Source organism: Macaca mulatta, chromosome 7 (genome assembly GCF_049350105.2).
Source record: "Macaca mulatta isolate MMU2019108-1 chromosome 7, T2T-MMU8v2.0, whole genome shotgun sequence".
In the NCBI taxonomy this organism is placed as follows: domain Eukaryota; kingdom Metazoa; phylum Chordata; class Mammalia; order Primates; family Cercopithecidae; genus Macaca; species Macaca mulatta.
This window is the reverse complement of record NC_133412.1, coordinates 65,276,360-65,420,538: the sequence shown is the minus strand read 5'-3', so window position 1 is coordinate 65,420,538 and position 144,179 is coordinate 65,276,360.

Sequence of the window (144,179 nt, the reverse complement as noted above, 5' to 3'; positions counted from 1 at the left end):
AGCCCATAGAGGGCTATGGTGAAAAGGAAATATCCTCAGATGAAATATGGAAAGAAGTTTCCGAGAAACTGTTCTGTGATGTGTGACTTCCACTCACAGAGTTACATCTGTATTTCGTGGATCTCTTTGCTAGCCTTATTTCTGTGGAATCTGAGAACAGATATTTCGGATTCCTTTGAAGACTATAGGGCCAAAGGAAATATCCTCCGATAACAAAGAGAAAGAAGCTTTCTGAGAAACTTCTTTGTGTTCTGTGAAATCATCTCACAGAGTTACAGCTTTCCCCTCAAGAAGCCTTTCGCTAAGACAGTTCTTGTGGAATTGGCAAAGTGATATTTGGAAGCCCATAGTGGGCTATGGTGAAAAAGGAAATATCCTCAGATGAATTCTGGAAAGAAGCTGTCTGAGAAACTGCTTAGTGTTCTGTTAATTCATCTCACAGAGTTACATCTGTATTTCGTGGATCTCTTTGCTAGCCTTACTTCTGTTGAATCCGAAAACAGTTATTTCACATCCCTTTGAAGTCTATAGGGCCAAAGGAAATATCCTCCGATAATAAAGAGAAAGAAGGTTTCTGAGAAACTTCTTTGTGTTCTGTGAAATAATCACACAGAGTTACAGCTATCCCCTCAAGAAGCCTTTCGCTAAGACAGTTCTTGTGGAATTGGCAAAGTGATATTTCGAAGCCCATAGAGGGCTATGGTGAAAAAGGAGATATACTCAGATGAAATCAGGAAAGAAGCTTTCTGAGATACTGCTTAGTGTTCTGATAATTCATCTCACAGAGTTACATCTCTATTTCGTGGATCTCTTTGCTAGCCTTATTTCTGTGGAATCTGAGAACAGATATTTCGGATCCCTTTGAAGTCTATAGGGCCAAAGGAAATATCCTGGGATAACAAAGAGAAAGAAGCTTTCTGAGAAACTTCCTTGTGTTCTGTGAAATCATCTCATAGCATTACAGCTTTCCCCTCAAGAAGCCTTTCTCTAAGACAGTTCTTGTGGAATTGGCAAAGTGATAAATGAGGCCCTTAGAGGGCTATGTTGAAAAAGGAAATATCCTCAGATGAAATCTGGAAAGAAGCTTTCTGAGAAACTGCTCTGTGATGTATGACTTCCACTCACAGTGTTATATCTGTATTTCGTGGTTTTCTTTCATATCCTTATTTCTGTAGAATCTGAGAACAGATATTTCCTATCCCTTTGAAGTCTATAGGGCCAAAGTATATATCCTCCGATAACAAAGAGAAAGAAGCTTTCTGAGAAACTTCTTTGTGTTCTGTGAAATCATCTCACAGAGTTACAGCTTTCCCCTCAAGAAGCCTTTCGCTAAGACAGTTCTTGTGGAATTGGCAAAGTGATATTTGGAAGCCCATAGAGGGCTATGGTGAAAAAGGAAATATCCTCAGATGAAATCTGTCAAGAAGCTTTCTGAGAAACTGCTTAGTGTTCTGTTAATTCATCTCACAGAGTTACATCAGTATTTCGTGGATCTCGTTGTTAGCCTTATTTCTGTGGAATCTGAGAACAGATATTTCGGATCCCTTTGAAGTCTATAAGGCTAAAGGAAATATCCTCCAATAACAAAGAGAAAGAGGCTTTCTGAGAAACTTCTTTGTGTTTTGTGAATTCATCTCACAGAGTTACAGATTTCCCCTCAAGAAGCCTTTCGCTAAGACAGTTCTTGTGGAATTGGCAAAGTGATATTTGGAAGCCCATAGAGGGCTATGGTGAAAAAGGAACTATCCTCAGATAAAATCTGGAAAGAAGCTTTCTGAGAAAATGCTTAGTGTTCTGCTAATGCATCTCACAGAGTTACATCTGTATTTCGTGGATCTCTTTGCTAGCCTTATTTCTGTGGAATCTGAGAACAGATATTTCGGATCCCTTTGAAGTCTATAGGGCCAAAGGAAATATCCTGGGATAACAAAGAAAGAAGCTTTCTGAGAAACTTCTTTGTGTTCTGTGAAATCACCTCGTAGAGTTACAGCTTTCCCCTCAAGAAGCCTTTCGCTAAGACAGTTTTTGTGGAATTGGCAAAGTGATACATGGAAGCCCTTAGAGGGCTATGTTGAAAAAGGAAATATCCTCAGATGAAATCTGGAAAGAGGCTTTCTGAGAAACTGCTCTGTGATGTATGACTTCCACTCACCGAGTTATATCTGTATTTCGTGGTTCTCTTTCCTATCCTTATTTCTGTGGAATCTGAGAACAGATAATTCGGATGCCTTTGAAGTCTATAGGTCCAAAGGATATATCCTCCGATAACAAAGAGAAAGAAGCTTTCTGAGAAACTTCTTAGTGTTCTGTGAAATCATCTCACAGAGTTACAGCTTTCCACTCAAGAAGCCTTTCGCTATGACAGTTCTTGTGGAATTGGCAAAGTGATATTTGGAAGTCCATAGTGGGCTATGGTGAAAAGGAAATATCCTCAGATGAAATATGGAAAGAAGTTTCCGAGAAACTGCTCTGTGATGTGTGAGTTCCACTCACAGAGTTACATCTGTATTTCGTGGATCTCTTTGCTAGCCTTATTTCTGAGGAATCTGAGAACAGATATTTCGGATTCCTTTGAAGACTATAGGGCCAAAGGAAATATCCTCCGATAACAAAGGGAAAGAAGCTTTCTGAGAAACTTCTTTGTGTTCTGTGAAATCATCTCACAGAGTTACAGCTTTCCCCTCAAGAAGCATTTCGCTCAGACAGTTCTTGTGGAATAGGCAAAGTGATATTTGGAAGCCCATAGAGGGCTATGGTGAAAAACGAAATATCCTCAGATGAAATCTGGAAAGAAGCTTTCTGAGAAACTGCTTAGTGTTCTGTTAATTCATCTCACAGAGTTACAGCTGTATTTCGTGGATCTCTTTGCTAGCATTATTTCTGTGGAATCTGAGAACAGGTATTTCGGATCCCTTTGAAGTCTATAGGGCCAAAGGAAATATCCTCTGATAACAAAGAGAAAGAAGCTTTCTGAGAAACTTCTTTGTGTTATGAGAAATCACCTCACAGAGTTACAGCTTTCCACTCAAGAAGCCTTTCGCTAAGACAGTTCTTGTGGAAGTGGGAAAGTGATATTTGGAAGCCCATAGAGGGCTATGGAGAAAAAGGAAATATCCTCATATGAAATCTGGAAAGAAGCTTTCTGAGAAACTGCTCTGTGATATGTGACTTCCACTCACAGAGTTACATCTCTTTTTCGTGGGTCTCTTTGCTAGCCTTATTTCTGTGAAACCTGAGAACAGATATTTCGGATCCCTTTGAAGTCTATAGGGCCAAAGGAAATATCCTACGAAAACAAAGAGAAAAAAACTTTCTGAGAAACGTCTTGGTGTTCAATGAAATCATCTCACAGAGTTACAGCTTTCCCTTCAAGAAGCCTTTCGCTAAGACAGTTCTTGTGGAATTGACAAAGTGTATTTGGAAGCCCATAGAGGGCTATGGTGAAAAAGGAAATATCCTCAGATGAAATCTGGAAAAAAGCTTTCTGAGAAACTGCTTAGTGTTCGGTTAATGCATCTCACAGAGTTACATCTGTATTTCGTGGATCTCTTTGCTAGCCTTATTTCTGTTGAATCTGAGAACAGTTATTTCGGATTCTTTTGAAGTCTACAGGACCAAAGGAAATATCCTCTGATAACAAAGAGAAAGAAGCTTTCTGAGAAACTTCTTTGTGTTCTGTGAAATCATCTCACAGTGTTACAGCTTTCCCCGCAAGAAGCCTTTCGCTAAGACAGTTCTTGTGGAATTGGCAAAGTGATATTTGAAAGCCCATAGAGGGCTATGGTGAAAAAGGAAATATCCTCAGATGAAATCTGGAAAGAAGCTTTCTGAGAAACTGCTTAGTGTTCTGTTAATTCATCTCACAGAGTTACTTCTGTATTTCGTGGATGTCTTTGCTAGCCTTATTTCTGTGGAATCTGAGAACAGATATTTCGGATCCCTTTGAAGTCTATAGGGCCAAAGGAAATATCCTGGGATAACAAAGAAAGAAGCTTTCTGAGAAACTTCTTTGTGTTCTGTGAAATCATCTCGTAGAGTTACAGCTTTCCCCTCAAGAAGCCTTTCGCTAAGACAGTTCTTGTGGAATTGGCAAAGTGATACATGGAAGCCCTTAGAGGGCTATGTTGAAAAAGGAAATATCCTCAGATGAAATCTGGAAAGAAGCTTTCTGAGAAACTGCTCTGTGATGTATGACTTCCACTCACAGAGTTATATCTGTATTTCGTGGTTCTCTTTCCTATCCTTATTTCTGTGGAATCTGAGAATAGATATTTCGGATGCCTTTGAAGTCTATAGGGCCAAAGGATATATCCTCTGATAACAAAGAGAAAGAAGCTTTCTGAGAAACTTCTTTGTGTTCTGTGAAATCATCTCACAGAGTTACAGCTTTCCCCTCAAGAAGCCTTTCGCTAAGACAGTTCTTGTGGAATTGGCAAAGTGATATTTGGAAGCCCATAGAGGGCTATGGTGAAAAAGGAAATATCCTCAGATGAAATCTGTCAAGAAGCTTTCTGAGAAACTGCTTAGTGTTCTGTTAATTCATCTTACGGAGTTACATCAGTATTTCGTGGATCTCGTTGTTAGCCTTATTTCTGTGGAATCTGAGAACAGATATTTCGGATCCCTTTGAAGTCTATAAGGCTAAAGGAAATATCCTCCAATAACAAAGAGAAAGAGGCTTTCTGAGAAACTTCTTTGTGTTTTGTGAATTCATCTCACAGAGTTACAGATTTCCCCTCAAGAAGCCTTTCGCTAAGACAGTTCTTGTGGAATTGGCAAAGTGATATTTGGAAGCCCATAGAGGGCTATGGTGAAAAAGGAACTATCCTCAGATAAAATCTGGAAAGAAGCTTTCTGAGAAAATGCTTAGTGTTCTGCTAATGCATCTCACAGTGTTACATCTGTATTTCGTGGATCTCTTTGCTAGCCTTATTTCTGTGGAATCTGAGAACAGATATTTCGGATCCCTTTGAAGTCTATAGGGCCAAAGGAAATATCCTGGGATAACAAAGAAAGAAGCTTTCTGAGAAACTTCTTTGTGTTCTGTGAAATCACCTCGTAGAGTTACAGCTTTCCCCTCAAGAAGCCTTTCGCTAAGACAGTTTTTGTGGAATTGGCAAAGTGATACATGGAAGCCCTTAGAGGGCTATGTTGAAAAAGGAAATATCCTCAGATGAAATCTGGAAAGAGGCTTTCTGAGAAACTGCTCTGTGATGTATGACTTCCACTCACAGAGTTATATCTGTATTTCGTGGTTCTCTTTCCTATCCTTATTTCTGTGGAATATGAGAACAGATAATTCGGATGCCTTTGAAGTCTATAGGTCCAAAGGATATATCCTCCGATAACAAAGAGAAAGAAGCTTTCTGAGAAACTTCTTAGTGTTCTGTGAAATCATCTCACAGAGTTACAGCTTTCCACTCAAGAAGCCTTTCGCTATGACAGTTTTTGTGGAATTGGCAAAGTGATATTTGGAAGTCCATAGTGGGCTATGGTGAAAAGGAAATATCCTCAGATGAAATATGGAAAGAAGTTTCCGAGAAACTGCTCTGTGATGTGTGAGTTCCACTCACAGAGTTACATCTGTATTTCGTAGATCTCTTTGCTAGCCTTATTTCTGTGGAATCTGAGAACAGATATTTCGGATTCCTTTGAAGACTATAGGGCCAAAGGAAATATCCTCCGATAACAAAGGGAAAGAAGCTTTCTGAGAAACTTCTTTGTGTTCTGTGAAATCATCTCACAGAGTTACAGCTTTCCCCTCAAGAAGCATTTCGCTCAGACAGTTCTTGTGGAATAGGCAAAGTGATATTTGGAAGCCCATAGAGGGCTATGGTGAAAAACGAAATATCCTCAGATGAAATCTGGAAAGAAGCTTTCTGAGAAACTGCTTAGTGTTCTGTTAATTCATCTCACAGAGTTACAGCTGTATTTCGTGGATCTCTTTGCTAGCATTATTTCTGTGGAATCTGAGAACAGGTATTTCGGATCCCTTTGAAGTCTATAGGGCCAAAGGAAATATCCTCTGATAACAAAGAGAAAGAAGCTTTCTGAGAAACTTCTTTGTGTTATGAGAAATCACCTCACAGAGTTACAGCTTTCCACTCAAGAAGCCTTTCGCTAAGACAGTTCTTGTGGAAGTGGGAAAGTGATATTTGGAAGCCCATAGAGGGCTATGGAGAAAAAGGAAATATCCTCATATGAAATCTGGAAAGAAGCTTTCTGAGAACCTGCTCTGTTATATGTGACTTCCACTCACAGAGTTACATCTCTTTTTCGTGGGTCTCTTTGCTAGCCTTATTTCTGTGAAACCTGAGAACAGATATTTCGGATCCCTTTGAATTCTATAGGGCCAAAGGAAATATCCTCCGAAAACAAAGAGAAAAAAGCTTTCTGAGAAACGTCTTGGTGTTCAATGAAATCATCTCACAGAGTTACAGATTTCCCTTCAAGAAGCCTTTCGCTAAGACAGTTCTTGTGGAATTGACAAAGTGTATTTGGAAGCCCATAGAGGGCTATGGTGAAAAAGGAAATATCCTCAGATGAAATCTGGAAAAAAGCTTTCTGAGAAACTGCTTAGTGTTCAGTTAATGCATCTCACAGAGTTACATCTGTATTTCGTGGATCTCTTTGCTAGCCTTATTTCTGTTGAATCTGAGAACAGTTATTTCGGATTCCTTTGAAGTCTACAGGACCAAAGGAAATATCCTCTGATAACAAAGAGAAAGAAGCTTTCTGAGAAACTTCTTTGTGTTCTGTGAAATCATCTCACAGTGTTACAGCTTTCCCCGCAAGAAGCCTTTCGCTAAGACAGTTCTTGTGGAATTGGCAAAGTGATATTTGGAAGCCCATAGAGGGCTATGGTGAAAAAGGAAATATCCTCAGATGAAATCTGGAAAGAAGCTTTCTGAGAAACTGCTTAGTGTTCTGTTAATTCATCTCACAGAGTTACTTCTGTATTTCGTGGATGTCTTTGCTAGCCTTATTTCTGTGGAATCTGAGAACAGATATTTCGGATCCCTTTGAAGTCTATAGGGCCAAAGGAAATATCCTGGGATAACAAAGAAAGAAGCTTTCTGAGAAACTTCTTTGTGTTCTGTGAAATCATCTCGTAGAGTTACAGCTTTCCCCTCAAGAAGCCTTTCGCTAAGACAGTTCTTGTGGAATTGGCAAAGTGATACATGGAAGCCCTTAGAGGGCTATGTTGAAAAAGGAAATATCCTCAGATGAAATCTGGAAAGAAGCTTTCTGAGAAACTGCTCTGTGATGTATGACTTCTACTCACAGAGTTATATCTGTATTTCGTGGTTCTCTTTCCTATCCTTATTTCTGTGGAATCTGAGAATAGATATTTCGGATGCCTTTGAAGTCTATAGGGCCAAAGGATATATCCTCTGATAACAAAGAGAAAGAAGCTTTCTGAGAAACTTCTTTGTGTTCTGTGAAATCATCTCACAGAGTTACAGCTTTCGCTCAAAAAGCCTTTCACTAAGACAGTTCTGGTGGAATTGGCAAAGTGATATTTGGAAGCCCATAGAGGGCTATGGTGAAAAAGGAAATATCCTCAGATGAAATCTGGAAAGAAGCTTTCTCAGAAACTGCTAAGTGTTCTGTTAATTCATCTCACAGAGTGACATCTGTATTTCGTGGATCTCTTTGCTAGCCTTACTTCTGTGGAATCTGAGAATGGATATTTCGGATTCCTTTGAAGTCTAAAGGGGCAAAGGAAATATCATCCGATAACAAAGGGAAAGAAGCTTTCTGAGAACCTTCTTTGTGTTCTGTGAAATCATCTGACAGAGTTACAGCTTCCCCCTCAAGAAGCCTTTCGTTACGTAAGTTCTTGTGGAATTGGCAAAGTGATATTTGGAAACCCATAGAGGGCTATGGTGAAAAAGGAAATATCCTCAGATGAAATCTGGAAAGAAGCTTTTGAGAAACTGCTTAGTGTTCTGTTAATTCATCTCAGAGTGTTACATCTGTATTTCGTGGATCTCTTTGCTAGCCTTACTTCTGTGGAATCTGAAAACAGTTATTTCGGATCCCTTTGAAGTCTATAGGGCCAAAGGAAATATCCTCCGAATACAAAGAGAAAGAAGCTTTCGGAGAAACTTCTTTGTGTTCTGTGAAATCATCTCACAGAGTTACAGCTTTCCCCTCAAGAAGCCTTTCGCTAAGACAGTTCTTGTGGAATTGGCAAAGTGATATTTGGAAGCCCGTAGAGGGCTATGGTGAAAAAGGAAATATCCTCAGATGAAATCTGGAAAGAAGTTTCTGAGAGACTGCTCTGTCATGTGTGACTTCCACTCACAGAGTTACATCTGTATTTCGTGGATCCCTTTGATAGCCTTATTTCTGTGGAATCTGAGAAAGGATATTTCGGATCCCCTTGAAGTCTATAGGGCCAAAGGAAATATCCTTCAAAAACAATGAGAAAGAAGCTTTCTGAGAAACTTCTTTGTTTTCTGTGAAATCATCTGACAGAGTTACAGCTTTCCCCTCAAGAAGCCTTTCGCTAAGACAGTTCTTGTGGAATTGGCAAAGTGATATTTGGAAGCCCATAGAGAGCTATGTTGAAAACCGAAATATCCTCAGATGAAATCTGGAAAGAATCTTTCTGAGAAACTGCTTAGTGTTCTGTTAATTCATCTCACAGAGTTACATCTGTATTTCGTGGATCTCTTTGCTAGCCTTACTTCTGTGGAATCTGAAAACAGTTATTTCGGATCCCTTTGAAGTCTATAGGGCCAAAGGAAATATCTTCCGATACAAAGAGAAAGAACCTTTCTGAGAAACTTCTTTGTGTTCTGTGAAATCATCTCACAGAGTTACAGCTTTCCCCTCAGGAAGCCTTTCGCTAGGACAGTTCTTGTGGAATTGGCAAAGTGATATTTGGAAGCCCGTAGAGGGCTATGGTGAAAAAGAAAATATCCTCCGATGAAATCTGGAAAGAAGCTTTCTGAGAAACTGCTTAGTGTTCTGTTAATTCATCTCACAGAGTTACATGTGTATTTCGTGCATCTCTTAGATAGCCTTATTTCTGTGGAATCTAAGAACAGATATTTCGGATCCTTTTGAGGTCTATAGGGCCAAAGGAAATATCCTCCGATAACAAAGTGAAAGAAGCTTTCTGAGAAACTTCTTTGTGTTCTGTTAAATCATCCCACGGAGATACAGCTTTCCCCTCAAGAAGCCTTTCGCTAAGACCGTTCTTGTGGAATTGGCAAAGTGATATTTGGAAGCAAATACAGGGCTATGGTGAAAAAGGAAATATCCTCAGATGAAACCTGGAAAGAAGTTTTCTGAGAAACTGCTTAGTGTTCTGTTAATTCATCTCACAGAGTTACATCTGTATTTCGTGGATCTCTTTGCTAGCCTTATTTCTGTGGAATCTGAGAACAGATATTTCGGATCCCTTTGAAGTCTATAGGGCCAAAGGAAATATCCTCCGATGCAAAGAGAAAGAAGCTTTCTGAGAAACTTCTTTGTGTTCTGTGAAATCATCTCACAGAGTTACAGCTTTCCCCTCAAGAAGCCTTTCGCTAAGACAGTTCTTGTGGAATTGGCAAAGTGATATTTGGAAGCCCAAAGAGGGCTATGGTGAAAAAGGAAATATCCTCAGATGAAATCTGGAAAGAAGATTTCTGAGAAACTGCTTAGTGTTCTGTTAATTCATCTCACAGAGTTACATCTGTATTTCGAGGATCTCTTTGCTAGCCTTATTTCTGTGGAATCTGAGAACAGATATTTCGTATCCCTTTTAAGATTATAGGGCCAAAGGAAATATCCTCCGATAACAAAGAGAAAGAAGCTTTCTGAGAAACTTCTTTGTGTTCTGTGAAATCATCTCACAGAGTTACAGCTTTCCCCCAAAAAGCCTTTCACTAAGACAGTTCTTGTGGAATTGGCAAAGTGATATTTGGAAGCCCATAGAGGGCTATGGTGAAAAAGGAAATATCCTCAGATGAAATCTGGAAAGAAGCTTTCTGAGAAACTGCTTAGTGTTCTGTTATTTCATCTCACAGAGTTACATCTGTATTTCGTGGATCTCTTTGCTAGCCTTATTTCTTTGGAATCTGAGAACAGATATTTCGGATCCTTTTGAAGTCTATAGGGCCAAAGGAAATATCCTCCGATAACAAAGTGAAAGAAGCTTTCTGAGAAACTTCTTTGGGTTCTGTTAAATCATCCCACGGAGTTACAGCTTTCCCCTCAAGAAGCCTTTCGTTAAGAGCGTTCTTGTGGAATTGGCAAAGTGATATTTGGAAGCCCATACACGGCTATGGTTAAAAAGGAAATATCCTCACATGAAATCTGGAAAGAAGTTTTCTGAGAAACTGCTTAGTGTTCTGTTCAATCATCTCACAGAGTTACATCTGTATTTCGTGGATCTCTTTGCTAGCCTTATTTCTGTGGAATCTGAGAACAGATATTTCGGATCCCTTTGAAGTCTATAGGGCCAAAGGAAATATCCTCTGATAACAAAGAGAAAGAAGCTTTCTGAGAAACTTCTTTGTGTTATGTGAAATCATCTCACAGAGTTACAGCTTTACCCTCATGAAGCCTTTCGCTAAGACAGTTCTTGTGGAATTGGCAAAGTGATATTTGGAAGCCCTAAGAGGGCTATGATGAAAAAGGAAATATCCTCAGATGAAATCTGGAAAGAAGCTTTCTGAGAAACTGCTTAGTGTTCTGTTAATTCATCTAACAGAGTTACATCCGTATTTCGTGGATCTATTTGCTAGCCTTATTTCTGTGGAATCTAAGAGCAGATATTTCGGATCCCTTTGAAGTCTATAGGGCCAAAGGAAATATCCTCCGATAACAAAGAGAAAGAAGCTTTCTGAGAAACTTCTTTGTCTTCTGTGAAATTATCTCACAGAGTTTCAGCTTTCCCCTCAAGAAGACTTTCGCTAAGGCAGTTCTTTTGGAATTGGCAAAGTGATATTTGGAAGCCCATAGAGGGCTACGGTGACAAAGGAAATATCCTCACATGAAATCTGGAAAGAGGCTTTCTGAGAAACTGCTCTGTGATGTGTGACTTCCACTCACAGAGTTACATCTTTATTTCGTGGATCTCTTTGCTAGACTTACTTCTGTGGAATCTGAAAACAGTTATTTCGGATCCCTTTGAAGTCTATAGGGCCAAAGGAAATATCCTCCGAATACAAAGAGAAAGAAGCTTTCGGAGAAACTACATTGTGTTCTGTGAAATCATCTCACAGAGTTACAGCTTTCCCCTCAAGAAGCCTTTCGCTAAGACAGTTCTTGTGGAATTGGCAAAGTGATATTTGGAAGCCCAAAGAGGGCTATGGTGAAAAAGGAAATATCCTCAGATGAAATCTGGAAAGAAGCTTTCTGAGAAACTGCTTAGTGTTCTGTTAATGCATCTCACAGAGTTACATCTGTATTTCGTGGATCTCTTTGCTAGCCTTACTTCTGGGGAATCTGAAAACAGTTATTTCGGATCCCTTTGAAGTCTATAGGGCCAAAGACAATATCCTCCGATCACAAAGAGAAAGAGGCTTTCTGAGAAACTTCTTTGTGTTTGGTGAATTCATCTCACAGAGTTACAGCTTTCCCCTCAAGAAGCCTTTCGCTAATACAGTTCTTGTGGAATTGGCAAAGTGATACATGGAAGCCCTTAGAGGGCTATGTTGAAAAAGGAAATATCCTCAGATGAAATCTGGAAAGAGGCTTTCTGAGAAACTGCTCTGTGATGTATGACTTCCACTCACAGAGTTATATCTGTATTTCGTGGTTCTCTTTCCTATCCTTATTTCTGTGGAATCTGAGAACAGAAAATTCGGATGCCTTTGAAGTCTATAGGTCCAAAGGATATATCCTCCGATAACAAAGAGAAAGAAGCTCTCTGAGAAACTTCTTTGTGTTCTGTGAAATCATCTCACAGAGTTACAGCTTTCCCCTCAAGAAGCCTTTCGCTAAGACTGTTCTTGTGGAATTGGCAAAGTGATATTTGGAAGTCCATAGAGGGCTATGGTGAAAAGGAAATATCCTCATATGAAATCTGGAAAGAAGCTTTCTGAGAAACTGCTCTGTGATATGTGACTTCCACTCACAGAGTTACATCTCTTTTTCGTGGGTCTCTTTGCTAGCCTTATTTCTGTGAAATCTGAGAACAGATATTTCGGATCCCTTTGAAGTCTACAGGACCAAAGGAAATATCCTCTGATAACAAAGAGAAAGAAACTTTCTGAGAAACTTCTTTGTGTTCTGTGAAATCATCTCACAGTGTTACAGTTTCCCCGCAAGAAGCCTTTCGCTAAGACAGTTCTTTTGGAAATGGCAAAGTGATATTTGGAAGCCCATAGAGGGCTATGGTGAAAAAGGAAATATCCTCAGATGAAATCTGGAAAGAAGCTTTCTGAGAAACTGCTTAGTGTTCTGTTAATTCATCTCACAGAGTTACTTCTGTATTTCGTGGATCTCTTTGCTAGCCTTATTTCTGTGGAATCCGAGAACAGATATTTCGGATCCCTTTGACGTCTATAGGGCCAAAGGAAATATCCTGGGATAACAAAGAAAGAAGCTTTCTGAGAAACTTCTTTGTGTTCTGTGAAATCATCTCGTAGAGTTACAGCTTTCCCCTCAAGAAGCCTTTCGCTAAGACAGTTCTTGTGGAATTGGCAAAGTGATACATGGAAGCCCTTAGAGGGCTATGTAGAAAAAGGAAATATCCTCAGATGAAATCTGGAAAGAAGCTTTCTGAGAAACTGCTCTGTGATGTATGACTTCCACTCACAGAGTTATATCTGTATTTCGTGGTTCTCTTTCCTATCCTTATTTCTGTGGAATCTGAGAATAGATATTTCGGATGCCTTTGAAGTCTATAGGGCCAAAGGATATATCCTCTGATAAAAAAGAGAAAGAAGCTTTCTGAGAAACTTCTTTGTGTTCTGTGAAACCATCTCACAGAGTTACAGCTTTCCCCTCAAGAAGCCTTTCGCTAAGACAGTTCTTGTGGAATTGGCAAAGTGATATTTGGAAGCCCAAAGAGGGCTATGGTGAAAAAGGAAATATCCTCAGATGAAATCTGGAAAGAAGCGTTCTGAGAAACTGCTTAGTGTTCTGTTAATTCATCTCACAGAGTTACATCTGTATTTCGTGGATCTCTTTGCTAGCCTTATTTCTGTGGAACCTGAGAACAGATATTTCGGATCCCTTTGAAGTCTATTGGGCTAAAGGAAATATCCTCCGATAACAAATAGAAAGAAGCTTTCTGAGAAACTTCTTTGTGTTCTGTGAAATCATCTCACAGAGTTACAGCTTTCGCTCAAAAAGCCTTTCACTAAGACAGTTCTGGTGGAATTGGCAAAGTGATATTTGGAAGCCCATAGAGGGCTATGGTGAAAAAGGAAATATCCTCAGAGGAAATCTGGAAAGAAGCTTTCTGAGAAACTGCTTAGTGTTCTGTTAATTCATCTCACAGGGTTACATCTGTATTTCGTGGATCTCTTTGCTAGCCTTATTTCTGTGGAATCTGAGAACAGATATTTCGGATCCTTTTGAAGTCTATAGGGTCAAAAGAAATATCCTACGATAACAGAGTGAAAGAAGCTTTCTGAGGAACTTTTTGTGTTTTGTGAAATCATCCCACGGAGTTACAGCTTTCCCCTCAAGAAGTCTTTCGCTAAGAGCGTTCTTGTGGAATTGGCAAAGTGATATTTGGAAGCCCATACAGGGCTATGGTTAAAAAGGAAATATCCTCAGATGAAATCTGGAAAGAAGTTTTCTGAGAAACTGCTTAGTGTTCTGTTCATTCATCTCACACAGTTCCATCTGTATTTCGTGGATCTCTTTGCTAGCCTTATTTCTGTGGAATCTGAGAACAGATATTTCGGATCCCTTTGAAGTCTATAGGGCCAAAGGAAATATCCTCTGATAAGAAAGAGAAAGAAGCTTTCTGAGAAACTTCTTTGTGTTCTGTGAAATCATCTCACAGAGTTACAGCTTTCCCCTCAAGAAGCCTTTCGCTAAGACAGTTCTTGTGGAATTGGCAAAGTGATATTTGGAAGCCCAAAGAGGGCTATGATGAAAAAGGAAATATCCTCAGATGAAATCTGGAAAGAAGCTTTCTGAGAAACTGCTTAGTGTTCTGTTAATTCATCTCACAGAGTTACATCTGTGTTTCGTGGATCTCTTTGCTAGCCTTATTTCTGTGTAATCTGAGAGCAGATATTTCGGATCCCTTTGAAGTCTATAGGGCCAAAGGAAATATCCTCCGATAACAAAGAGAAAGAAGCTTTCTGAGAAACTTCTTTGTCTTCTGTGAAATTATCTCACAGAGTTTCAGCTTTCCCCTCAAGAAGACTTTCGCTAAGGCAGTTCTTTCGGAATTGGCAAAGTGATATTTGGAAGCCCATAGAGGGCTATGGTGAAAAAGGAAATATCCTCAGATGAAATCTGGAAAGAAGCTTTCTGAGAAACTGCTCTGTGGTGTGTGACTTCCACTCACAGAGTTACATCTTTATTTCGTGGATCTCTTTGCTAGCCTTTCTTCTGTGGAATCTGAGAACGGATATTTCGGAATCCTTTGAAGTCTAAAGGGGCAAAGGAAATATCATCCGAAAACAAAGGGAAAGAAGCTTTCTGAGAAACTTCTTAGTGTTCTGTGAAATCATCTGACAGAGTTACAGCTTCCCCCTCAAGAAGCCTTTCTTTACGTAAGTTCTTGTGGAATTGGCAAAGTGATATTTGGAAACCCATAGAGGGTTATGGTGAAAAAGGAAATATCCTCAGATGAAATCTGTAAAGAAGCTTTTGAGAAACTGCTTTGTGTTCTGTTAATTCATCTCAGATTGTTACATCTGTATTTCGTGGATCTCTTTGCTAGCCTTACTTCTGTGGAATCTGAAAACAGCTATTTCGGATCCCTTTGAAGTCTATAGGGCCAAAGGAAATATCCTCCGAATACAAAGAGAAAGAAGCTTTCGGAGAAACTTCTTTGTGTTCTGTGAAATCATCTCACAGAGTTACAGCTTTCCCCTCAAGAAGCCTTTCGCTAAGACAGTTCTTGTGGAATTGGCAAAGTGATATTTGGAAGCCCGTAGAGGGCTATGGTGAAAAAGGAAATATCCTCAGATGAAATCTGGAAAGAAGTTTCTGAGAGACTGCTCTGTGATGTGTGACTTCCACTCACAGAGTTACATCTGTATTTCGTGGTTCCCTTTGCTAGCCTTATTTCTGTGGAATCTGAGAACGGATATTTCGGATCCCCTTGAAGTCTATAGGGCCAAAGGAAATATCCTTCGAAAACAAAGAGAAAGAAGCTTTCTGAGAAACTTCTTTGTGTTCTGTGAAATCATCTCACAGAGTTACAGCTTTCCCGTCAAGAAGCCTTTCGCTAGGACAGTTCTTGTGGAATTGGCAAAGTGATATTTGGAAGCCCGTAGAGGGCTATGGTGAAAAAGAAAATATCCTCCGATGAAATCTGGAAAGAAGCTTTCTGAGAAACTGCTTAGTGTTCTGTTAATTCCTCTCACAGAGTTACATCTGTATTTCGTGCATCTCTTTGAATGCCTTATTTCTGTGGAATCTAAGAACAGATATTTCGGATCCTTTTGACGTCTACAGGGCCACAGGAAATATCCTCCGATAACAAAGTGAAAGAAGCTTTCTGAGAAACTTCTTTGTGTTCTGTTAAATCATCCCACGGAGTTACAGCTTTCCCCTCAAGAAGCCTTTCACTAAGACCGTTCTTGTGGAATTGGCAAAGTGATATTTGGAAGCAAATGCAGGGCTATGGTGAAAAAGGAAATATCCTCAGATGAAACCTGGAAAGAAGTTTTCTGAGAAACTGCTTAGTGTTCTGTTAATTCATCTCACAGAGTTACATCTGTATTTCGTGGATCTCTTTGCTAGCCTTATTTCTGTGGAATCTGAGAACAGATATTTCGGATCCCTTTGAAGTCTATAGGGCCAAAGGAAATATCCTCTGATAACAGAGAGAAAGAAGCTTTCTGAGAAACTTCTTTGTGTTCTGTGAAATCATCTCACAGAGTTACAGCTTTCCCCTCAAGAAGCCTTTCGCTAAGACAGTTCTTGTGGAATTGGCAAAGTGATATTTGGAAGCCCAAAGAGGGCTATGGTGAAAAAGGAAATATCCTCAGATGAAATCTGGAAAGAAGCTTTCTGAGAAACTGCTTAGTGTTCTGTTATTTCATCTCACAGAGTTACATCTGTATTTGGTGGATCTCTTTGCTAGCCTTATTTCTTTGGAATCTGAGAACAGATATTTCGGATCCTTTTGAAGTCTATAGGGCCAAGGGAAATATCCTCCGATAACAAAGTGAAAGAAGCTTTCTGAGAAACTTCTTTGGGTTCTGTTAAATCATCCCACGGAGTTACAGCTTTCCCCTCAAGAAGCCTTTCGCTAAGACCGTTCTTGTTTAATTGGCAAAGTGATATTTGGAAGCAAATACAGGGCTATGGTGAAAAAGGAAATATCCTCAGATGAAATCTGGAAAGAAGTTTCTGAGAGACTGCTCTGTGATGTGTGACTTCCACTCACAGAGTTACATCTGTATTTCGTGGATCTCTTTGCTAGCCTTACTTCTGTGGAATCCGAAAACAGTTATTTCAGATCCCTTTGAAGTCTATAGGGCCAAAGGAAATATCCTCCGATAATAAAGAGAAAGAAGGTTTCTGAGAAACTTCTTTGTGTTCTGTGAAATAATCTCACGGAGTTACAGCTCTCCCCTCAAGAAGCCTTTCGCTAAGACAGTTCCTGTGGAATTGGCAAAGTGATATTTCGAAGCCCATAGAGGGCTATGGTGAAACAGGAAATATACTCAGGTGAAATCTGGAAAGAAGCTTTCTGAGAAACTGCTTAGTGTTCTGATAATTCATCTCACAGAGTTACATCTCTATTTCGTGGATCTCTTTGCTAGCCTTATTTCTGTGGAATCTGAGAACAGATATTTCGGATCCCTTTGAAGTCTACAGGGCCAAAGGAAATATCCTGGGATAACAAAGAGAAAGAAGCTTTCTGAGAAACTTCTTTGTGTTCTGTGAAATCATCTCATAGAGTTACAGCTTTCCCCACAAGAAGCCTTTCTCTAAGACAGTTCTTGTGGAATTGGCAAAGTGATAAATGAGGCCCTTAGAGGGCTATGTTGAAAAAGGAAATATCCTCAGATGAAATCTGGAAAGAAGCTTTCTGAGAAACTGCTCTGTGATGTATGACTTCCACTCACAGTGTTATATCTGTATTTCGTGGTTCTCTTTCATATCCTTATTTCTGTGGAATCTGAGAACAGATATTTCCTATCCCTTTGAAGTGTATAAGGCCAAAGGATATACCCTCCGATAACAAAGAGAAAGAAGCTTTCTGAGAAACTTCTTTGTGTTCTGTGAAATCATCTCACAGAGTTGCACCTTTCCCCTCAAGAAGCCTTTCGCTAAGACAGTTCTTGTGGAATTGGCAAAGTGAAATTTGGAAGTCCATAGAGGTCTATGGTGAAAAAGGAAATATCCTCAGATGAAATCTGGAAAGAAGCTTTCTGAGAAACTGCTTAGTGTTCTGTTAATTCATCTCACAGAGTTACATCTGTATTTCGTGGATCTCTTTGCTAGCCTTATTTCTGTGGAATCTGAGAGCAGATATTTCGGATTCCTTTGAAGACTATAGGGCCAAAGGAAATATCCTCCGATAACAAAGAGAAAGAAGCTTTCTGCGAAACTTCTTTGTGTTCTGTGAAATCATCTCACAGAGTTACAGCTTTCCCCTCAAGAAGCCTTTCGCTATGACAGTTCTTGTGGAATTGGCAAAGTGATATTTGGAAGCCCATGGAGGGCTATGGTGAAAAAGGAAATATCCTCAGATGAAATCTGGAAAGAAGCTTTCTGAGAAACTGCTTAGTGTTCTGTTAATTCATCTCACAGAGTTACATCTGTATTTCGTGGATCTCTTTGCTGGCCTTACTTCTCTGAAATCTGAGAACAGATATTTCAGATCCATTTGAAGGCTACAGGGCCAAAGGAAATATCCTCCGATAACAAAGAGAAAGAAGCTTTCTGAGAAACTTCTTTGTGTTATGAGAAATCACCTCACAGAGTTACAGCTTTCCACTCAAGAAGCCTTTCGCTAAGACAGTTCTTGTGGAATTGGCAAAGTGATATTTGGAAGCCCAAAGAGGGCTATGGTGAAAAAGGAAATATCCTCATATGAAATCTGGAAAGAAGCTTTCTGAGAAACTGCTCTGTGATATGTGACTTCCACTCACAGAGTTACATCTCTTTTTCGTGGGTCTCTTTGCTAGCCTTATTTCTGTGGAATCTGAGAACAGATATTTCGGATCCCTATGAAGTCTATAGGGCCAAAGGAAATATCCTCCGAAAACAAAGAGAAAAAAGCTTTCTGAGAAACGTCTTGGTGTTCAATGAAATCATCTCACAGAGTTACAGCTTTCCCTTCAAGAAGCCTTTCGCTAAGACAGTTCTTGTGGAATTGGCAAAGTGTATTTTGAAGCCCATAGAGGGCTATGGTGAAAAAGGAAATATCCTCAGATGAAATCTGGAAAGAAGCTTTCTGAGAAACTGCTTAGTGTTCTGTTAATGCATCTCATAGAGATACATCTGTATTTCCTGGATCTCTTTGCTAGCCTTATTTCTGTTGAATCTGAGAACAGTTATTTCGGATTCCTTTGAAGTCTACAGGACCAAAGGAAATATCCTCTGATAACAAAGAGAAAGAAGCTTTCTGAGAAACTTCTTTGTGTTCTGTGAAATCATCTCACCGAGTTACAGCTTTCCCCTCAAGAAGCCTTTCGCTAACACAGTTCTTGTGGAATTGGCAAAGTGATATTTGGAAGCCCATAGAGGGCTATGGTGAAAAAGGAAATATCCTCAGATGAAATCTGGAAAGAAGCTTTCTGAGAAACTGCTTAGTGTTCTGTTAATTCATCTCACAGAGTTACTTCTGTATTTCGTGGATCTCTTTGCTAGCCTTATTTCTGTGGAATCTGAGAACAGATATTTCGGATCCCTTTGAAGTCTATAGGGCCAAAGGAAATATCCTGGGATAACAAAGAAAGAAGCTTTCTGAGAAATTTCTTTGTGTTCTGTGAAATCATCTCGTAGAGTTACAGCTTTCCCCTCCAGAAACCTTTCGCTACGACAGTTCTTGTGGTATTGGCAAAGTGATACATGGAAGCCGTTAGAGGGCTATGTTGAAAAAGGAAATATCCTCAGATGAAATCTGGAAAGAAGCTTTCTGAGAAACTGCTCTGTGATGTATGACTTCCACTCACAGAGTTATATCTGTATTTCGTGGTTCTCTTTCCTATCCTTATTTCTGTGGAATCTGAGAATAGATATTTCGGATGCCTTTGATGTCTATAGTGCCAAAGGATATATCCTCCGATAACAAAGAGAAAGAAGCTTTCTGAGAAACTTCTTTGTGTTCTGTGAAATCATCTCACAGAGTTACAGCTTTCCCCTCAAGAAGCCTTTCGCTAAAACAGTTCTTGTGGAATTGGCAAAGTGATATTTGGAAGCCCAAAGAGGGCTATGGTGAAAAAGGAAATATCCTCAGATGAAATCTGGAAAGAAGCTTTCTGAGAAACTTCTTAGTGTTCTGTTAATTCATCTCACAGAGTTACATCTGTATTTCGTGGATCCATTTGCTAGCCTTATTACTTTGGAATCTGAGAACAGATATTTCGGATCCTTTGGAAGTCTATAGGGCCAAAAGAAATATCCTACGATAACAGAATGAAAGAAGCTTTCTGAGGAACTCTTTGTGTTCTGTGAAATCATCCCACGGAGTTACAGCTTTCCCCTCAAGAAGGCTTTCGCTAAGAGCGTTCTTGTGGAATTGGCAAAGTGATATTTGGAAGCCCATAGAGGGCTATGGTTAAAAAGGAAATATCCTCAGATGAAATCTGGAAAGAAGTTTTCTGAGAAACTGCTTAGTGTTCTGTTCATTCATCTCACAGATTTACATCTGTATTTCGTGGATCTCTCTGCTAGCCTTATTTCTGTGGAATCTGAGAACAGATATTTCGGATCCCTTTGAAGTCTACAGGGCCAAAGGAAATATCCTCTGATAACAAAGAGAAAGAAGCTTTCTGAGAAACTTCTTTGTGTTCTGTGAAATCATCTCACAGAGTTACAGCTTTCCCCTCAAGAAGACTTTCACTAAGACAGTTCTTGTGGAATTGTCAAAGTGATATTTGGAATCCCAAAGAGGGCTATGATGAAAAAGGAAATATCCTCAGATGAAATCTGGAAAGAAGCTTTCTGAGAAACTGCTCTGTGATGTGTGACTTCCACTCACAGAGTTACATTTTTATTTCGTGGATCTCTTTGCTAGCCTTACTTCTGTGGAATCTGAGAACGGATATTTCGGATTCCTTTGAAGTCTAAGGGACAAAGGAAATATCATCCGATAACAAAGGGAAAGAAGCCTTCTGAGAAACTTCTTTGTTTTCTGTGAAATCATCTGACAGAGTTATAGCTTCCCCTTCAAGAAGCCTTTCGCTAAGTAAGTTCTTGTGGAATTGGCAAAGTGATATTTGGAAACCCATAGAGGGCTATGGTGAAAAAGGAAATATCCTCAGATGAAATCTGGAAAGAGGCTTTCTGAGAAACTGCTCTGTGATGTATGACTTCCACTCACAGAGTTATATCTGTATTTCGTGGTTCTCTTTCCTATCCTTATTTCTGTGGAATCTGAGAACAGATAATTCGGATCCCTTTGAAGTCTATAGGGCCAAAGGAAATATCCTCCGATACAAAGAGAAAGAAGCTTTCTGAGAAACTTCTTTGTGTTCTGTTGAAAAAGAAAATATCCTCCGATGAAATCTGGTAAGAAGCTTTCTGAGAAACTGCTGAGTGTTCTGTTAATTCATCTCACAGAGTTACATCTGTATTTCGTGGATCTCTTTGCTAGCCTTATTTCTGTGGAATCTGAGAACAGATATTTCGGATCCCTTTGAAGTCTATAGGGCCAAAGGAAATATGCCCCGATAACAAAGAGAAAGAAGCGTTCTGAGAAACTTCTTTGTGTTCTGTGAAATCATCTCACAGAGTTACAGCTTTCCCCTCTAGAAACCTTTCGCTAAGACAGTTCTTGTGGAATTTGAAAACTGATATTTGGAAGCCCTTAGAGGGCTATGGTGAAAAAGGAAATATCCTCAGATGAAATCTGGAAAGAAGCTTTCTGAGAAACTGCTTAGTGTTCCGTTAATTCATCTCACAGAGTTACATCTGTATTTCGTGGATTTCTTTGCTAGCCTTATTTCTGTGGAATCTGAGAACAGATAATTCGGATCCCTTTGAAGTCTATAGGGACAAAGGAAATATCCTTCGATAACAAAGAGTAAGAAGCTTTCGGAGAAACTTCTTTCTGTTCTGTGAAATCATCTCACAGAGTTTCAGCTTTCCCCTCAAGAAGACTTTCGCTACGACAGTTCTTTTGGAATTGGCAAAGTGATATTTATAAGCCCATAGAGGGCTATGGTGAAAAAGGAAATATCCTCAGATGAAATCTGGAAAGAAGCTTTCTGAGAAACTGCTTAGTGTTCTGTAAATTCATCTCACAGTGTTACCTCTGTATTTCGTGGATCTGTTTGCTAGAATTATTTCTGTAGAATCTGAGAACAGATATTTCGGATCCCTTTGAAGACTAAAGGGCCAAAGGAAATATCCTCCGATAGCAAAGAGAAAGAAGCTTTCTGAGAAACTTCTTTGTGTTCTGTGAAATCATCTCACAGAGTTACAGCTTTCCCCTCAAGAAGCCTCTCGCTTAGACAGTTCTTGTGGAATTGGCAAAGTGATATTTGGAAGCCCTTAGAGGGCTATGGTGAAAAAGGAAATATCCTCAGATGAAATCTGGAAAGAAGCTTTCTGAGAAACTGCTGAGTGTTCTGTTAATTAATCTCACAGAGTTACATCTGTATTTCGTGGATCTCTTTGCCAGCATTATTTCTGTGGAATCTGAGAACAGATATTTCGGATCCCTTTGGAGACTATAGGGCCAAAGGAAATATCCTCCAATAACAATGAGAAAGAAGCCTTCTGAGAAACTTCTTTGGGTTCTGTGAAATCATCTCACGGAGTTACAGCTATCCCTTCAAAAAGCCTTTCGCTAAGACCGTTCTTGTGGAATTGGTAAAGTGATATTTGGAAGCCCCTAGAGGGCTATGGTGAAAAAGGAAATATCCTCAGATGAAATCTGGAAAGAAGCTTTCTGAGAAACTGCTTAGTGTTCTGTTAATTCATCTCACAGAGTTACCTCTGTATTTCGTGGATCTCTTTGCTAGCCTTATTTCTGTGGAATCTGAGAACAGATATTTCGGATCTCTTTGAAGACTCTAGGGCCAAAGGAAATAACCTCCGATAACAAAGAGAAAGAAGCTTTCTGAGAAACTTCTTTGTGTTCTGTGAAATCATCTCACAGAGTTACAGCTTTTCCCTCAAGAAGCCTTTCGCTAAGACAGTTCATGTGGAATTGGCAAAGTGATATTTGGAAGCCCATAGAGGGCTATGGTGAAAAAGGAAATATCCTCAGATGAAATCTGGAAAGAAGCTTTCTGAGAAACTGCTGAGTGTTCTGTTAATTATTCTCAAAGAGTTATATCTGTATTTCGTGGATCTCTTTTCCAGCCTTATTTCTGTGGAATCTGAGAACAGATATTTCGGATCCCTTTCAAGACTATAGGGCCAAAGGAAATATCCTCCGATAACAATGAGAAAGAAGCCTTCTGAGAAACTTCTTTGTGTTCTGTGAAATCATCTCACAGAGTTACAGCTTTCCCCTCAAGAAGCCTTTCACTAAGACTGTTCTTCTGGAATTGGCAAAGTGATATTTGGAAGCACATAGAGGGCTATGGTGAAAAAGGAAATATCCTCAGATGAAATCTGGAAAGAAGCTTTCTGAGAAACTGCTTAGTGTTCTGTTAATTCATCTCACAGAGTTACATCTGTATCTCGTGGATCTCTTTGCTAGCCTTATTTCTGTGGAATCTGAGAACAGATATTTCAGAACCCTTTGAAGACTGTAGTGCCAAAGGAAATAACCTCCGATAACAAAGAGAAAGAAGCTTTCTGAGAAACTACTTTGTGTTCTGTGAAATCATCTCACAGAGTTACAGCTTTCCCCTCAAGAACCCTTTCCCTAAGACAGTTCTTGTGGAATTGGCAAAGTGATGTTTGGAAGCCTATAGGGGTCTATGGTGAAAAAGGAAATATCCTCAGATGAAATCTGGAAAGAAGCTTTCTGAGAAACTGCTGAGTGTTATGTTAATTCATCTCACAGAGTTACATCTCTATTTCGTGGATGTCTTTGCTAGCCTTATTTCTGTGGAATCTGAGAACAGATATTTCGGATCCGTTTGAAGACTATAGGGCCAAAGGAAATATCCTCCGATAACAAAGAGAAAGAAGCTTTCTGAGATACTTCTCTGTGTTCTGTGAAATCATCTCACAGAGTTACAGCTTTCCCCTCAAGAAGCCTTTCGCTAAGACAGTTCTTGTGGAATTGGCAAAGTGATATTTGGAAGCCCATAGAGGGCTATGGTGAAAAAGGAAATATCCTCAGATGAAATCTGGAAAGAAGCTTTCTGAGAAACTGCTTAGTGTTCTGTTAATTCATCTCACAGAATTACCGCTGTATTTCGTGGATCTGTTTGCTAGAATTATTTCTGTAGAATCTGAGAACAGATATTTCGAATCCCTTTGAAGACTATAGGTTCATAGGAAATATCCTCCGATAACAAAGAGAAAGAATCTTTCTGAGAAACTTCTTTGTGTTCTGTGAAATCATCTCACAGTGTTACAGCTTTCCCCTCAAGAAGCCTTTCGCTAAGACAGTTCTTGTGGAATTGGCAAAGTGATATTTGGAAGCCCATAGAGGGCTATGATGAAAAAGGAAATATCCTCAGATGAAATCTGGAAAGAAGCTTTCTGAGAAACTGCTTAGTGTTCTGTTAGTTCATCTCACAGAGTTACATCTGTATTTCGTGGATCTCTTTGCTAGCCTTATTTCTGTGGAATCTGAGAACAGATATTTCGGATCCCTTTGGAGACTATAGGGCCAAAGGAAATATCCGCCGATAACAAAGAGAAAGAAGCTTTTTGAGAAACTTCTTTGTGTTCTGTGAAATCATCTCACAGAGTTACAGCTTTCCTCTCAGGAACCCTTTCGCTAAGACAGTTCTTGTGGAATTGGCAAAGTGATATTTGGAAGCCCTTAGAGAGTTATGGTGAAAAAGGAAATATCCTCAGATGAAATCTGGGAAGAAGCTTTCTGAGAAACTGCTTAGTGTTCTGTTTATTCATCTCACAGAGTTACATCTGGATTTCGTGGATGTCTTTGCTAGCATTATTTCTGTGGAATCTGAGAACAAATATTTCGGATCTCTTTGAAGACTATAGGGCCAAAGGAAATATCCTCCGATAACAAAGAGAAAGAAGCTTTCTGAGAAACATCTTTGTGTTCTGTGAAATCATCTCACAGAGTTACAGCTTTCCCCTCAAGAAGCCTTTCGCTAAGACACTTCTTGCGGAAACGGTAAAGTGATATTTGGAAGCTCATAGAGGGCTATCGTGAAAAAGGAAATATCCTCAGATGAAATCTGGAAAGAAGCTTTCTGAGAAACTGCTGAGTGTTCTGTTAATTCCTCTCACAGAGTTACATCTGTACTTCGTGGATCTCTTTGGTAGCCTTATTTCTGTGGAATCTGAGAACAGATATTTTGGATCCCTTTGAAGTTATCGGGCCAAAGGAAATATCCTCTGATAACAAAGAGAAACAAGCTTTCTGAGAAAGTTCTTTGTGTTCTGTGAAATCATCTCACAGAGTTACAGCTTTCCCCTCAAGAAGCCTTTCGCTAAGACAGTTCTTGTGGAATTGGCAAAGTGATATTTGGAAGCCCATAGAGGGCTATGGTGAAAAAGGAAATATCCTCAGATGAAATCTGGACAGAAGCTTTCTGAGAAACTGCTGAGTGTACTGTTAATTCATCTCACAGAGTTACATCTGTATTTCGTGGATCTCTTTGCCAGCCTTATTTCTGTGGAATCTGAGAACAGATATTTCGGATCCCTTTGGAGACTATAGGGCCAAAGGAAATATCCTCCGATAACAATGAGAAAGAAACCTTCTGAGAAACTTCTTTGGGTTCTGTGAAATCATCTCACAGAGTTACAGCTATCCCTTCAAAAAGCCTTTCGCTAAGACAGTTCTTGTGGAATTGGTAAAGTGATATTTGGAAGCCCCTTGAGGGCTATGGTGAAAAAGGAAATATCCTCAGATGAAATCTGGAAAGAAGCTTTCTGAGAAACTGCTTAGTGTTCTGTTAATTCATCTCACAGAGTTACCTCTGTATTTCGTGGATCTCTTTGCTAGCCTTATTTCTGTGTAATCTGATAACAGATATTTCGGATCCGTTTGAAGACTCTAGGGCCAAAGGAAATAACCTCCGATAACAAAGAGAAAGAAGCTTTCTGAGAAACTTCTTTGTGTTCTGTGAAATCATCTCACAGAGTTACAGCTTTTCCCTCAAGAAGCCTTTCGCTAAGACATTTCTTGTGGAATTGGCAAAGTGATATTTGGAAGCCCATAGAGGGCTATGGTGAAAAACGAAATATCCTCAGATAAAATCTGGAAAGAATCTTTCTGAGAAACTCCTTAGTCTTCTGTTAATTCATCTCACTGAGTTACATCAGTATTTCGTGGATCTCTTTGGTAGCCTTATTTCTGTGGAATTTGAGAACAGATATTTCGGATCCCTTTGAAGAGTACAGGGCCAAAGGAAATATCCTCCGATAACAAAGAGAAAGAAGCTTTCTGAGAAACTTCTTTGTGTTCTGTGAAATCATCTCACAGAGTTACAGCTTTCCCCTCAAGAAGCCTCTCGCTAAGACAGTTCTTGTGGAATTGGCAAAGTGATATTTGGAAGCCCATAGAGGGCTATGGTGAAAAAGGAAATATCCTCAGATGAAATCTGGAAAGAAGCTTTCTGAGAAACTGCTCTGTGATATGTGACTTCCACTCACAGAGTTACATCTGTATTTCGTGGATCTCTTTGCCAGCCTTATTTCTGTGGAATCTGAGAACAGATATTTCTGATCCCTTTGGAGACTATAGGGCCAAAGGAAATATCCTCCGATAATAATGAGAAAGAAGCCTTCTGAGAAACTTCTTTGGGTTCTGTGAAATCATCTCACAGAGTTACAGCTATCCCTTCAAAAAGTCTTTCGCTAAGACAGTTCTTGTGGAATTGGTAAAGTGATATTTGGAAGCCCCTAGAGGGCTATGGTGAAAAAGGAAATATCCTCAGATGAAATCTGGAAACAAGCTTTCTGAGAAACTGCTTAGTGTTCTGTTAATTCATCTCACAGAGTTACCTCTGTATTTCGTGGATCTCTTTGCTAGCCTTATTTCTGTGTAATCTGAGAACAGATATTTCGGATCCATTTGAAGACTCTAGGGCCAAAGGAAATAACCTCCGATAACAAAGAGAAAGAAGCTTTCTGAGAAACTTCTTTGTGTTCTGTGAAATCATCTCACAAAGTTACAGCTTTTCCCTCAAGAAGCCTTTCGCTAAGACAGTTCTTGTGGTATTGGCAAAGTGATATTTGGAAGCCCATAGAGGGCTATGGTGAAAAACGAAATATCCTCGGATAAAATCTGGAAAGAATCTTTCTGAGAAACTCCTTAGTCTTCTGTTAATTCATCTCACTGAGTTACATCAGTATTTCGTGGATCTCTTTGGTAGCCTTATTTCTGTGGAATTTGAGAACAGATATTTCAGAACCCTTTGAAGACTACAGGGCCAAAGGAAATATCCTCCGATAACAAAGAGAAAGAAGCTTTCTGAGAAACTTCTTTGTGTTCTGTGAAATCATCTCACAGAGTTACAGCTTTCCCCTCAAGAAGCCTCTCGCTAAGACAGTTCTTGTGGAATTGGTAAAGTGATATTTGGAAGCCCATAGAGTGCTAAGGTGAAAAAGGAAATATCCTCAGATGAAATCTGGAAAGAAGCTTTCTGAGAAACTGCTGAGTGTTCTGTTAATTCATCACACAGAGTTACATCTGTATTTCGTGGATCTCTTTGCTAGCCTTATTTCTGTGGAATCTGAGAACAGATATTTCGGATCCCTTTGGAGACTATAGTGTCAAAGGAAATATACTCCGATAACAAAAAGAAAGAAGCTTTCTGAGAAACTTCTTTGTGTTCTGTGGAACCATCTCACTGAGTTACAGCTTTCCACTCAGGAAGCCTTTCGCTAAGACAGTTCTTGTGGAATTGGCAAAGTGATATTTGGAAGCCCATAGAGGGCTATGGTGAAAAAGGAAATATCCTCAGATGAAATCTGGAAAGAAGCTTTCTGAGAAACTGCTTAGTGTTCTGTTAATTCATCTCACAGAGTTACATCTGTATTTCGTGGATCTCTTTGCTGGCCTTATTTCTCTGAAATCTGAGAACAGATATTTCAGATCCATTTGAAGGCTACAGGGCCAAAGGAAATATCCTCCGATAACAAAGAGAAAGAAGCTTTCTGAGAAACTTCTTTGTGTTCTGTGAAATCATCTCACACAGTTACAGCTCTCCCCTCAAGAAGCCTCTTGCTAAGACAGTTCTTGTGGAATTGGTAAAGTGATATTTGGAAGCCCATAGAGGGCTATGGTGAAAAAGGAAATATCCTCAAATGAAATCTGGAAAGAAGCTTTCTGAGAAACAGCTCTGTGATATGTGACTTCCACTCACAGAGTTACATCTGTATTTCGTGGATCTCTTTACTAGCCTTATTTCTGTGGAATATGAGAACAGATATTTCGGATCCCTTTGAAGTTCTAGGGCCAAAGGAAATAACCTCCGATAACAAAGACAAAGAGGCTTTCTGAGAAACTTCTTTGTGTTCTGTGAAATCATCTCACAGAGTTACAGCTTTCCCCTCAAGAAGCCTTTCGCTAGGAAAGTTCTTGTGGAATTGGCAAGGTGATATTTGGAAGCACATAGAGGGCTATGGTGAAAAAGGAAATATCCTCAGATGAAATCTGGAAAGAAGCTTTCTGAAAAACTGCTTAGTGTTCTGTAAATTCATCTCACAGAGTTACATCTGTATTTCGTGGATCTCTTTGCTAGCCTTATTTCTGTGGATTCTGAGAACAGATATTTCAGAACCCTTTGAAGACTATAGGGCCAAAGGAAATATCCTCCGATAACAAATAGAAAGAAGCTTTCTGAGAAACTACTTTGTGTTCTGTGAAATCATCTCACAGAGTTACAGCTTTCCCCTCAAGAACCCTTTCCCTAAGACAGTTCTTGTGGAATTGGCAAAGTGATGTTTGGAAGCCTATAGGGGTCTACGGTGAAAAAGGAAATATCCTCAGATGAAATCTGGAAAGAAGCTTTCTGAGAAACTGCTGAGTGTTCTGTTAATTCATCTCACAGAGTGACATCTGTATTTCGTGGATCTCTTTGCTAGCCTTATTTCTGTGGAATCTGAGAACAGATATTTCGGATCCATTTGAAGACTCTAGGGCCAAAGGAAATGTCCTCAGATAACAAAGAGAAAGAAGCTTTCTGAGATACTTCTCTGTGTTCTGTGAAATCATCTCACAGAGTTACAGCTTTCCCCTCAAGAAGCCTTTCGCTAAGACAGTTCTTGTGGAATTGGCAAAGTGATATTTGGAAGCCCCTAGAGGGCTATGGTGAAAAAGGAAATATCCTCAGATGAAATCTGGAAAGAAGCTTTCTGAGAAACTGCTTAGTGTTCTGTTAATTCATCTCACAGAATTACCTCTGTATTTCGTGGATCTGTTTGCTAGAATTATTTCTGTAGAATCTGAGAACAGATATTTCGGATCCCTTTGAAGACTATAGCTCCATAGGAAATATCCTCCGATAACAAAGAGAAAGAATCTTTCTGAGAAACTTCTTTGTGTTCTGTGAAATCATCTCACAGAGTTACAGCTTTCCCCTCAAGAAGCCTTTCGCTAAGACAGTTCTTGTGGAATTGGCAAAGTGATATTTGGAAGCCCATAGAGGGCTATGGTGAAAAAGGAAATATCCTCAGATGAAATCTGGAAAGAAGCTTTCTGAGAAACTGTTCTGTGATGTGTGACTTCCACTCAAAAAGTTACATCTGTATTTCGTGGATCTCTTTGCTAGCCTTATTTTTGTGGAATCTGAGAAGAGATATTTCAGATCCCTTTGAAGACTACAGGGCCAAAGGAAATATCCTCTGATAACAATGAGAAAGAAGCTTTCTGAGAAACTTCTTTGTGTTCTGTGAAATCATCTCACAGAGTTACAGCTTTCCCCTTAAGAAGCATTTCACTAAGACAGTTCTTGTGATATTGGCAAAGTGATATTTGGAAGCCCATTGAGGGCTATGGTGAAAAAGGAAATATCCTTAGATGAAATCTGGAAAGAAGCTTTCTGAAAAACTGCTTAGTGTTCTGTTAATTCATCTCACAGAGTTACATCTGTATTTCGTGGATCTCTTTGCTAGCCTTATTTCTGTGGAATCTGAGAACAGATATTTCGGATCCCTTTGAAGACTATAGGGCCAAAGGAAATATCCTCCGATAACAAAGAGAAAGAAGCTTTCTGAGAAACTTCCTTGTGTTCTGTGAAATCATCTCACAGAGTTACAGCTTTCCCCTCAAGAAGCCTTTCGCTAAGACAGTTCTTGTGGAATTGGCAAAGTGATATTTGGAAGCCCAAAGAGGGCTATGGTGAAAAAGGAAATATCCTCAGATGAAATCTGGAAAGAAGCTTTCTGGGAAACTGCTTAGTGTTCTGTTACTTCATCTCACAGAGTTACATCTGTATTTCGTGGATCTCTTTGCTAGCCTTATTTCTGTGGAATCTGAGAACAGATATTTCGGATCCCTTTGGAGACTATAGGGCCAAAGGAAGTATCCGCCGATAACAAAGAGAAAGAAGCTTTTTGAGAAACTTCTTTGTGTTCTGTGAAATCATCTCACAGAGTTACAGCTTTCCTCTCAGGAACCCTTTCGCTAAGACAGTTCTTGTGGAATTGGCAAAGTGATATTTGGAAGCCCTTAGAGAGTTATGGTGAAAAAGGAAATATCCTCAGATGAAATCTGGAAAGAAGCTTTCTGAGAAACTGCTTAGTGTTCTGTTTATTCATCTCACAGAGTTACATCTGTATTTCGTGGATGTCTTTGCTAGCCTTATTTCTGTGGAATCTGAGAACAGATATTTCGGATCCCTTTGAAGACTACAGGGCCAAAGGAAATATAATCTGATAACAAAGAGAAAAAAGCTTTCTGAGAAAATTCTTTGTGTTCTGTGAAATCATCTCACAGAGTTACAGCTTTCCCCTCAAGAAGTCTTTCGCTAAGACAGTTCTTGTGGAATTGGCAAAGTGATATTTGGAAGCCCATAGAGGGCTATGGTGAAAAAGGAAATATCCTCAGATGAAATCTGGAAAGAAGCTTTCTGAGAAACTGCTGAGTGTTCTGTTAATTCATCTCACAGAGTTACATCTGTATTTCGTGGATCTCTTTGCTAGCCTTATTTCTGTGGAATCTGAGAACAGATATTTCAGAACCCTTTGAAGACTATAGGGCCAAAGGAAATATCCTCCGATAACAAAGAGAAAGAAGCTTTCTGAGATACTACTTTGTGTTCTGTGAAATCATCTCACAGAGTTACAGCTTTCCCCTCAAGAACCCTTTCCCTAAGACAGTTCTTGTGGAATTGGCAAAGTGATGTTTGGAAGCCTATAGGGGTCTATGGTGAAAAAGGAAATATCCTCAGATGAAATCTGGAAAGAAGCTTTCTGAGAAACTGCTGAGTGTTCTGTTAATTCATCTCACAGAGTTACATCTGTATTTCGTGGATCTCTTTGCTAGCCTTATTTCTCTGGAATCTGAGAACAGATATTTCGGATCCGTTTGAAGACTATAGGGCCAAAGGAAATATCCTCCGATAACAAAGAGAAAGAAGTTTTCTGAGATACTTCTCTATGTTCTGTGAAATCATCTCACAGAGTTACAGCTTTCCCCTCAAGAAGCCTTTCGCTAAGACAGTTGTTGTGGAATTGGCAAAGTGATATTTGGAAGCCCCTAGAGGGCTATGGTGAAAAAGGAAATATCCTCAGATGAAATCTGGAAAGAAGCTTTCTGAGAAACTGCTTAGAGTTCTGTTAATTCATCTCACAGAATTACCTCTGTATTTCGTGGATCTGTTTGCTAGAATTATTTCTGTAGAATCTGAGAACAGATATTTCGGATCCCTTTGAAGACTATAGGTCCATAGGAAATATCCTCCGATAACAAAGAGAAAGAAGCTTTCTGAGAAACTTCTTTGTGTTCTGTGAAATCATCTCACAGTGTTACAGCTTTCCCCTCAAGAAGCCTTTCGCTAAGACAGTTCTTGTGGAATTGGCAAAGTGATATTTGGAAGCCCATAGAGTGCTAAGGTGAAAAAGGAAATATCCTCAGATGAAATCTGGAAAGAAGCTTTCTGAGAAACTGCTCTGTGATATGTGACTTCCACTCACAGAGTTACATCTGTATTTCGTGGATCTCTTTACTAGCCTTATTTCTGTGGAATCTGAGAACAGATATTTCGGATCCCTTTGAAGACTCTAGGGCCAAAGGAAATAACCTCCGATAACAAACACAAAGAAGCTTTCTGAGAAACTACATTGTGTTCTGTGAAATCATCTCACAGAGTTACAGCTTTCCCCTCAAGAAGCCTTTCGCTAAGACAGTTCTTGTGGAATTGGCAAAGTGATGTTTGGAAGCCTATAGGGGTCTATGGTGAAAAAGGAAATATCCTCAGATGAAATCTGGAAAGAAGCTTTCTGAGAAACTGCTCTGTGATGTGTGACTTCCAATCAATAAGTTACATCTGTATTTCGTGGATCTCTTTGCTAGCCTTATTTTTGTGGAATCTGAGAACAGATATTTCAGATCCCTTTGAAGACTACAGGGCCAAAGGAAATGTCCTCCAATAACAAAGAGAAAGAAGCTTTCTGAGAAACTTCTTTGTGTTCTGTGAAATCATCTCAAAGAATTACAGCTTTCCCGTCTAGAAGCCTCTCGCTAAGACAGTTCTTGTGGAATTGGCAAAGTGATATTTGGAAGCCCATAGAGTGCTAAGGTGAAAAAGGAAATATCCTCAGATGAAATCTGGAAAGAAGCTTTATGAGAAACTGCTCTGTGATATGTGACTTCCACTCACAGTGTTACATCTGTATTTCGTGGATCTCTTTACTAGCCTTATTTCTGTGGAATCTGAGAAGAGATATTTCGGATCCCTTTGAAGACTCTAGTGCCAAAGGAAATAACCTCCAATAACAAAGATAAAGAAGCTTTCTGAGAAACTTCTTTGTGTTCTGTGAAATGATCTCAAAGAGTTACAGCTTTCCCCTCAAGAAGCCTTTCGCTTGGAAAGTTCTTGTGGCATTGGCAAAGTGATATTTGGAAGCCCATAGAGGGCTATGGTGAAAAAGGAAATATCCTCAGATGAAATCTTTAAAGAAGCCTTCTGAGAAACTGCTTAGGGTTCTGTTAATTCATCTCACAGAGTTACATCTGTATTTCGTGGATCTCTTTGCTAGCCTTTTTTCTGTGGAATCCGAGAACAGATATTTCGGAACCCTTTGAAGACTATAGGGCCAAAGGAAATATCCTCCGATAACAAAGAGAAAGAAGCTTTCTGAGAAACTACTTTGTGTTCTGTGAAATCATCTCACAGAGTTACAGCTTTCCCCTCAAGAACCCTTTCCCTAAGACAGTTCTTGTGGAATTGGCAAAGTGATGTTTGGAAGCCTATAGGGGTCTATGGTGAAAAAGGAAATATCCTCAGATGAAATCTGGAAAGAAGCTTTCTGAGAAACTGCTGAGTGTTCTGTTCATTCATCTCACAGAGTTACATCTGTGTTTCGTGGATCTCTTTGCTAGCCTTATTTCTGTGGAATCTGAGAACAGATATTTTGGATCCCTTTGGAATCTATAGGGCCAAAGGAAATATCCTCCGATAACAAAGAGAAAGAAGCTTACTGAGAGACTTCTTTGTGTTCTGTGAAATCATCTCACAGAGTTACAGCTTCTGGAAAGAAGCTTTCTGAGAAACTGCTCTGTGATGTGTGACTTCCACTCATAGAGTTACGTCTGTATTTCGTGGATCTCATTGCTAGCCTTATTTCTGTGGAATCTGAGAACAGATATTTCGGATCCCTTTGAAGACTATAGGACCAAAGGAAATATCCTTCGATAACAATGAGAAAGAAGCTTTCTGAGAAACTTCTTTGTGTTCTGTGAAATCATCTCACAGAATTACAGCTTTCCCCTCAAGAAGCCTTTCGCTAAGACAGTTCTTGTGGAATTGGCAAAGTGATATTTGGAAGCCCATAGAGGGCTATGGTGAAAAAGGAAATATCCTCAGATGAAATCTGTAAAGAAGCTTTCTGAGAAACTGTTGAGTGTTCTGTTAATTCTTCTCACAGAGTTACATCTGTATTTCGTGGATCTCTTTGCTAGCCTTATTTCTGTGGAATCTGAAAACAGATATTTCGGATCCCTTTGATGACTATAGGGCCAAAGGAAATATCCTCCGATAACAAAGAGAAAGAAGTTTTCTGAGAAACTTCTTTGTGTTCTTTGAAATCATCTCACAGAGTTACAGCTTTCCTCTCAAGGAGCCTTTCGCTAAGACAGTTCTTTTAGAATTGGCAAAGTGATATTTGGAAGTCCATAGAGGGCTATGGTGAAAAAGGAAATATCCTCAGATGAAATCTGGAAAGAAGTTTTCTGAGAAACTGCTTAGTGTTCTGTTAATTCATCTCACAGAGTTACATCTGTATTTCGTGGATCTCTCTGCTGGCCTTATTTCTGTGGAATCTGAGAACAGATATTTCGGATGCCTTTGAAGACCTTAGAGCCAAAAGAAACATCCTCCGATAACAAAGAGAAAGAAGCTTTTTGAGAAACTTCTTTGTGTTCTGTGAAATCATCTCACAGAGTTACAGCTTTCCCGTCAAGAAGCCTTTCGCTAAGACACTTCTTGTGGAATTGGGAAAGTGATACTTGGAAGCCCGTAGAGGGCTATGGTGAAAAAGGAAATATCCTCAGATGAAATCTGGAAAGAAGCTTTCTGAGAAACTGCTTAGTGTTCTGTTAATTCATCTCACAGAGTTACATCTGTATTTCGTGGATCTCTTGGCTAGCCTTATTTTTGTGGAATCTGAGAACAGATATTTCGGATCCCTTTGGAGACGATAGGGCCAAAGGAAACATCCTCCGATAGCAAAGAGAAAGAAGCTTTTTGAGAAACTTCTTTGTGTTCTGTGAAATCATCTAACGGAGTTACAGCTTTCCTCTCAGGAAGCCTTTCGCTAAGACAGTTCTTGTGGAATTGGCAAAGTGATATTTGGAAGCCCATAGAGGGCTACGGTGAAAAAGGAAATATCCTCAGATGAAATCTGGAAAGAAGCTTTATGAGAAACTGCTGAGTGTTCTGTTAGTTCATCTCAAAGACTTACATCTGAATTTCGTGGATCTCTTTGCTAGCCTTATTTCTGTGGAATCTGAGAACAGATATTTCGGATCCCTTTGAAGACTATAGGGCCAAAGGAAATATCCTCCGATAGCAAAGAGAAAGAAGCTTTTTGAGAAACTTCTTTGTGTTCTGTGAAATCATCTCACGGAATTACAGCTTTCCTCTCAGGAAGCCTGTCGCTAAGACAGTTCTTGTGGAATTGGCAAAGTGATATTTTGAAGCCCATAGAGGGCTATGGTGAAAAAGGAAATATCCAGAGATGAAATCGGGAAAGAAGCTTTCTGAGAAACTGCTCTGTGATATGTGACTTCCACTCACAGGGTTACATCTCTGTTTCGTGGATCTCTTTGCTAGCCTTATTTCTGAGGAATCTGAGAACAGATATTTCGGATCCCTTTGAAGACTATAGGGCCAAAGGAAATATCCTCCGATAACAAAGAGAAAGAAGCTTTCTGAGAAACTTCTTTGTGTTCTTTGAAATCATCTCACAGAGTTACAGCTTTCCCCTCAAAAAGACTTTCGCTAAGACAGTTCTTGTGGAATTGGCAAAGTGATATTTGGAAGCCCATAGAGGGCTATGTTGAAAAAGGAAATATCCTCAGATGAAATCTGGAAAGAAGCTTTCTGAGAAACTGCTTAATTTTCTGTTAATTCCTCTCACAGAGTTACATCTGTATTTCGTGGATCTCTTTGCTAGCCTTATTTCTGTAGAATCTGAGAACAGATATTTCGGATCCCTTTGAAGACTATAAGGCCAAAGGAAATATCCTCCGATAACAAAGAGAAAGAATCTTTCTGAGAAACTTCCTTGTCTTCTGTGAAATCGTCTCACAGAGTTACAGCTTTCCCCTCAAAAAGACTTTCGCTAAGACAGTTCTTGTGGAATTGGCAAAGTGATATTTGGAAGCCCTTAGAGAGCTATGGTGAAAAAGGAAAAATCCTCAGATGAAATATTGAAAGAACTTTCTGAGAAACTACTTAGTGTTCTGTTAATTCATCTCACAGAGTTACATCTGTATTTCGTGGATCTCCTTGCTAGACTTAATTTGTGGAGTCTGAGAACAGATATTTTGGACCCCGTTAAAGAAATGGGGCCAAAGGAAATATCCTAGGATAACAAAGAGAAAGAAGCTTTCTGAGAAACTTCTTTCTGTCTGTGAAATCATCTCACAGAGTTATAGCTTTCCCCTCAAGAAGCCTTTCGTTAGGATAGTTCTTGTGGAATTGGAAAAGTGATATTTGGAAGCCCATATTGGGTTATGTTGAAAAAGGAAATATCCTCAGATGAAATCTGGAAAGAAGCTTTCTGAGAAACTGCTCTGTGACGCGTGACTTCCACTCACAGAGTTACATCTCTATTTCGTGGATCTCTTTGCTAGCCTTATTTCTGTGAAATCTGAGAACAGATATTTCCGATCCCATTGAAGATTCTGGGGCCAAAGGAAATATCCTCCGATAACAAAGAGAAAAAAGCCTTCTGAAAAACTTCTTTGTGTTCTGTGAAATCATCTCACACTGTTACGGCTTTCCCCTCAAGAAGCCTTTCGCTAAGACAGTTCTTGTGGAATTGGCAAAGTGATATTTGGAAGCCCATAGAGGGCTATGGTGAAAAAGGAAATATCCTCAGATGAAATCTGGAAAGAAGCTTTCTGAGAGACTGCTCTGTGATGTGTGACGTTCACTCACAGAGTTACATCTGTATTTCGTGGATCTCTTTGCTAGCCTTATTTCTGTGGAATCTGATAACAGATATTTCGGATCCCTTTGAAGATTATAGGGCCAAAGGAAATATCCTCCGATAACAAAGAGAAAGAAGCTTTCTGAGAAACTTCTTTGTGTTCTCTGAAATCATCTCACAGAGTTACAGCTTTTCCCTCAAGAAGCCTTTCGTTAAGACAGTTCTTGTGGAATTGGCAAAGTGATATTTGGAAGCCCATAGAGGGCTATGCTGAAAAAGGAAATATCCTCAGATGAAATCTGGAAATAAGCTTTCTGAGAAACTGCTCTGTGATGTGTGACTTCCACTCACACAGATACATCTGTATTTCGTGGATCTCTTTGCTAGCCTTATTTCTGTGGAATCTGAGAACAGATATTTCCGATCCCTTTGAAGACTATAGGGCCAAAGGAAATATCCTCCGATAACAAGAGAAATAAGCTTTCTGATAAACTTCTTTGTGTTCTGTGAAATCATCTCACAGAGTTAAAGCTTTCCTCTCAAGAAGACTTTCGCTAGACAGTTCTTGTGGAACTGGCAATGTGATATTTGGAAGCCCCTGTAGGGCTATGCTGAAAAAGGAAATACCCTCAGATAAAATCTGGAAAGAAGCTTTCTGGAAACTGCTCTGTGATGTGTGATTACCACTCACAGAGTTACATCTGTATTTCGTGGATCTCTTTGCTAGCCTTATTTCTGTGGAATCTGAGAACAGATATTTAGGATCCCTTAGAAGACTATAGGGTCAAAGGAAATATCCTCTGATAACAAAGAGAAAGAAGCTTTCTGAGAAACTTCTTTGTGTTCTGTGAAATCATTTCACAGCGTTACAGCTTTCCCCTCAAGAAACCTTTCGCTAAGACAGTTCTTGTGGAACTGGCAAAGTGATATTTGGAAGTCCATAGAGGGGTTGGGTGAAAAACGAAATATCCTCAGATGAAATCTGGAAAGGAGTTTTCTGAGAAACTGCTTAGTGTTCTGCTAATTCATCGCACAGAGTTACATCAGTATTTCGTGGATCTCTTTGCTAGCCTTATTTCTGTTGAATCTGAGAACAGATATTTCGGATCCCTTTGAAGACTATAGGGCCAAAGGAAATATCCTCCGATAACAAAGAGAAAGAAGCTTTTTGACAAACTTCTTTGTGTTCTGTGAAATCATCTCACTGACTTACAGCTTTCCCCTCAAGAATCCTTTCGCTAAGACAGTTCTTGTTGAATTGGGGAAGTGATATTTGGAAGTCCATGGAGGGCTAGGGTGAAAAAGGAAATATCCTCAGATGAAATCTGGAAAGGAGATTTCTGAGAAACTGCTTACTGTTCTGCTATTTCATCTCACAGAGATACATCTGTATTTCGTGGATCTCTTTGCTAGCCTCATTTCTGTGGAACCTGAGAATAGATATTTCGGATCCCTTAGAAGACTATAGGGTCAAAGGTAGTATCCTCCGATAACAAAGAGAAAGAAGCTTTATGATAAACTTCTTTGTGTTCTGTGAAATCATCTCACAGAGTTACAGCTCTCCCCTCAAGAATCCTTTCGCTAAGACAGTTCTTGTGGAATTGGCAAAGTGATATTTGCAAGTCCACAGAGGGCTATGGTGAAATAGAAATATCCTCAGATGAAATCTGGAAAGGAGTTTTCTGAGAAACTGCTTAGTGTTCTGTTAATTCATCTCATAGAGTTACATCTGTATTTTGTGGATCTCTTTGCTAGCTTTATTTCTGTGGAATCTGAGAACATATATTTCGCATCCCTTTGAAGACTCTAGGGCCAAAGGAAATATCCTCCGATAACAAAGAGAAAGAAGCTTTCTGAGAAACGTCTTTGCGTTCTGTGAAATCATCTCACAGAGTTGCAGCATTCCCCTCAAGAAGTCTTTCGCTAAGACAGTTCTTGTGGAATTGACAAAGTGATATTTGGAAGTCCATAGAGGGCTATGGTGAAAAAGGAAATATCCTCAGATGAAATCTGGAAAGAAGCTTTCTGAGAAACTGCTCTGTGATGTGTGACTTCCACTCACAGAGTTACACCTGTATGTCTTGGATCTCTTTGCTAGCCTTATTTCTGTGGAATCTGAGAACAGATATTTCGGATCCCTTTGAAGACTATAGGGACAAAGGAAATATCCTCCGATAACAAAGAGAAAGAAGCTTTCTGAGAAACTTCTTTGTGTTCTGTGAAATCATCTCACAGAGTTACGGCTTTCCCCTCAAGAAGCCTTTCCCTAAGACAGTTCTTGTGGAATTGGCAAAGTGATATTTGGAAGCCCATAGAGGGCTATGGTGAAAAAGGAAATATCCTCAGAAGAAATCTGGAAAGAAGCTTTCTGAGAAACTGCTCTGTGATGTGTGACTTCCACTCACAGAGTTACATGTGTATGTCGTGTATCTCCTTGCAAGCCTTATTTCTGTGAAATCTGAGAACAGATATTTCGGATCCCTTGGAAGACTATTGGGCCAAAGGAAATATCCTCCGATAACAAAGACAAAGAAGCTTTCTGAGAAACTTCTTTGTCTTCAGTGAAATCATTTGACAGAGTTACAGCTTTCCCCTCAAGATGCCTCTCGCTAAGACAGTTCTTTTGGTATTGGCAAAGTGATATTTGGAAGCCCGTTGGGAATATGGTGAAAAAGGAAATATCCTCCGATGAAATCTGGAAAGGAGCTGTCTGAGAAACTGCTTAGTGTTCTGCTAATTAATCTCACAGAGTTACATATGTATTTCGTGGATCTCTTTGCTAGCCTTATTTCTGTGGAATCTGAGAACAGATATTTCGGACCCCTTTGAAGACTCTAAGGCCAAAGGAAATATCCTCCGATAACAAAGAGAAAGAAGCTTTCTGAGAAACTTCTTTGTGTCTGTGAAATCATCTCACAGAGTTACAGCTTTCCCCTCAAGAAGCCTTTCGCTAAGACAGTTCTTGTGGAATTGGCAAAGTGATATTTGGAAGCCCATAGAGGGCTATGGTGAAAAAGGAAATATCCTCAGATGATATCTGGAAAGAAGCTTTCTGAGAAACGGCTCAATGATGTGTGACTTCCACTCACAGAGTTACATCTGTGTTTCCAGGATCTCTTTGCCAGCCTTATTTCTGTGGAATCTGAGATCAGATATTTCGGATCCCTTTGAAGACTCTAGGGCCAAAGAAATATCCTCCGATAACAAAGAGTAAGCAGCTTTCTGAGAAACTTGTGTTCCCTGAAATCATCTCACAGAGTTACTGCTTTCTCCTCAAGAAGCCCTTCGCTAAGACAGTTCTTGTGGAATTGGCAAAGTGATATTTCGAAGCCCATAGACGGCTAGGGTGAAAAAGGAAACATCGTCAGATGAAATCTGGAAAGAAGCTTTCTGAGAAACTGCACTGTGATGTGTGACTTCCACTCACAGAGTTACATGTGTATGTCGTGGATCACTTTGCTAGCCTTATTTCTGTGGAATCTGAGAACTGATATTTCGGGTCCCTTGGAAGACTATTGGGCCAAAGGAAATATCTTCCAATACAAAGACAAGAAGCTTTCTCGGAAACTTCTTTGTGTTCTGTGAAATCATCTCACAGAGTTACAGCTTTCCGCTCAAGAAGCCTTTAGCTAAGACAGTTCTTTTGGAATTGGCGAAGTGATATTTCGAAGCCCTTAGAGGGCTATGGTGAAAAAGGAAATATCGTCAGATGAAATCTGGAAAGAAGCTTTCTGAGAAACTGCTTAGTGTTCCGTTACTTCATCTCACAGAGTTACATCTGTATTTCGTGGATCTCTTTTCTAGCTTTATTTCTGTGGAATCTGAGAACAGATATTTCGGAACCCTTTGAAGACTATAGGGCCAAAGGAAGTATCCTCCGATAACAAAGAGAAAGAAGCTTTCTGAGAAACTTCTTTGTATTCTGTGAAATCATCTCACAGAGTTACAGCTTTCCCCTCAAGAAGCCTTTCGCTAAGATAGTTCTTGTGGAATTGGCAAAGTGATATTTTGAAGCCCATAGAGGGCTATTGTGAAAAAGGATATATCCTCAGATGAAATCTGGAAAGAAGCTTTCTGAGAAACTGCTCTGTGATGTGTGAATTCCACTCACAGAGTTACATCTGTATTTCGTGGATCTCTTTGCTAGCCTTATTTCTGTGGAATCTGATAACAGATATTTAGGACCCCTTTGAAGACTCTAGGGCCAAAGGAAATATCCGCCGATAACAAAGAGAAAGAAGCTTTCTGAGAAACTTCTTTGTGTCTGTGAAATCATCTCACACAGTTACAGCTTTCCCCTCAAGAAGACTCTCGCTAAGACAGTTCTTGTGGAATTGGCGAAGTGATATTTGGAAGCCCTAAGAGGGCTATGGTGAAAAAGGAAATATCGTCAGATGAAATCGGGAAAGAAGCTTTCTGAGAAACTGCTTAGTGTTCCGTTACTTCATCTCACAGTGTTAAATCTGTATTTCGTGGATCTCTTTGCTAGCCTTATTTCTGTGGAATCTGAGAAGAGATATTTCGGATCCCTTTGAAGACTATAGGGTCAAAGGAAATATTCTCCGATAAAAAAGAGAAAGAAGATTTCTGAGAAACTTCTTTGTGTTCTGTGAAATCACGTCACAGAGTTACAGCTTTCCCCTCAAAAAGCCTTTCGCTAAGACAGTTCTTGTGGAATTGGCAATGTGATATTTGGAAGCCCATAGAGGTCTATGCTGAAAAAGGAAATATCCTCAGATGAAATCTGGAAAGAAGCATTCTGGAAACTGCTCTGTGATGTGTGACTTCTACTCATAGAGTTACATCTGTATTTCGTTGATCTCTTTGCTAGTCTTATTTCTGTGGAATCTGAGAACAGATATTTCGGATCCCCTTGAAGACTCTTGGGTCAAAGGAAATATCGTCCGATACAAAGAGAAAGAAGCTTTCTGAGAAACTTCTTTGTGTTCTGTGAAATCATCTCACAGAGTTACAGCTTTCCCCTCAAGAAACCTTTCGCTAAGACAGTTCTTGTGGAATTGGGAAAGTGATATTTGGAAGCCCATAGAGGGCTATGGTGAAAAAGGAAATATCCTCAGATGAAATCTGGAAAGAAGCTTTCTGAGAAACTGCTCTGTGATGTGTGATTTCCACTCACAGAGTTATATCTGATGTCGTAGATATCTTTGCTAGCCTTTTTTCTGTGGAATCTGAGAACAGATATTTCGGATCCCTTTGAAGATTATAGGGTCAAAAGAAATATCCTCCGATAAGAAGGGAAAGAAGCTTTCTGAGAAACTTCTTTGTGTTCTTTGAAATCATCTCACAGAGTTACAGCTTTCCCCTCAAGAAGACTTTCGCTAAGACAGACCTTGTGGAATTGGCAAAGTGATATTTGGAAGACCATAGAGGTCTAGGGTGAAAAAGGAAATATCCTCAGATGAAATCTGGAAAGGAGTTTTCTGAGAAACTGCTTAGTGTTCTGCTATTTCATCTCAGAGAGATACATCTGTATTTCATGGATCTCTTTGCTAGCCTCATTTCTGTGGAACATGAGAACAGATATTTCAGATCCCTTAGAAGATTATAGGGCCAAAGGAAGTATCCTCCGATAACAAAGAGAAAGAAGCTTTCTGAGAAACTTCTTTGTGTTCTGTGAAATCATCTCACAGAGTTACAGCTTTCCCCTCAAGAAGCCTTTCGCTAAGACAGTTCTTGTGGAATTGGCAAAGTTATATTTTGAAGCCCATAGTGGGCTATGGTGAAAAAGGAAATATCCTCAGATGAAATCTGGAAAGAAGCTTTCTGAGAAACTGCTCTGTGATGTGTGTCTTCCACTCACATGGTTACGTCTGTATTTCGTGGATCTCTTTGCTAGCCTTATTTCTGTGGAATCTGAGAACAGAAATTTCGGATCCCTTTGAAGACTCTAGGGCCAAAGGAAATATCCTCCGATAACAAAGAGAAAGAAGCTTTCTGAGAAACTTCTTTGTGTTCTTTGAAATCATCTCCCAGAGTTACAGCTTTCCCCTCAAGAAGCCTTTCGCTAAGACAGTTCTTGTTGAATTGGCAAAGTGATATTTGGAAGACCTTAGAGGGCTATGGTGAAAAAGGAAATATCCTTAGATGAAATCTGGAAAGAAGCTTTCTGAGATCCTGCTTAGTGTTCTGTTATTTCATCTCACCGAGTTACATCTGTATTTCGTGGATCTCTTTGCTAGCCTTATTTCTGTGGAATCTGAGAACAGATATTTCGGATCACATTGAAGACTATAGGGCCAAAGGAAATATCCTCCGATAACAAAGAGAAAGAAGATTTCTGAGAAACTTCTTTGTGTTCTGTTAAATCATCTCACAGAGTTACAGCTTTCTCCTCAAGAAGCCTTTAGCTAAGACAGTTCTTGTAGAATTGGCAAAGTGATATTTGGAAGCCCTTAGAGGTCTATGTTGAAAAAGGAAATATCCTCAGATGAAATCTGGAAAGAAGCTTTCTGAGATACTGCTTAGTGTTCTGTTAATTCATCTCACCGAGTTACATCTGTATTTCGTGGATCTCCTTGCTAGCCTTATTTTTGTGGAATCTGAGAACAGATATTTCGGATCCCTTTGAAGACTGTAGGGCCAAAGGAAATATCCTCCGATAACAAAGAGAAAGAAGTGTTCTGAGTAACTTCTTTGGGTTCCGTGAAATCGTCTCACAGAGTTACAGCATTCCGCTCAAGAAGCCTTTCGCTAAGACAGTTCTTGTGGAATTGGCATTGATATTTGGAAGCCCTTGGAGGGCTATGGTGTAAAAGGAAATATCCTCAGATGAAATCTGTAAAGAAGCTTTCTGAGAAACTGTTTAGTGTTCTGTTAATTCATCTCACAGAGTTACATCTGCATTTCGTGGATCTCTTTGCTAGCCTTGTTTCTGTGGAATCTGAGAACAGATACTTCGGATCCCTTTGAAGATTATAGGGCCAAAGGAAGTATCCTCCGATAACAAAGAGAAAGAAGGTTTCTGAGAAACTTCTTTGTGTTCTGTGAAATCATCTCACAGAGTTACAGCTTTCCCCTCAAGAAGCCTTTCCATAAGACAGATCTTGTGGAATTGGCAAAGTGATATTTGGAAGCCCATAGAGGGCTATGGTGAAAAAGGAAATATCTTCAGATGAAATCTGGAAAGAAGCTTTCTGAGAAAATGCTTAGTGTTCTGTTCATTCATCTCACAGTGTTACATCTGTAATTCGTGGATCTCTTTGCTAGCCTTATTTCTGTGGAATCTGAGAACAGATATTGCGGATCCCTTTGAAGACTATAGGGCCAAAGGAAATATCCTCCGATAACAAAGACAACGAAGCTTTCTGAGAAACTTCTTTGTGTTCTGTGAAATCATCTCACAGAGTTACAGCTTTCCTCTGAAGAAGCCTTTCGCTAAGACAGTTCTTGTGGAATTGGCAAAGTGATATTTGGAAGGCCATAGAGGGCTATGGTGAAAATGGAAATATCCTCAGATGAAATCTGGAAAGAAGCTTTCTGAGAAACTGCTTAGGGTTCTGTTAATTCATCTCAGAGAGTTACATCTGTATTTCGTGGATCTCTTTGCTAGCCTTATTTCTGTGGAATCTCAGAACAGATATTTCGGATCCCTTTGAAGACTATAGGGCCAAAGGAAATATCCTCTGATAACAAAGAGAAAGAAGCTTTCTGAGAAACTTCTTTGTGTTCTGTGAAATCATCTCAAAGAGTTACAGATTTTTCCTCAAGAAGCCTTTCGCTAAGACAGTTCTTGTGGAATTGGCAAAGTGATATTTGGAAGCCCATAGAGGGCTATGGTGAAAAACGAAATATCCTCAGATAAAATCTGGAAAGAAGGTTTCTGAGAAACTGCTGAGTGTACTGTTAATTCATCTCACAGAGTTACATCTGTATTTCGTGGATCTCTTTGCTGCCTTTATTTCTGTGGAATCTGAGAACAGATATTTCGGATCCCTTTGAAGACTATAGGGCCAAAGGAAATATCCTCCGATAACAAAGAGAAAGAAGCTTTCTGAGAAACTTCTTTGTGTTCTGTGAAATCATCTCACAGAGTTACAGCTTTCCCTTCAAGAAGCCTTTCGTTAAGACAGTTCTTGTGGAATTGGCAAAGTGATATTTGGCAGCCCTTAGAGGGCTATGGTGAAAAAGGAACTATCCTCAGATGAAATCTGGAAAGAAGCTTTCTGAGAAACAGCTCTGTGATGTGTACCTTCCACTCACAGAGTTACATGTGTATTTCGTGGATCTCTTTGTTAGCATTATTTCTGTGGAATCTGAGAACAGATATTTCGGATCCCTTTGAAGACTATAGGGCCAAAGGAAATATCCTCCGATAACAAAGAGAAAAAAGCTTTCTGAGAAACTTCTTTGTGCTCTGTGAAATCATATCACAGAGTTACAGCTTTCCCCTCAAGAAGCCTTTCGCTAAGACAGTTCTTGTGGAATGGGCAAAGTGATATTTGGAAGCCCTTAGAAGGCTACGGGGAAAAAGGAAATATCCTCAGATGAAATCTGGAAAGAAGCTTTCTGAGGAACTGCTGAGTGTTCTCTTAATTCATCTCACAGAGTTACATCTGTATTTCGTGGATCTCTTTGCTAGCCTTATTTCTGTGGAATCTGAGAACAGATATTTCGGATCCCTTTGAAGACTATAGGGCCAAAGGAAATATCCTCCGATAACAAAGAGAAAGAAGCTTTCTGAGAAACTTCTTTGTGTTCTGTGAAATCATCCTACAGAGTTATCGCTTTCCCCTCAAGAAGCCTTTCGCTAAGACAGTTTTTGTGGAATTGGCAAAGTGATATTTGGAAGCCCATAGAGGGCTATGGTGAAAAAGGAAATATCCTCAGATGAAATCTGGAAAGAAGCTTTCTGAGAAACTGCTCTGTGATGTGTGACTTCCACTCACAGAGTTAGATCTATATTTCGTGGATCTCTTTGCTAGCCTTATTTTTGTGAAATCTGAGAACAGATATTTCGGATCCCTTTGAGGACTAGAGGGAAAAAAGCAAATATCCTCCGATAACAAAGAGAAAGAAGCTTTCTGAGAAACTTCTTTGTGTTCTGTGATATCATCTCACAGAGTTACAGCTTTCCCCTCAATAAGCCTCTCGCTAAGACAGTTTTTGTGGAATTGGCAAAGTGATATTTGGAAGCCCATAGAGGGCTATGGTGAAAAAGGAAATATCCTCAGATGAAATCTGGAAAGAAGCTTTCTGAGAAACTGCTGACTGTTCTGTTAATTCATCCCACAGAGTTACATTTGTATTACGTGGATCTCTTTGCTAGCCTTATTTCTGTGGAATCTGAGAACAGATAATGCGGATCCCTTTTAAGACTATAGGGCCAAAGGAATTAACCTCCGATAACAAACAGAAAGAAACTTTCTGAGAAACTTCTTTGTGTTTTGTGAAATCATCTGACAGAATTACAGCTTTCCCTTCAAGAAGCCTTTCGCTAAAACAGTTCTTGTGGAATTGGCAGAGGGATATTTGGAAGCCCATAGAGGGCTATGGCGAAAAAGGAAATATCCTCAGATGAAATCTGGAAAGAAGCTTCCTGAGAAACTGCTGAGTGTTCTGTTAATTCATCTCACCGAGTTACATCTGTATTTCGTGGATCTCCTTGTTAGCGTTATTTCTGTGGAATCTGAGAACAGATATTTCGGATCCCTTTGAAGACTATAGGGCCAAAGGAAATATCCTCCGATAACAAAGAGATAGAAGGTTTCTGAGAAACTTCTTTGTGTTCTGTCAAATCATCTCACACTGTTACAGCTTTCCCCTCAAGAAGCCTTTCGCTAAGACAGTTCCTGTGGAATTGTCGAAGTGATATTTGAAAGCCCTTAGAGGGCTACGTTGAAAAAGGAATTATCCTCAGATGAAATCTGGAAAGAAGCTTTCTGAGAAACTGCTCTGTGATGTGTGACTTCCACTCACAGAGTTACATCTGTATTTCGCGGATCTCTTTGCTAGCCTTATTTCTGTGGAATCTGAGAACAGATATTTCGGATCCCTTTGAAGACTATAGGGCCAAAGGAAATATCCTCCGATAACAAAGACAAAGAAGCTTTCTGAGAAACTTCTTTGTGTTCTGTGAAATCATCTCACAGAGTTACAGCTTTCCACTCAAGAAGCCTTTCGCTAAGATAGTTCTTGTGGAATTGGCAAAGTGATATTTGGAAGCCCTTAGAGGGCTATGGTGAAAAAGAAACTATCCTCAGATGAAATCTGGAAAGAAGCTTTCTGAGAAACTGCTTAGTGTTCTCTTAATTCATCTCACAGAGTTACATCTGTATTTCGTGGATCTCTTTGCTAGCCTTATTTCTGTAGAATCTGAGAACAGATATTTCGGATCCCTTTGAAGACTATAGGGCCAAAGGAAATATCCTCCGATAACAAGGGAAAGAAGCTTTCTGAGAAACTTCTTTGGTTTCTATGAAATCATCTCACAGAGTTACAGCTTTCTCCTCAAAAAGCCTTTCGCTAAGACAGTTCTTGTGGAATTTGCAAAGTGATATTTGGAAGCCCATAGAGGGCTATGGTGAAAAAGGAAATATCCTCACATGAAATCTGGAAAGAAGCTTTCTAAGAAACTGCTCTGTGATATGTGACTTTCACTCACAGCGTTACATCTGTATTTCGTGGATCTCTTTGCTAGCCTTATTTCTGTGGAATCTGAGAATAGATATTTCGGATCACTTTGAAGACTATAGGGCCAAAGGAAATACACTCCGATAACAAAGAGAAAGAAGCTTTCTGAGCAACTGCTTTGTGTTCTGTGATATCATCTCACAGAGTTAGAGCTTTCTCCACAAGAAGCCTTTCTCTAAGACAGTTCTTGTGGAATTCGCAAAGTGATATTTGGAAGCCCATAGAGGGCTATGGTGAAAAAGGAAATATCCTCAGATAATATCTGGAAAGAAGCTTTCTGAGAAACTGCTCTGTGATGAGTGACTTCCACTCAGAGAGTTACATCTGTATTTCGCGGATCTCTTTGCTAGCCTTATTTCTGTGGGATCTGAGAACAGATTTTTCGGATCCCTTTGAAGACTATAGGGCCAAAGGAAATATCCTCCGATAACAAAGAGAAAGAAGCTTTCTGAGAAACTTCTTTGTGTTCTTTGAAATCATCTCACAGAGTTACAGCTTTCCCATCAAAAAGCCTTTCGCTAAGACAGTTCTTGTGGAATTGGCAAAGTGATATTTTGAAACCCATAGAGGGCTATCTTGAAAAACGAAATATCCTCAGATAAAATCTGGAAAGAAGCTTTCTGAGAAACTGCTGAGTGTTCTCTTAATTCATCTCACAGAGTTACATCTGTATTTCGTGGATCTCTTTGTTAGCCTTATTTCTGTGGAATCTGAGAACAGATATTTCGGATCCCTTTGAAGACTATAGGGCCAAAGGAAATATCCTCCGATAACAAAGAGAAAGAAGATTTCTGAGAAACTTCTTTGTGTTCTGTGAAATCATCCTACAGAGTTACAGCTTTCCCCTCAAGAAGCCTTTCGCTAAGACAGTTCTTGTGGAATTGGCAAAGTGATAGTTGGAAGCCCTTAGAGGGCTATGGTGAAAAAGGAAATATCCTCAGATGAAACCTGGAAAGAAGCTTTCTGAGAAACTGCTTAGTTTTCTGTTAATTCATCTCACAGAGTTATATATGGATTTCGTGGTTCTCTTTGCTAGCCTTATTTCTGTGAAATCTGAGAACAGATATTTCGGATCCCTTTGAAGACTCTAGATCCAAAGGAAATATCCTCCGATAACAAAGAGAAAGAAGCTTTCTGAGAAACTTCTTTGTGTTCTGTGAAATCATCTCACAGAGTTACAGCTTTCCCCTCAAGAAGCCTTTCGCTAAGACAGTTCTTGTGGAATTGGAAAAGTGATATTTGGAAGCCCATAGAGGGCTACGGTGAAAAAGGAAATATCCTCAGATGAAATCTGGAAAGAAGCTTTCTGAGAAACTGCTCTGTGATGTGTGACTTCCACTCACAGAGTAACATCTGTATTTCGTGGATCTCTTTGCTTGCCTTATTTCTGTGGAATCTGAGAACACATATTTCGGATCCCTTTGAAGACTATAGGGGCAAAGGATATATCCGCCGATAAGAAAGATAAAGAAGCTTTCTCAGAAACTTCTTTGTGTTCTGTGAAATCATCTCACAGAGTTACAGCTTTCACCTCAAGAAGCCTTTCGCTAAGACAGTTCTTCTGGAATTGGCAAAGTGATATTTGGAAGACCATATAGGGCTGTGCTGAAAAAGGAACTATCCTCAGATGAAATCTGGAAAGAAGCTTTCTGAGAAACTGCTTAGTGTTCTGTTAATTCATCTCACAGAGTTACATCAGTATTTCGTGGATCTCTTTGCTAGACTTCTTTCTGTCGAATCTGAGAACAGATATTTCGGATCCCTTTGAAGACTATCGGGCCAAAGGAAATATCCTCCGATAACAAAGAGAAAGAAGTTTTCTGAGAAACTTCTTTGTGTTCTGTGAAATCATCCTATAGAGTTACAGCTTTCCCTTCAAGAAGCCTTTCTCTAAGACAGTTCCTGTGGAATTGGCAAAGTGATATTTGGAAGCCCATAGAGGGCTACGTTGGAAAAGTAATTATCCTCAGATGAAATCTGGAAAGAAGCTTTCTGAGAAACTGCTTATTGTTCTGTTAATTCATCTCATAGAGTTACATCTGTATTTCTTGGATCTCTTTGCTAGCCTTATTTCTGTGGAAACTGAGAACAGATATTTCGGATCCCTTTGAAGACTATAGGGCCAAAGAAAATCCTCCGATAACAAAGAGAAAGAAGCTTTCTGAGAAACTTCTTTGTGTTCTGTGAAATCATCTCACAGAGTTGCAGCTTCCCCCTCAAGAAGACTTTCGCTAAGACAGTTCTTGTGGAATTGTCAAAGGGATATTTGGAAGCCCTTAGAGGGCTATTGAGAAAAAGGAAATATCCTCAGATGAAAAATGGAGAGAAGCTTTCTGAGAAACTGCTCTGTGTTGTGTGACTTCCACTCACAGAGGTACATCTGTGTTTCTTGGATCTCTTTGCTAGCCTTATTTCTGTGAAATCTGAGAACAGATATTTCGGATCCCTTTGAAGACTATAGGGTCAAAGGAAATATAATCCGATAACAAAGAGAAAGAAGCTTTCTGAGAAACTTCTCTGTGTTCTGTGAAATCATCTCACAGAGTTACAGCTTTCCCCTCAAGAAGCCTTTCCCTAAGACAGTTCTTGTGGAATTGGCAAAGTGATATTTGGAAGCCCATAGAGGGCTATGTTGAAAAAGGAAGTATCCTCACATGAAATCTGGTAAGAAGCTTTCTGAGAAACTGCTTAGTGTTCTTTTAATTCATCTGACAGGGTTTTTATGGATTTCTTGGATCTCTTTGCTAGCCTTATTTCTGTGGAATCTGAGAACAGATATTTCGGATCCCTTTGGAGACTATAGGGCCAAAGGAAATATCCTCCGATAACAAAGAGAAGGAAGCTTTTCGAGAAACTTCTTTGTGTTTTGTGAAATCATCTCACAGAGTTACAGCTTTCCCCTCAAGAAGCCTTTCGCTAAGACAGTTCTTGTGGAATTGGCAAAGTGATATTTGGAAGCCCATAGAGGGCTACGGTGAAAAAGGAATTATCCTCAGATGAAATCTGGAAAGAAGCTTTCAGAGAAACTGCTCTGTGATGTGTGACTTCCACTCATAGACTTACATCTGTTTTTCGCGGATCTCTTTGCTAGCCTTATTTCTGTGGATTCTGAGAACAGATATTTCGGATCCCTTTGAAGACTATAGGGCCAAAGGAAATATCCTCCGATAACAATGAGAATGCAGTTTTCTGAGAAACTTTGTGTTCTGTGAAATCATCTCACAGAGTTACAGCTTTCTCCTCAAGAAGCTTCTCGCTAAGACAGTTTTGTGGAATTGGAAAAGTGATATTTGGAAGCCCTTAGAGGGCTATGGTGAAAAAGGAAATATCCTCAGATGAAATCTGGAAAGAAGGTTTCTGAGAAACTGCTTAGTGTTCTGTTAATTCATCTCACAGAGTTACTTCTGAATTTCGTGGATCTCTTTGCTAGCCTTATTTCTGTGGAATCTGAGAACAGATATTTCGGATTCCTTTGAAGACTATAGGGCCAAAGGAAATATCCTCTGATAACAAAGAGAAAGAAGCTTTCTGTGAAACTTCTTAGTGTTCTGTGAAATCATCTCACAGAGTTACAGCTTTCCACTCAAGAAGCCTTTCGCTAAGACAGTTCTTGTGGAAATGGCAAAGTGATATTTTGAAGACCATAGAGGGCTATGGCGAAAAAGGAAATATCCTCAGATGAAATCTGGAAAGAAGCTTTCTGAGAAACTCCTCTGTGATGTGTGACTTCCACTCACAGAGTTACATCTGTATTTCCTGGATCTCCTTCCTAGCCTTATTTATCTGGAATCTGAGAACAGATATTTCGGATCCCTTTGAAGACTATGGGGCCAAAGGAAATATCCTCCGATAACAAAGATAAAGAAGATTTCTGAGAAACTTCTTTGTGTTCTGTGAAATCTTCCTATAGAGTTACAACTTTCGCCTCAAGAAGCCTTTCGCTAAGACAGTTCTTGTGGAATTGGCAAAGTGATATTTGGAAGCCCATAGAGGGCTATGGTGAAAAAGGAAATATCCTCAGATGAAATCTGGAAAGAAGCTTTCTGAGAAACTGCTTAGTGTTCTGTTAATTCATCTCAGAGAGTTACATCTGTATTTCGTGGATCTCTTTGCTAGCCTTATTTCTGTGGAATCTGAGAAGAGATATTTCGGATCCCTTTGAAGACTATAGGGCCAAAGGAAATATCCTCCGATAACAAAGACAAAGAAGCTTTCTGAGAAACTTCTTTGTGTTCTGTGAAATCATCTCACAGAGTTACAGCTTTCCCCTCAAGAAGCCTTTCGCTAAGATAGTTCTTGTGGAATTGGCAAAGTGATATTTGGAAGCCCTTAGAGGGCTATGGTGAAAAAGGAAATATCCTCAGATGAAATCTGGAAAGAAGCTTTCTGAGAAACTGCTCTGTGATATGTGACTTCCACTCACAAAGTTACATCTGTATGTCGTGGATCTCTTTGCTAGCCTTATTTCTGTGGAATCTGAGAACAGATATTTCGGATCCCTTTGAAGACTATAGGGCCAAAGGAAATATCCTCCGATAACAAAGAGAAAGAAGCTTTCTGAGAAACTTCTTTGTGTTCTGTGAAATCATCTCACAGAGTTAGAGCTTTCTCCTCAAGAAGCCTTTCGCTAAGACAGTTCTTGTGGAATTGGCAAAGTGATATTTGGAAGCCCATCGAGGGCTATGGTGAAAAAGGAAATATCCTCACATGAAATCTGGAAAGAAGCTTTCTGAGAAACTGCTTCGATAACAAAGAGAAAGAAACTTTCTGTGAAACTTCTTTGTGTTTTGTGAAATCATCTGACAGAGTTACAGCTTTCCCTTCAAATAGCCTTTCGCTAAAACAGTTCTTGTGGAATTGGCAAAGTGATATTTGGAAGCCCATAGAGGGCTATGGCGAAAAAGGAAATATCCTCAGATGAAATCTGGAAAGAAGCTTCTTGAGAAACTGCTGCGTGTTCTGTTAATTCATCTCACCGAGTTACATCTGTATTTCGTGGATCACCTTGTTAGCCTTATTTCTGTGGAATCTGAGAACAGATATTTCGGATCCCTTTGAAGACTCTAGGGCCAAAGGAAATATAATCCGATAACAATGAGAAAAAAGCTCTCTGAGAAACTTCTTTGTGTTCTGTGAAATAATCCTACAGAGTTACAGCTTTCCCCTCAAGAAGCCTTTCGCTAAGACAGTGCTTGTGGGATTGGCAAAGTGATATTTGGAAGCCCTTAGAGGGCTATGGTGAGAAAGGAAATATCCTCAGATGAAATCTGGAAAGAAGCTTTCTGAGAAACTGCTTAGTTTTATGTTAATTCAAATCACAGAGTTATTTATGGATTTCGTGGATCTCTTTGCTAGCCTTATTTCTGTGAAATCTGAGAACAGATATTTCGGATCCCTTTGAAGACTCTAGGTCCAAAGGAAATATCCTCCGATAACAAAGAGAAAGAAGCTTTCTAAGAAACTTCTTTGTGTTCTGTGAAATCATCTCACAGAGTTACAGCTTTCCCCTCAAGAAGCCTTTCGCTAAGACAGTTCTTGTGGAATTGGAAAAGTGATATTTGGAAGCCCATCGAGGGCTATGTTGAAAAAGGAAATATCCTCACATGAAATCTAGAAAGAAGCTTTCTGCGAAACTGCTCTGTGATTTGTGACTTCCACTCACAGAGTTACATCTGTATTTAGCAGATGTCTTTGCTAGCCTTATTTCTGTGGAATCTGAGAACAGATATTTCGGATCCCTTTGAAGACTATAGGGCCAAAGGAAATATCCTCCGATAACAAAGACAAAGAAGCTTTCTGACAAACTACTTTGTGTTCTGTGAAATCATCTCAAAGAGTTACAGCTTTCCCCTCAAGAAGCCTTTCGCTAAGACAGTTTTTGTGGAATTGGCAAAGTGATATTTGGAAGCCCATAGAGGGCTATGGTGAAAAAGGAAATATCCTCACATGAAATCTGGAAAGAAGTTTTCTGAGAAACTGCTGAGTGTTCTGTTAATTCATCTCACAGAGTTACATCTGTATTTCGTGGATCTCTTTGCTTGCCTTATTTCTGTGGAATCTGAGAACAGATATTTCGGATCCCTTTGAAGACTATAGGGCCAAAGGAATTATCCTCCGATAACAAAGAGCGAGAAGTTTTCTGAGAAACTTCTTTGTGTTCTTTGAAATCATCTCACAGAGTTACAGCTTTCCCCTCAAGAAGCCTTTAGCTAAGACAGTTCTTGTGGAATTGGCAAAGTGATATTTGGAAGCCCATAGAGGGCTATGGTGAAAAACGAAATATCCTCAGATGAAATCTGGAAACAAGCTTTCTGAGAAACTGCTGAGTGTTCTGTTAATTCATGTGACAGAGTTACATCTGTATTTCGTGGATCTCTTTGCTAGCCTTATTTCTGTGGAATCTGAGAACAGATATTTCGGATCCCTTTGAAGACTATAGGGCCAAACGAAATATCCTCCGATAAAAAAGAGAAAGAAGCTTTCTTAGAAACTTCTTTGTGTTCTGTGAAATCATCACAAAAAGTTACAGCTTTTCCTTCTAGAAGCCTTTCGCTAAGACAGTTCTTGTGGAATTGGCAAAGTGAGATATGGAAGGCCACAGAGGGCTATGGTGAAAAAGGAAATATCCTCAGGTGAAATCTGGAAAGAAGCTTCTTGAGAAACTGCTGCGTGTTCTGTTAATTCATCTCACCGAGTTACATCTGTATTTCGTGGATCTCCTTGTTAGCCTTATTTCTGTGGAATCTGAGAACAGATATTTCGGATCCCTTTGAAGACTCTAGGGCCAAAGGAAATATAATCCGATAACAATGAGAAAAAAGCTCTCTGAGAAACTTCTTTGTGTTCTGTGAAATAATCCTACAGAGTTACAGCTTTCCCCTCAAGAAGCCTTTCGCTAAGACAGTGCTTGTGGGATTGGCAAAGTGATATTTGGAAGCCCATAGAGGGCTATGGTGAAAAAGGAAATATCCTCAGATGAAATCTGGAAACAAACTTTCTGAGAAACTGCTTAGTTTTCTGTTAATTCATATCACAGAGTTTTATATGGATTTCGTGGATCTCTTTGCTAGCCTTATTTCTGTGGAATCTGAGAACAGATATTTCGGATCCCTTTGAAGACTATAGGGAGAAAAGAAATATCCTCCGATAACAAAGAGAAAGCAGCTTTCTGAGAAACCTTGTGTTCTGTGAAATCATCTCACAGAGTTACAGCTTTCTCCTCAAGAAGCCACTCGCTAAGACAGTTCTTGTGGAATTGGAAAAGTGATATTTGGAAGCCCATAGAGGGCTATGGTGAAAAAGGAAATATCCTCACATGAAATATGGAAAGAAGTTTTCTGAGAAACTGCTTAGTGTTCTGTTAATTCATCTCACAGAGTTACATCTGTATTTCGTGGATCTCTTTGCTAGCCTTATTTCTGTGGAATCTGACAACAGATATTTCGGATCCCTTTGAAGACTATAGGGCCAAAGGAATTATCCTCCGATAACAAAGAGAGAGAAGTTTTCTGAGAAACTTCTTTGTGTTCTTTGAAATCATCTCACAGAGTTACAGCTTTCCTCTCAAGAAGCCTTTCGCTAAGACAGTTCTTGTGGAATTGGCAAAGTGATATTTGGAAGCCCGTAGAGGGCTATGGTGAAAAACGAAATATCCTCAGATAAAATCTGGAAAGAAGGTTTCTGAGAAACTGCTGAGTGTACTGTTAATTCATCTCAGAGAGTTACATCTGTATTTCGTGGATCTCTTTGCTACCCTTGTTTCTGTGAAATCTGAGAACAGATATTTCGGATCCCTTTGAAGACTCTAAGGCCAAGGAAATATCCTCCGATAACAAAGAGAAAGAAGCTTTCTGAGAAACTTCTTTGTGTTTGTGAAATCATCTCACAGAGTTACAGCTTTCCCCTCAAGAAGCCTTTCGCTAAGACACTTCTTTTGGAATTGGCAAAGTGATATTTGGAGGCCCATAGAGGGCTACGGTGAAAAAGGAAATATCCTCAGACGAAATCTGGAAAGAAGCTTTCTGAGAAACTGCTCTGTGATGTGTGACTTCCACTCACAGAGTTACATCTGTATTTCGTTGATCTCTTTGCTAGTCTTATTTCTGTGGAATCTCAGAACAGATATTTCGGATCCCTTTGAAGACTATAGGGCCAAACGAAATATCCTCCGATAACAAAGAGAAAGAAGCTTTCTGAGAAACTTCTTTGTGTTCTGTGAAATCATCACAAAAAGTTACAGCTTTCCCCTCTAGAAGCCTTTCGCTAAGACATTTCTTGTGGAATTGGCAAAGTGAGATATGGAAGGCCATAGAGGGCAATGGTGAAAAAGGAAATATCCTCAGATGAAATCTGGAAAAAAGCTTTCTGAGAAACTGCTCTGTGATATGTGACTTCCACTCACAGAGTTACATCTATATTTCGTGATTCTCTTTGCTAGCCTTATTTTTGTGAAATCTGAGAACAGATATTTCGGATCCCTTTGAGGACTAGAGGGAAAAAAGCAAATATCCTCCGATAACAAAGAGAAAGAAGCTTTCTGAGAAACTTGTTTGTGTTCTGTGATATCATTCCACAGAGTTACAGCTTTCCCCTCAAGAAGTCTCTCGCTAAGACAGTTTTTGTGGAATTGGCAAAGTGATATTTGGAAGCCCATAGAGGGCTATGGTGAAAAAGGAAATATCCTCAGATGAAATCTGGAAAGAAGCTTTCTGAGAAACTGCTTAGTGTGCTGTTAATTCAACCCACAGAGTTAACATTTGTATTTCGTGGATCACATTGCTAGCCTTATTTCTGTGGAATCTGAGAACAGATATTGCGGATCCCTTTTAAGACTATAGGGCCAAAGGAATTATCCTCCGATAACAAAGAGAAAGAAACTTTCTGAGAAACTTCTTTGTGTTCTGTGAAATCATCTCATAGAGTTGCAGCTTCCCCCTCAAGAAGCCTTTCGCTAAGACAGTTCTTGTGGAATTGTCAAAGTGATATTTGGAAGCCCATAGAGGGCTACGGTGAAAAAGGAATTATCCTCAGATGAAATCTGGAAAGAAGCTTTCTGAGAAACTGCTCTGTGATGTATGACTTCCACTCACAGAGTTACATCTGTATTTCGCGGATCTCTTTGCTAGCCTTATTTCTGTGGATTCTGAGAACAGATATTTCGGATCCCTTTGAAGACTATAGGGCCAAAAGAATTATCCTCCGATAACAAAGAGAAAGCAGTTTTCTGAGAAACTTTGTGTTCTGTGAAATCATCTCACAGAGTTACAGCTTTCTCCTCAAGAAGCTTCTCGCTATGACAGTTCTTGTGGAATTGGAAAAGTGATATTTGGAAGCCCATAGAAGGCTATGGTGAAAAACGAAATATCCTCAGATGAAATCTGGAAAGAAGCTTTCTGAGAAACTGCTCAGTGATATGTGACTTCCACTCACAGAGTTACATCTGTATTTCGTGGATCTCTTTGCTAGCCTTATTTCTGTGGAATCTGAGAACAGATATTTCGGATCCCTTTGAAGACTATAGGGCCAAAGGAAATATCCTCCGATAACAAAGAGAAAGAAGCTTTCTGTGAAACTTCTTAGTGTTCTGTGAAATCATCTCACAGAGTTACAGCTTTCCCCTCAAGAAGTCTTTCGCTAAGACAGTTCTTGTGGAAATGGCAAAGTGATATTTTGAAGACCATAGAGGTCTATGGTGAAAAAGGAAATATCCTCAGATGAAATCTGGAAAGAAGTTTTCTGAGAAACTGCTCTGTGATGTGTGACTTCCACTCACAGAGTTACATCTGTATTTCGTGGATCTCTCTGCTAGCCTTATTTCTGTGGAATCTGAGAACAGATATTTCGGATCCCTTTGAAGACTATAGGGCCAAAGGAAATATCCTCCGATAACAAAGATAAAGAAGCTTTCTGAGCAACTTCTTTGTGTTCTGTGAAATCTTCCTATAGAGTTACAGCTTTCCCCTCAAGAAGCCTTTCACTAAGACAGTTCTTGTGGAATTGGCAAAGTGATATTTGGAAGCCCATAGAGAGCTATGGTTAAAAAGGAAATATCCTCAGATGACATCTGGAAAGAAGCTTTCTGAGAAACTGCTTAGTGTTCTGTTAATTCATCTCACAGAGTTACATCTGTATTTCGTGGATCTCTTTGCTAGCCTTATTTCTGTGGAATCTGAGAACAGATATTTCGGATCCCTTTGAAGACTATAGAGCCAAAGGAAATATCCTCCGATAACAAAGAGAAAGAAGCTTTCTGAGAAACTTCTTTGTGTTCTGTGAAATCATCTCACAGAGTTAGAGCTTTCTCTTCAAGAAGCCTTTCGCTAAGACAGTTCTTGTGGAATTGGCAAAGTGATATTTGGAAGCCAATCGAGGGCTTTGGTGAAAAAGGAAATATCCTCACATGAAATCTGGAAAGAAGCTTTCTGAGAAACTGCTCTGTGATGTGTGACTTCCACTCACAGAGTTACATCTGTATTTCACGGATCTCTTTGCTAGCCTTATTTCTGTGGAATCTGAGAACAGATATTTCGGATCCCATTGAAGACTATAGGGCCAAAGGAAATATCCTCCGATAACAAAGACAAAGAAGCTTTCTGAGAAACTTCTTTGTGTTCTGTGAAATCATCTCACAGAGTTACAGCTTTCCCCTCAAGAAACCTTTCGCTAAGATAGTTCTTGTGGAATTGGCAAAGTGATATTTGGAAGCCCTTAGAGGGCTATGGTGAAAAAGGAACTATCCTCAGATGAAATCTGGAAAGAAGCTTTCTGAGAAACTGCTTAGTGTTCTGTTAATTCATCTCACAGAGTTACATCTGTATTTCCTGGATCTCTTTGCTAGCCTTATTTCTGTAGAATCTGAGAACAGATATTTCGGATCCCTTTGAAGACTATAGGGCCAAAGGAAATATCCTCCGATAACAAAGAGAAAGAAGTTTTCTGAGAAACTTCTTTGTGTTCTGTGAAATCATCTCACACTGTTACGGCTTTCCCCTCAAGAAGCCTTTCGCTAAGACAGTTCCTGTGGAATTGGCAAAGTGATATTTGGAAGCCCATAGAGGGCTACGTTGAAAAAGGCATTATCCTCAGATGAAATCTGGAAAGAAGCTTTCTGAGAAACTGCTCTGTGATGAGTGACTTCCACTCACAGAGTTACATCTGTATTTCGTGGATCTCTTTGCTAGCCTTATTTCTGTGGAATCTAAGAACAGATATTTCGGATCCCTTTGAAGACTATAGGGCCAAAGGAAATATCCTCCGATAACAAAGACAAAGAAGCTTTCTGAGAAACTTCTTTGTGTTCTGTGAAATCATCTCACAGAGTTACAGCTTTCCCCTCAAGAAACCTGTCGCTAAGATAGTTCTTGTGGAATTGGCAAAGTGATATTTGGAAGCCCTTAGAGGGCTATGGTGAAAAAGGAACTATCCTCAGATGAAATCTGGAAAGAAGCTTTCTGAGAAACTGCTTAGTGTTCTGTTAATTCATCTCACAGAGTTACATCTGTATTTCCTGGATCTCTTTGCTAGCCTTATTTCTGTAGAATCTGAGAACAGATATTTCGGATCCCTTTGAAGACTATAGGGCCAAAGGAAATATCCTCCGATAACAAGGGAAAGAAGCTTTCTAAGAAACTTCTTTGGTTTCTGTGAAATCATCTCACAGAGTTACAGCTTTCCCCTCAAGAAGCCTTTCGCTAAGATAGTTCTTGTGGAATTGGCAAAGTGATATTTGGAAGCCCATAGAGGGCTATGGTGAAAAAGGAAATATCCTCACATGAAATCTGGAAAGAAGCTTTCTAAGAAACTGCTCTGTGATATGTGACTTCCACTCACAGCGTTACATCTGTATTTCGTGGATCTCTTTGCTAGCCTTATTTCTGTGGAATCTGAGAACAGATATTTCGGATCCCTTTGAAGACTATAGCGCCAAAGGAAATACTCTCCGATAACAAAGAGAAAGAAGCTTTCTGAGAAACTTCTTTGTGTTCTGTGATATCATCTCACAGAGTTAGAGCTTTCTCCTCAAGAAGCCTTTCGCTAAGACAGTTCTTGTGGAATTCGCAAAGTGATATTTGGAAGCCCATAGAGGGCTATGGTGAAAAAGGAAATATCCTCAGATGAAATCTGGAAAGAAGCTTTCTGAGAAACTGCTCTGTGATGTGTGACTTCCACTCACCGAGTTACATCTGTATTTCGCGGATCTCTTTGCTAGCCTTATTTCTGTGGAATCTGAGAACAGATATTTCGGATCCCTTTGAAGACTATAGGGCCGAAGGAAATATCCTCCGATAACAAAGAGAAAGAAGCTTTCTGAGAAACTTCTTTGTGTTCTGTGAAATCATCTCAAAGAGTTACAGCTTTCCCCTCAGGAAGCCTTTCGCTAAGACAGTTCTTGTGGAATTGGCAAAGTGATATTTGGAAGCCCATAGAGGGCTATGGTGAAAAAGGAAATATCCTCACATGAAATCTGGAAAGAAGTTTTCTGAGAAACTGCTTAGTGTTCTGTTAATTCATCTCACAGAGTTACATCTGTATTTCGTGGATCTCTTTGCTAGCCTTATTTCTGTGGAATCTGAGAACAGATATTTCGGATCCCTTTGAAGACTATAGGGCCAAAGGAAATATCCTCCGATAACAAAGAGAGAGAAGTTTTCTGAGAAACTTCTTTGTGTTCTTAGAAATCATCTCACAGAGTTACAGCTTTCCCCTCAAGAAGCCTTTCGCTAAGACAGTTCTTGTGGAATTGGCAGAGTGATATTTGGAAGCCCATAGAGGGCTATGGTGAAAAACGAAATATCCTCAGATAAAATCTAGAAAGAAGCTTTCTGAGAAACTGCTGAGTGTTCTCTTAATTCATCTCATCGAGTTTCATCTGTATTTCGTGGATCTCCTTGCTAGCCTTATTTCTGTGGAATCTGAGAACAGATATTTCGGATCCCTTTGAAGACTATGGGGCCAAAGGAAATATCCTCCGATAACAAAGAGAAAGAAGATTTTTGAGAAACTTCTTTGTGTTCTGTGAAATCATCCTGCAGAGTTACACCTTTCCCCTCAAGAAGCCTTTCGCTAAGACAGTTTTGTGGAATTGGCAAAGTGATATTTGGAAGCCCTTAGAGGGCTATCGTGAAAAAGGAAATAATCTCAGATGAAATCTGGATAGAAGCTTTCTGAGAAACTGCTTAGTTTTCTGTTAATTCATATCACAGAGTTATATATGGATTTCGTGGATCCCTTTGCTAGCCTTATTTCTGTGAAATCTGAGAACAGATATTTCGGATCCCTTTGAAGACTCTAGGTCCAAAGGAAATATCCTCCGATAACAAAGAGAAAGAAGCTTTCTGAGAAACTTCTTGGTGTTCTCTGAAATCATCTCACAGAGTTACAGCTTTCCCCTCAAGAAGCCTTTCGCTAAGACAGTTCTTGTGGAATTGGAAAAGTGATATTTGGAAGCCCATAGAGGGCTACGGTGAAAAAGGAAATATCCTCAGATGAATTCTGGAAAGAAGCTTTCTGAGAAACTGCTCTGTGATGTGTGACTTCCACTCACAGAGTAACATCTGTATTTCGTGGATCTCTTTGCTTGCCTTATTTTTGTGGAATCTGAGAACAGATATTTCGGATCCCTTTGAAGACTATAGGGCCAAAGGATATATCCTCCGATAACAAAGAGAAAGAAGCTTTCTGAGAAACTTCTTTGTGTTCTGTGAAATCATCTCACCGAGTTACAGCTTTCACCTGAAGAAGCCTTTCGCTAAGACAGTTCTTGTGGAATTGGCAAAGTAATATTTGGAAGCCCATAGAGGGCTGTAGGGAAAAAGGAACTATCCTCAGATGAAATCTGGAAAGAAGCTTTCTGAGAAACAGATTAGTGTTCTGTTAATTCATCTCACAGAGTTACATCAGTATTTCGTGGATCTCTTTGCTAGCCTTCTTTCTGTGGAATCTGAGAACAGATATTTCGGATCCCTTTGAAGACTATCGGGCCAAAGGAAATATCCTCCGATAACAAAGAGAAAGAAGTTTTCTGAGAAACTTCTTTGTGTTCTGTGAAATCATCCTATAGAGTTACAGCTTTCCCTTCAAGAAGCCTTTCGCTAAGGCAGTTCCTGTGGAATTGGCAAAGTGATATTTGGAAGCCCATAGAGGGCTACGTTGAAAAAGGAATTATCCTCAGATGAAATCTTGAAAGAAGCTTTCTGAGAAACTGCTTAGTGTTCTGATAATTCATCTCACAGAGTTACATCTGTATTTCGTGGATCTCTTTGCTAGCTTTATTTCTGGGGAAACTGAGAACAGATATTTCGGATCCATTTGAAGACTATAGGGTCAAAGGAAAATCCTCCGATAACAAAGAGAAAGAAGCTTTTTGAGAAACTTCTTTGTGTTCTGTGAAATCATCTCACAGGCTTGCAGCTTCCCCCTCAAGAAGCCTTTCGCTAAGACAGTTCTTGTGGAATTGGCAAAGTGATATTTGGAAGACCATAGAGGGATATGGTGAAAAAGGAAATATCCTCAGATGAAATATGGAAAGAAGCTTCCTGAGAAACTGCTCTGTGATGTGTGACTTCCACTAACAGAGTTACATCTGTATTTCGTGGATCTCTTTGCTAGCCTTACTTCTGTGGAATTTGAGAACAGATATTTCGGATCCCTTTGAAGACTATAGGGCCAAAATAAATATCCTCCGATAACAAAGAGAAAGAAGCATTCTGAGAAACTTTGTGTTCTGTGAAATCATCTCACAGAGTTACAGCTTTCCCCTCAAGAAGCTTTTCACTAAGACAGTTCTTGTGGAATTGGCAAAGTAATATTTGGAAGCCCTTAGAGGGCTATGGTGAAAGAGCAACTATCCTCAGATGAAATCTGGAAAGAAGCTTTCTGAGAAACTGCTCTGTAATGTGTTTCTTCCACTCACAGAGTTACATCTGTATTTCGTGGATCTCTTTGCTAGCCTTATTTCTGTGGAATCTGAGAACAGATATTTCGGATCCATTTGGAGACTATAGGCCAAAGGAAATATCCTCCGATAACAAAGGGAAGAAGCTTTCTGAGAAACTTCTTTGTGTCCTGTGAAATCATCTCAGAGAGTTACAGCTATCCCCTCAAGAAGCCTTTCGCTGAGACACTTCTTGTGGAATTGGCAAAGTGATATTTGGAAGCCCATAGAGGGCTATGGTGAAAAAGGAAATATCCTCAGATGAAATATGGAAAGAAGCTTTCTGAGAAACTGCTTAGTGTTCTGTTAATTCATCTCACAGTGTTACATCTGTATTTCGTGGATCTCTTTGCTAGCCTTATTTCTGTGGAATCTGAGAACAGATATTTCGGATCTCTTTGAAGACTATAGGGCCAAAGGAAATATCCTCCGATAACAAAGAGAAAGAAGTTTTCTAAGAAACTTCTTTGTGTTCTGTGAAATGATCTCACAGAGTTACAGTTTTGCCATCAAGAGGCCTTTCGCTAAGACAGTTCTTGTGGAATTGGCAAAGTGATATTTGGAAGCCCTTAGATGGCTAAGGTGAAAAAGGAAATATCCTCAGATGAAATCTGGAAAGAAGCTTTCTGAGAAACTGCTCTGTGATGTGTGACTTCCACTCACAGAGGTACATCTGTTTTTCTTGGATGTATTTGCTACCCTTATTTCTGTGGAATGTGAGAACAGATATTTCGGATCCCTTTGAAGACTATAGGGCCATAGGAAATATCCTCCGATAACAAAGAGAAAGAAGCTTTCTGAGAAACTTCTTTGTGTTCTGTGAAATCATCTCACAGAGTTACAGCGTTCCCCTCACGAAGCCTTTCGCTAAGACAGTTCTTGTGGAATTGGCAAAGTGATATATGGAAGCCCATAGAGGGGTATGGTGAAAAAGGAATTATCCTCAGATGAAATCTGGAAAGAAGCTTTCTGAGAAACTGCTTAGTGTTCTTTTAATTCATCTCACAGTGTTACCTCTGTATTTCGTGGATCTCTTTGCTAGACTTACTTCTGTGGAATCTGAGAACAGATATTTCGGATCCCTTTGAAGACTATAGGGGCAAAGGAAATATCCTCCGATAACAAGGAGAAAGAATCTTTCTGAGAAACTTCTTTGTGTTCTGTGAAATCATCTCACAGAATTACAGTTTTCACCTCAACAAGCCTTTCGTAAGACAGTTCTTGTGGAATTGGCAAAGTGATATTTGGAAGCCAATAGAGGGTTATGGTGAAAAAGGAAATATCCTCAGATGAAATCTGGAAAGAAGCTTTCTGAGAAACTGCTCTGTGATATGTGTCTTCCACTCAGAGAGTTACATCTGTATTTCGTGGATCTCTTTGCTTGCCTTATTTCTGTGGAATCTGAGAACAGATATTTCGGATCCCTTTGAAGACTATAGGTCCAAGGAAATATCCTCCGATAACAAAGAGAAAGAAGCTTTCTGAGAAACTTCTTTGTGTTCTGTGAAATCATCTCACAGAGTTACAGCTTTCCCCTCAAGAAGCCTTTCGCTAAGACAGTTCTTGTGGAATTGGCAAAATGACATTTGGAAGATCATAGAGGGCTATGGTGAAAAAGGAAATATCCTAAGATGAAATCTGGAAAGAAGCTTTCTGAGAAACTGCTGAGTGTTCTGTTAATTCATCTCACAGAGTTATATCTGTACTTCGTGGGTCTCTTTGCTAGCCTTATTTCTGTGGAATCTGACAACAGATATTTCGGATCCCTTTGTAGACTATAGGGGCAAAGGAAATATCCTCCGATAACAAAGAGAAAGAAGCTTTCTGAGAAACTTCCTTGTGTTCTGTGAAATCATCTCACAGAGTTACAGCTTTCCCCTCAAGAAGCCTCTCGCTAAGACAGTTCTTGCGGAATTCGCAAAGTGATATTTGGAAGGCCATAGCGGACTATGGTGAAAAAGGAAATATCCTCAGATGAAATCTGGAAAGAAGCTTTCTGAGAAACTGCTCTGTGATATGTGTCTTCCACTCACAGAGTTACATCTGTATTTCGTGGATGTCTTTGCTTCCCTTATTTCTGTGGAATCTGAGAACAGATCGGAATCCTTTGAAGACTATAGGGCCAAAGGAAATATCCTCCGATAACAAAGAGAAAGAAGCTTTCTGAGAAACTTCTTTGTGTTCTGTGAAATCATCTCACAGAGTTTCAGATTTCCCCTCAAGAAGACTTTCGCCAAGACAGTTCTTTTGGAATTGGCAAGGTGATATTTGGAAGCCCATAGAGGGCTATGGGGAAAAAGGAAATATACTAAGATGAAATCTGGAAAGAAGCTTTCTGAGAAACTGCTCGGTGATGTGTGAATTCCTCTAACAGAGTTACATCTGTATTTCGTGGATCTCTTTGCTAGCCTTATTTCTGTGGAATCTGAGAACAGATATTGCGGATACCTTTGAAGACTACAGGGCCAAAGGAAATATCCTCCGATAACAAAGAGAAAGAAGGTTTCTGAGGAACTTCTTTGTTTTCTGTGAAATCATCTCACAGAGTTTCAGCTTTCCCCTCTAGAAGCCTTTCGCTAAGACAGTTCTTGTGGAATTGGCAAAGTGATATTTGGAAGCCCATAGAGGGCTATGGTGAAAAAGGAAATATCCTTAGATGAAATCTGGAAAGAAGCTTTCTGAGAAACTGCTTTGTGATGTGTGACTTCCACTCACAGAGTTACATCTGTATTTCGTGGATCTCTTTGCTAGCCTTATTTCTGTGGAATCTGAGAACAGATATTGCGGATACCTTTGAAGACTATAGGGCCAAAGGAAATATCCTCTGATAACAAAGAGAAAGAAGCTTTCTGTGAAACTTCTTAGTGTTCTGTGAAATCATCTCACAGAGTTACAGCTTTCCACTCAAGAAGCCTTTCGCTAAGACAGTTCTTGTGGAAATGGCAAAGTGATATTTTGAAGACCATAGAGGGCTATGGCGAAAAAGGAAATATCCTCAGATGAAATCTGGAAAGAAGCTTTCTGAGAAACTCCTCTGTGATGTGTGACTTCCACTCACAGAGTTACATCTGTATTTCCTGGATCTCCTTCCTAGCCTTATTTATCTGGAATCTGAGAACAGATATTTCGGATCCCTTTGAAGACTATGGGGCCAAAGGAAATATCCTCCGATAACAAAGATAAAGAAGATTTCTGAGAAACTTCTTTGTGTTCTGTGAAATCTTCCTATAGAGTTACAACTTTCGCCTCAAGAAGCCTTTCGCTAAGACAGTTCTTGTGGAATTGGCAAAGTGATATTTGGAAGCCCATAGAGGGCTATGGTGAAAAAGGAAATATCCTCAGATGAAATCTGGAAAGAAGCTTTCTGAGAAACTGCTTAGTGTTCTGTTAATTCATCTCAGAGAGTTACATCTGTATTTCGTGGATCTCTTTGCTAGCCTTATTTCTGTGGAATCTGAGAAGAGATATTTCGGATCCCTTTGAAGACTATAGGGCCAAAGGAAATATCCTCCGATAACAAAGACAAAGAAGCTTTCTGAGAAACTTCTTTGTGTTCTGTGAAATCATCTCACAGAGTTACAGCTTTCCCCTCAAGAAGCCTTTCGCTAAGATAGTTCTTGTGGAATTGGCAAAGTGATATTTGGAAGCCCTTAGAGGGCTATGGTGAAAAAGGAAATATCCTCAGATGAAATCTGGAAAGAAGCTTTCTGAGAAACTGCTCTGTGATATGTGACTTCCACTCACAAAGTTACATCTGTATGTCGTGGATCTCTTTGCTAGCCTTATTTCTGTGGAATCTGAGAACAGATATTTCGGATCCCTTTGAAGACTATAGGGCCAAAGGAAATATCCTCCGATAACAAAGAGAAAGAAGCTTTCTGAGAAACTTCTTTGTGTTCTGTGAAATCATCTCACAGAGTTAGAGCTTTCTCCTCAAGAAGCCTTTCGCTAAGACAGTTCTTGTGGAATTGGCAAAGTGATATTTGGAAGCCCATCGAGGGCTATGGTGAAAAAGGAAATATCCTCACATGAAATCTGGAAAGAAGCTTTCTGAGAAACTGCTTCGATAACAAAGAGAAAGAAACTTTCTGTGAAACTTCTTTGTGTTTTGTGAAATCATCTGACAGAGTTACAGCTTTCCCTTCAAATAGCCTTTCGCTAAAACAGTTCTTGTGGAATTGGCAAAGTGATATTTGGAAGCCCATAGAGGGCTATGGCGAAAAAGAAAATATCCTCAGATGAAATCTGGAAAGAAGCTTCTTGAGAAACTGCTGCGTGTTCTGTTAATTCATCTCACCGAGTTACATCTGTATTTCGTGGATCACCTTGTTAGCCTTATTTCTGTGGAATCTGAGAACAGATATTTCGGATCCCTTTGAAGACTCTAGGGCCAAAGGAAATATAATCCGATAACAATGAGAAAAAAGCTCTCTGAGAAACTTCTTTGTGTTCTGTGAAATAATCCTACAGAGTTACAGCTTTCCCCTCAAGAAGCCTTTCGCTAAGACAGTGCTTGTGGGATTGGCAAAGTGATATTTGGAAGCCCTTAGAGGGCTATGGTGAGAAAGGAAATATCCTCAGATGAAATCTGGAAAGAAGCTTTCTGAGAAACTGCTTAGTTTTATGTTAATTCAAATCACAGAGTTATTTATGGATTTCGTGGATCTCTTTGCTAGCCTTATTTCTGTGAAATCTGAGAACAGATATTTCGGATCCCTTTGAAGACTCTAGGTCCAAAGGAAATATCCTCCGATAACAAAGAGAAAGAAGCTTTCTAAGAAACTTCTTTGTGTTCTGTGAAATCATCTCACAGAGTTACAGCTTTCCCCTCAAGAAGCCTTTCGCTAAGACAGTTCTTGTGGAATTGGCAAAGTGATATTTGGAAGCCCATCGAGGGCTATGTTGAAAAAGGAAATATCCTCACATGAAATCTAGAAAGAAGCTTTCTGCGAAACTGCTCTGTGATTTGTGACTTCCACTCACAGAGTTACATCTGTATTTAGCAGATGTCTTTGCTAGCCTTATTTCTGTGGAATCTGAGAACAGATATTTCGGATCCCTTTGAAGACTATAGGGCCAAAGGAAATATCCTCCGATAACAAAGACAAAGAAGCTTTCTGACAAACTACTTTGTGTTCTGTGAAATCATCTCAAAGAGTTACAGCTTTCCCCTCAAGAAGCCTTTCGCTAAGACAGTTTTTGTGGAATTGGCAAAGTGATATTTGGAAGCCCATAGAGGGCTATGGTGAAAAAGGAAATATCCTCACATGAAATCTGGAAAGAAGTTTTCTGAGAAACTGCTGAGTGTTCTGTTAATTCATCTCACAGAGTTACATCTGTATTTCGTGGATCTCTTTGCTTGCCTTATTTCTGTGGAATCTGAGAACAGATATTTCGGATCCCTTTGAAGACTATAGGGCCAAAGGAATTATCCTCCGATAACAAAGAGCGAGAAGTTTTCTGAGAAACTTCTTTGTGTTCTTTGAAATCATCTCACAGAGTTACAGCTTTCCCCTCAAGAAGCCTTTAGCTAAGACAGTTCTTGTGGAATTGGCAAAGTGATATTTGGAAGCCCATAGAGGGCTATGGTGAAAAACGAAATATCCTCAGATGAAATCTGGAAACAAGCTTTCTGAGAAACTGCTGAGTGTTCTGTTAATTCATGTGACAGAGTTACATCTGTATTTCGTGGATCTCTTTGCTAGCCTTATTTCTGTGGAATCTGAGAACAGATATTTCGGATCCCTTTGAAGACTATAGGGCCAAACGAAATATCCTCCGATAAAAAAGAGAAAGAAGCTTTCTTAGAAACTTCTTTGTGTTCTGTGAAATCATCACAAAAAGTTACAGCTTTTCCTTCTAGAAGCCTTTCGCTAAGACAGTTCTTGTGGAATTGGCAAAGTGAGATATGGAAGGCCACAGAGGGCTATGGTGAAAAAGGAAATATCCTCAGGTGAAATCTGGAAAGAAGCTTCTTGAGAAACTGCTGCGTGTTCTGTTAATTCATCTCACCGAGTTACATCTGTATTTCGTGGATCTCCTTGTTAGCCTTATTTCTGTGGAATCTGAGAACAGATATTTCGGATCCCTTTGAAGACTCTAGGGCCAAAGGAAATATAATCCGATAACAATGAGAAAAAAGCTCTCTGAGAAACTTCTTTGTGTTCTGTGAAATAATCCTACAGAGTTACAGCTTTCCCCTCAAGAAGCCTTTCGCTAAGACAGTGCTTGTGGGATTGGCAAAGTGATATTTGGAAGCCCATAGAGGGCTATGGTGAAAAAGGAAATATCCTCAGATGAAATCTGGAAACAAACTTTCTGAGAAACTGCTTAGTTTTCTGTTAATTCATATCACAGAGTTTTATATGGATTTCGTGGATCTCTTTGCTAGCCTTATTTCTGTGGAATCTGAGAACAGATATTTCGGATCCCTTTGAAGACTATAGGGAGAAAAGAAATATCCTCCGATAACAAAGAGAAAGCAGCTTTCTGAGAAACCTTGTGTTCTGTGAAATCATCTCACAGAGTTACAGCTTTCTCCTCAAGAAGCCACTCGCTAAGACAGTTCTTGTGGAATTGGAAAAGTGATATTTGGAAGCCCATAGAGGGCTATGGTGAAAAAGGAAATATCCTCACATGAAATATGGAAAGAAGTTTTCTGAGAAACTGCTTAGTGTTCTGTTAATTCATCTCACAGAGTTACATCTGTATTTCGTGGATCTCTTTGCTAGCCTTATTTCTGTGGAATCTGACAACAGATATTTCGGATCCCTTTGAAGACTATAGGGCCAAAGGAATTATCCTCCGATAACAAAGAGAGAGAAGTTTTCTGAGAAACTTCTTTGTGTTCTTTGAAATCATCTCACAGAGTTACAGCTTTCCTCTCAAGAAGCCTTTCGCTAAGACAGTTCTTGTGGAATTGGCAAAGTGATATTTGGAAGCCCGTAGAGGGCTATGGTGAAAAACGAAATATCCTCAGATAAAATCTGGAAAGAAGGTTTCTGAGAAACTGCTGAGTGTACTGTTAATTCATCTCAGAGAGTTACATCTGTATTTCGTGGATCTCTTTGCTACCCTTGTTTCTGTGAAATCTGAGAACAGATATTTCGGATCCCTTTGAAGACTCTAAGGCCAAGGAAATATCCTCCGATAACAAAGAGAAAGAAGCTTTCTGAGAAACTTCTTTGTGTTTGTGAAATCATCTCACAGAGTTACAGCTTTCCCCTCAAGAAGCCTTTCGCTAAGACACTTCTTTTGGAATTGGCAAAGTGATATTTGGAGGCCCATAGAGGGCTACGGCGAAAAAGGAAATATCCTCAGACGAAATCTGGAAAGAAGCTTTCTGAGAAACTGCTCTGTGATGTGCGACTTCCACTCACAGAGTTACATCTGTATTTCGTTGATCTCTTTGCTAGTCTTATTTCTGTGGAATCTCAGAACAGATATTTCGGATCCCTTTGAAGACTATAGGGCCAAACGAAATATCCTCCGATAACAAAGAGAAAGAAGCTTTCTGAGAAACTTCTTTGTGTTCTGTGAAATCATCACAAAAAGTTACAGCTTTCCCCTCTAGAAGCCTTTCGCTAAGACATTTCTTGTGGAATTGGCAAAGTGAGATATGGAAGGCCATAGAGGGCAATGGTGAAAAAGGAAATATCCTCAGATGAAATCTGGAAAAAAGCTTTCTGAGAAACTGCTCTGTGATATGTGACTTCCACTCACAGAGTTACATCTATATTTCGTGATTCTCTTTGCTAGCCTTATTTTTGTGAAATCTGAGAACAGATATTTCGGATCCCTTTGAGGACTAGAGGGAAAAAAGCAAATATCCTCCGATAACAAAGAGAAAGAAGCTTTCTGAGAAACTTGTTTGTGTTCTGTGATATCATTCCACAGAGTTACAGCTTTCCCCTCAAGAAGTCTCTCGCTAAGACAGTTTTTGTGGAATTGGCAAAGTGATATTTGGAAGCCCATAGAGGGCTATGGTGAAAAAGGAAATATCCTCAGATGAAATCTGGAAAGAAGCTTTCTGAGAAACTGCTTAGTGTGCTGTTAATTCAACCCACAGAGTTAACATTTGTATTTCGTGGATCACATTGCTAGCCTTATTTCTGTGGAATCTGAGAACAGATATTGCGGATCCCTTTTAAGACTATAGGGCCAAAGGAATTATCCTCCGATAACAAAGAGAAAGAAACTTTCTGAGAAACTTCTTTGTGTTCTGTGAAATCATCTCATAGAGTTGCAGCTTCCCCCTCAAGAAGCCTTTCGCTAAGACAGTTCTTGTGGAATTGTCAAAGTGATATTTGGAAGCCCATAGAGGGCTACGGTGAAAAAGGAATTATCCTCAGATGAAATCTGGAAAGAAGCTTTCTGAGAAACTGCTCTGTGATGTATGACTTCCACTCACAGAGTTACATCTGTATTTCGCGGATCTCTTTGCTAGCCTTATTTCTGTGGATTCTGAGAACAGATATTTCGGATCCCTTTGAAGACTATAGGGCCAAAAGAATTATCCTCCGATAACAAAGAGAAAGCAGTTTTCTGAGAAACTTTGTGTTCTGTGAAATCATCTCACAGAGTTACAGCTTTCTCCTCAAGAAGCTTCTCGCTATGACAGTTCTTGTGGAATTGGAAAAGTGATATTTGGAAGCCCATAGAAGGCTATGGTGAAAAACGAAATATCCTCAGATGAAATCTGGAAAGAAGCTTTCTGAGAAACTGCTCAGTGATATGTGACTTCCACTCACAGAGTTACATCTGTATTTCGTGGATCTCTTTGCTAGCCTTATTTCTGTGGAATCTGAGAACAGATATTTCGGATCCCTTTGAAGACTATAGGGCCAAAGGAAATATCCTCCGATAACAAAGAGAAAGAAGCTTTCTGTGAAACTTCTTAGTGTTCTGTGAAATCATCTCACAGAGTTACAGCTTTCCCCTCAAGAAGTCTTTCGCTAAGACAGTTCTTGTGGAAATGGCAAAGTGATATTTTGAAGACCATAGAGGTCTATGGTGAAAAAGGAAATATCCTCAGATGAAATCTGGAAAGAAGTTTTCTGAGAAACTGCTCTGTGATGTGTGACTTCCACTCACAGAGTTACATCTGTATTTCGTGGATCTCTCTGCTAGCCTTATTTCTGTGGAATCTGAGAACAGATATTTCGGATCCCTTTGAAGACTATAGGGCCAAAGGAAATATCCTCCGATAACAAAGAGAAAGAAGCTTTCTGAGAAACTTCTTTGTGGTCTGTGAAATCATCTCACAGAGTTCCACTTTCCCTCAAGAAGCCTTTCGCTAAGACAGTTCTTGTGGAATTGGCAAAGTGATATTTGGAAGCACATAGAGGGCTATGGTGAAAAAGGAAATATCCTCAGGTGAAATCTGGAAAGAAGCTTTTTGAGAAACTGCTGAGTGTTCTCTTAATTCATCTCACAGAGTTACATCTGTATTTCCTGGATCTCCTTCCAAGCCTTATTTCTCTAGAATCTGAGAACAGATATTTCGAATCCCTTTGAAGACTATGGGGCCAAAGGAAATATCCTCCGATAACAAAGATAAAGAAGCTTTCTGAGCAACTTCTTTGTGTTCTGTGAAATCTTCCTATAGAGTTACAGCTTTTCCCTCAAGAAGCCTTTCACTAAGACAGTTCTTGTGGAATTGGCAAAGTGATATTTGGAAGCCCATAGAGAGCTATGGTTAAAAAGGAAATATCCTCAGATGACATCTGGAAAGAAGCTTTCTGAGAAACTGCTTAGTGTTCTGTTAATTCATCTCACAGAGTTACATCTGTATTTCGTGGATCTCTTTGCTAGCCTTATTTCTGTGGAATCTGAGAACAGATATTTCGGATCCCTTTGAAGACTATAGAGCCAAAGGAAATATCCTCCGATAACAAAGAGAAAGAAGCTTTCTGAGAAACTTCTTTGTGTTCTGTGAAATCATCTCACAGAGTTAGAGCTTTCTCTTCAAGAAGCCTTTCGCTAAGACAGTTCTTGTGGAATTGGCAAAGTGATATTTGGAAGCCAATCGAGGGCTTTGGTGAAAAAGGAAATATCCTCACATGAAATCTGGAAAGAAGCTTTCTGAGAAACTGCTCTGTGATGTGTGACTTCCACTCACAGAGTTACATCTGTATTTCACGGATCTCTTTGCTAGCCTTATTTCTGTGGAATCTGAGAACAGATATTTCGGATCCCATTGAAGACTATAGGGCCAAAGGAAATATCCTCCGATAACAAAGACAAAGAAGCTTTCTGAGAAACTTCTTTGTGTTCTGTGAAATCATCTCACAGAGTTACAGCTTTCCCCTCAAGAAACCTTTCGCTAAGATAGTTCTTGTGGAATTGGCAAAGTGATATTTGGAAGCCCTTAGAGGGCTATGGTGAAAAAGGAACTATCCTCAGATGAAATCTGGAAAGAAGCTTTCTGAGAAACTGCTTAGTGTTCTGTTAATTCATCTCACAGAGTTACATCTGTATTTCCTGGATCTCTTTGCTAGCCTTATTTCTGTAGAATCTGAGAACAGATATTTCGGATCCCTTTGAAGACTATAGGGCCAAAGGAAATATCCTCCGATAACAAAGAGAAAGAAGTTTTCTGAGAAACTTCTTTGTGTTCTGTGAAATCATCTCACACTGTTACGGCTTTCCCCTCAAGAAGCCTTTCGCTAAGACAGTTCCTGTGGAATTGGCAAAGTGATATTTGGAAGCCCATAGAGGGCTACGTTGAAAAAGGCATTATCCTCAGATGAAATCTGGAAAGAAGCTTTCTGAGAAACTGCTCTGTGATGAGTGACTTCCACTCACAGAGTTACATCTGTATTTCGTGGATCTCTTTGCTAGCCTTATTTCTGTGGAATCTAAGAACAGATATTTCGGATCCCTTTGAAGACTATAGGGCCAAAGGAAATATCCTCCGATAACAAAGACAAAGAAGCTTTCTGAGAAACTTCTTTGTGTTCTGTGAAATCATCTCACAGAGTTACAGCTTTCCCCTCAAGAAACCTGTCGCTAAGATAGTTCTTGTGGAATTGGCAAAGTGATATTTGGAAGCCCTTAGAGGGCTATGGTGAAAAAGGAACTATCCTCAGATGAAATCTGGAAAGAAGCTTTCTGAGAAACTGCTTAGTGTTCTGTTAATTCATCTCACAGAGTTACATCTGTATTTCCTGGATCTCTTTGCTAGCCTTATTTCTGTAGAATCTGAGAACAGATATTTCGGATCCCTTTGAAGACTATAGGGCCAAAGGAAATATCCTCCGATAACAAGGGAAAGAAGCTTTCTAAGAAACTTCTTTGGTTTCTGTGAAATCATCTCACAGAGTTACAGCTTTCCCCTCAAGAAGCCTTTCGCTAAGATAGTTCTTGTGGAATTGGCAAAGTGATATTTGGAAGCCCATAGAGGGCTATGGTGAAAAAGGAAATATCCTCACATGAAATCTGGAAAGAAGCTTTCTAAGAAACTGCTCTGTGATATGTGACTTCCACTCACAGCGTTACATCTGTATTTCGTGGATCTCTTTGCTAGCCTTATTTCTGTGGAATCTGAGAACAGATATTTCGGATCCCTTTGAAGACTATAGCGCCAAAGGAAATACTCTCCGATAACAAAGAGAAAGAAGCTTTCTGAGAAACTTCTTTGTGTTCTGTGATATCATCTCACAGAGTTAGAGCTTTCTCCTCAAGAAGCCTTTCGCTAAGACAGTTCTTGTGGAATTCGCAAAGTGATATTTGGAAGCCCATAGAGGGCTATGGTGAAAAAGGAAATATCCTCAGATGAAATCTGGAAAGAAGCTTTCTGAGAAACTGCTCTGTGATGTGTGACTTCCACTCACCGAGTTACATCTGTATTTCGCGGATCTCTTTGCTAGCCTTATTTCTGTGGAATCTGAGAACAGATATTTCGGATCCCTTTGAAGACTATAGGGCCGAAGGAAATATCCTCCGATAACAAAGAGAAAGAAGCTTTCTGAGAAACTTCTTTGTGTTCTGTGAAATCATCTCAAAGAGTTACAGCTTTCCCCTCAGGAAGCCTTTCGCTAAGACAGTTCTTGTGGAATTGGCAAAGTGATATTTGGAAGCCCATAGAGGGCTATGGTGAAAAAGGAAATATCCTCACATGAAATCTGGAAAGAAGTTTTCTGAGAAACTGCTTAGTGTTCTGTTAATTCATCTCACAGAGTTACATCTGTATTTCGTGGATCTCTTTGCTAGCCTTATTTCTGTGGAATATGAGAACAGATATTTCGGATCCCTTTGAAGACTATAGGGCCAAAGGAAATATCCTCCGATAACAAAGAGAGAGAAGTTTTCTGAGAAACTTCTTTGTGTTCTTAGAAATCATCTCACAGAGTTACAGCTTTCCCCTCAAGAAGCCTTTCGCTAAGACAGTTCTTGTGGAATTGGCAGAGTGATATTTGGAAGCCCATAGAGGGCTATGGTGAAAAACGAAATATCCTCAGATAAAATCTAGAAAGAAGCTTTCTGAGAAACTGCTGAGTGTTCTCTTAATTCATCTCATCGAGTTTCATCTGTATTTCGTGGATCTCCTTGCTAGCCTTATTTCTGTGGAATCTGAGAACAGATATTTCGGATCCCTTTGAAGACTATGGGGCCAAAGGAAATATCCTCCGATAACAAAGAGAAAGAAGATTTTTGAGAAACTTCTTTGTGTTCTGTGAAATCATCCTGCAGAGTTACACCTTTCCCCTCAAGAAGCCTTTCGCTAAGACAGTTTTGTGGAATTGGCAAAGTGATATTTGGAAGCCCTTAGAGGGCTATCGTGAAAAAGGAAATAATCTCAGATGAAATCTGGATAGAAGCTTTCTGAGAAACTGCTTAGTTTTCTGTTAATTCATATCACAGAGTTATATATGGATTTCGTGGATCTCTTTGCTAGCCTTATTTCTGTGAAATCTGAAAACAGATATTTCGGATCCCTTTGAAGACTCTAGGTCCAAAGGAAATATCCTCCGATAACAAAGAGAAAGAAGCTTTCTGAGAAACTTCTTTGTGTTCTCTGAAATCATCTCACAGAGTTACAGCTTTCCCCTCAAGAAGCCTTTCGCTAAGACAGTTCTTGTGGAATTGGAAAAGTGATATTTGGAAGCCCATAGAGGGCTACGGTGAAAAAGGAAATATCCTCAGATGAATTCTGGAAAGAAGCTTTCTGAGAAACTGCTCTGTGATGTGTGACTTCCACTCACAGAGTAACATCTGTATTTCGTGGATCTCTTTGCTTGCCTTATTTTTGTGGAATCTGAGAACAGATATTTCGGATCCCTTTGAAGACTATAGGGCCAAAGGATATATCCTCCGATAACAAAGAGAAAGAAGCTTTCTGAGAAACTTCTTTGTGTTCTGTGAAATCATCTCACCGAGTTACAGCTTTCACCTGAAGAAGCCTTTCGCTAAGACAGTTCTTGTGGAATTGGCAAAGTGATATTTGGAAGCCCATAGAGGGCTGTAGGGAAAAAGGAACTATCCTCAGATGAAATCTGGAAAGAAGCTTTCTGAGAAACAGATTAGTGTTCTGTTAATTCATCTCACAGAGTTACATCAGTATTTCGTGGATCTCTTTGCTAGCCTTCTTTCTGTGGAATCTGAGAACAGATATTTCGGATCCCTTTGAAGACTATCGGGCCAAAGGAAATATCCTCCGATAACAAAGAGAAAGAAGTTTTCTGAGAAACTTCTTTGTGTTCTGTGAAATCATCCTATAGAGTTACAGCTTTCCCTTCAAGAAGCCTTTCGCTAAGGCAGTTCCTGTGGAATTGGCAAAGTGATATTTGGAAGCCCATAGAGGGCTACGTTGAAAAAGGAATTATCCTCAGATGAAATCTTGAAAGAAGCTTTCTGAGAAACTGCTTAGTGTTCTGATAATTCATCTCACAGAGTTACATCTGTATTTCGTGGATCTCTTTGCTAGCTTTATTTCTGGGGAAACTGAGAACAGATATTTCGGATCCATTTGAAGACTATAGGGTCAAAGGAAAATCCTCCGATAACAAAGAGAAAGAAGCTTTTTGAGAAACTTCTTTGTGTTCTGTGAAATCATCTCACAGGGTTGCAGCTTCCCCCTCAAGAAGCCTTTCGCTAAGACAGTTCTTGTGGAATTGGCAAAGTGATATTTGGAAGACCATAGAGGGATATGGTGAAAAAGGAAATATCCTCAGATGAAATATGGAAAGAAGCTTCCTGAGAAACTGCTCTGTGATGTGTGACTTCCACTAACAGAGTTACATCTGTATTTCGTGGATCTCTTTGCTAGCCTTACTTCTGTGGAATTTGAGAACAGATATTTCGGATCCCTTTGAAGACTATAGGGCCAAAATAAATATCCTCCGATAACAAAGAGAAAGAAGCATTCTGAGAAACTTTGTGTTCTGTGAAATCATCTCACAGAGTTACAGCTTTCCCCTCAAGAAGCTTTTCACTAAGACAGTTCTTGTGGAATTGGCAAAGTAATATTTGGAAGCCCTTAGAGGGCTATGGTGAAAGAGCAACTATCCTCAGATGAAATCTGGAAAAAGCTTTCTGAGAAACTGCTCTGTAATGTGTTTCTTCCACTCACAGAGTTACATCTGTATTTCGTGGATCTCTTTGCTAGCCTTATTTCTGTGGAATCTGAGAACAGATATTTCGGATCCATTTGGAGACTATAGGCCAAAGGAAATATCCTCCGATAACAAAGGGAAGAAGCTTTCTGAGAAACTTCTTTGTGTCCTGTGAAATCATCTCAGAGAGTTACAGCTATCCCCTCAAGAAGCCTTTCGCTGAGACACTTCTTGTGGAATTGGCAAAGTGATATTTGGAAGCCCATAGAGGGCTATGGTGAAAAAGGAAATATCCTCAGATGAAATATGGAAAGAAGCTTTCTGAGAAACTGCTTAGTGTTCTGTTAATTCATCTCACAGTGTTACATCTGTATTTCGTGGATCTCTTTGCTAGCCTTATTTCTGTGGAATCTGAGAACAGATATTTCGGATCTCTTTGAAGACTATAGGGCCAAAGGAAATATCCTCCGATAACAAAGAGAAAGAAGTTTTCTAAGAAACTTCTTTGTGTTCTGTGAAATGATCTCACAGAGTTACAGTTTTGCCATCAAGAGGCCTTTCGCTAAGACAGTTCTTGTGGAATTGGCAAAGTGATATTTGGAAGCCCTTAGAGGGCTAAGGTGAAAAAGGAAATATCCTCAGATGAAATCTGGAAAGAAGCTTTCTGAGAAACTGCTCTGTGATGTGTGACTTCCACTCACAGAGGTACATCTGTTTTTCTTGGATGTATTTGCTACCCTTATTTCTGTGGAATGTGAGAACAGATATTTCGGATCCCTTTGAAGACTATAGGGCCATAGGAAATATCCTCCGATAACAAAGAGAAAGAAGCTTTCTGAGAAACTTCTTTGTGTTCTGTGAAATCATCTCACAGAGTTACAGCGTTCCCCTCACGAAGCCTTTCGCTAAGACAGTTCTTGTGGAATTGGCAAAGTGATATATGGAAGCCCATAGAGGGGTATGGTGAAAAAGGAATTATCCTCAGATGAAATCTGGAAAGAAGCTTTCTGAGAAACTGCTTAGTGTTCTTTTAATTCATCTCACAGTGTTACCTCTGTATTTCGTGGATCTCTTTGCTAGACTTACTTCTGTGGAATCTGAGAACAGATATTTCGGATCCCTTTGAAGACTATAGGGGCAAAGGAAATATCCTCCGATAACAAGGAGAAAGAATCTTTCTGAGAAACTTCTTTGTGTTCTGTGAAATCATCTCACAGAATTACAGTTTTCACCTCAACAAGCCTTTCGTAAGACAGTTCTTGTGGAATTGGCAAAGTGATATTTGGAAGCCAATAGAGGGTTATGGTGAAAAAGGAAATATCCTCAGATGAAATCTGGAAAGAAGCTTTCTGAGAAACTGCTCTGTGATATGTGTCTTCCACTCAGAGAGTTACATCTGTATTTCGTGGATCTCTTTGCTTGCCTTATTTCTGTGGAATCTGAGAACAGATATTTCGGATCCCTTTGAAGACTATAGGTCCAAGGAAATATCCTCCGATAACAAAGAGAAAGAAGCTTTCTGAGAAACTTCTTTGTGTTCTGTGAAATCATCTCACAGAGTTACAGCTTTCCCCTCAAGAAGCCTTTCGCTAAGACAGTTCTTGTGGAATTGGCAAAATGACATTTGGAAGATCATAGAGGGCTATGGTGAAAAAGGAAATATCCTAAGATGAAATCTGGAAAGAAGCTTTCTGAGAAACTGCTGAGTGTTCTGTTAATTCATCTCACAGAGTTATATCTGTACTTCGTGGGTCTCTTTGCTAGCCTTATTTCTGTGGAATCTGACAACAGATATTTCGGATCCCTTTGTAGACTATAGGGGCAAAGGAAATATCCTCCGATAACAAAGAGAAAGAAGCTTTCTGAGAAACTTCCTTGTGTTCTGTGAAATCATCTCACAGAGTTACAGCTTTCCCCTCAAGAAGCCTCTCGCTAAGACAGTTCTTGCGGAATTCGCAAAGTGATATTTGGAAGGCCATAGCGGACTATGGTGAAAAAGGAAATATCCTCAGATGAAATCTGGAAAGAAGCTTTCTGAGAAACTGCTCTGTGATATGTGTCTTCCACTCACAGAGTTACATCTGTATTTCGTGGATGTCTTTGCTTCCCTTATTTCTGTGGAATCTGAGAACAGATCGGAATCCTTTGAAGACTATAGGGCCAAAGGAAATATCCTCCGATAACAAAGAGAAAGAAGCTTTCTGAGAAACTTCTTTGTGTTCTGTGAAATCATCTCACAGAGTTTCAGATTTCCCCTCAAGAAGACTTTCGCCAAGACAGTTCTTTTGGAATTGGCAAGGTGATATTTGGAAGCCCATAGAGGGCTATGGGGAAAAAGGAAATATACTAAGATGAAATCTGGAAAGAAGCTTTCTGAGAAACTGCTCGGTGATGTGTGAATTCCTCTAACAGAGTTACATCTGTATTTCGTGGATCTCTTTGCTAGCCTTATTTCTGTGGAATCTGAGAACAGATATTGCGGATACCTTTGAAGACTACAGGGCCAAAGGAAATATCCTCCGATAACAAAGAGAAAGAAGGTTTCTGAGGAACTTCTTTGTTTTCTGTGAAATCATCTCACAGAGTTTCAGCTTTCCCCTCTAGAAGCCTTTCGCTAAGACAGTTCTTGTGGAATTGGCAAAGTGATATTTGGAAGCCCATAGAGGGCTATGGTGAAAAAGGAAATATCCTTAGATGAAATCTGGAAAGAAGCTTTCTGAGAAACTGCTTTGTGATGTGTGACTTCCACTCACAGAGTTACATCTTTATTTCGTGGATCTCTTTGGTAGCCTTATTTCTGTGGAATCTGAGAAGAGATATTTCGGATTCCTTTGAAGTCTACAGGGCCAAAGGAAATATCCTCCGATAACAAAGAGAAAGAAGCTTTCTGAGAAACTTCTTTGTGTTCTGTGAAATCATCTCACAGAGTTACAGCTTTCCCCTCAAGAAGCCTTTCGCTAAGACAGTTCTTGTGGAATTGGCAAAGTGATATTTGGAAGCCCATAGAGGGCTATGGTGAAAAAGGAAATATCCTCAGATGAAATCTGGAAAGAAGCTTTCTGAGAAACTGCTCTGTGATGCGTGACTTCCACTCACTAAGTTACATCTTTATTTCGTGGATCTCTTTGCTAGCCTTATTTCTCTGGAATCTAGAACGGATCTTTCGGATCCCTGAAGTTTATAGAGTCAAAGGAAATATCATCCAATAACAAAGAGAAGGAAGCTTTCTGAGAAACTACTTTATGTTCTGTGAAATCATTAGACAGAGATACAGCTTTCCCCTCAAGAAGCCTTTCGCTAAGACAGTTCTTGTGGAATTGGCAAAGTGATATTTGGAAGTCCATAGAGGGCTATTGTGAAAACGGAAATATCCTCAGATGAAATCTGGAAAGAAGCTTTCTGAGAAACTGCTTAGTGTTTTTTTAATTCATCTCACAGAGTTACATCTGTATTTCGTGGATCTCTTTGCTAGCCTTACTTCTGTGGAATCTGAAAACAGTTATTTCTGATCCCTTTGAAGTCTATAGGGCCAAAGCAAATTTCCTCCGATAACAAAGAGAAAGAAGCTTTCGGAGAAACTTCTTTGTGTTCTGTGAAATCATCTCACAGAGTTTCAGCTTTCCCCTCAAGAAGACTTTCGCTAAGACAGTTCTTGTGGAATTGGCAAAGTGATATTTGGAATCCCATAGAGGGCTATGGTGAAAAAGGGACTATCCTCATATGAAATCTGGAAAGAAGCTTTCTGAGAAACTGCTTAGTGTTCTGTTAATTCATCTCACAGAGTTACATCTGTATTTCGTGGATCTCTTTGCTAGCCTTACTTCTGTGGAATCCGAAAACAGTTATTTCGGATCCCTTTGAAGTCTAAAGGGCCAAAGGAAATATCCTCCGATAACAAAGAGAAAGAAGCTTTCTGAGAAACTTCCTTGTGTTCTGTGAAATCATCTCACAGAGTTACAACTTTCCCCTCAAGAAGCTTTTCGCTAAGACAGTTCTTGTGGAATTCGCAAAGTGATATTTGGAAGCCCATAGAGGGCTATGGTGAAAACGGAAATATCCTCAGATTAAATCTCGAAAAAAGCTTCCTGAGAAACTGCTTAGTGTTCTGTAATTCATCTCACATTGTTACATCTGTATTTCGTGGATCTCTTTGCTAGCCTTATTTCTGTGGAATCTGAGAACAGCTATTTCGGATCCCTTTGAAGTCTATAGGGCCAAAGGAAATATCATGGGATAACAAAGAGAAAGAAGCTTTCTGAGAAACTTCTTTGTGTTCTATGAAATCATCTCATAGAGTTACAGCTTTCCCCTCAAGAAGCCTTTCGCTAAGACAGTTCTTGTGAAATTGGCAAAGTGATATATGGAAGCCCTTAGAGGGTATGTTGAAAAAGGAAATATCCTCAGATGAAATCTGGAAAGAAGCTTTCTCAGAAACTGCTCTGTGATGTTTGACTTCCACTCACAGAGTTACATCTGTATTTCATGGATCTCTTTGCTAGACTTATTTCTGTGGAATACTAGAGCAGATATTTCGGATGCCTTTGAAGACTAAAGGGCCAAAGGAAATATCCTCCGATAACATAGAGAAAAAAGCTTTCTGAGAAATATCTTGGTGTTCTTGGAAATCATCTCACAGAGTTAAAGCTTTCGCCTCAAGAAGCCTTTCGCTAAGACAGTTCTTGTGGAATTGGCAAAGTGATATTTGGAAGCCCATAGAGGACTATGGTGAAAAAGAAAATATCCTCAGATGAAATCTGGAAAGAAGCTTTCTGAGAAACGGCTTAGTGTTCTGTTAATTCATCTCACAGAATTACATCTGTATTTCGTGGATCTCTTTGTTAGCCTTATTTCTGTGGAATCTGAGAACAGATATTTCGGATCCATTTGAAGTCTATAAGGCTAAAGGAAATATCCTCTGATAACAAAGAGAAGGAAGCTTTCTGAGAAACTTCTTTGTGTTTTGTCAATTCATCTCACAGAGTTACAGCTTTCACCTCAAGAAGCCTTTCGCTAAGACAGTTCTTGTGGAATTGGCAAAGTGATATTTGGAAGCCCATAGTGGGCTATTGTGAAAAAGGAAATATCCTCAGATGAAATCTGGAAAGAAGCTTTCTGAGAAACTTCTTAGTGTTCTGTTAATTCATTTCACAGTGTTACATCTGTATTTCCTTCATCTCTTTGCTAGCCTTATTTCTGTGGAATCTGAGAACAGATATTACGGATTCCTTTGAAGTCTACAGGACCAAAGGAAATATTCTCCGATAACAAAGAGAAAGAAGCTTTCTGAAAACTTCTTTGTGTTCTGTGAAATCATCTCACAGAGTTTCACCTTTCCCCTCAAGAAGCCTTTCGCTAAGACAGTTGTTGTGGAATTAGCAAAGTGATACTTGGATGCCCATAGAGGGCTACGGTGAAAAAGGAAATATCCTTAGATGAAATCTGGAAGGAAGCTTTCTGAGAAACTGCTCTGTGATGTGTGACTTCCACTCACAGAGTTACATCTTTATTTCGTGGATCTCTGTGCTAGCCTTATTTCTGTGGAATCTGAGAACGGATATTTCGGATCCCTTTGAAGTCTATAGGGCCAAAGGAAATATCATCCGATAACAACGAGAAAGAAGCTTTCTGAGAAACTTCTTTGTGTTCTGTGAAATCATCTCACAGAGTTACAGCTTTCCCCTCAAGAAGCCTTTCGCTAAGACAGTTCTTGTGGAATTAGCAAAGTGATATTTGGAAGCCCATAGAGGGCTATGGTGAAAAAGGAAGTATCCTCAGATGAAATCTGGAAAGAAGTTTCTGAGAAATTGCTCTGTGATGTGTGACTTGCACTCACAGAGTTACATCTGTATTTCGTGGATCTCTTTGCTAGCCTTACTTCTGTGGAATCCGAAAACAGTTATTTCAGATCCCTTTGAATTCTATAGGGCAAAAGGAAATATCCTCCGATAATAAAGAGAAAGAAGGTTTCTGAGAAACTTCTTTGTGTTCTGTGAAATAATCTCACAGAGTTACAGCTCTCCCCTCAAGAAGCCTTTCGCTAAGACAGTTCTTGTGGAATTGGCAAAGTGATATTTGGAAGCCCATAGAGGGCTATGGGGAAAACGGAAATATCCTCAGATGAAATCTGGAAAGAAGCTTTCTGAGAAACTGCTTAGTGTTCTGTTAATTCATCTCACAGAGTTACATCTGTATTTCGTGGATCTCTTTGCTAGCCTTACTTCTGTGGAATCTGAAAACAGTTATTTCGGATCCCTTTCAAGTCTATAGGGCCAAAAGCAATATCCTCCGATAATAAAGAGAAAGAAGCTTTCGGAGAAACTTCTTTGTGTTCTGTGAAATCATCTCACAGAGTTACAGCTTTCACCTCAAGAAGCGTTTCGCTAAGACAGTTCTTGTGGAATTGGCAAAGTGATATTTGGAAGGCCTTAGAGGGCTATGGTGAAAAAGGAAATATGCTCAGATGAAATCTGGAAAGAAGTTTCTGAGAGACTGCTCTGTGATGTGTGACTTCCACTCACAGAGTTACATCTGTATTTCGTGGATCTCTTTGCTGGCCTTATTTCTGTGGAATCTGAGAACGGATATTTCGGATCCCTTTGAAGACTATAGGGCCAAAGCAAATATCCTCCGATAACAAAGAGAAAGAAGCTTTCTGAGAAACTTCTTTGTGTTCTGTGAAATCATCTCACAGAGTTACAGCTTTCCCCTCAGGAAGCCTTTCGCTAAGACAGTTCTTGTGGAATTGGCAAAGTGATATTTGGAAGCCCATAGGGGGCCATTTTGAAAAAGGAAATATCCTCAGATGAAATCTGGAAAGAAGCTTTCTGAGAAACTGCTTAGTGTTCTGTTAATTCATCTCACAGAGTTACATCTGTATTTTGTGGATCTCTTTGTTAGCCTTACTTCTGTGGAAATTGAAAACAGTTATTTCGGATCCCTTTGAAGTCTATAGCGCCAAAGGCAATATCCTCCGATAACAAAGAGAAAGAAGCTTTCGGAAAAACTTCTTTGTGTTCTGTGAAATCATCTCACAGAGATACAGCTTTCCCCTCAAGAAGCGTTTCGCTAAGACACTTCTTGTGGAATTGGCAAAGTGATATTTGGAAGGCCTTAAAGGACTATGGTGAAAAAGGAAATATGCTCAGATGAAATCTGGAAAGAAGTTTCTGAGAGACTGCTCTGTGATGTGTGACTTCCACTCACAGAGTTACATCTGTATTTCGTGGATCTCTTTGCTGGCCTTATTTCTGTGGAATCTGAGAACGGATATTTCGGATCTCTTTCAAGTCTATAGGGCCAAAGGAAATATCCTCCGATAACAAAGAGAAAGAAGCTTTCTGAGAAACTTCTTTGTTTTCTGTGAAATCATCTGACAGTTTTACAGCTTTCCCCTCAAGAACCCTTTCGCTAAGACAGTTCTTGTGGAATTAGCAAAGTGATATTTGGAAGCCCATAGAGGCCTAAGGTGAAAAAGGAAATATCCTCAGATGAAATCTGGAAAGAAGCTTTCTGAGAAACTGCTGACTGTTCTGTTAATTCATCTCACAGAGTTACATCTGTATTTCGTGGATCTCTTTGCTGGCCTTATTTCTGTGGAATCTGAGAACGGATATTTCGGATCTCTTTCAAGTCTACAGGGCCAAAGGAAATATCCTCCGATAACAAAGAGAAAGAAGCTTTCGGAGAAACTTCTTTGTGTTCTGTGAAATCATCGCACAGAATTACAGCTTTCCCCTCAAGAACCCTTTCGCTAAGACAGTTCTTGTTGAACTGGCAAAGTGATATTTGGAAGCCCATAGAGGGCTATGGTGAAAAAGGAAATATCCTCAGATGAAATCTGGAAAGAAGCTTTCTGAGAAACTGCTCTGTGATGTGTGACTTCCACACACAGAGTTACATCTGTATTTCGTGGATCTCTTTGCTGGCCTTATTTCTGTGGAATCTGAGAACAGATATTTCGGATCCCTTTGAAGACTATAGGGCCAAAGGAAATATCCTCCGATAACAAAGAGAAAGAAGCTTTCTGAGAAACTCCTTTGTGTTCTGTGAAATCATCTCAAGAGTTACAGCTTTCCCCTCAGGAAGCCTTTCGCTAAGACAGTTCTTGTGGAATTGGCAAAGTGATATTTGGAAGCCCATAGGGAGCCATTTTGAAAAAGGAAATATCCTCAGATGAAATCTGGAAAGAAGCTTTCTGAGAAACTGCTGAGTGTTCTGTTAATTCATCTCACAGTGTTACATCTGTATTTCGTGGATCTCTTTGCTAGCCTTATTTCTGTGGAATCTGAGAACAGATATTTCGGATCCCTTTGAAGACTATAGGGCCAAAGGAAATATCCTCCTTTAACAAAGAGAAGGAAATTTTCTGAGAAACTTCTTTGTGTTCTGTGAAATCATCTCACAGAGTTACAGCTTTCCCCTCAAGAAGCCTCTCGCTAAGACAGTTTTTGTGGAATTGGCAAAGTGATATTTGGAAGCCCATAGAGGGCTATGGTGAAAAAGGAAATATCCTGAGATGAAATCTGGAAAGAAGCTTTCTGAGAAACTGCTCTGTGATATGTGACTTCCACTCACAGAGTTACATCTGTATTTCGTGGATCTCTTTGCTAGCCTTATTTCTGTGGAATCTGAGAACAGATATTTCGGATTCCTTTGAAGACCTTAGGGCCAAAAGAAACATCCTCCGATAAAAAAGAGAAAGAAGCTTTCTGAGAAACTTCTTTGTTTTCTGTGAAATCATCTCACAGAGTTACAGCATTCCCCTCAAGAAGCCTTTCGCTAAGACAGTTCTTGTGGAATTGGCAAAGTGATATTTGGAAGCCCATAGAGGGCTATGGTGAAAAAGCAAATATCCTCAGATGAAATCTGGAAAGAAGCTTGCTGAGAAACTGCTGAGTGTTCTGTTAATTCATCTCACAGAGTTACATCTGTATTTCGTGGATCTCTTTCTAGCCTTATTTCTGTGGAATATGAGAACAGATATTTCGGATCCCTTTGAAGACTATAGGGCCAAAGGAAATATCCTCCGATAACAAAGAGAAGGAAGGTTTCTGATAAACTTCTTTGTGTTCTGTGAAATCATCTCACAGAGTTACAGCTTTCCCCTCAAGAAGCCTCTCGCTAAGACAGTTCTTGTGGAACTGGCAAAGTGATATTTGGAAGCCCATAGAAGGCTATGGTGAAAAGGGAAATATCCTCTGATGAATTCTGGAAAGAAGCTTTCTGAGAAACTGCTTAGTGTTCTGTTAATTCATCTCACAGAGTTACATCTGTATTTCGTGGATCTCTTTGCTAGCCTTATTTCTGTGGAATCTGAGAACAGATATTTCAGATCCCTTTGAAGACTATAGGGCCAAACGAAATATCCTCCGATAACAAAGAGAAAGAAGCTTTCTGAGAAACTCTTTGTGTTCTTTGAAATCATCTCACAGAGTTACAGCTTTCCCCTAAAGAAGCCTTTCGCTAAGACAGTTCTTGTTGAATTGGCAAAGTGATATTTGGAAGCCCATAGAGGGCTATGGAGAAAAAGGAAATATCCTCACATGAAATCTGGAAAGAAGCTTTCTTAGAAACCGCTTAGTGTTCTGTTAATTCATCTCACAGAGTTACATCTGTATTTCGTGGATCTCTTTGCTAGCCTTATTTCTGAGGAATCTGAGAACAGATATTTCGGATGCCTTTGAAGACTATAGGGCCAAAGGAAATATCCTCCGATAACAAAGAGAAAGAAGTTTTCTGAGAAACTTCTGTGTGTTCTGTGAAATCATCTCACAGAGTTACAGCTTTCCCCTCAAGAAGCCTCTCGCTAAGACAGTTCTTGTGGAATTGGCAAAGTGATATTTGGAAGCCCTTAGAGGGCTATGGTGAAAAAGGAAATATCCTCAGATGAAATCTGGAAGGAAGCTTTCTGAGAAACTGCTTAGTGTTCCGTTAATTCATCTCACAGAGTTACATCTGTATTTCGTGGATCTCCTTGCTAGCCTTATTTCTATGGAATCTGAGAACAGATATTTCGGATGCCTTTGAAGACTAGAGGGCCAAAGGAAATATCCTCCGATAACAAAGAGAAAGAAGCTTTCTGAGAAACTTCTTTGTGTTCTGTGAAATCGTGTCACAGAATTACAGCTTTCCCCTCAAGAAGCCTCTCGCTAAGACAGTTCTTGTGGAATTGGCAATGTAATATTTGGAAGCCCATAGAGGGCTATGGTGAAAAAGGAAATATCCTCAGATGACATCTGGAAAGAAGGTTTCTGAGAAACTGCTCTGTGATGTGTGACTTCCACTCACAGAGTTACATCTGTATTTCGTGGATCTCTTTGCTAGCCTTATTTCTGAGGAATCTGAGAACAGATATTTCGGATCCCTTTGAAGACTATAGGGCCAAAGGAAATATCCTCCGATAACAAAGAGAAAGAAGCTTTCTGAGAAACTTCTGTGTGTTCTGTGAAATCATCTCACAGAGTTACAGCTTTCGCCTCAAGAAGCCTCTCGCTAAGACAGTTCTTGTGGAATTGGCAAAGTGATATTTGGAAGCCCATAGAGGGCTATGGTGAAAAAGGAAATATCCTCAGATGAAATCTGGAAAGAAGCTTTCTTAGAAACTGCTGAGTGTTCTGTTAATTCATCTCACAGAGTCGCATCTCTATTTCGTGGATCTCTTTGCTAGCCTTATTTCTGTGGAATCTGAGAACAGATATTTCGGATCCCTTTGAAGACTATGTTGCGAAAGGAAATATCCCCCGATAACAAAGAGAAAGAAGCTTTCTGAGAAACCTCTTTGTGTTCTGTGAAATCATCTCACAGAGTTACAGCTTTCCTCTCAAGAAGCCTTTCCCTAAGACAGTTCTTGTGGAATTGGCAAAGTGATACTTGGAAGCCCATAGAGGCCTACGGTGAGAAAGGAAATATCCTCACATGAAATCTGGAAAGAAGCTTTCTTAGAAACCGCTTTGTGTTCTGTTAATTCATCTCACAGAGTTACATCTGTATTTCGTGGATCTCTTTGCTAGCCTTATTTCTGAGGAATCTGAGAACAGATATTTCGGATGCCTTTGAAGACTATAGGGCCAAAGGAAATATCCTCCGATAACAAAGAGAAAGAAGTTTTCTGAGAAACTTCTGTGTATTCTGTGAAATCATCTCACAGAGTTACAGCTTTCCCCTCAAGAAGCCTCTCGCTAAGACAGTTCTTGTGGAATTGGCAAAGTGATATTTGGAAGCCCATAGAGGGCTATGGTGAAAAAGGAAATATCCTCAGATGAAATCTGGAAAGAAGCTTTCTTAGAAACTGCTGAGTGTTCTGTTAATTCATCTCACAGATTTACATCTGTATTTCGTGGATCTCTTTGCTAGCCTTATTTCTGTGGAATCTGAGAACAGATATTTCGGATCCCTTTGAAGACTATAGGGCCAAAGGAAATATCCTGCTATAACAAAGAGAAAGAAGCTATCTGAGAAACTTCTTTGTGTTCTGTGAAATCATCTCACAGAGTTTCAGCTTTCCCCTAAAGAAGCCTCTCGCTAAGACAGTTCTTGTGGAATTGGCAAAGTGATATTTGGAAGCCCATAGAGGGCTATGGTGAAAAAGGAAATATCCTCAGATGAAATCTGGAAAGAAGCTTTCTTAGAAACTGCTGAGTGTTCTGTTAATTCATCTCACAGATTTACATCTGTATTTCGTGGATCTCTTTGCTAGCCTTATTTCTGTGGAATCTGAGAACAGATATTTCGGATCCCTTTGAAGACTATAGGGCCAAAGGAAATATCCTGCTATAACAAAGAGAAAGAAGCTATCTGAGAAACTTTTTTGTGTTCTGTGAAATCATCTCACAGAGTTTCAGCTTTCCCCTAAAGAAGCCTCTCGCTACGATAGTTCTTGTGGAATTGGCAAAGTGATATTTGGAAGCCCATAGATGGCTATGGTGAAAAAGGAAATATCCTCAGATGAAATCTGGAAAGAAGGTTTCTGAGAAACTGCTCTGTGATGTGTGACTTCCCCTCACAGTGTTACATCTGTATTTCGTGGATCTCTTTGCTAGCCTTATTTCTGAGGAATCTGAGAACAGATATTTCGGATCCCTTTGAAGACTATAGGGCCAAAGGAAATATCCTCTGATAACAAAGAGAAAGAAGCTTTCTGAGAAACTTCTGTGTGTTCTGTGAAATGATCTCACAGAGTTACAGCTTTCGCCTCAAGAAGCCTCTCGCTAAGACAGTTCTTGTGGAATTGGCAAAGTGATATTTGGAAGCCCATAGAGGGCTATGGTGAAAAAGGAAATATCCTCAGATGAAATCTGGAAAGAAGCTTTCTTAGAAACTGCTAAGTGTTCTGTTAATTCATCTCACAGAGTTACATCTCTATTTCGTGGATCTCTTTGCTAGCCTTATTTCTGTGGAATCTGAGAACAGATATTTCGGATCCCTTTGAAGACTATAGGGCCAAACGAAATATCCTCCGATAACAAAGAGAAAGAAGCTTTCTGAGAAACTCTTTGTGTTCTCTGAAATCATCTCACAGAGTTACAGCTTTCCCCTCAAGAAGCCTTTCGCTAAGACAGTTCTTGTTGAATTGGCAAAGTGATATTTGGAAGCCCGTAGAGGGCTATGGAGAAAAAGGAAATATCCTCACATGAAATCTGGAAAGAAGCTTTCTTAGAAACCGCTTAGTGTTCTGTTAATTCATCTCACAGAGTTACATCTGTATTTCGTGGATCTCTTTGCTAGCCTTATTTCTGAGGAATCTGAGAACAGATATTTCGGATCCCTTTGAAGACTATAGGGCCAAAGGAAATATCCTCCGATAACAAAGAGAAAGAAGTTTTCTGAGAAACTTCTGTGTGTTCTGTGAAATCATCTCACAGAGTTACAGCTTTCCCCTCAAGAAGCCTCTCGCTAAGACAGTTCTTGTGGAATTGGCAAAGTGATATTTGGAAGCCCATGGAGGGCTACGGTGAAAAAGGAAATATCCTCAGATGAAATCTGGAAAGAACCTTTCTGAGAAACTGCAGAGTGTTCCGTTAATTCATCTCACAGAGTTACATCTGTATTTCGTGGATCTCCTTGCTAGCCTTATTTCTATGGAATCTGAGAACAGATATTTCGGATCCCTTTAAAGACTAGAGGGCCAAAGGAAATATCCTCCGATAACAAAGAGAAAGAAGCTTTCTGAGAAACTTCTTTGTGTTCTGTGAAATCATGTCACAGAATTTCAGCTTTCCCCTCAAGAAGCCTCTCGCTAAGACAGTTCTTGTGGAATTGGCAATGTAATATTTGGAAGCCCATAGAGGGCTATGGTGAAAAAGGAAATATCCTCAGATGACATCTGGAAAGAAGGTTTCTGAGAAACTGCTCTGTGATTTGTGACTTCCACTCACAGAGTTACATCTGTATTTCGTGGATATCTTTGCTAGCCTTATTTCTGAGGAATCTGAGAAAAGATATTTCGGATCCCTTTGAAGACTATAGGGCCAAAGGAAATATCCTCCGATAACAAAGAGAAAGAAGCTTTCTGAGAAACTTCTGTGTGTTCTGTGAAATCATCTCACAGAGTTACAGCTTTCGCCTCAAGAAGCCTCTCGCTAAGACAGTTCTTGTGGAACTGGCAAAGTGATATTTGGAAGCCCATAGAGGGCTATGGTGAAAAAGGAAATATCCTCAGATGAAATCTGGAAAGAAGCTTTCTTAGAAACTGCTGAGTGTTCTGTTAATTCATCTCATAGAGTTACATCTCTATTTCGTGGATCTCTTTGCTAGCCTTATTTCTGTGGAATCTGAGAACAGATATTTCGGATCCCTTTGAAGACTATGTTGCCAAAGGAAATATTCCCCGATAACAAAGAGAAAGAAGCTTTCTGAGAAACCTCTTTGTGTTCTGTGAAATCATCTCACAGAGTTACAGCTTTCCCCTCAAGAAGCCTTTCCCTAAGACAGTTCTTGTGGAATTGGCAAAGTGATATTTGGAAGCCCATAGAGGGCTACGGTGAAAAAGGAAATATCCTCAGATGAAATCTGGAAAGAAGGTTTCTGAGAAACTGCTCTGTGATGTGTGTCATCCACTCACAGTGTTACATCTGTATTTCGTGGATCTCTTTGCTTGCCATATTTCTGTGGAATCTGAGAACAGATATTTCGGATCCCTTTGAAGGCTATAGGGGCAAAGGAAATGTCCTCCGATAACAAAGAGAAAGAAGCTTTCTGAGAAACTTCTTTGTGTTCTGTGAAATCATCTCACAGAGTTACAGCTTTGCCCTCAAGAAGCCTTTCGCTAAGACAGTTCTTGTGGAATTGGCAAAGTGATATTTGGAAGCCCATAGAGGACTATGGTGAAAAAGGAAATATCCTCAGATGAAATCTGGAGAGAAGCTTTCTGAGAAACTGCTGAGTGTTCTGTTAATTCATCTCACAGAGTTACATCTGTATTTCGTGGATCTCTTTGGTAGCCTTATTTCTGTGGAATCTGAGAGCAGATATTTCAGATCCCTTTGAAGACTATAGGGCCAAAGGAAATATCCTCCTATAACAAAGAGAAAGAAGCTTTCTGAGAAACTTCTTTGTGTTCTGTGAAATCATCTCACAGAATTACAGCTCTCCCCTCAAGAAGCCTTTCGCTAAGACAGTTCTTGTGGAATTGACAAAGTGATATTTGGAAGCCCATAGAGGGCTATGGTGAAAAAGGAAATATCCTCAGATGAAATCTGGAAAGAAGCTTTCTTAGAAACTGCTGAGTGTTCTGTTAATTCATCTCACAGATTTACATCTGTATTTCGTGGATCTCTTTGCTAGCCTTATTTCTGTGGAATCTGAGAACAGATATTTCGGATCCCTTTGAAGACTATAGGGCCAAAGGAAATATCCTGCTATAACAAAGAGAAAGAAGCTATCTGAGAAACTTCTTTGTGTTCTGTGAAATCATCTCACAGAGTTTCAGCTTTCCCCTAAAGAAGCCTCTCGCTAAGACAGTTCTTGTGGAATTGGCAAAGTGATATTTGGAAGCCCATAGAGGGCTAAGGTGAAAAAGGACATATCCTCTCATGAAATCTGGAAAGAAGCTTTCTTAGAAACTGCTTAGTGTTCTGTTAATTCACCTCACAGAGTTACATCTGTATTTCGTGGATCTCTTTGCTAGCATTATTTCTGTGGAATCTGAGAACAGATATTTCGGATCCCTTTGAAGACTATAGGGCCAAAGGAAATATCCTCCGATAACAAAGAGAAAGAAGCTTTCTGAGAAACTTCTTTGTGTTCTGTGAAATCATCTCACAGAGTTACAGCTTTTCCCGCAAGAAGCCTTTCGTTAAGACAGTTCTTGTGGAATTGGCAAAGTGATATTTGGAAGCCCATAGAGGGCTATGGTGAAAAAGGAAATATCCTCAGAGGAAATCTGGAAAGAAGCTTTCTGAGAAACTGCTGAGTGTTCTGTTAATTCATCTCAAAGAGTTACATCTGTATTTCGTGGATCTCTTTGCTAGCCTTATTTCTGTGGAATCTGAGAACAGATATTTCGGATCCCTTTGAAGACTATAGAGCCAAAGGAAATTTCCTCCCATAACAAAGAGAAAGAAGCTTTCTGAGAAACTTCTTTGTGTTCTGCGAAATCATCTGAAAGAGTTACAGCTTTCCCCTCAAGAAGCCTTTCGCTAAGACAGTTCTTGAGGAATTGGCAAAGTGATATTAAGAAGCCCATAGAGGGCTATCGTGAAAAAGGAAATATCCTCAGATGAAATCTTGAAGGAAGCTTTCTGAGAAACTGCTGAGGGTTCTGTTAATTCATCTCAAAGAGTTACATCTGCATTTCGTGGATCTCTTTGCCAGCCTTATTTCTGTTGAATCTGAGAACTGATATTTCGGATCCCTTTGAAGAATATACTGCCAAAGGAAATATCCTCCGATAACAAAGAAAAAGAAGCTTTCTGAGAAACTTCTTAGTATTCCGTGAAATCATCTCACAGAGTTACAGCTTTCCCCTCAAGAAGCCTCTCGCTAAGACAGTTCTTGTGGAATTGGCAAAGTGATATTTGGAAGCCCATAGAGGGCTATGGTGAAAAAGGAAATATCCTCAGATGAAATCGGGAAAGAAGCTTTCTGAGAAACTGCTCTGTGATGTGTGACTTCCACTCACAGAGTTACATCTGTATTTCGTGGATCTCTTTGCTAGCCTTATTTCTGTGGAATCTGAGAACAGATATTTCGGATCCCTTTGAAGACTATAGGGCCAAAGGAAATATCCTCCGATTACAAAGAGAAGGAAGGTTTCTGAGAAACTTCTTTGTGTTCTGTGAAATCATCTCACAGAGTTACAGCTTTCCCCTCAAGAAGCCTCTCTCTAAGACAGTTCTTGTGGAATTCGAAAAGTGATATTTGGAAGCCCATAGAGGACTATGGTGAAAAAGGAAATATCCTCAGATGAAATCTGGAAAGAAGCTTTCTGAGAAACTGCTCTGTGATATGTGACTTCCACTCACAGAGTTACATCTGTATTTCGTGGATCTCTTTGCTAGCCTTATTTCTGTGGAATCTGAGAACAGATATTTCGGATCCCTTTTAAGACTATAGGGCCAAGGGAAATATCCTCCGATAACAAAGAGAAAGAAGCTTTCTGAGAAACTTCTTTGTGTTCTGTGAAATCATCTCACAGAGTTACAGCTTTCCCCTCAAGAAGCCTCTCGCTAAGACAGTTCTTGTGGAATTGGCAAAGTGATATTTGGAAGCCCATTGAGGGCTATGGTGAAAAAGGAAATATCCTCAGATGAAATCTGGAAAGAAGCTTTAGAGAAACTGCTGAGTGTTCTGTTAATTCATCTCACAGAGTTACATCTGTATTTCGTGGATCTCTTTGCTAGCCTTATTTCTGTGGAATCTGAGAACAGATATTTCGGATCCCTTTGAAGACTAGAGGGCCAAAGGAAATATCCCCCGATAACAAAGAGAAAGAAGCTTTCTGAGAAACTTCTTTGTGTTCTGTGAAATCATCTCACAGAGTTACAGCTTTCCCCTCAAGAAGACTCTCGCTAAGACAGTTCTTGTGGAATTGGCAAGGTGATATTTGGAAGCCCATAGAGGGCTATGGTGAAAAAGGAAATATCCTCAGATGAAATCTGCAAAGAAGGTTTCTGAGAAACTGCTCTGTGATGTGTGACTTCCACTCACCGAGTTACATCTGTATTTCGTGGATATCTTTGCTAGCCTTATTTCTGTGGAATCTGAGAACAGATATTTCGGATCCCTTTGAAGGCTATAGGGCCAAAGGAAATATCCTCCGATAACAAAGAGAAAGAAGCTTTCTGAGAGACTTCTTTGTGTTCTTTGAAATCATCTCACAGAGTTACAGCTTTCCCCTCAAGAAGCCTTTCGCTAAGACAGTTCTTGTGGATTTGGCAAAGTGATATTTGGAAGCCCTTAGAGGGCTAAGTTGAAAAAGGAAATATCCTCACATGAAATCTGGAAAGAAGCTTTCTTAGAAACTGCTTAGTTTTCTGTTAATTGATCTCACAGAGTTACATCTGTATTTAGTGGATCTCTTTGCTAGCCTTATTTCTGTGGAATCTGAGAACAGATATTTCGGATCCCTTTGAAGACTATAGAGCCAAAGGAAATTTCCTCCGATAACAAAGAGAAAGAAGCTTTCTGAGAAACTTCTTTGTGTTCTGCGAAATCTTCTCAAAGAGTTACAGCTTTCCCCTCAAGAAGCCTTTCGCTAAGACAGTTCTTGTGGAATTGGCAAAGTGATATTTGGAAGCCCATAGAGGGCTATCGTGAAAAAGGAAATATCCTCAGATGAAATCTTGAAGGAAGCTTTCTGAGAAACTGCTGAGGGTTCTGTTAATTCATCTCAAATAGTTACATCTGCATTTTGTGGATCTCTTTGCCAGCCTTATTTCTGTTGAATCTGAGAACTGATATTTCGGATCCCTTTGAAGAATATACTGCCAAAGGAAATACCCTCTGATAACAAAGAAAAAGAAGCTTTCTGAGAAACTTCTTAGTATTCTGTGAAATCATCTCACAGAGTTACATCTTTCCCCTCAAGAAGCCTCTCGCTAAGACAGTTCTTGTGGAAATGGCAAAGTGATATTTGGAAGCCCAAAGAGGGCTATGGTGAAAAAGGAAATATCCTCAGATGAAATCGGCAAAGAAGCTTTCTGAGAAACTGCTCTGTGATGTGTGACTTCCACTCACAGAGTTACATCTGTATTTCGTGGATCTCTTTGCTAGCCTTATTTCTGTGGAATCTGAGAAGAGATATTTCGGATCCCTTTGAAGACTAGAGGGCCAAAGGAAATATCCTCCGATTACAAAGAGAAGGAAGGTTTCTGAGAAACTTCTTTGTGTTCTGTGAAATCATCTCACAGAGTTACAGCTTTCCCCTCAAGAAGCCTCTCTCTAAGACAGTTCTTGTGGAATTCGAAAAGTGATATTTGGAAGCCCATAGAGGGCTATGGTGAAAAAGGAAATATCCTCAGATGAAATATGGAAAGAAGCTTTCTGAGAAACTGCTCTGTGATATGTGACTTCCACTCACCGAGTTACATCTGTATTTCGTGGATCTCTTTGATAGCCTTATTTCTGTGGAATCTGAGAACAGATATTTCGGATCCCTTTTAAGACTATAGGGCCAAGGGAAATATCCTCCGATAACAAAGAGAAAGAAGCTTTCTGAGAAACTTCTTTGTGTTCTTTGAAATCATCTCACAGAGTTACAGCTTTCCCCTCAAGAAGCCTTTCGCTAAGACAGTTCTTGTGGATTTGGCAAAGTGATATTTGGAAGCCCTTAGAGGGCTATGTTGAAAAAGGAAATATCCTCACATGAAATCTGGAAAGAAGCTTTCTTAGAAACTACTTAGTGTTCTATTAATTGATCTCACAGAGTTACATCTGTATTTCGTGGATCTCTTTGCTAGCCTTATTTCTGTGGAATCTGAGAACAGATATTTCGGATCCCTTTGAAGACCTTAGGGCCAAAGGAAATATCCTCCGATAACAAAGAGAAAGAAGCTTTCTGAGAAACTTCTTTGTGTTCTGTGAAATCATCTCACAGAGTTACAGCTTTCCCCTCAAGAAGCCTCTCGCTAAGGCAGTTCTTGTGGAATTGGCAAAGTGATATTTGGAAGCCCACAGAGGCCTATGATGAAAAAGGAAATATCCTCAGTTGAAATTTGGAAAGAAGCTTTCTGAGAAACTGATGAGTGTTCTGTTAATTCATCTCACAGAGTTACATCTGTATTTCGTGGATCTCTTTGCTAGCCTTATTTTTGTGGAATCTGAGAACAGATATTTCGAATCCCTTTGAAGACTTAAGGGCCAAAGGAAATATCCTCCGATAACAAAAGAAAGAAGCTTTCTGAGAAACTTCTTTGTGTTCTGTAAAATCATCTCACAGAGTTACAGCTTTCCCCTCAAGAAGCCTCTCGCTAAGACAGTCCTTGTGGAATTGGCAAAGTGATATTTGGAAACCCATAGAAGGCTATGGTGAAAAAGGAAATATCCTCAGATGAAATCTGGAAAGAAGGTTTCTGAGAAACTGCTCTGTGATGTGTGACTTCCACTCACAGAGTTACATCTTTATTTCGTGGATCTCTTTGCTAGCCTTATTTCTGAGGAATCTGAGAACAGATATTTCGGATCCCTTTGAAGACTATTGGGCCAAAGGAAATATCCTCCGATAACAAAGAGAAAGAAACTTTCTGAGAAACTTCTTTGTGTTCTGTGAAATCGTCTCACAGAGTTACAGCTTTCCCCTCAAGAAGCCTTTCGCTAAGACAGTTCTTTTGGAATTGGCAAAGTGATATTTGGAAGCCCATAGAGGGCTATGGTGAAAAGGAAATATCCTCAGATGAAATCTGGAAAGAAGCTTTCTGAGAAACTGCTGAGTGTTCTGTTAATTCATCTCACAGAGTTACATCTGTATTTCGTGGATCTCTTTGCTAGCCTTATTTCTGTGGAACCTGAGAACAGATATTTCGGATGCCTTTGAAGACCTTAGGGCCGAAAGAAACATCCTCCGATAACAAAGAGAAAGAAGCTTTTTGAGAAACTTCTTTGTGTTCTGTGAAATCATCTCACAGAGTTACAGCTTTCCCCTTAAGAAGACTTTCGATAAGACAGTTCTTTTGGAATTAGCAAAGTGATACTTGGAAGCCCATAGAGGGCTATGGTGAAAAAGGAAATATCCTCAGATGAAATCTGGAAAGAAGCTTTCTTAGAAACTGCTTAGTGTTCTGTTAATTCATCTCACAAAGTTTCATTTGTATTTCGTGGATCTCTTGGCTAGCCTTATTTTTGTGGAATATGACAACAGATATTTCGGATACCTTTGAAGACTATAGGGCCAAAGGAAATATCCTCCGATAACAAAGAGAAACAACTTTCTGAGAAATTTCTTTGTGTTCTTTGAAATCATCTCACAGACTTACATCTTTCCCCTCAAGAAGCCTCTCGCTAAGACAGCTCTTGTGGTATTGGCAAAGTGATATTTGGAAGCCCCTAGAGGGCTATGGTGAAAAAGGAAATATCCTGAGATGAAATCTGGAAAGAAGCTTTCTGAGAAACTGCTCTGTGATATGTGACTTCCACTCACAGAGTTACATCTGTATTTCGTGGATCTCTTTGCTAGCCTTATTTCTGTGGAATCTGAGAACAGTTATGTCGGATCCCTTTGAAGACTATAGGGCCATAGGAAATATCCTCCGATAACAAAGAGAAAGAAGCTTTCTGAGAAACTTCTGTGTGTTCTGTGAAATCATCTCACAGAGTTACAGCTTTCCCCTCAAGAAGACTCTCGCTAAGACAGTTTTTGTGGAATTGGCAAAGTGATATTTGGCAGCCCATAGAGGCCTATGCTGAAAAAGGAAATATCCTCAGATGAAATCTGGAAAGAAGCTTTCTGAGAAACTGATGAGTGTTCTGTTAATTCATCTAACAGAGTTACATCTGTATTTCGTGGATCTCTTTGCCAACCTTATTTCTTTGGAATCTGAGAAGAGATATTTCGGATCCCTTTGAAGACTATAGGGCCAAAGAAAATATCCTCCGATAACAAAGAGAAAGAAGTTTTCTGCAAAACTTCTTTGTTTTCTGTGAAATCATCTTTCAGAGTTACAACTTTTCCCTCAAGAAGCCTTTCGCTAAGACAGTTCTTGTGGAATTGGCAAAGTGATATTTGGAAGCCCATAGAGGGCTATGGTGAAATAGGAAATATCCTCAGATGAAATCTGGAAAGAAGGTTTCTGAGAAACTGCTCTGTGATGTGTGACTTCCACTCACAGAGTTACATCTTTATTTCGTGGATCTCTTTGCTAGCCTTATTTCTGAGGAATCTGAGAACAGATATTTCGGATCCCTTTGAAGACTATTGGGCCAAAGGAAATATCCTCCGATAACAAAGAGAAAGAAACTTTCTGAGAAACTTCTTTGTGTTCTGTGAAATCGTCTCACAGAGTTACAGCTTTCCCCTCAAGAAGCCTTTCGCTAAGACAGTTCTTTTGGAATTGGCAAAGTGATATTTGGAAGCCCATAGAGGGCTATGGTGAAAAGGAAATATCCTCAGATGAAATCTGGAAAGAAGCTTTCTGAGAAACTGCTGAGTGTTCTGTTAATTCATCTCACAGAGTTACATCTGTATTTCGTGGATCTCTTTGCTAGCCTTATTTCTGTGGAACCTGAGAACAGATATTTCGGATGCCTTTGAAGACCTTAGGGCCGAAAGAAACATCCTCCGATAACAAAGAGAAAGAAGCTTTTTGAGAAACTTCTTTGTGTTCTGTGAAATCATCTCACGGAGTTACAGCTTTCCTCTCAGGAAGCCTGTCACTAAGACAGTTCTTGTGGAATTGGTAAAGTGATATTTTGAAGCCCATAGAGGGCTATGGTGAAAAAGGAAATATCCTGAGATGAAATCTGGAAAGAAGCTTTATGAGAAACTGCTCGGTGATATGTGACTTCCACTCACAGAGTTACATCTGTATTTCGTGGATCTCTTTGCTAGCCTTATTTCTGAGGAATCTGAGAACAGATATTTCGCATCCCTTTGAAGACTATAGGGCCAAAGGAAATATCCTCCGATAACAAAGAGAAAGAAGCTTTCTGAGAAACTTCTTTGTGTTCTTTGAAATCATCTCACAGAGTTACAGCTTTCCCCTCAAGAAGCCTTTCGCTAAGACAGTTCTTGTGGAATTGGCAAAGTGATATTTGGAAGCCCATAGAGGGATATGGTGAAAAAGGAAATATCCTCAGATGAAATCTGGAAAGAAGCTTTCTGAGAAACTGCTGAGTGTTCTGTTAATTCATCTCAAAGAGTTACATCTGAATTTCGTGGATCTCTTTGCTAGCCTTATTTCTGTGGAATATGACAACAGACATTTCGGATACCTTTGAAGACTATAGGGCCAAAGGAAATATCCTCCGATAACAAAGAGAAACAACTTTCAGAGAAATTTCTTTGTGTTCTTTGAAATCATCTCACAGACTTACATCTTTCCCCTCAAGAAGCCTCTCTCTAAGACAGTTTTTGTGGTATTGGCAAAGTGATATTTGGAAGCCCCTAGAGGGCTATGGTGAAAAAGGAAATATCCTGAGATGAAATCTGGAAAGAAGCTTTCTGAGAAACTGCTCTGTGATATGTGACTTCCACTCACAGAGTTACATCTGTATTTCGTGGATCTCTTTGCTAGCCTTATTTCTGTGGAATCTGAGAACAGTTATGTCGGATCCCTTTGAAGACTATAGGGCCATAGGAAATATCCTCCGATAACAAAGAGAAAGAAGCTTTCTGAGAAACTTCTGTGTGTTCTGTGAAATCATCTCACAGAGTTACAGCTTTCCCCTCAAGAAGACTCTCGCTAAGACAGTTTTTGTGAAATTGGCAAAGTGATATTTGGCAGCCCATAGAGGCCTATGCTGAAAAAGGAAATATCCTCAGATGAAATCTGGAAAGAAGCTTTCTGAGAAACTGATGAGTGTTCTGTTAATTCATCTAACAGAGTTACATCTGTATTTCGTGGATCTCTTTGCCAACCTTATTTCTTTGGAATCTGAGAAGAGATATTTCGGATCCCTTTGAAGACTATAGGGCCAAAGAAAATATCCTCCGATAACAAAGAGAAAGAAGTTTTCTGCAAAACTTCTTTGTTTTCTGTGAAATCATCTTTCAGAGTTACAACTTTTCCCTCAAGAAGCCTTTCGCTAAGACAGTTCTTGTGGAATTGGCAAAGTGATATTTGGAAGCCCATAGAGGGCTATGGTGAAATAGGAAATATCCTCAGATGAAATCTGCAAAGAAGGTTTCTGAGAAACTGCTCTGTGATGTGTGACTTCCACTCATAGAGTTACATCTGTATTTCGTGGATCTCTTTGCTAGCCTTATTTCTGTGGAATCTGAGAACAGATATTTCGGATCCCCTTGAAGACTCTAGGGCCAAAGGAAATATCCTCCGATAACGAAGAGAAAGAAGCTTTCTGAGAAACTTCTTTGTGTTCTGTGAAATCATCTCACAGAGTTACAGCTTTCCCCTCAAGAAACCTTTCTCTAAGACAGTTCTTTTGGAATTGGGAAAGTGATATTTGGAAGCCCATAGAGGGCTATGGTGAAAAAGGAAATATCCTCAGATGAAATCTGGAAAGAAGCTTTCTGAGAAACTGCTCTGTGATGTGTGACTTCCTCTCACAGAGTTATATCTGTATGTCGTGGATATCTTTGGTAGCCTTATTTCTGAGGAATCTGAGAACAGATATTTCGGATCCCTTTGAAGACTCTAGGGTCAAAGGAAATATCCTGCGATAACAACGAGAAAGAAGCTTTTTGAGAAACATCTTTGTGTTCTGTGAAATCATTTCACAGCGTTACAGCTTTCCCCTCAAGAAACCTTTCGCTAAGACAGTTCTTGTGGAACTGGCAAAGTGATATTTGGAAGTCCATAGAGGGGTTGGGTGAAAAAGGAAATATCCTCAGATGAAATCTGGAAAGGAGTTTTCTGAGAAACTGCTTAGTGTTCTGCTAATTCATCGCACAGAGTTACATCAGTATTTCGTGGATCTCTTTGCTAGCCTTATTTCTGTGGAATCTGAGAACAGATATTTCGGATCCCTTTGAAGACTATAGGGCCAAAGGAAATATCCTCCGATAACAAAGAGAAAGAAGCTTTTTGACAAACTTCTTTGTGTTCTGTGAAATCATCTCACTGAGTTACAGCTTTCCCCTCAAGAATCCTTTCGCTAAGACAGTTCTTGTTGAATTGGCGAAGTGATATTTGGAAGTCCATGGAGGGCTAGGGTGAAAAAGGAAATATCCTCAGATGAAATCTGGAAAGGAGTTTTCTGAGAAACTGCTTAGTGTTCTGCTATTTCATCTCACAGAGATACATCTGTATTTCTTTGATCTCTTTGCTAGCCTCATTTCTGTGGAACCTGAGAACAGATATTTCGGATCCCTTAGAAGCCTATAGGGCCAAAGGAAGTATCCTCCGATAACAAAGAGAAAGAAGCTTTCTGAGAAACTTCTTTGTGTTCTGTGAAATCATCTCACAGAGTTACAGCTTTGACTTCAAGAAGCCTTCGCTAAGACAGTTCTTGTGGAATTGGCAAAGTGATATTTGGAAGGCCTTAGAGGGCTATGGTGAAAAAGGAAATATCCTCAGATGAAATCTGGAAAGAAGCTTTCTGAGAAACTGCTTAGTGTTCTGTTAATTCATCTCACAGTGTTATATCTGTATTTTGTGGATCTCTTTGCTAGCCTTATTTCTGTGGAATCTGAGAACAGATATTTCGAATCCCTTTGAATAACCTTGGGCCAAAGGAAATATCCTCCGATAACAAAGAGAAAGAAGCTTTCTGAGAAACCTCTTTGTTTTCTGTGAAATCATCTCACAGAGTTTCAGCTTTCCCCTCAAGAAGACTTTCGCTAAGACAGTTGTTGTGGAATTGGCATAGTGATATTTGGAAGCCCTTATAGGGCTATTGTGAAAAAGGAAATATACTCAGACGAAATCTGCAAAGAAGCTTTCTGAGAAACTGCTCTCTGATGTGTGACTTTCACTCACAGAGTTACATCTGTATGTCTTGGATCTCTTTGCTAGCCTTATTTCTGTGGAATCTGAGAACAGATATTTCGGAACCCTTGGAAGACTATAGGGCCAAAGGAAATATCCTCCGATAAAAAAAGAGAAAGAAGCTATCTGAGAAACTTCTTTTTGTTCTGTGAAATCATCTCACAGAGTTACAGCTTTCCGATCAAGAAGCCTTTCCCTAAGACAGTTCTTGTGGAATTGGCAAAGTGATATTTGGAAGCCCATAGAGGGCTATGGTGAAAAAGGAAATATCCTCAGATGAAATCTGGAAAGAAGCTTTCTGAGAAACGGCTTTCTGAGGTGTCACTTCCACTCACAGAGTTACATCTTTGTTTCTTGGATCTCTCTGCTAGCCTTATTTCTGTGGAGTCTTAGAACAGATATTGCGGATCCCTTTGAAGACTATAGGGCCAAAGGAAATATCCTCTGATAACAAAGAGAAAGAAGCTTTCTGAGAAACTTCTTTGTGTTCTGTGAAATCATCTCACAGTGTTACAGCTTTCCCCTCAAGAAGCCTTTCGCTAAGACAGTTCTTGTGGAATTGGTAAAGTGATATTTGGAAGCCAGTAGAGGGCTATGGTGAAAAAGGAAATATCCTCAGATGAAATCTGGAAAGAAGCTTTCTGAGAAAATTCTTAGTGTTCTGTTAATTCATCCCACAGAGTTACATCTGTATTTCTTGGATCTCTTTGCTAGCCTCATTTCTGTGGAATCTGAGAACAGATATTTCTGATCCCTTTGAAGTCAATATGGCCAAAGGAAATATCCTCCGATAACAAAGAGAAAGAAGCTTTCTGAGAAACTTCTTTGTGTTCTGTGAAATCATCTCACAGAGTTACAGCTTTCCCCTCCAGAATCCTTTCGATAAGACAGTTCTTTTGGAATTGGCAAAGTGATACTTGGAAGCCCATAGAGGGCTATGGTGAAAAAGGAAATATCCTCAGATGAAATCTGGAAAGAAGCTTTCTGAGAAACTGCTTAGTGTTCTGTTAATTCATCTCACAGAGTTACATCTGTATTTCGTGGATCTCTTGGCTAGCCTTATTTTTGTGGAATCTGAGAACAGATATTTCGGATCCCTTTGGAGACTACAGGGCTAAAGGAAATATCCTCCGATAACAAAGAGAAGGAAGCTTTTTGAGAAACTTCTTTGTGTTCTGTGAAATCCTCTCACGGAGTTACAGCTTTCCTCTCAGGAAGCCTGTCTCTAAGACAGTTCTTGTGGAATTGGCAAAGTGATATTTTGAAGCCCATAGAGGGCTAAGGTGAAAAAGGGAATATCCTGAGATGAAATCTGGAAAGAAGCTTTCTGAGAAACTGCTCTGTGATATGTGACTTCCACTTACAGAGTTACATCTGTATTTCGTGGATCTCTTTGCTAGCCTTATTTCTGAGGAATCTGAGAACAGATATTTCGGATCCCTTTGAAGAATATAGGGCCAAAGGAAATATCCTCCGATAACAAAAAGAAAGAAGCTTTCTGAGAAATTTCTTTGTGTTCTTTGAAATCATCTCACAGAGTTACAGCTTTCCCCTCAAGAAGCCTTTCGCTAAGACAGTTCTTGTGGAATTGGCAAAGTGATATTTGGAAGCCCTTAGAGGGCTATGGTGAAAAAGGAAATATCCTCCGATGAAATCTGGAAAGAAGCTTTCTGAGAAACTGCTCAGTGTTCTGTTAATTCATCTCACAGAGCTACATCTGTATTTCATGGATCTCTTTGATAGCCTTATGTCTGTGGTATCGGAGAACAGATATTTCGGATCCCTTTGAAGACTATAGGGCCAAAGGAAATATCCTCCGATAACAAAGAGAAAGAAGCTTTCTGAGAAACTTCTTTGTGTTCTGTGAAATCATCTCACAGAGTTACAACTTTTCCCTCAAGAAGCCTTTTGCTAAGACAGTTCTTGTGGAATTGGCAAAGTGATATTTGGAAGCCCATAGAGGGCTATGGTGAAAAAGGAAATATCCTCAGATGAAATCTGGAAAGAAGCTTTCTGAGAAACTGCTGAGTGTTCTGTTAATTCATCTCACAGAGTTACATCCGTATTTCGTGGATCTCTTTGCTAACCTTATTTCTGTGGAATCTGAGAACAGATATTTCGGATCCCTCTGAAGACTGTATGGCCAAAGGAAATATCCTCGGATAAAAAAGAGAAAGAAGCTTTCTGAGAAACTTCTTTGTGTTCTGTGAAATCATTTCACAGAGTTACAGCTTTCCCCTCAAGAAGCCTCTCGGTAAGACAGTTCTTGTGGAATTGGCAAAGTGATATTTGGAATGTCTTAGAGGGCTATGGTGAAAAAGGAAATATGTTCAGATAAAATCTGCAAGGAAGCTTTCTGAGAAACTGCTTAGTGATCTGTTAATTCATTTCACAGAGTTACATCTGTATTTCGTGGATCTCTTTGCTAGCCTGATTTCTGTGGAATCTGAGAACAGATATTTCGGATCCCTTTGAAGACTATAGGGCCAAAGGAAGTATCCTCTGAGACCAAAGAGAAAGAAGCTTTCTGAGAAACTTCCTTGTGTCTGTGAAATCATCTCACAGAGTTACAGCTTTCGCCTCAAGAAGCCTTACACTAAGACAGTTCTTGTGTAATTGGCACAGTGATATTTGGAAGCCCATAGAGAGCTATGGTGAAAAAGGAAAAATCCTCAGATAAAATCTGGAAAGAAGCTTTCTGAGAATCTGCTTAGTGTTCTGTTAATTCATTTCACAGAGTTACATCTGTATTTCGTGGATCTCTTTGCTAGCCTTATTTCTGTGGAATCTGAGAACAGATATTTCGCATCCCTTTGAAGACTCTAGGGCCAAAGGAAATATCCTCCGATAACAAAGAGAAAGAAGCTTTCTGAGAAACGTCTTTGCGTTCTGTGAAATCATCTCACAGAGTTTCAGCTTTCCCCTCAAGAAGTCTTTCGCTAAGACAGTTCTTGTGGAATTGACAAAGTGATATTTGGAAGTCCATAGAGGGCTATGGTGAAAAAGGAAATATCCTCAGATGAAATCTGGAAAGAAGCTTTCTGAGAAACTGCTCTGTGATGTGTGACTTCCACTCATAGAGTTACTTCGGTATTTCGTGGATCTCTTTGCTAGCCTTATTTCTGTGGAATCTGTGAACAGCTATTTCGGATCCCTTTGAAGTCTATAGGGCCAAAGGAAATATCATCTGATAACAAAGAGAAAGAAGCTTTCTGAGAAACTTTTTTGTGTTATGTGAAATCATCTCACAGAGTTACAGCTTTCCCCTCAAGAAGCCTTTGGCTAAGACAGTTCTTGTGGAATTGGCAAAGTGATATTTGGAAGACCATAGAGGCCTATGGTGAAAAAGGAAATATCCTCAGATGAAATCTGGGAAGATGCTTTCTTAGAAATTCCTTAGTGTTCTGTTAATTCATCTCACATAGTTACATCTGTATTTCGTGGATCTCTTTGCTAGCCTTATTTCTGTGGATTCTGAGAAAAGATATTTCGGATCCCTTTGCAGACTATAGGGTCAAAGGAAATATCCTACGATAAAAAAGAGACAGAAGCTTTCTGAGAAACTTCTTTGTGTTCTGTGAAATAATCTAACGGAATTACAGCTTTCCCCTCAAGAAGCCTTTCGCTAGGACAGTTCTTTGGGAATTGGCAAAGTGATATTTGGAAGCCCATAGAGGGCGATGGTGAAAAAGGAAATATCCTCAGATGAAATCTGGAAAGAAGTTTTCTGAGAAACTGCTCTGTGACATGTGACTTCCACTCACAAGATTACATCTTTAACCGTGGATCTCTTTGCTAGCCTTATTTCTTTGGAATCTGAGAACAGATATTTCGGACCTCTTTGAAGACTATATGGCCAAAGGAAATATTCTCCGAAAACAAAGAGCAAGAAGCTTTCTGAGAAACTTCTTTGTGTTCTGTGAAATCTTCTTACAGAGTTACAGCTTTCCCTTCAAGAAGCCTTTCGCTAAGAAAGTTCTTGTGGAATTGGCAAAGTGATATTTGGACGTCCATAGAGGGCTATGGTGAAAAAGGAAATATCCTCAGATGAAATCTGGAAAGAAGCGTTCTGAGAAACTGCTCTGTGATGTGTGACTTATATCAGAGAGTTACATCTGTGTTTCGTGGATCTCTTTGCTAGCCTTATTTCTGTGGAATCTGAGAACAGATATTTCGGATCCCTTTGAAGACTCTAGGGCCAAAGTAAATATCCTCCAATAACAAAGAGAAAGCAGCTTTCTGAGAAACTTCTTTGTGTTCTGTGAAATCATCTCACAGAGTTACAGCTTTCCCCTCAATAAGCCTTTCGCTAAGACAGTTCTTGTGGAATTGGCAAACTGATATTTGGAAGCCCGTAGAGGGCTATGGTGAAAAAGGAAACATCCTCAAATGAAATTTGGAAAGAAGCTTTCTGAGAAACTGCTCTGTGATGTGTGACTTCCACTCACATATTTACATCTGTATTTCGTGGATCTCTTTACTATCCTTATTTCTGTGGAATCTGAGAACAGATATTTCGGATCCCTTTGAAGTCTATAGGGCCAAAGAAAATATCCTCTGATAACAAAGAGAAAGAACCTTTCTGAGAAACTTCTTTGTGTTCTGTGAAATCATCTCATAGAGTTACATCTTTCCTCTCAAGAAGCCTTTCGTTAAGACAGTTCTCGTGGAATTGGCAAAGTGATATTTGGAAGCCCATAGAGTGCTGTGGTGAAACAGGAAATATAGTCAGATCAAATCTGGAAAGAAGGTCTCTGAGGAACTGCTTTGTCATGTGTGACTTCCACTCAAAGAGTTACAACTGTATTTCGTGGATCTCTTTGCTAGCCCTATTTCTGTGGAAGCTGAGAACAGATATTTCGGATCCCTTTGAAGACTGTAGGTCCAAAGGAAACATCCTCCGGTAACAAAGAGAAAGAAGCTTTCTGAGAAACTTCTTTGTGTTCTGTGAAATCATCTCACAGATTTACAGCTTTCCTCTCAAGAAGCCTTTCGCTAAGACAGTTCTTGTGGAATTGGCAAAGCGATATTTGGAAGCCCTTAGAGGGCGATGGTGAAAAAGGAAATATCCTCAGATGAAACCAGGAAAGAAGCTTTCTGAGAAGCAGCTTAGTGTTCTGCTAATTCATCTCACAGAGTTACATCTGTATCTCTTGGATCTCTTTGCTGCCCTTATTTCTGTAGAATCTGAGAACAGGTATTTCGGATCCCTTTGAAGACAATAGGGCCAAAGGAAATATTCTCCGATAACAAAGAGAAAGAAGCTTTCTGAGAAACTTCTTTGTGTTCTGTGAAATCATCACACAGAGTTACAACTTTCACCTCAAGAAGCCTTTCGCTAAGACAGTTCTTGTGGAGTTGCCAAAGTGATATTTGGAAGCCCATAGAGGGCTACGGTGAAAAAGGAAATATCCTCAGATGAAATCTGGAAAGAAGCTTTCTGAGAAACTGCTCTGTGATGTGTGACTTCCACCACAGAGTTACATCTGTATTTCGTGTATCTCTTTGCTAGCCTTATTTCTGTGGAATCTGAGAACAGGTATTTCGGATCCCTTTGAAGTCTATAGGGCCAAAGGAAATATCCTCCGATAACAAAGAGAAAGAAGCTTTCTGAGAAACTTCTTTGTGTTCTGTGAAATCATCGCACAGAGTAACAGCTTTCCCCTAAAGTAGCCTTTCGCTAAGACCGTTCTTGTGGAATTGGCAAGGTGATATTTAGAAGCCCTTAGAGGGCTATGATGAAAAAGGAAATATCCTCAGATGAAATCTGGGAAGAAGCTTTCAGAGAAACTGCTTAGTATTCTGCTAATTCATCTCAGAGAGTTACATCTGTATTTCGTGGATCTCTTTGCTAGCCTTATCTCTGTGGAATCTGTGAACAGATATTTCGGACCACTTTGAAGACTCTAGGGCCAAAGGAAATATCCCCCGATAACAAAGAGAAAGAAGCTTTCTGAGAAACTTCTTTGTGTTCTGTGAAATCGACTCACAGAGTTACAGCTTTCCCCTCAGGAAGCCTTTCGCTAAGACAGTTCTTGTGCAATTGGCAAATTGATATTTGGAAGCCAAAAGAGGGCTATGGTGAAAAAGGAAATATCCTCAGATGAAATCTGAAAAGGAGCTTTCTGTGAAACGGCTTAGTGTTCTGTTAATTCATCTAACAGAGTTACATCTGTATTTCCTGGATCTCTTTGCTAGCCTTCTTTCTGTGGAATCTGAGAACAGATATTTCGGATCCCTTTGAAGACTATAGGGCCAAAGGCAATAACCTCCGATAACAAAGAGACAGAAGATTTCTGAGAAACTTCTTTGTGTTCTGTGAAATCATCTCACAGAGTTAAAGCTTTACTCTCAAGAAGCCTTTCGCTAAGACAGTTCTTGTGGAATTTGCAAAGTGATATTTGGAAGCCCATAGAGTACTATGGTGAAAAAGGAAATATCCTCAGATCAAATCTGGAAAGAAGGTTTCTGAGGATCTGCTCTGTGATGTGTGACTTTCACTCACGGAGTTACATCTGTATTTCGTGGATCTCTTTGTTAGCCTTATTACTGTGGAAGCTGAGAACAGATATTTCGGATCCATTTAAGACTGTAGGGCCAAAGGAAATATCATCCGATAACAAAGAGAAAGAAGCTTTCTGAGAAACTTCTTTGTGTTCTGTGAAATCATCTCACAGAGTTACACATTTCACCTCAAGAAACCTTTCGCTAAGATAGTTCTTGTGGAATTGGCAAAGTGATATTTAGAAGCCCGTAGAGGGCTATGGTGAAAAAGGAAATATCCTCAGAAGAAATCTGGAATGAAGCTTTCTGAGAAACTGCTTTGTGTTCTGTTAATTCATCTCACAGAGTTACATCTGTATTTCGTGGATCCCTTTTCTAGCCTTATTTCTGTGGAATCTGAGAACAGATATTTCAGACTCCTTTGAAGACTATAGGGCCAAAGGATGTATCCTTTGATAACAAAGAGAAGAAAGCTTTCTGAGAAACTTCTTTGTGTTCTGTGAAATCATCTCACAGAGTTACAGCTTTCCCCTCAAGAAGCCTTTCGCTAAGACAGTTCTTGTGGAATTGGCAAAGTGATATTTAGAAGCCCATAGTAGGCTACGGTGAAAAAGGAAATATCCTCAGATGAAATCTGGAAAGAAGCTTTCTGAGAAACTGCTTAGTGTTCTGTTAATTCATCTCTCAGAGTTACATCTGTATTTCGTGGATCTCTTTGCTAGCCTTATTTCTGTGGAATCTGAGAACAGATATTTCGGATCCCTTTGAAGTCTGTAGGGCCAAAGGAAATATCCTCCGAAAACAAACAGAAAGAAGCTTTCTGAGAAACTTCTTTGTGTTGTGTGAAATCATCTCACAGAGTTACTGCTTTCCCATCAAGAAGCCTTTCGCTAAGAATGTTCTTGTGGAATTGGCAAAGTGATATTTGGAAGCCCAAAGAGGGCTATGGTGAAAAAGGAAATATCCTCAGATGAAATCTGGAAAGAAGCTTTCTGAGAAACTGCTTAGTGTTCTGTTAATTCATCTCAGAGAGTTACATCTGTAATTCGTGGATCTCTTTGCTAATCTTATTTCTGTGGAATCTGAGAACAGATATTTCGGATCCCTTTGAAGTCTACAATGCGAAAGGAAATATCGTGGGATAAGAAAGAGAAAGTAGGTTTCTGAGAAACTTCTTTGTGTTCTGTGAAATCATCTCACAGAATTACAGCTTTCCCCTCAAGAAGCCTTGCGCTAACACATTCTTGTGGAATTGGCAAAGTGATATTTGGAAGCCCAAAGAGGGCTATGGTGAAAAAGGAAATATCCTCAGATGAAATCTGGAAAGAAGCTTTCTGAGAAACTGCTTAGTGTTCTGTTAATTCATCTCACAGAGTTACATCTGTATTTCGTGGATCTCTTTGCTAGCCTTATTTCTGTGGAATCTGAGAACAGATATTTCGGATTCCTTTGAAGTCTACAGTACCAAAGGAAATATCCTCTGATAACAAAGAGAAAGAAGTTTTCTGAGAAACTTCTTTGTGTTCTGTGAAATCATCTCACAGAGTTACAGCTTTCCCCTCAAGAAGCCTTTCGCTAAGACAGTTGTTGTGGAATTGGCAAAGTGATATTTGGAAGCCCAAAGAGGGCTATGGTGAAAAAGGAAATATCCTCAGATGAAATCTGGAAAGAAGCTTTCTGAGAAACTGCTTAGTGTTCTGTTAATTCATCTCACAGAGTTACATCTGTATTTCGTGGATCTCTTTGCTAGCCTTATTTCTGTGGAATCTGAGAACAGATATTTCGGATCCGTTTGAAGTATATAGGGCCAAAGGAAATATCCACCGATAACAAAGAGAAAGAAGCTTTCTGAGAAACTTCTCTGTGTTCTGTGAAATCATCTCACAGAGTTACAGCTTTCCCCTCAAGAAGTCTTTCGCTAAGACACTTCTTGTGCAATTGGCAAAGTGATATTTGGAAGCTGATAGAGGGCTATGGTGAAAAAGGAAATATCCTCAGATGAAATCTGGAAAGAAGTTTCTGAGAAACTGCTCTGTGATGTGTGACTTCGACTCACAGAGTTACATCTGTATTTCATGGATCTCTTTGCTAGCCTTATTTCTGTAGAATCTAAGAACAGATATTTCGGATCCCTTTAAAGACTCTAGGGCCAAAGGAAATATCCCCCGATAACAAAGAGAAAGAAGCTTTCTGAGAAACTTCTTTGTGTTCTGTGAAATCATCTCACAGAGTTACAGCTTTCCCCTCAAGAAGCCTTTCATTAAGACAGTTCTTATGGAATGGGCAAAGTGATATTTGGAAGCCCATAGAGGGCTAGGGTGAAAAAGGAAATATCCTCAGATGAAACCTGGAAAGAAGCTTTCTAAGAAACTGCTTAGTGTTCTCTTAATTCATCTCACAGAGTTACATCTGTATTCCATGGACCTCTTTGGTAGCCTTATTTCTGTGGAATCTGAGAACAGATATTTCGGATCCCTTTGAAATCTATAGGGCCAAAGGAAATATCCTCCGGTAACAAAGAGAAAGAAGCTTTCTGGGAAACTTCTTTGTGTTCTGTGATATCATCGCACAGAGTTACTGCTTTCCCCTCAAGAAGCCTTTCGCTAAGAAAGTTCTTGTGGAATTGGCAAAGTGATACTTGGAATCCCATAGAGGCCTATTGTTAAAAAGGAAATATCCCCAGATGAAATCTGTAAAGAGGCTTTCTGAGAAACTGCTTAGTGTTCTGTTAATTCATCTCACAGAGTTACATCTGTATTTCGTGGATCTCTTTGCTAGCCTTAATTCTGTGTAATCTGAGAACAGATATTTCGGATCCCTTTGAAGTCTATAGGGCCAAAATAAATATCCCCCGATAACAAAGAGAAGAAGCTTTCTGAGAAACTTCTTTGTGTTCTGTGAAATCATATCACAGAGTTACAGCTTTCCCCTCAAGAAGCCTTTCGCTAAGACAGTTCTTGTGGAATTGGCAAAGTGATATTTGGAAGCCCATAGCGGGCTATGTTGAAAAAGGAAATATCCTCAGATGAAATCTGGAAAGAAGCTTTCTGAGAAACTGCCCTGTGATGTGTGATTTCCACTCACACATTTACATCTGTATTTCGTGGATCTCTTTGCTAGCCTTATTTCTGTGGAATCTGAGAACTGATATTTCGGATCCCTTAGAAGTCTATAGGGCCAAAGGAAATATCTCCCGATAACCAAGAGAAAGAAGCGTTCTGAGAAACTTCTTTGTGTTCTGTGAAATCATCTAACAGAGTTACAGCTTTCCCTTCAAGAAGCATTTCAATAAGACAGTTCTTGTGGAATTGGCAAAGTGATATTTGGAAGCCCATTGAGGGCTATGGTGAAAAAGGAAATACCCTCAGATGAAATCTGGAAAGAAACTTTCTGAGAAACTGCTTAGTGTTCTGTTAATTCATCTCACAGAGTTACATCTGTATTTCGTGGATCTCTTTGCTAGCCTTATTTCTGTGTAATCTGAGAACAGATATTTCGGATCCCTTTGAAGTCTACAGGGCCAAAGGAAATATCCTGGGATAACAAAGAGAAAGAAGCTTTCTGAGAAACTTCTTTGTGTTCTGTGAAATCATCTCACAGAGTTACAGCTTTCCCCTTAAGAAGCCTTTCGCTAAGACAGTTCTTGTGGAATTGGCAAAGTGATATTTGGAAGCCCATAGAGGGCTATGTTGAAAAAGGAAATATCCTCAGATGAAATCTGGAAAGAAACTTTGTGAGAAACTGCTCTGTGATGTGTGAATTCCACTCACAGAGTTACATCTTTATTTCGTGTTTCCCTTTGCTAGCCTTATTTCTGTGGAATCTGAGAACGGATATTTCGGATCCCTTTGAAGTCTATAGGGCCAAAGGAAATATCATCCGATAACAAAGAGAAAAAAGCTTTGTGAGAAACTTCTTTGTGTTCTGTGAAATCATCTGACACAGTTACAGCTTTCCCCTCAAGAAGCCTTTCGCCAAGACAGTTCTTGTGGAATTGGTAAAGTGATATTTGGAAGCCCATAGAGGGCTATGTTGAAAACCGAAATATCCTCAGATGAAATCTGGAAAGAAGCTTTCTGAGAAACTGCTTAGTGTTCTGTTAATTCATCTCACAGAGTTACATCTGTATTTCGTGGATCTCTTTGTTAGCCTTATTTCTGTGGAATCTGAGAGGAGATATTTTGGATCCCTTTGAAGTCTATAAGGCTAAAGGAAATATCCTCTGATAACAAAGAGAAAGAGGCTTTATGAGAAACTTCTTTGTGTTTTGTGAATTTATCTCACAGAGTTACAGCTTTCCCCGCAAGAAGCCTTTCGCTAAGACGGTTCTTGTGGAATTGGCAAAGTGATATTTGGAAGCCCATAGACGGCTATGGTTAAAAAGGAAATATCCTAAGATGAAATCTGGAAAGAAGCTTTCTGAGAAACTGCTTAGTGTTCTGTAAATTCATCTCACAGAGTTACATCTGTATTTCCTTCATCTCTTTGCTAGCCTTATTTCTGTGGAATGTGAGAACAGATATTTCGGATTCCTTTAAAGTCTACAGTACCAAAGGAAATATCCTCTGATAGCAAAGAGAAAGAAGCTTTCTGAGAAACTTCTTTGTGTTCTGTGAAATCATCACACAGAGTTACAGCTTTCCCCTCAAGAAGCCTTTCGCTAAGACAGTTCTTGTGGAATTGGCAAAGTGATATTTGGAAGCCCATAGAGGGCTATGGTGAAAAAGGAAATATCCTCAGATGAAATCTGGAAAGAAGCTTTCTGAGAAACTGCTTAGTGTTCTGTTGATTCATCTCACAGAGTTACATCTGTATTTCGTGGATCTCTTTGCTAGCCTTATTTCTGTGGAATCTGAGAACAGATATTTCGGATCCGTTTGAAGTATATAGGGCCAAAGGAAATATCCACCGATAACAAAGAGAAAGAAGCTTTCTGAGAAACTTCTCTGTGTTCTGTGAAATCATCTCACAGAGTTACAGCTTTCCCCTCAAGAAGTCTTTCGCTAAGACACTTCTTGTGCAATTGGCAAAGTGATATTTGGAAGCTGATAGAGGGCTATGGTGAAAAAGGAAATATCCTCAGATGAAATCTGGAAAGAAGTTTCTGAGAAACTGCTCTGTGATGTGTGACTTCGACTCACAGAGTTACATCTGTATTTCATGGATCTCTTTGCTAGCCTTATTTCTGTAGAATCTAAGAACAGATATTTCGGATCCCTTTAAAGACTCTAGGGCCAAAGGAAATATCCCCCGATAACAAAGAGAAAGAAGCTTTCTGAGAAACTTCTTTGTGTTCTGTGAAATCATCTCACAGAGTTACAGCTTTCCCCTCAAGAAGCCTTTCATTAAGACAGTTCTTATGGAATGGGCAAAGTGATATTTGGAAGCCCATAGAGGGCTAGGGTGAAAAAGGAAATATCCTCAGATGAAACCTGGAAAGAAGCTTTCTAAGAAACTGCTTAGTGTTCTCTTAATTCATCTCACAGAGTTACATCTGTATTCCATGGACCTCTTTGGTAGCCTTATTTCTGTGGAATCTGAGAACAGATATTTCGGATCCCTTTGAAATCTATAGGGCCAAAGGAAATATCCTCCGGTAACAAAGAGAAAGAAGCTTTCTGGGAAACTTCTTTGTGTTCTGTGATATCATCGCACAGAGTTACTGCTTTCCCCTCAAGAAGCCTTTCGCTAAGAAAGTTCTTGTGGAATTGGCAAAGTGATACTTGGAATCCCATAGAGGCCTATTGTTAAAAAGGAAATATCCCCAGATGAAATCTGTAAAGAGGCTTTCTGAGAAACTGCTTAGTGTTCTGTTAATTCATCTCACAGAGTTACATCTGTATTTCGTGGATCTCTTTGCTAGCCTTAATTCTGTGTAATCTGAGAACAGATATTTCGGATCCCTTTGAAGTCTATAGGGCCAAAATAAATATCCCCCGATAACAAAGAGAAGAAGCTTTCTGAGAAACTTCTTTGTGTTCTGTGAAATCATATCACAGAGTTACAGCTTTCCCCTCAAGAAGCCTTTCGCTAAGACAGTTCTTGTGGAATTGGCAAAGTGATATTTGGAAGCCCATAGCGGGCTATGTTGAAAAAGGAAATATCCTCAGATGAAATCTGGAAAGAAGCTTTCTGAGAAACTGCCCTGTGATGTGTGATTTCCACTCACACATTTACATCTGTATTTCGTGGATCTCTTTGCTAGCCTTATTTCTGTGGAATCTGAGAACTGATATTTCGGATCCCTTAGAAGTCTATAGGGCCAAAGGAAATATCTCCCGATAACCAAGAGAAAGAAGCGTTCTGAGAAACTTCTTTGTGTTCTGTGAAATCATCTCACAGAGTTACAGCTTTCCCTTCAAGAAGCATTTCAATAAGACAGTTCTTGTGGAATTGGCAAAGTGATATTTGGAAGCCCATTGAGGGCTATGGTGAAAAAGGAAATACCCTCAGATGAAATCTGGAAAGAAACTTTCTGAGAAACTGCTTAGTGTTCTGTTAATTCATCTCACAGAGTTACATCTGTATTTCGTGGATCTCTTTGCTAGCCTTATTTCTGTGTAATCTGAGAACAGATATTTCGGATCCCTTTGAAGTCTACAGGGCCAAAGGAAATATCCTGGGATAACAAAGAGAAAGAAGCTTTCTGAGAAACTTCTTTGTGTTCTGTGAAATCATCTCACAGAGTTACAGCTTTCCCCTTAAGAAGCCTTTCGCTAAGACAGTTCTTGTGGAATTGGCAAAGTGATATTTGGAAGCCCATAGAGGGCTATGTTGAAAAAGGAAATATCCTCAGATGAAATCTGGAAAGAAACTTTGTGAGAAACTGCTCTGTGATGTGTGAATTCCACTCACAGAGTTACATCTTTATTTCGTGTTTCCCTTTGCTAGCCTTATTTCTGTGGAATCTGAGAACGGATATTTCGGATCCCTTTGAAGTCTATAGGGCCAAAGGAAATATCATCCGATAACAAAGAGAAAAAAGCTTTGTGAGAAACTTCTTTGTGTTCTGTGAAATCATCTGACACAGTTACAGCTTTCCCCTCAAGAAGCCTTTCGCCAAGACAGTTCTTGTGGAATTGGTAAAGTGATATTTGGAAGCCCATAGAGGGCTATGTTGAAAACCGAAATATCCTCAGATGAAATCTGGAAAGAAGCTTTCTGAGAAACTGCTTAGTGTTCTGTTAATTCATCTCACAGAGTTACATCTGTATTTCGTGGATCTCTTTGTTAGCCTTATTTCTGTGGAATCTGAGAGGAGATATTTTGGATCCCTTTGAAGTCTATAAGGCTAAAGGAAATATCCTCTGATAACAAAGAGAAAGAGGCTTTATGAGAAACTTCTTTGTGTTTTGTGAATTTATCTCACAGAGTTACAGCTTTCCCCGCAAGAAGCCTTTCGCTAAGACGGTTCTTGTGGAATTGGCAAAGTGATATTTGGAAGCCCATAGACGGCTATGGTTAAAAAGGAAATATCCTAAGATGAAATCTGGAAAGAAGCTTTCTGAGAAACTGCTTAGTGTTCTGTAAATTCATCTCACAGAGTTACATCTGTATTTCCTTCATCTCTTTGCTAGCCTTATTTCTGTGGAATGTGAGAACAGATATTTCGGATTCCTTTAAAGTCTACAGTACCAAAGGAAATATCCTCTGATAGCAAAGAGAAAGAAGCTTTCTGAGAAACTTCTTTGTGTTCTGTGAAATCATCACACAGAGTTACAGCTTTCCCCTCAAGAAGCCTTTCGCTAAGACAGTTCTTGTGGAATTGGCAAAGTGATATTTGGAAGCCCATAGAGGGCTATGGTGAAAAAGGAAATATCCTCAGATGAAATCTGGAAAGAAGCTTTCTGAGAAACTGCTTAGTGTTCTGTTAATTCATCTCAGAGAGTTACATCTGTATTTCGTGGATCTCTTTGCTAGCCTTATTTCTGTGGAATCTGAGAACTGATATTTCGGATCCCTTTGAAGTCTATAGGGCAAAAGGAAATATCCTCCGATAACAAAGAGAAAGAAGCTTTCTGAGAAACTTCTTTGTGTTCTTTGAAATCATCTCACAGAGTTTCAGCTTTTCCCTCAAGAAGACTTTCGCTAAGACAGTTCTTGTGGAATTGGCAAAGTGATATTTGGAAGCCCATAGAGGGCTATGGTGAAAAAGGGAATATCCTCAGATGCAATCTGGAAAGAAGCTTTCTGAGAAACTACTTAGTGTTCTGTTAATTCATCTCACAGTGTTACATCTGTATTTCGTGGAACTCTTTGCTAGCCTTATGTCTGCGGAATCTGAGAACAGATATTTCGGATCCCTTTGAAGTCGCAGGGCCAAATGAAATATCCTGGGATAACAAGGAGAAAGAAGCTTTCTGAGAAACTCCTTTGTGTTCTGAGAAATCACCTCACAGATTTACAGCTTTCCCCTCAAGAAGCCTTTCATTAAGACAGTTCTTGTGGAATTGGCAAAGTGATATTTGGAACCCTTAGAGGGCTATGGTGAAAAAGGAAATATCCTCAGATGAAATCTGGCAAGAAGCTTTCTGAGAAACTGTTCTGTGATGTGTGACTTCCACTCACAGAGTTATATCTCTATTTCGTGGTTCTCTTTCCTAGCTTTATTTCTGTGGAATCTGAGAACGGATATTTCGGATCCCTTTGAAGTCTATAGGGCCAAAGGAAATATCATCCGATAACAAAGAGAAAAAAGCTTTCTGAGAAACTTCTTTGTGTTCTGTGAAATCATCTCACAGAGTTACAGCTTTCCCCTCAAGAAGCCTTTCGCGAAGACAGTTCTTGTGGAATTGGCAAAGTGATATTTGGAAGCCCTTAGAGGACTATGTTTAAAACCGAAATATCCTCAGATGAAATCTGGAAAGAAGGTTTCTTAGAAACTGCTTAGTGTTCTGTTAATTCATCTCACAGAGTTACATCTGTATTTCGTGGATCTCTTTGCTAGCCTTATTTCTGTGGAATCTGAGAACAGATATTTCGGATCCGTTTGAAGTATATAGGGCCAAAGGAAATATCCTCCGATAACAAAGAGAAAGAAGCTTTCTGAGAAACTTCTCTGTGTTCTGTGAAATCATCTCACAGAGTTACAGCTTTCCCCTCAAGAAGCCTTTCGCTAAGACACTTCTTGTGCAATTGGCAAAGTGATATTTGGAAGCCGATAGAGGGCTATGGTGAAAAAGGAAATATCCTCAGATGAAATCTGGAAAGAAGTTTCTGAGAAACTGCTCTGTGATGTGTGACTTCGACTCACAGAGTTACATCTGTATTTCGTGGATCTCTTTGCTAGCCTTATTTCTGTAGAATCTAAGAACAGATACTTCGGATCCCTTTGAAGACTATAGGGCCAAGGCAAATTTCCTCCGATATCAAAGAGAAAGAAGCTTTCTGAGAAACTTCTTTGTATTCTGTGAAATCATCTCACAGAGTTACAGCTTGCCCCCAAAAAGCCTTTCATTAAGACAGTTCTTGTGCAATTGGCAAAGTGATATTTGGAAGCCCATAGAGGGCTATGTTTAAAACCGAAATATCCACAGATGAAATCTGGAAAGAAGCTTTCTGAGAAACTGCTTAGTGTTCTGTTAATTCATTTCACAGAGTTACATCTGTATTTCGTGGATCTCTTTGCTAGCCTTATTTCTGAGGAATCTGAGAACAGATATTTCGGATCCCTTTAAAGACTCTAGGGCCAAAGGAAATATCCCCCGATAACAAAGAGAAAGAAGCTTTCTGAGAAACTTCTTTGTGTTCTGTGAAATCATCTCACAGAGTTACAGCTTTCCCCTAAAGAAGCCTTTCATTAAGACAGTTCTTATGGAATGGGCAAAGTGATATTTGGAAGCCCATAGAGGGCTAGGGTGAAAAAGGAAATATCCTCAGATGAAACCTGGAAAGAAGCTTTCTAAGAAACTGCTTAGTGTTCTCTTAATTCATCTCACAGAGTTACATCTGTATTCCATGGATCTCTTTGCTAGCCTTATTTCTGTGGAATCTGAGAACAGATATTTCGGATCCCTTTGAAATCTATAGGGCCAAAGGAAATATCCTCTGATAACAAAGAGAAAGAAGCTTTCTGAGAAACTTCTTTGCGTTCTGTGAAATCATCTCACAGAGTTACAGCTTTCCCCTCAAGAAGCCTTTCGCTAAGACAGTTCTTGTGGAATTGGCAAAGTGATACTTGGAAGCCCATAGAGGGCTATGGTGAAAAAGGAAATATCCTCAGATGAAATCTGGAAAGAAGCTTTCTGAGAAACTGCTTAGAGTTCTCTTAATTCATCTCACAGAGTTACATCTGTATTTCGTGGATCTCTTTGCTAGCCTTATTTCTGTGAAATCTGAGAACAGATATTTCAGATCCTTTTGAAGTTATAGGGCCAAAGGAAATATCCTGGGATAACAAAGAGAAAGAATCTTTCTGAGAATTCTCTTTGTGTTCTCTGAAATCGTCTCACACAGTTACAGCTTTCCCCTCAAGAAGCCTTTCGCTAAGACAGTTCTTGTGGAATTGACAAAGTGATATTTGGAAGCCCTTTGAGGGCTATGGTGAAAAAGGAAATATCCTCAGATGAAATCTGGAAAGAAGCTTTCTGAGAAACTGCTCTGTGATGTGTGACTTCCACTCACAGAGTTATATCTGTATTTCGTGTTTTCCTTTGCTAGCCTTATTTCTGTGGATTCTGAGAACGGATATTTCGGATCCCTTTGAAGTCTACAGGGCCAAAGGAAATATCATCCGATAACAAGGAGAAAAAACTTTGTGAGAAACTTCTTTGTGTTCTGTGAAATCATCTGACAGTTACAGCTTTCCCCTCAAGAAGCCTTTCGCTAAGACAGTTCTTGTGGAATTGGCAAAGTGATATTTGGAAGCCCATAGAGTGCTATGTTGAAAACCGAAATATCCTCAGATGAAATCTGGAAAGAAGCTTTCTGAGAAACTGCTTAGTGTTCTGTTAATTCATCTCACAGAGTTACATCTGTATTTCGTGGATCTCTTTGTTAGCCTTATTTCTATGGAATCTGAGAGGAGATATTTTGGATCCCTTTGAAGTCTATCAGGCTAAAGGAAATATCCTCTGATAACAAAGAGAAAGAGGTTTTATGAGAAACTTCTTTGTGTTTTGTGAATTCATCTCACAGAGTTACAGCTTTCCCCTCAAGAAGCCTTTCGATAACACGGTTCTTGTGGAATTGGCAAAGTGATATTTGGAAGCCCATAGGGGGCTATGGTTAAAAAGTAAATATCCTAAGATGAAATCTGGAAAGAAGCTTTCTGAGAAACTGCTTAGTGTTCTGTAAATTCATCTCACAGAGTTACATCTGTATTTCCTTCATCTCTTTGCTAGCCTTATTTCTGTGGAATGTGAGAACAGTTATTTCGGATTCCTTTGAAGTCTACAGTACCAAAGGAAATATCCTCTGATAACAAAGAGAAAGAAGCTTTCTGAGAAACTTCTTTGTGTTCTGTGAAATCATCTCACAGAGTTACAGCTTTCCCCTCAAGAAGCCTTTCGCTAAGACAGTTCTTGTGGAATTGACAAAGTGATATTTGGAAGCCCAAGGAGGGCTATGGTGAAAAAGGAAATATCCTCAGATGAAATCTGGAAAGAAGCTTTCTGAGAAACTGCTTAGTGTTCTGTTAATTCATCTCAGAGAGTTACATCTGTATTTCGTGGATCTCTTTGCTAGCCTTATTTCTGTGGAATCTCAGAACAGATATTTCGGATCCCTTTGAAGTCTATAGGGCCAAAGGAAATATCCTCCGATAACAAAGAGAAAGAAGCTTTCTGAGAAACTTCTTTGTGTTCTTTGAAATCATCTCACAGAGTTTCAGCTTTCCCCTCAAGAAGCCTTTCGCTAAAACAGTTCTTGTGGAATTGGCAAAGTGATATTTGGAAGCCCAAAGAGGGCTATGGTGAAAAAGGGAATATCCTCAGATGCAATTTGGAAAGAAGCTTTCTGAGAAACTACTTAGTGTTCTGTTAATTCATCTCACAGTGTTACATCTGTATTTCGTGGAACTCTTTGTTACCCTTATATCTGTGGAATCTGAGAACAGATATTTCGGATCCCTTTGAAGTCGCAGGGCCAAATGAAATATCCTGGGATAACAAGGAGAGAGAAGCTTTCTGAGAAACTCCTTTGTGTTCTGAGAAATCATCTCACAGAGTTACAGCTTTCCCCTCAAGAAGCCTTTCACTAAGACAGTTCTTGTGGAATTGGCAATGTGATATTTGGAATCCCTTAGAGGGCTATGGTGAAAAAGGAAATATCCTCAGATGAAATCTGGCAAGAAGCTTTCTGAGAAACTGTTCTGTGATGTGTGACTTCCACTCACAGAGTTATATCTGTATTTCGTGGTTCTCTTTCCTAGCTTTATTTCTGTGGAATCTGAGAACGGATATTTCGGATTCCTTTGAATTCTATAGGGTCAAAGGAAATATCATCCGATAACAAAGAGAAAAAAGCTTTCTGAGAAACTTCTTTGTGTTCTGTGAAATCATCTCACAGAGTTACAGCTTTCCCCTCAGGAAGCCTTTCGCGAAGACAGTTCTTGTGGAATTGGCAAAGTGATATTTGGAAGCCCATAGAGTGCTATGTTTAAAACCGAAATATCCTCAGATGAAATCTGGAAAGAAGCTTTCTGAGAAACTGCTCTGTGATGTGTGACTTCCGCTCACAGAGTTATATCTGTATTTCGTGTTTTCCTTTGCTAGCCTTATTTCTGTGGAATCTGAGAACGGATATTTCGGATCCCTTTGAAGACTATAGGGTCAAAGGAAATATCCTCTGATAACAAAGAGAAAGAAACTTTCTGAGAAACTTCTTTGCGTTCTGTGAAATCATCTCACAGAGTTACACCTTCCCCCTCAAGAAGCCTTTCGCTAAGACAGTTCTTGTGAAATTGGCAAAGTGATATTTGGAAGCCCATAGAGGGCTATGGTGAAAAAGGAAATATCCTCAGATGAAATCTGGAAAGAAGCTTTCTGAGAAACTGCTAAGTGTTCTCTTAATTCATCTCACAGAGTTATATCTTTATTTCGTGGATCTCTTTGCTAGCCTTATTTCTGTGGAATCTGAGAACAGATATTTCGGATCCTTTTGAAGTCTATAGGGCCAAAGGAAATATCCTGGGATAACAAAGAGAAAGAAGCTTTGTGAGAATCCTCTTTGTGTTCTGTGAAATCATCTCACACAGTTACAGCTTTCCCCTCAAGACGCCTTTCGCTAAGACAGTTCTTGTGGAATTGACAAAGTGATATTTGGAAGCCCTTTGAGGGCTATGGTGAAAAAGGAAATATCATCTGATGAAATCTGGAAAGAAGCTTTCTGAGAAACTGCTCTGTGATGTGTGACTTCCGCTCACAGAGTTATATCTGTATTTCGTGTTTTCCTTTGCTAGCCTTATTTCTGTGGAATCTGAGAACGGATATTTCGGAACCCTTTGAAGTCTATAGGGCCAAAGGAAATATCATCCGATAACAAAGAGAAAAAACTTTGTGAGAAACTTCTTTGTGATCTGTGAAATCATCTGACACAGTTACAGCTTTCCCCTCAAGAAGCCTTTCGCTAAGACAGTTCTTGTGGAATTGGCAAAGTGATATTTGGAAGCCCATAGAGTGCTATGTTGAAAACCGAAATATCCTCAGATGAAATCTGGAAAGAAGCTTTCTGAGAAACTGCTTAGTGTTCTGCTAATTCATCTCACAGAGTTACATCTGTATTTCCTGGATCTCTTTGTTAGCCTTATTTCTTGGAATCTGAAAACAGATATTTTGGATCCCTTTGAAGTCTATAAGGCTAAAGGAAATATCCTCTGAAAACAAAGAGAAAGGGGCTTCATGAGAAACTTCTTTGTGTTTTGTGAATTCTTCTCACAGAGTTACAGCTTTCAACTCAAGAAGCCTTTGGCCAAGACGGTTCTTGTGGAATTGGCAAAGTGATATTTGGAAGCCCATAGAGGGCTATGGTTAAAAAGGAAATATCCTAAGATGAAATATGGAAAGAAGCTTTCTGAGAAACTGCTTAGTGTTCTGTAAATTCATCTCACAGAGTTACATCTGTATTTCCTTCATCTCTTTGCTAGCCTTATTTCTGTGGAATCTGAGAACAGATATTTCGGATTCCTTTGAAGTCTACAGTAACAAGGAAATATCCTCTGATAACAAAGAGAAAGAAGCTTTCTGAGAAACTTCTTTGTGTTCTGTGAAATCATCTCACAGAGTTACAGCTTTCCCCTCAAGAAGCCTTTCGCTAAGACAGTTCTTGTGGAATTTGCAAATGATATTTGGATGCCCAAAGAGGGCTATGGTGAAAAAGGAAATATCCTCAGATGAAATCTGGAAAGAAGCTTTCTGAGAAAATGCTTAGTGTTCTGTTAATTCATCTAACAGAGTTACATCTGTATTTCGTGGATCTCTTTGCTAGCCTTATTTCTGTGGGATCTGAGAACAGATATTTCGGATCCCTTTGAAGTCTATAGGGCCAAAGGAAATATCCTCCGATAACAAAGAGAAAGAAGCTTTCGGAGAAACTTCTTTGTGTTCTGTGAAATCATCTCACAGAGTTTCAGCTTTCCCCTCAAGAAGCCTTTCGCTAAGACAGTTCTTGTGGAATAGGCAAAGTGATATTTGGAAGCCCATGGAGGGCTATGGTGAAAAAGGAAATATCCTCAGATGAAATCTGGAAAGAAGCTTTCTGAGAAACTGCTCTGTGATGTGTGAATTCCACTCACAGAGTTGCATCTTTATTTCGTGTTTCCCTTTGCTAGCCTTATTTCTGTGGAATCTGAGATCGGATATTTCGCATCCCTTTGAAGTCTATAGGGCCAAAGGAAATATCATCCGATAACAAAGAGAAAAAAGCTTTGTGAGAAACTTCTTTGTGTTCTGTGAAATCATCTGACACAGTTACAGCTTTCCCCTCAAGAAGCCTTTCGCTAAGACAGTTCTTGTGGAATTGGCAAAGTGATATTTGGAAGCCCATAGAGTGCTATGTTGAAAACCGAAATATCCTCAGATGAAATCTGGAAAGAAGCTTTCTGAGAAACTGCTTAGTGTTCTGTTAATTCATCTCACAGAGTTACATCTGTATTTCGTTGATCTCTTTGTTAGCCTTATTTCTGTGGAATCTGAGAGGAGATATTTTGGATCCCTTTGAAGTCTATAAGGCTAAAGGAAATACCCTCTGATAACAAAGAGAAAGAGGCTTTATGAGAAACTTCTTTGTGTATTGTGAATTCATCTCACAGAGTTACAGCTTTCCCCTCAAGAAGCCTTTCGCTAAGACGGTTCTTGTGGTATTGGCAAAGTGATATTTGGAAGCCCATAGAGGGCTATGGTTAAAAAGGAAATATCCTAAGATGAAATCTGGAAAGAAGCTTTCTGAGAAACTGCTTAGTGTTCTGTAAATTCATCTCACAGAGTTACATCTGTATTTCCTTCATCTCTTTGCTAGCCTTATTTCTGTGGAATGTGAGAACAGATATTTCGGATTCCTTTGAAGTCTACAGTACCAAAGGAAATATCCTCTGATAACAAAGAGAAAGAAGCTTTCTGAGAAACTTCTTTGTGTTCTGTGAAATCATCTCACAGAGTTACAGCTTTCCCCTCAAGAAGCCTTTCGCTAAGACAGTTCTTGTGGAATTGGCAAAGTGATATTTGGAAGCCCAAAGAGGGCTATGGTGAAAAATTAAATATCCTCAGATGAAATCTGGAAAGAAGTTTCTGAGAAACTGCTCTGTGATGTGTGACTTCGACTCACAGAGTTACATCTGTATTTCGTGGATCTCTTTGCTAGCCTTATTTCTGCAGAATCTAAGAACAGATACTTCGGATCCCTTTGAAGACTATAGGGCCAAGGCAAATTTCCTCCGATAACAAAGAGAAAGAAGCTTTCTGAGAAACTTCTTTGTATTCTGTGAAATCATCTCTCAGAGTTACAGTTTGCCCCCAAAAAGCCTGTCACTAAGACAGTACTTGTGCAATTGGCAAAGTGATATTTGGAAGCCCATAGAGGGCTATTGTGAAAAAGGAAATATCCTCAGATGAAATCTGGAAAGAAGCTTTCTGAGAAACTGCTTAGTGTTCTGTTAATTCATCTCACAGAGTTACATTTGTATTTCGTGGATCTCTTTGCTAGCCTTATTTCTGTGGGATCTGAGAACAGATATTTCGGATCCCTTTGAAGTCTATAGGGCCATAGGAAATATCCTCCGATAACAAAGAGAAAGAAGCTTTCGGAGAAACTTCTTTGTGTTCTGTTAAATCATCTCACAGAGTTTCAGCTTTCCCCTCAAGAAGCCTTTCGCTAAGACAGTTCTTGTGGAATTGGCAAAGGGATATTTGGAAGCCCATAGAGGGCTATGGTGAAAAAGGAAATATCCTCAGATGAAATCTGGAAAGAAGCTTTCTGAGAAACAGCTCTGTGATGTGTGAATTCCGCTCACAGAGTTACATCTTTATTTCGTGATTCCCTTTGCTAGCCTTATTTCTGTGGAATCTGAGAACGGATATTTCGGGTCCCTTTGAAGTCTATAGGGCCAAAGGAAATATCATCCGATAACAAAGAGAAAAAAGCTTTGTGAGAAACTTCTTTGTGTTCTGTGAAATCATGTGACACAGTTACAGCTTTCCCCTCAAGAAGCTTTTCGCTAAGACAGTTCTTGTAGAGTTGGCAAAGTGATATTTGGAAGCCCATAGAGTGCTATGTTGAAAACCGAAATATCCTCAGATGAAATCTGGAAAGAAGCTTTCTGAGAAACTGCTTAGTGTTCCGTTAATTCATCTCACAGAGTTACATCTGTATTTCGTGGATCTCTTTGTTAGCCTTATTTCTGTGGAATCTGAGAGGAGATATTTTGGATCCCTTTGAAGTCTATAAGGCTAGAGGAAATATCCTCTGATAACATAGAGAAAGAGGCTTTATGAGAAAGTTCTTTCTGTTTTGTGAATTCATCTCACAGAGTTACAGCTTTCCCCTCAAGAAGCCTTTCGCTAAGACGGTTCTTGTGGAATTGGCAAAGTGATATTTGGAAGCCCATAGAGGGCTATGGTTAAAAAGGAAATATCCTCAGATGAAATCTGGAAAGAAGCTTTCTGAGAAACTGCTGAGTGTTCTGTAAATTCATCTCACAGAGTTACATCTGTATTTCCTTCATCTCTTTGCTAGCCTTATTTCTGTGGAATCTGAGAACAGATATTTCGGATTCCTTTGAAGTCTACAGCACCAAAGGAAATATCCTCTGATAACAAAGAGAAAGAAGCTTTTTGAGAAACTTCTTTGTGTTCTGTGAAATCATCTCACAGAGTTACAGCTTTCCCCTCAAGAAACCTTTCGCTAAGACAGTTTTTGTAGAATTGGCAAAGTGATATTTGGAAGCCCAAAGAGGGCTCTGGTGAAAAAGGAAATATCCTCAGATGAAATCTGGAAAGAAGCTTTCTGAGAAACTGCTGAGTGTTCTGTTAATTCATCTCACAGAGTTACATCTGTATTTCGTGGATCTCTTTGCTAGCCTTATTTCTGTGGAATCTGAGAACAGATATTTCTGATCCCTTAGAAGTCTATAGGGCCAAAGGAAATATCCTCTGAAAACAAAGAGAAAGAAGCTTTCTGAGAAACTTCTTTGCGTTCTGTGAAATCATCTCACAGAGTTACACCTTTCCCCTCAAGAAGCCTTTCGCTAAGACAGTTCTTGTGGAATTGGCAAAGTGATATTTGGAAGCCCATAGAGGGCTATGGTGAAAAAGGAAATATCCTCAGATGAAATCTGGAAAGAAGCTTTATGAGAAACTGCTAAGTGTTCTCTTAATTCATCTCACAGAGTTACATCTGTATTTCGTGGATCTCTTTGCTAGCCTTATTTCTGTGGAATCTGAGAACAGATATTTCGGATCCTTTTGAAGTCTATAGGGCCAAAGGAAATATCCTGGGATAACAAAGAGAAAGAAGCTTTCTGAGAATCCTCTTTGTGTTCTGTGAAATCATCTCACACAGTTACAGCTTTCCCCTCAAGAAGCCTTTCGCTAAGACAGTTCTTGTGGAATTGGCAAAGTGATATTTGGAAGCCCATAGAGTGCTATGTTGAAAACCGAAATATCCTCAGATGAAATCTGGAAAGAAGCTTTCTGAGAAACTGCTTAGTGTTCTGCTAATTCGTCTCACAGAGTTACAACTGTATTTCCTGGATCTCTTTGTTAGCCTTATTTCTTGGAATCTGAAAACAGATATTTTGGATCCCTTTGAAGTCTATAAGGCTAAAGGAAATATCCTCTGAAAACAAAGAGAAAGGGGCTTTATGAGAAACTTCTTTGTGTTTTGTGAATTCTTCTCACAGAGTTACAGCGTTCAACTCAAGAAGCCTTTCGCCAAGACGGTTCTTGTGGAATTGGCAAAGTGATATTTGGAAGCCCATAGTGGGCTATGGTTAAAAAGGAAATATCCTAAGATGAAATATGGAAAGAAGCTTTCTGAGAAACTGCTTAGTGTTCTGTAAATTCATCTCACAGAGTTACATCTGTATTTCCTTCATCTCTTTGCTAGCCTTATTTCTGTGGAATCTGAGAACAGATATTTCGGATTCCTTTGAAGTCTACAGTAACAAGGAAATATCCTCTGATAACAAAGAGAAAGAAGCTTTCTTAGAAACTTCTTTGTGTTCTGTGAAATCGTCTCACAGAGTTACAGCTTTCCCCTCAAGAAGCCTTTCGCTAAGACAGTTCTTGTGGAATTTGCAAATGATATTTGGATGCCCAAAGAGGGCTATGGTGAAAAAGGAAATATCCTTAGATGAAATCTGGAAAGAAGCTTTCTGAGAAACTGCTTAGTGTTCTGTTAATTCATCTAACAGAGTTACATCTGTATTTTATGGATCTCTTTGCTAGCCTTATTTCTGTGGGATCTGAGAACAGATATTTCGGATCCCTTTGAAGTCTATAAGGCTAAAGGAAATATCCTCTGATAACAAACAGAAAGAGGCTTTATGAGAAACTTCTTTGTGTATTGTGAATTCATCTCACAGAGTTACAGCTTTCCCCTCAAGAAGCCTTTCGCTAAGACGGTTCTTGTGGTATTGGCAAAGTGATATTTGGAAGCCCATAGAGGGCTATGGTTAAAAAGGAAATATCCTAAGATGAAATCTGGAAAGAAGCTTTCTGAGAAACTGCTTAGTGTTCTGTAAATTCATCTCACAGAGTTACATCTGTATTTCCTTCATCTCTTTGCTAGCCTTATTTCTGTGGAATGTGAGAACAGATATTTCGGATTCCTTTGAAGTCTACAGTACCAAAGGAAATATCCTCTGATAACAAAGAGAAAGAAGCTTTCTGAGAAACTTCTTTGTGTTCTGTGAAATCATCTCACAGAGTTACAGCTTTCCCCTCAAGAAGCCTTTCGCTAAGACAGTTCTTGTGGAATTGGCAAAGTGATATTTGGAAGCCCAAAGAGGGCTATGGTGAAAAATTAAATATCCTCAGATGAAATCTGGAAAGAAGTTTCTGAGAAACTGCTCTGTGATGTGTGACTTCGACTCACAGAATTACATCTGTATTTCGTGGATCTCTTTGCTAGCCTTATTTCTGTGGGATCTGAGAACAGATATTTCGGATCCCTTTGAAGTCTATAGGGCCAAAGGAAATATCATCCGATAACAAAGAGAAAAAACTTTGTGAGAAACTTCTTTGTGTTCTGTGAAATCATCTAACACAGTTACAGCTTTCCCCTCAAGAAGCCTTTCGCTAAGACAGTTCTTGTGGAATTGGCAAAGTGATATTTGGAAGCCCATAGAGTGCTATGTTGAAAACCGAAATATCCTCAGATGAAATCTGGAAAGAAGCTTTCTGAGAAACTGCTTAGTGTTCTGTTAATTCATCTCACAGAGTTACATCTGTATTTCGTGGATCTCTTTCTTATCCTTATTTCTTGGAATCTGAGAACAGATATTTTGGATCCCTTTGAAGTCTATAAGGCTAAAGGAAATATCCTCTGAAAACAAAGAGAAAGGGGCTTTATGAGAAACTTCTTTGTGTTTTGTGAATTCTTCTCACAGAGTTACACCGTTCAACTCAAGAAGCCTTTCGCCAAGACAGTTCTTGTGGAATTGGCAAAGTGAAATTTGGAAGCCCATAGAGGGCTATGGTTAAAAAGGAAATATCCTAAGATGAAATATGGAAAGAAGCTTTCTGAGAAACTGCTTAGTGTTCTGTAAATTCATCTCCCAGAGTTACATCTGTATTTCCTTCATCTCTTTGCTAGCCTTATTTCTGTGGGATCTGAGAACAGATATTTCGGATCCCTTTGAAGTCTATAGGGCCAAAGGAAATATCCTCCGATAACAAAGAGAAAGAAGCTTTCTGAGAAACTTCTTTGTGTTCTGTGAAATCATCTCACAGAGTTTCAGCTTTCCACTCAAGAAGCATTTCGCTAAGACAGTTCTTGTGGAATAGCAAAGTGATATTTGGAAGCCCATGGAGGGCTATGGTGAAAAAGGAAATATCCTCAGATGAAATCTGGAAAAAAGCTTTCTGAGAGACTGCTCTGTGATGTGTGAATTCCACTCACAGAGTTACATCTTTATTTCGTGTTTCCCTTTGCTAGCCTTATTTCTGTGGAATCTGAGAACGGATATTTCGGATCCCTTTGAAGTCTATATGGCCAAAGGAAATATCGTCCGATAACAAAGAGAAAAAAGCTTTGTGAGAAACTTCTTTGTGTTCTGTGAAATCATCTGACACAGTTACAGCTTTCCCCTCAAGAAGCCTTTCGCTAAGACAGTTCTTGTGGAATTGGCAAAGTGATATTTGGAAACCAAAGAGGGCTATGGTGAAAAAGGAAATATCCTCAGATGAAATCTGGAAAGAGTTTCTGAGAAACTGCTCTGTGATGTGTGACTTCGACTCACAGAGTTACATCTGTATTTCGTGGATCTCTTTGCTAGCCTTATTTCTGTAGAATCTAAGAACAGATACTTCGGATCCCTTTGAAGAATATAGGGCCAAGGCAAATTTCCTCCGATAACAAAGAGAAAGAAGCTTTCTGACAAACTTCTTTGTATTCTGTGAAATCATCTCACAGAGATACAGCATGCCCCAAAAAAGCCTTTCACTAAGACAGTACTTGTGCAATTGGCAAAGTGATATTTGGAAGCCCATAGAGGGCTATGGTGAAAAAGGAAATATCCTCAGATGAAATCTGGAAAGAAGCTTTCTGAGAAACTGCTTAGTGTTCTGTTAATTCATCTCCCAGAGTTACATCTGTATTTCGTGGATCTCTTTGCTAGCCTTATTTCTGAGGAATCTGAGAACAGATATTTCGGATCCCTTTAAAGACTCTAGGGCCAAAGGAAATATGCCCCGATTACAAAGAGAAAGAAGCTTTCTGAGAAACTTCTTTGTGTTCTGTGAAATCATCTCACAGAGTTACAGCTTTCCCCTCAAGAAGCCTTTCACTAAGACAGTTCTTATGGAATGGGCAAAGTGATATTTGGAAGCCCATAGAGGGCTAGGGTGAAAAAGGAAATATCCTCAGATGAAACCAGGAAAGAAGCTTTCTGAGAAACTGCTTAGTGTTCTTTTAATTCATCTCACAGAGTTACATCTGTATTTCGTGGATCTCTTTGCTAGCCTTATTTCTGTGGAATCTGAGAACAGATATTTCGGATCCCTTTGAAGTCTATAGGGCCAAAGGAAATATCCTCTGATAACAAAGAGAAAGAAGCTTTCTGAGAAACTTCTTTGCGTTCTGTGAAATCATCTCACAGAGTTACACCTTTCCCCTCAAGAAGCCTTTCGCTAAGACAGTTCTTGTGGAATTGGCAAAGTGATATTTGGAAGCCCATAGAGGGCTATGGTGAAAAAGGAAATATCCTCAGATGAAATCTGGAAAGAAGCTTTCTGAGAAACTGCTGAGTGTTCTGTTAATTCATCTCAAAGAGTTACATCTGTATTTCGTGGATCTCTTTGCTAGCCTTATTTCCGTGGAATCTGAGAACAGATGTTTCGGATCCTTTTGAAGTCTATAGGGCAAGGGAAATATCCTGGGATAACAAAGAGAAAGAAGCTTTCTGAGAAACCTCTTTGTGTTCTGTGAAATCATCTCACAGAGATACAGCTTTCCCCTCAAGAAGCCTTTCGCTAAGACAGTTCTTGTGGAATTGACAAAGTCATATGTGGAAGCCCTTTGAGGGCTATGGTGAAAAAGGAAATATCCTCAGATGAAATCTGGAAAGAAGCTTTCTGAGAAACTGCTCTGTGATGTGTGACTTCCACTCACAGAGCTATATCTGTATTTCGTGTTTTCCTTTGCTAGCCTTATTTCTGTGGAATCTGAGAACGGATATTTCGGATCCCTTTGAAGTCTATAGGGCCAAAGGAAATATCATCCGATAACAAAGAGAAAAAACTTTGTGAGAAACTTCTTTGTGTTCTGTGAAATCATCTGACACAGTTACAGCTTTCCCCTCAAGAAGCCTTTCGCTAAGACAGTTCTTGTGGAATTGGCAAAGTGATATTTGGAAGCCCGTAGAGTGCTATGTTGAAAACCGAAATATCCTCAGATGAAATCTGGAAAGAAGCTTTCTGAGAAACTGCTTAGTGTTCTGTTAATTCATCTCACAGAGTTACATCTGTATTTCGTGGATCTCTTTCTTAGCCTTATTTCTTGGAATCTGAGAACAGATATTTTGGATCCCTTTGAAGTCTATAAGGCTAAAGGAAATATCCTCTGAAAACAAAGAGAGAGGGGCTTTTTGGGAAACTTCTTTGTGTTTTGTGAATTCTTCTCACAGAGTTACAGCTTTCCCCTAAAGAAGCCTTTCGCCAAGAAGGTTCTTGTGGAATTGGCAAAGTGATAATTGGAAGCCCATAGAGGGCTATGGTTAAAAAGGAAATATCCTAAGATGAAATATGGAGAGAAGCTTTCTGAGAAACTGCTTAGTGTTCTGCAAATTCATCTCACAGAGTTACATCTGTATTTCCTTCATCTCTTTACTAGCCTTACTTCTGTGGAATCTGAGAACAGATATTTCGGATTCCTTTGAAGTCTACAGTAACAAAGGAAATAACCTCTGGTAACAAAGAGAAAGAAGCTTTCTGAGAAACTTCTTTGTGTTCTGTGAAGTCATCTCACAGAGTTACAGCTTTCCCCTCAAGAAGCCTTTCGCTAAGACAGTTCTTGTGGAATTGGCAAAGTGATATTTGGAAGCCCAAAGAGGGCTATGTTGAAAAAGGAAATATCCTTAGATGAAATCTGGAAAGAAGCTTTCTGAGAAACTGCTTAGTGTTCTGTTAATTCATCTAACAGAGTTACATCTGTATGTCGTGGATCTCTTTGCTAGCCTTATTTCTGAGGTATCTGAGAAGAGATATTTCGCATCCCTTTGAAGTCTATAGGGCCATAGGAAATATCCTCCGATAACAAAGAGAAAGAAGCTTTCTGAGAAACTTCTTTGTGTTCTGTGAAATCATCTCACAGAGTTACAGCTTTCCCCTCAAGAAGCCTTTCGCTAAGACAGTTCTTGTGGAATTGGCAAAGTGATATTTGGAAGCCCATAGAGGGCTACGGTGAAAAAGGAAATATCCTCCGATGAAATCTGGAAAGAAGCTTTCTGAGAAACTGCTCTGTGATGTGTGAATTCCACTCACAGAGTTACATCTTAATTTCGTGTTTCCCTTTGCTAGCCTTATTTCTGTGGAATCTGAGAACGGATATTTCGGATCCCTTTGAAGTCTACAGGGCCAAAGGAAATATCAAACGATAACAAAGAGAAAAAAGCTTTGTGAGAAACTTCTTTGTGTTCTGCGAAATCATCTGACAGAGTTACAGCTTTCCCCTCAAGAAGCCTTTCGCTAAGACAGTTCTTGTGAAATTGGCAAAGTGATATTTGGAAACCCATAGAGGGCTATGGTGAAAAGGGAAATATCCTCAGATGAAATCTGGAAAGAAGCTTTCTGAGAAACTGCTTAGTGTTCTGTTACTTCATCTCACAGAGTTACATCTGTATTTCGTGGATCTCTTTGCTAGCCTTATTTCTGTGGAATCTGAGAACAGATACTTCGGATCGCTTTGAAGACTATAGGGCCAAAGAATATTTCCTCCGATAACAAAGAGAAAGAAGCTTTCTGAGAAACTTATTTGTGTTCTGTGAAATCATCTCACAGAGTTGCAGCTTGCCCCCAAAAAGCCTTTCACTAAGACAGTTCTTGTGGAATTGGCAAAGTGATATTTGGAAGCCCATACAGGGCTATGGTGAAAAAGGAAATATCCTCAGATGAAATCTGGAAAGAAGCTTTCGGAGAATCTGCTGAGTGTTCTGTTAATTCATCTCACAGAGTTACATCTGTATTTCGTGGATCTCCTTGCTAGCCTTATTTCTGAGGAGTCTGAGAACAGATATTTCGGATCCCTTTGAAGACTATAGGGCCAAAGGAAAAATCCTCTGATAACAAAGAGAAAGAAGCTTTCTGAGAAACGTCTTTGTGCTCTGTGAAATCATCTCACAGAGTTACAGCTTTCCCCTCAAGAAGCCTCTCGCTAAGACCGTTCTTGTGGAATTGGCAAAGTGATATTTATAAGCCCATAGAGGCTATGGTGAAAAAGGAAATATCCTCAGATGAAATCTGGAAAGAAGCTTTCTGAGAAACTGCTGAGTGTTCTGTTAATTCATCTCACAGAGTTACATCTGTATTTCGTGGATCTCTTTGCTAGCCTTATTTCTGTGGAATCTGAGAACAGATATTTCGGATCCCTCTGAAGACTATAGGGCCAAAGGAAATATCCTCCGATAACAAAGAGAAAGAAGCTTCCTGAGAAACTTCTTTGTGTTCTGTGAAATCATCTCACAGAGTTACAGCTTTCCCCTCAAGAAGCCTTTTGCTAAGACAGTTCTTGTGGAATTGGCAAAGTGATATTTGGAAGCCCATAGAGGGCTATGGTGAAAAAGGAAATATCCTCAGATGAAATCTGGAAAGAAGCTTTCTGAGAAACTGCTGAGTGTTCTGTTAATTCATCTCACAGAGTTACACCCGTATTTCGTGGATCTCTTTGCTAGCCTTATTTCTGTGGAATCTCAGAACAGATATTTCGGATCCCTTTGAAGACTATAGGGCCAAAGGAAATATCCTCCGATAACAAAGACAAAGAAGCTTTCTGAGAAACTTCTTTGTGTTCTGTGAAATCATCTCAAAGAGTTACAGCTTTGCCCTCAAGAAGCCTTTCGCTAATACAGTTCTTGTGGAATTGGCAAAGTGATATTTGGAAGCCCTTAGAGGGTTACGGTGAAAAAGGAAATATCCTCAGATGAAATCTGGAAAGAAGATTTTTGAGAAACTGCTGAGTGTTCTGTTAATTCATCTCACAGAGTTACATCTGTATTTCGTGGATCTCTTTGCTAGCCTTATTTCTGTGGAATCTGAGAACAGATATTTCGGATCCCTTTTGAAGACTATAGGGCCCAAGGAAATATCCTCCGATAACAAAGAGAAAGAAGCTTTCTGAGAAACTTCTTTGTGTTCTGTGAAATCATCTCACAGAGTTACAGCTTTCCCCGCGAGAAGCCTTTCGCTAAGACAGTTCTTGTGGAATTGGCAAAGTGATATTTGGAAGCCCATACAGGGCGATGGTTAAAAAGGAAATATCCTCAGATGAAATCTGGAAGGAAACTTTCTGAGAAACTGCTGAGTGTTCTGTTAATTCATCTCACAGAGTTACATCTGTATTTCGTGGATCTCTTTGGTAGCCTTATTTCTGTGGAATCTGAGAACAGATATTTCGGATCCCTTTGAAGACTATAGGGCCAAACGAAATATCCTCCGATAACAAAGAGAAAGAAGCTTTCTGAGAAACTTCTTTGTGTTCTGTTAAATCATCTCAAAGAGTTACAGCTTTGCCCTCAAGAAGCCTTTGGCTAATACAGTTCTTGTGGAATTGGCAAAGTGATATTTGGAAGCCCATAGAGGGTTATGGTGAAAAAGGAAATATCCTCAGATGAAATCTGGAAAGAAGCTTTCTGAGAAACTGCTGAGTGTTCTGTTAATTCATCTCACAGAGTTACATCTGTATTTCGTGGATCTCCTTGCTAGCCTTATTTCTGTGGAATCTGAGAACAGATATTTCGGATCCCTTTTGAAGACTATAGGGCCAAAGGAAATATCCACCGATAACAAAGAGAAAGAAGCTTTCTGAGAAACTTCTTTTTGTTCTGTGAAATCATCTCACAGAGTTACAGCTTTCCCCTCGAGAAGCCTTTCGCTAAGACAGTTCTTGTGGAATTGGCAAAGTGATATTTGGAAGCCCATAGAGGGCTATGGTGAAAAAGGAAATATCCTCAGATGAAATCTCGAAAGGAGCTTTCTGAGAAACTGCTGAGTGTTCTGTTAATTCATCTCACAGGGATACATCTGTATTTCGTGGATCTCTTTGGTAGCCTTATTTCTGTGGAATCTGAGAACAGATATTTCGGATCCCTTTGAAGACTATAGGGCCAAAGGAAATATCCACCGATAACAAGGAGAAAGAAGCTTTCTAACAAACTTCTTTGTGTTCTTTGAAATCATCTCAGAGAGTTACAGCTTTCCCCTCAAGAAGCCTTTCGCTAAGACAGTTCTTGTGGAATTGGCAAAGTGATATTTGGAAGCCCATAGAGGGCTTTGGTGAAAAAGGAAATATCCTCAGATGAAATCTGGAAAGAAGCTTTCTGAGAAACTGCTGAGTGTTCTGTTAATTCATCTCACAGAGTTACATCTGTATTTCGTGGATCTCTTCGCAAGCCTTATTTCTGTGTAATCTGAGAACAGATATTTCGGATCCCTTTGAAGACTATAGGCCAAAGGAAATATCCTCCGATAACAAAGAGAAAGAAGCTTTCTGAGAAACTTCTTTGTGTCTGTTAAATCATCTCACAGAATTACAGCTTCCTCCTCAAGAAGCCTTTCGCTAAGACAGTTCTTGTGGAATTGGCAAAGTGATATTTGGAAGCCCTTAGAGGGCTATGTTGAAAAAGGAAAAATCGTCAGATGAAATCTGGAGGAATCTTTTGGAGAATCTCCTGAATGTTTTGTTAATTCATCTCACAGAGTTACATGTGTATTTCGTGGATCTCCTTGCTAGCCTTATTTCTTTGGAATCTGAGAACAGATATTTCCGATCCCTTTGAAGACTATAGGGCCAAAGGAAATATCCTCTGATAACAAAGAGAAAGAAGCTTTCTGAGAAACTTCTTTGTGTTCTTTGAAATCATCTCATAGAGTTACAGCTTTCCCCTAAGGAAGCCTTTCGCTAAGACAGTTCTTGTGGAATTGGCAAAGTGATATTTGGAAGCCCATAGAGGGCTATGGTGAAAAAGGAAATATCCTCCAATGAAATCTGGAAAGAAGCTTTCTGAGAAATTGCTGAGTGTTCTGTTAATTCATCTCACAGAGTTACATCTGTATTTCGTGGATCTCTTTGCTAGCCTTATTTCTGTGGAATCTGAGAACAGATATTTCTGATCCCTTTGAAGACTATAGGGCCAAAGGAAATATCCTCCGATAACAAAGAGATAGAAGCTTTCTGAGAAACGTCTAGTGTTCTGTGAAATCATCTCAAAGAGTTACAGCTTTCCCCTCAAGAAGCCTCTCGCTAAGACAGTTCTTGTGGAATTGGAAAAGTGATATTTGGAAGGCCATAGAGGGCTATGGTGAAAAAGGAATTATCCTCAGATGAAATCTGGAAAGAAGCTTTCTGAGAAACTGCTGAGTGTTCTGTTAATTCATCTCACAGAGTTACCTCTGTATTTCGTGGATCTCTTTGCTAGCCTTATTTCTCTGGAATCTGAGAACAGATATTTCAGATCCCTTTGAAGACTATAGGGCCAATGGAAATATCCTCCGATAATAAAGAGAAAGAAGCTTTCTGAGAAACTTCTTTGTGTTCTGTGAAATCATCTCAAAGAGTTACAGCTTTGCCCTCAAGAAGCCTTTCGCTAAGACAGTTCTTGTGGAATTGGCAAAGTGGTATTTGGAAGCCCATTGAGGGCTTTGGTGAAAAAGGAAATATCCTCAGATGAAATCTGGAAAGAAGCTTTCTGAGAAACTGCTGAGTGTTCTGTTAATTCATCTCACAGAGTTACATCTGTATTTCGTGGATCTCTTTGCTAGCCTTATTTCTGTGTAATCTGAGAACAGATATTTCGGATCCCTTTGAAGACTATAGGGCCAAAGGAAATATCCTCCGATAACAAAGAGAAAGAAGCTTTCTGAGAAACTTCTTTATGTTCTGTTAAATCATCTCACAGAATTACAGCTTTCTCCTCAAGAAGTCTTTCGCTAATAGAGTTCTTGTGGAATTGGCAAAGTGATATTTGGAAGCCCATAGAGGGCTATGGTGAAAAAGGAAATATCCTCAGATGAAATCTGGAAAGAAGCTTTCGGAGAATCTGCTGAGTGTTCTGTTAATTCATCTCACAGAGTTACATCTGTATTTCGTGGATCTCCTTGCTAGCCTTATTTCTGAGGAATCTGACAACAGATATTTCGGATCCCTTTCAAGACTATAGGGCCAAAGGAAAAATCCTCGGATAACAAAGAGAAAGAAATTTTCTGAGAAACTTCTTTGTGTTCTTTGAAATCATCTCACAGAGTTACAGCTTTCCCCTAAGGAAGCCTTTCGCTAAGACAGTTCTTGTGGAATTGGCAAAGTGATATTTGGAAGCCCATAGAGGGCTATGGTGAAAAAGGAAATATCCTCAGATGAAATCTGGAAAGAAGCTTTCTGACAAACTGCTGAGTGTTCTGTTAATTCATCTCACAGAGTTACATCTGTATTTCGTGGATCTCTTTGCTAGCCTTATTTCTGTGGAATCTGAGAACAGATATTTCGGATCTCTTTGAAGAATATAGGGCCAAAGCAAATATCCTCCGATAACAAAGAGAAAGAAGCTTTCTGAGAAACTTCTTTATGTTCTGTGAAATCATCTCAAAGAGTCACAGCTTTGCCCTCGAGAAGCCTTTGGCTAATACAGTTCTTGTGGAATTGGCCAAGTGATATTTGGAAGCCCATAGAGGCTATCGTGAAAAAGGAAATATCCTCAGATGAAATCTGGAAAGAAGCTTTCTGAGAAACTGCTGAGTGTTCTGTTAATTCATCTCACAGAGATACATCTGTATTTCGTGGATCTCTTTGCTAGCCTTATTTCTTTGGAATCTGAGAACAGATATTTCGGATCCCTTTGAAGACTATAGGGCCAAAGGAAATATCCTCCGATAACAAAGAGAAAGAAGCTTCCTGAGAAACTTCTTTGTGTTCTGTGAAATCATCTCACAGAGTTACAGCTTTCCCCTGAAGAAGCCTTTCGCTAAGACAGTTCTTGTTGAATTGGCAATGTGATATTTGGAAGCCCATAGAGGGCTATGGTGAAAAAGGAAATATCCTCAGATGAAATCTGGAAAGAAGCTTTCTGACAAACTGCTGAGTGTTCTGTTAATTCATCTCACAGAGTTACATCTGTTTTTCGTGGATCTCTTTGCTAGCCTTATTTCTGTGGAATCTGAGAACAGATATTTCGGATCCCTTTTGCAGACTACAGGGCCAAAGGAAATATCCTCCGATAACAAAGAGAAAGAAGCTTTCTGAGAAACTTCTTTGTGTTCTGTGAAATCATCTCAAAGAGTTACAGCTTTGCCCTCAAGAAGCCTTTGGCTAATACAGTTCTTGTGGAATTGGCAAAGTGATATTTGGAAGCCCATAGAGGGCTATCGTGAAAAAGGAAATATCCTCAGATGAAATCTGGAAAGAAGGTTTCTGAGAAACTGCTGAGTGTTCTGTTAATTCATCTCACAGGGTTACATCTGTATTTCGTGGATCTCTTTGCTAGCCTTATTTCTGTGTAATCTGAGAACAGATATTTCGGATCCCTTTGAAGACTATAGGGCCAAAGGAAATATCCTCCGATAACAAAGAGAAAGAAGCTTTCTGAGAAACTTCTTTATGTTCTGTTAAATCATCTCACAGAATTACAGCTTTCTCCTCAAGAAGTCTTTCGCTAATAGAGTTCTTGTGGAATTGGCAAAGTGATATTTGGAAGCCCATAGAGGGCTATGGTGAAAAAGGAAATATCCTCAGATGAAATCTGGAAAGAAGCTTTGGGAGAATCTGCTGAGTGTTCTGTTAATTCATCTCACAGAGTTACATCTGTATTTCGTGGATCTCCTTGCTAGCCTTATTTCTGAGGAATCTGACAACAGATATTTCGGATCCCTTTCAAGACTATAGGGCCAAAGGAAAAATCCTCGGATAACAAAGAGAAAGAAATTTTCTGAGAAACTTCTTTGTGTTCTTTGAAATCATCTCACAGAGTTACAGCTTTCCCCTAAGGAAGCCTTTCGCTAAGACAGTTCTTGTGGAATTGGCAAAGTGATATTTGGAAGCCCATAGAGGGCTATGGTGAAAAAGGAAATATCCTCAGATGAAATCTTGAAAGAAGCTTTCTGACAAACTGCTGAGTGTTCTGTTAATTCATCTCACAGAGTTTCATCTGTATTTCGTGGATCTCTTTGCTAGCCTTATTTCTTTGGAATCTGAGAACAGATATTTCGGATCTCTTTGAAGAATATAGGGCCAAAGCAAATATCCTCCGATAACAAAGAGAAAGAAGCTTTCTGAGAAACTTCTTTATGTTCTGTGAAATCATCTCAAAGAGTCACAGCTTTGCCCTCGAGAAGCCTTTGGCTAATACAGTTCTTGAGGAATTGGCAAAGTGATATTTGGAAGCCCATAGAGGCTATCGTGAAAAAGGAAATATCCTCAGATGAAATCTGGAAAGAAGCTTTCTGAGAAACTGCTGAGTGTTCTGTTAATTCATCTCACAGAGTTACATCTGTATTTCGTGGATCTCTTTGCTAGCCTTATTTCTGTGGAATCTGAGAACAGATATTTCGGATCCCTTTTGAAGACGACAGGGCCAAAGGAAAAAACCTCCGATAATAAAGAGAAAGAAGCTTTCTGAGAAACTTCTTTGTGTTCTGTGAAATCATTTAACAGAGTTACAGCTTTCCCCGTGAAAAGCGTTTCGCTAAGACAGTTCTTGTGGAATAGGCAAAATGATATTTGGAAGCCCCTAGAGGGGGATGGTGAAAAAGGAAATATCCTCAGATGAAATCTGGAAAGAAGCTTTCTGAGAAACTGCTGAGTGTTCTGTTAATTCATCTCACAGAGTTACATCTGTATTTCGTGGATCTCTTTGCTAGCCTTATTTCTGTGGAATCTGTGAACAGATATTTCGGATCCCTTTTGAAGACTATAGGGCCAAAGGAAATATCCACCGATAACAAAGAGAAAGAAGCTTTCTGAGAAACTTCTTTTTGTTCTGTGAAATCATCTCACAGAGTTACAGCTTTCCCCTCGAGAAGCCTTTCGCTAAGACAGTTCTTGTGGAATTGGCAAAGTGATATTTGGAAGCCCATAGAGGGCTATGGTGAAAAAGGAAATATCCTCAGATGAAATCTCGAAAGGAGCTTTCTGAGAAACTGCTGAGTATTCTGTTAATTCATCTCACAGGGATACATCTGTATTTCGTGGATCTCTTTGGTAGCCTTATTTCTGTGGAATCTGAGAACAGATATTTCGGATCCCTTTGAAGACTATAGGGCCAAAGGAAATATCCACCGATAACAAGGAGAAAGAAGCTTTCTAACAAACTTCTTTGTGTTCTTTGAAATCATCTCAGAGAGTTACAGCTTTCCCCTCAAGAAGCCTTTCGCTAAGACAGTTCTTGTGGAATTGGCAAAGTGATATTTGGAAGCCCATAGAGGGCTTTGGTGAAAAAGGAAATATCCTCAGATGAAATCTGGAAAGAAGCTTTCTGAGAAACTGCTGAGTGTTCTGTTAATTCATCTCACAGAGTTACATCTGTATTTCGTGGATCTCTTCGCAAGCCTTATTTCTGTGTAATCTGAGAACAGATATTTCGGATCCCTTTGAAGACTATAGGCCAAAGGAAATATCCTCCGATAACAAAGAGAAAGAAGCTTTCTGAGAAACTTCTTTGTGTTCTGTTAAATCATCTCATAGAATTACAGCTTTCTCCTCAAGAAGCCTTTCGCTAAGACAGTTCTTGTGGAATTGGCAAAGTGATATTTGGAAGCCCTTAGAGGGCTATGTTGAAAAAGGAAAAATCGTCAGATGAAATCTGGAGGAATCTTTCGGAGAATCTCCTGAATGTTTTGTTAATTCATCTCACAGAGTTACATGTGTATTTCGTGGATCTCCTTGCTAGCCTTATTTCTTTGGAATCTGAGAACAGATATTTCCGATCCCTTTGAAGACTATAGGGCCAAAGGAAATATCCTCTGATAACAAAGAGAAAGAAGCTTTCTGAGAAACTTCTTTGTGTTCTTTGAAATCATCTCATAGAGTTACAGCTTTCCCCTAAGGAAGCCTTTCGCTAAGACAGTTCTTGTGGAATTGGCAAAGTGATATTTGGAAGCCCATAGAGGGCTATGGTGAAAAAGGAAATATCCTCCAATGAAATCTGGAAAGAAGCTTTCTGAGAAATTGCTGAGTGTTCTGTTAATTCATCTCACAGAGTTACATCTGTATTTCGTGGATCTCTTTGCTATCCTTATTTCTGTGGAATCTGAGAACAGATATTTCTGATCCCTTTGAAGACTATAGGGCCAAAGGAAATATCCTCCGATAACAAAGAGATAGAAGCTTTCTGAGAAACGTCTAGTGTTCTGTGAAATCATCTCAAAGAGTTACAGCTTTCCCCTCAAGAAGCCTCTCGCTAAGACAGTTCTTGTGGAATTGGAAAAGTGATATTTGGAAGGCCATAGAGGGCTAGGGTGAAAAAGGAATTATCCTCAGATGAAATCTGGAAAGAAGCTTTCTGAGAAACTGCTGAGTGTTCTGTTAATTCATCTCACAGAGTTACCTCTGTATTTCGTGGATCTCTTTGCTAGCCTTATTTCTCTGGAATCTGAGAACAGATATTTCAGATCCCTTTGAAGACTATAGGGCCAATGGAAATATCCTCCGATAATAAAGAGAAAGAAGCTTTCTGAGAAACTTCTTTGTGTTCTGTGAAATCATCTCAAAGAGTTACAGCTTTGCCCTCAAGAAGCCTTTCGCTAAGACAGTTCTTGTGGAATTGGCAAAGTGGTATTTGGAAGCCCATTGAGGGCTTTGGTGAAAAAGGAAATATCCTCAGATGAAATCTGGAAAGAAGCTTTCTGAGAAACTGCTGAGTGTTCTGTTAATTCATCTCACAGAGTTACATCTGTATTTCGTGGATCTCTTTGCTAGCCTTATTTCTGTGTAATCTGAGAACAGATATTTCGGATCCCTTTGAAGACTATAGGGCCAAAGGAAATATCCTCCGATAACAAAGAGAAAGAAGCTTTCTGAGAAACTTCTTTATGTTCTGTTAAATCATCTCACAGAATTACAGCTTTCTCCTCAAGAAGTCTTTCGCTAATAGAGTTCTTGTGGAATTGGCAAAGTGATATTTGGAAGCCCATAGAGGGCTATGGTGAAAAAGGAAATATCCTCAGATGAAATCTGGAAAGAAGCTTTCGGAGAATCTGCTGAGTGTTCTGTTAATTCATCTCACAGAGTTACATCTGTATTTCGTGGATCTCCTTGCTAGCCTTATTTCTGAGGAATCTGACAACAGATATTTCGGATCCCTTTCAAGACTATAGGGCCAAAGGAAAAATCCTCGGATAACAAAGAGAAAGAAATTTTCTGAGAAACTTCTTTGTGTTCTTTGAAATCATCTCACAGAGTTACAGCTTTCCCCTAAGGAAGCCTTTCGCTAAGACAGTTCTTGTGGAATTGGCAAAGTGATATTTGGAAGCCCATAGAGGGCTATGGTGAAAAAGGAAATATCCTCAGATGAAATCTGGAAAGATGCTTTCTGACAAACTGCTGAGTGTTCTGTTAATTCATCTCACAGAGTTACATCTGTATTTCGTGGATCTCTTTGCTAGCCTTATTTCTGTGGAATCTGAGAACAGATATTTCGGATCTCTTTGAAGAATATAGGGCCAAAGCAAATATCCTCCGATAACAAAGAGAAAGAAGCTTTCTGAGAAACTTCTTTATGTTCTGTGAAATCATCTCAAAGAGTCACAGCTTTGCCCTCGAGAAGCCTTTGGCTAATACAGTTCTTGTGGAATTGGCCAAGTGATATTTGGAAGCCCATAGAGGCTATCGTGAAAAAGGAAATATCCTCAGATGAAATCTGGAAAGAAGCTTTCTGAGAAACTGCTGAGTGTTCTGTTAATTCATCTCACAGAGTTACATCTGTATTTCGTGGATCTCTTTGCTAGCCTTATTTCTTTGGAATCTGAGAACAGATATTTCGGATCCCTTTGAAGACTATAGGGCCAAAGGAAATATCCTCCGATAACAAAGAGAAAGAAGCTTCCTGAGAAACTTCTTTGTGTTCTGTGAAATCATCTCACAGAGTTACAGCTTTCCCCTGAAGAAGCCTTTCGCTAAGACAGTTCTTGTTGAATTGGCAATGTGATATTTGGAAGCCCATAGAGGGCTATGGTGAAAAAGGAAATATCCTCAGATGAAATCTGGAAAGAAGCTTTCTGACAAACTGCTGAGTGTTCTGTTAATTCATCTCACAGAGTTACATCTGTTTTTCGTGGATCTCTTTGCTAGCCTTATTTCTGTGGAATCTGAGAACAGATATTTCGGATCCCTTTTGCAGAATACAGGGCCAAAGGAAATATCCTCCGATAACAAAGAGAAAGAAGCTTTCTGAGAAACTTCTTTGTGTTCTGTGAAATCATCTCAAAGAGTTACAGCTTTGCCCTCAAGAAGCCTTTGGCTAATACAGTTCTTGTGGAATTGGCAAAGTGATATTTGGAAGCCCATAGAGGGCTATCGTGAAAAAGGAAATATCCTCAGATGAAATCTGGAAAGAAGCTTTCTGAGAAACTGCTGAGTGTTCTGTTAATTCATCTCACAGAGTTACATCTGTATTTCGTGGATCTCTTTGCTGGCCTTATTTCTGTGGAATCTGAGAACAGATATTTCGGATCCCTTTGAAGACTATAGGGCCAAAGGAAATATCCTCCGATAACAAAGAGAAAGAAGCTTTCTGAGAAACTTCTTTGTGTTCTGTGAAATCATCTCAAAGAGTTACAGCTTTTCCCTCAAGAAGCCTTTGGCTAATACAGTTCTTGTGGAATAGGCAAAGTGATATTTGGAAGCCCAAAGAGGGCTATGGTGAAAAAGGAAATATCCTCAGATGAAATCTGGAAAGAAGCTTTCTGAGAAACTGCTGAGTGTTCTGTTAATTCATCTCACAGAGTTACATCTGTATTTCGTGGATCTCTTTGCTTGCCTTATTTCTGTGGATTCTGAGAACAGATATTTCAGATCCCTTTTGCAGACTACAGGGCCAAAGGAAATATCCTCCGATAACAAAGAGAAAGAAGCTTTCTGAGAAACTTCTTTGTGTTCTGTGAAATCATCTAAAAGAGTTACAGCTTTGCCCTCAAGAAGCCTTTGGCTAATACAGTTCTTGTGGAATTGGCAAAGTGATATTTGGAAGCCCATAGAAGGCTATCGTGAAAAAGGAAATATCCTCAGATGAAATCTGGAAAGAAGCTTTCTGAGAAACTGCTGAGTGTTCTGTTAATTCATCTCACAGAGTTACATCTGTATTTCGTGGATCTCTTTGCTAGCCTTATTTCTGTGGAATCTGAGAACAGATATTTCGGATCCCTTTGAAGACTATAGGGCCAAAGGAAATATCCTCCGATAACAAAGAGAAAGAAGCTTTCTGAGAAACTTCTTTGTGTTCTGTGAAATCATCTCAAAGAGTTACAGCTTTTCCCTCAAGAAGCCTTTGGCTAATACAGTTCTTGTGGAATTGGCAAAGTGATATTTGGAAGCCCATAGAGGGCTATGGTGAAAAAGGAAATATCCTCAGATGAAATCTGGAAAGAAGCTTTCTGAGAAACTGCTGAGTGTTCTGTTAATTCATCTCACAGAGTTACATCTGTATTTCGTGGATCTCTTTGCTAGCCTTATTTCTGTGGAATCTGAGAACAGATATTTCGGATCCCTTTTGAAGACTATAGGGCCAAAGGAAATATCCACCGATAACAAAGAGAAAGAAGCTTTCTGAGAAACTTCTTTTTGTTCTGTGAAATCATCTCACAGAGTTACAGCTTTCCCCTCGAGAAGCCTTTCGCTAAGACAGTTCTTGTGGAATTGGCAAACTGATATTTGGAAGCCCATAGAGGGCTATGGTGAAAAAGGAAATATCCTGAGATGAAATCTCGAAAGGAGCTTTCTGAGAAACTGCTGAGTGTTCTGTTA